A 144,179-nucleotide genomic window follows, 5' to 3' on the forward strand; every position below is an offset into this window, starting at 1 on the left:
CCATCGCACTAGATACCAGAGGTCCAAGGCAGACACTTTCCCTGTGGCAACATCAAGCCTGGTCCCTCAGCCATCATTCAGTCACACCAGATCTTCCATTCCTATCAGATTTTCCATCACATGGCCATTTCCATCCATCCATCCATACATCCACCCCCCCCCCCCAGAGTGTTGGGGGCATTAAAATAACAAAAACAGCCCTTACAGTTCCTGTGACTTAATCATGTGTCCAGTATTTATCTATCAGTCAGTAATATCTGTCAAAGTGAAAGACTTCCACGTTTTTGCTTTCGAAGCAATAACCTTTCGGCATTATGGCAAATAACTTTGTTGATTGTTCTGGTCTGTGCCTAGTTACATATACAACTACAGAGAAGGGACAGCACGTCTACTAGACTAAGTCAATTTCATTGACAGCTTTCTGATCACTTGGACATGCAGCACAATTGGGGAATGGCCCCACAAAAAAGCTAGAAAAAAAGGCAAGACTAAAAACTTAAGAAAACTTCCCATACACACACCAGTTTTATTTGCAACAGCAATGTATCTGGAGCAACAAAACAGAGGACAACACAAATAAAACCCACTATGGTTGTATTAAATTACAACAGACTTGAATTTCACACTATCACTTCACAAAAATAAAATCTCCTCTGGTCTCTGTGGGTCATGCAAACCGTGGAAAACTGGCCCTTTTTTGTTTTATAAACATTTGTTCCCATTCCTCAAAGCACTGAAAGCAGCTATATTTCTTAACTCTCAAACTGTTAGCCATGTAAAATCGAACCTCAGCGGCAGAGCGAAAGCTTGTGTCTGAGGGCATGCACAAGCTGATGTGTAGCAGTAATCAGGATCTTTGACTCAACCTTTAGTCAATACTTTCTTCATTCTCAAGTCAGTGTTTTCTGAACTCCCATAGCTAGTTACAGGGGGAACATTGGAATTTAGGAAATCCTTCATTATTAAATTAGCTACATGAAGTAGTCCAACAATCTATACGCCACCATCTTAAAGAGTATCATGGTCTTCTCTCATTGACAATGATGCTCTATAATGGCAGTGTATACCTAGTTGGATTACTTCATGTAGCAAAAATAGATTCAATTTAAAAACAGAGCATTGTTTCTAAATTCCAACATACCACCTGCAATAGGACACAGTTTCTACGACAACAGTGCCTGGGGGTGGGGGGGGTCTATGTCAGACACCATTAGAACACTGGCTGCTAAACAAAAAATAAAAAATGCTTTTATCTGATCCTAAAGTCAATGTGAAAGCCTCCCCCCTTTCTCATTTATTTTCCTCCTTCCATTTTTCTTCTTCTTCACGGCTTTCTCTGTTGCGACATGTTAATTGTTGTGCAGACTGGTATGCTCCTTCTAAGAGGGGCTGAGGCTAAGGAGGCACACATTAGAGGAAGTACAGCTTGTCTGCCAGCTGGATAGCTGGCTCTGAGTGGAGGTACTGGCCCGACAGGAAGGCCAGTTTGTGGGCATACTTGCACGGCGCAGGCACTCGGATAGTCCCGGGCCAATTCCAGTACATGTGGCACATTTTGAAGGTCAGCCTAGAGTGAGACCAAGAGTTAGATTGTGTTATAACAAGGTTATACGTTAATGCTGCAAGAATGACAGGCTTTCATGTGACGCATCCACTCCACCCACCAACGTATAAAGTCAACAATAACTGAGTTATGTAAACTGGCAGATACTATTTGGCCCTTACTGCCAACTAGAGATTTATGGTGGCATAATTCACTGTACATCTAACATTACCTTTGCAAGTGGTCTGGGGAGAGGTTTGCTGTGTTGTAGACTGAGATGTAGTGTGTAGGCAGGCCACAGCCCTGTCGAACATGATGCGCCATTAGGTAGAAGTCAACCCTGGGGAGAGAAATAGAAATAATTTGATAAATGATGAAGCGTTACAAAACTGATGACTTAAGCCTAATTCTGTCCACTTCTCCACTGAAGTATGCACTTGTTCATTCCCCCCCCCATGGATAGGGTCAGAGGAGGAGAAAGGGGAAGAGAACCAGCATTGTGCTCCATTAAAGTGATACTTCAGGATTTTGTTTATTTCCCCAGAGTCAGATAAACTCATGGATACCATTTTTATAACTCTGTGTCCAGAATGAATGAAGTTTGAGGTAGTTTCAAGACACAATGCCAACTAGCTTAAGTGCAATGACTGGAAGTCTATGGGTATATGCTAGTCATTGCGCTAATGATAGTTAGCATTGGCTCACGAAACCTCTAACATAAAAATGGTATCCACGAGTTCATCTGATTCTGGGGAAGTAGATGAAGGGCCACATTGCCAAAATCCTGAAGTATCCCTTAAAGACAGAGCCAGGACTAACCATTCCCTGTTGGTGACTGTGTGGTCCAGGACAGTTCCTGGCGGAGGCGTTCCAAAGCGGTCTCCGGAGCAGGAGTACAGGTTGGTGCTGACACGTTTCTGTACCACGATGAAGGCGAGCTTGGGCTCATAGTTAGGGAACGTCTCAAAACACTTGAGCAGCTGAGGGATCTCATACAGCTCCACTGTCTTCAGCTGGCCGTCAGACACTCCGTCCCGATATACCACAATTTTCTCCGGGAAGTTATGGTTCACCTATGGAAAAACATAAATCACGGCATGTTTTTCACTAGCATATGGGTCTTTCTATAAAACTAGGATACCAGTGAGGATTTCCTGCACTGGACAACTAACTATATAGTAGATGTTGATTAGTCATTGATAATAATTAGCAAACATTTTTAATGTCATTACATTAAGATATTATGGGGATCATAAGATTCACGAGTTGATTTAAAACCGGTTTAATCCTTTATCATGGTTGATGTCTTGAAGGATTTGTCCAAAATTGTATGACATAAAACATTACTCTTCTGTCCTTGCATTTACGGAGGGCAAAGTTGTCTTTATATCATATATTAAGCATTAAATCAGTTAACCTCTCTGGGATTGGGGGCGGTATTTTCACATCCAGATGAAAAGCATGCCCAATCAGTTAAATTAGACATTGAACTTGTAAGAATTCTGGATCTAGCTGTAAGGACAGTTTTTTTGTAAAGAGATCCGGGAAATGCAGTAAAATTTTGTGTCTTACGTTACGAATGAAAATAGTTTCAACAAATCCAAAATAATAAATGCGATTGCAAAATCGAATGCCCCTAAATCAAAGAGTCGCCTTAACTTGCTTGATACTTAAAACCTAAAATCGATACTGTCATTAAAGTGGTTCTTCAATTATGCATAATACTTGTTGGATGCGCATTTGGTGTCCAGATGATTAGTTACGCAGTGAAAATGGACACACATCTGATGCAACAGTCCAAGTGCTGGAAAAATGTCCTGATGTGTCTCATTCGTTACACCGGTGAAGACAGTTGTGCCTGGATCCACGTTCAATCTAATATCCTAGATTTAACAGAAAGCATCAAGGTAACATGTAAATGTTTTCATTTGTTTCTGGACACAGCCTACCGCACGCAATTGTCTAGGAAAGACTATTGCGCAACACCCAACGCTATTCTGATTAATTATTCTGGATATAATGACAAATTACATAGCCTAGTGGGATTATTCACAACATGATCTGGTAATGAAATAAAATGACAAATGCATTTTGTTTTCCATGTTACACCAGCAATTTTAAACAATGCAAGGGGCTTGAAGTAGCCGAATTGAACCTGAATTTGGAGCTCAGAAATTCAAGTACTGGAATAGGCCTACCTTCAATTTGATGCTTGAAAAGTTATTGTAATTATTGTAGACAAATGTATAAGTTCTCCTGTTCCCTTATAATTATCAGCAATTTTTTTTTTTTTTATCTGTTTTTGTGAGAGACGTGCCCACCTTGGTTTGTTTCCCACCGCTTCAATTGAATGGCGTTGCGCTAAAACCTGTGCTGTTATTATGAGGAAGACAACATCCAATGTTGGTTTCAACTTGGCTTTCCATACAAATCCTTCCATTAAGAAAGGTTTTTGGTCACTTTCTCATAAAAAAAGCGATGGCGAGATTCAAAATTGCTACCGCTATTCATGGCTTTATTATGTGTGCCTGTATCGGCCACATATGCGACAGAAAAATCCCCATGCATCCAACCTATTTAGTCAGGCCACATTCTCACTTATTTCAGAATATAATAATAGTTTTATTATTAATGCATTGGCAAGTAAATAATTCATTCTTAAAGTGGTAATGGCCTACTTTTTTACACTCTTTAGGGAGAGGGGTGGTTCTGGCTTACTGGTGCGCTTCCATGCTGTCCCTAGGAGGGGTGCGTCACTTGAGTGGTTGAGTCAATGACGTTATCTTCCTGTCTGGGTTGGTGACCCCCTTGGGTTGTGCCGTATGCCACAAATCCCTGGTAAAATCCCTGGTATATTGGCCATATGCCACAAATCCCTGAGGTGCCTTATTGCTATTATAAACTGGTTACCAACGCAATTAGAGCAAGAAAAATACATGTTTTGTCATACCTGTGGTATACGGTCTGGTATACGACAGCTGTCATCCAATCAGCATTCAGGGCGCAAACCACCCAGTTTATAATAGGCCCTATATGTACAATTATATAATTGTATAACATTATACAACAGGTGGGTCTAATCTTGATTGGTTAAAAACGGCATTCCAGGTGTCTATTCTATAAGTTACCACCGGCTAAATCTATGACGTAAAAATCATATTTACTCTGTTCCATCTGACTGCGCAATCCATTGTCTCATCAGACCAGCCAGGCAATTTATAAACTTGATCTCCACTATAAAAAAAAACATCTAGACATCTCAAACTAACATTTAGTTTAACAGCAGAGATTTGTATAAACCTTGCAGTCTGTCTCTTCGACATTTGCAACATTGTTTCAATATTCAAATTCGATCTCCAGCTGTCCCATAGTAATGAACGTGTCAGGAGTTGGGATGAGACAGACCAGTCGAAATCATGAATCAGCTGGCATCATTTTTACGGATATAAGTAATGTAAATTGAAAAAAGGTAAAACGGAACGAAGTGCAGGTAGTTTGCTGTCTTTCCAGCTTCAGTTTGAAGTTAAGTGTGTTAGCTGTGTTGTGGCTAGCTCCTCTAAACAACAGTGTCCTGACAAATGAGCACATTTTTCATTGTTATGGATGTATCTAAAAAATAATGTCACTAAAAAACAGCTTACCGAAATGCAGGTACTTTGCTGTTATTCTGGCTGCACTTTTTGATGTGACTAAGTTAGCTGTAGTTGGCTAGCTAGCAAGCAATGGATAAGAACGTTGACAGCCAATATAACAACGGAACATTTATAATGAACGACTGGGTCGCGTCCATAGATAGAGCAAAACGACTGAACCATTATTTATTGAAAAGACCCATGCCCACTGCCAGTAAAAACTCTATTTTACTGTAACTAGATTTGAGAACACACACGGTCAAAAGTTTTAGAAAACCTAATCATTCAAGGGGTTCCCTTTATTTTGACTATTTTATACATTGTAGAATGACAGTGAATACATCAAAACTATGAAATAACACATATGGAATCATGCAGTAACCAAAAAAAGTGTTAAACAAATCAAAATATATTTTGGATTTGATATTCTTCAAATTACCCACTCTTTGCCTTGACAGCTTTGCACACTCTTGGCATTCTCTCAACCAACTTCACGAGGTAGTCACCTGGAATGCATTTCAAATAACAGGTGTGCCTTCTTAACCTCTCTAGGGTATGTGGGACGCTAGCGTCCCATCTGGCCAACATCCAGTGAGGTTGCAGAGCACCAAATTGAATTACAGAAATGCTCATTATAAAATACAAACATATTTTACATAGGTTTAAAGATGAACTTCTTGTTAAACTAACCACAGTGTCATATTTATAAAATGCTTTTCGGCAAAAACATACCTAGCCCAGAACATAGCCCGGATGACAAATTATTACAAACAGTAACCAGCCAAGCAGAAGCTTTACAAAACTCAGAAATAGAGATAAAATGTATCCCTTACCTTTGATGATCTTCATATGGTGTTAATCAGAAGACATTCATTTACTCAATAAATGTTCCTTTTGTTCGATGAAGTCTCTTTATATCCAAAAACTTCCGTTTTGTTAGAGCTTTTTCTTCAGTAATCCACAAACTTAGTCAGTGACTCAAACTCAGTCAAAACAATCAGACAAAAAAATCCAAATTGTAGCCGTAAAGTTCATAGAAACATGTCAAACTATGTTAATATTCAACCCTCAGGTTGTTTTTTAACCTAAATGATCTATAATAATTCAACCGGACAATAACGTCGTCAATATAAAAAGGTAAACAAGAAATGCACATGCGCCTGAAAAAACGTAATGTTAGGGTCCTCTCGTTCAGGCTGGTCTTACTCCCTCATTTATAAGAATACAAGCCTGAAACAATTTCTAAAGACTATTGACATCTAGTGGAAGGCATAGAAACTGCAAATGGAGTCCTAAGTCAATGGATACTGTAATGGCATTGAATAGAAAACTACAAAACCAAAAAAAAAACTACTTCCTGAATGGATTTTTCTCAGGTTTTAGCCTGCTAAATTAGTTATGTTATACTCACAGACACTATTCTAACAGTTTTGGAAACTTTAGAGTGTTTTCTATCCAAATCTACCTGTTATATGCATATCATATCTTCCGGGCCCGAGTAGCAGGCCGTTTAATTTGGGCATGCTTTTCATCCAAAATTCCAAATGCTGCCCCCTATTCTAGAGAGGTTAAAAGTTAATTTGTGGAATTTCTTTCCTTCTTTGCGTTTGAACCAATCAGTTGTTTTGTGACAAGGTAGGGGGGTATACAAAAGATAACCCTATTTGGTAAAATACCAAGTCCATATTATGGCAAGAACAGCTCAAATAAGCAAAGAGAAATGACAGTCCATCATTACTTTAAGACATTAAGGTCAGTCAACACAGAACATTTCTAAAACTTTGAACGTTTCTTGAAGTGCAGTCACAAAAACCATCAAGCGCTATGATGAAACTGACTCTCATGAGGACCGCCACAGGAAAGGAAGACCCAGAGTTACCGCTGCTGCAGAGGATAAGTTCATTAGAGTTACCAGCCTCAGAAATTCCAGCCCAAATAAATGCTTCAAGTAACATACACATCAACATCAACTGTTCAGAGGAGACTGTGTGAATCAGGCCTTCATGATCGAATTGCTGCAAAGAAACCACTACTAAAGGACACCAATAAGAAGACACTTGCTTGACCCAAGAAACACGAGCAATGGACATTAGACAGGTGTACATTTGTCGTTTGGTCTGGAGTCCAAATGGGATATTTTTGGTTCCAACCACGTGTCTTTGTGAGACACGGTGTGGGTGAACGCATGATCTCCGCATGTGTATTTCCCACCGTAAAGCATGGGAGGAGGTGGTGTTATGGTGCTTTGCTGATGACATCATCTGTGATTTATTTAGAATTCAAGGCACAATTAACCAGCATGGCTACCACAGCATTCTGAAGCGTTACACCATCCCATTTAGTTTGGGCTTAGTGGGACTATCATTTGTTTTTCAACAGGACAATGACCCAACAAACCTCCAGGCTGTGTAAGGGCTATTTGACCAAGAAGGAGAGTGATGGAGTGCTGCATCAGATGACCTGGCCTCCACAATCACCCTGACCTCAACCATATTGAGATGGTTTGGGATGAGTCGGACCGCAGAGTGAAGGAAAAGCAGCCAACAAGTGCTTAGCATATTTGGGAACTCATTCAAGACTGTTGGAAAAGCATTCCAAATGAAGCTGGTTGAGAGAATGCCAAGAGTGTGCAAAGCTGTCATCAAGGCAAAGAGTGTCTATTTGAAGAATCGCAAATATAAAATATATTTTGATTTGTTTAACACATTTTTGGTTACTACATGATTCCATTATGTGTTATTTCATAGTTTTTATGTCTTCACTATTATTCTACAACGTAGAAAATAGTAAAGATAAAGAAAAACCTTTGAATGAGTAGGTGTTTAAAACCTTTGACCGGTAGTGTATATATATAAAAAATTCCCAGGCTGGGCTGAAAGGCCTTTAGTACACTGTGCTAAAAATAAATATAAGGCCTCAACGCATAGTAGGCCTATTTTAAAACAGTCACCTCATAGTATTTCTGCAGTGCAGCCAGCAGACACACTCTGAACCCGTTGATGATCTCCTCGTTGGGCATCTGGAAGGTCACTCTGGAGTACCACCTAGTCAGCAGGCTGAGTGAGGAATAGGAGGAAATGTCATAGGTTAAATCCCAAATAACACTCTATATAGTGCACCCTTTGGGGCCTGGTAAAAAGTAGTACACTATATAGGGTAGCCATCTAAACCCCAAAAGGCTAGGTCTGGCTCTGACTGCATGTGTGGGTACACAGACCCACAAGCCACTGTGGCCCCTCATCAGTTCAGATTTTTTGTTGCCCCCACTCCCATTAAATTTGCCCATCCCTGACATAGGGAATAGGGTGCCATTTGGAATACAACATAATTACTCAGAAAAGCCATCAAGTAAGTTAATTGCATTCACTGATATGTTACTGTGCGGTGTGTCTTTTAGGGGGCATGTTTACCTATTCAGGCTGGCGACGAAGCCCATGACTGATCTGTTCTTCTTGCTGGTGTCGTGATGGACATCCACTCCAATCACCATCAGATGTTTCTGTTAAAACGTAAAGCAAAGACAGGCGCTAAAAATACTAAACTAAAACAGGAATTCTAACAGCTGGATAAATCCATTTGAATTCAATCACTTATTGACAACCCCCCTTCTGTTTAATAGAAAAACAACCAAATTTGATGTTCTAAGTCCACAACAACGCTTAAACCACCTCAAGAGACCACTTTTGAGGTTAAGGTTGAGAAATGTAGATTTTGGGGTGTAGTTACCCTTTAAAATCAACTGCACATCAGCCAGAGACCATTGTTTGGTTAGCATTGTTACTGATGTTTCTGTAGCACTCATGTGATTGCAGAATTTGCTAAACAAATGGCCAATGGATCGATGCAAATAATCATGATATCCTTCTGCCAGGTGGGCATAGGCTAATTCGTAGTTAACATTTAATTGAGAAGGTTTAGGGAAAGCCTTTCGATCTACCAGAAGACGGTTGTCATTCAGTTAGCATCATCGCTAACAGCAACACAAAGTGGTAAACAAACGCACATAGGGGCATTCCTGTGCAGTCAGAGCCAGGGCATTCCTGTGCCGTTGCCTCTTCAGAAAGTTGAAAGAAAATACAAATCACTGGTGCATATTATTCATGTTTTTTGATAAAAATTACATTTAGTTTATTTCCTACTTAAGTTCAATACATTTGGAATATTTTGACTTCCGTTTTAATGTCTGGATTCCATCCACGTTTTCCGCAACAAGAATTTTATAGGGTCCTACAACCGGTAGCTGTCGATGGCAACACACAATCCTGGTCACATCTCTCCTCCGGTACCCCCTCCAAAAGAGTAAAATGAGGGGCCCTGCCTTTACCAGAACCGTGAGTTGCAAGTACATTTTTTAAACAGCTGACTTGACAAAAATAAAACCTCTTACCTCTTCAAGACTGCTTACTGAAAAAGTAATTTTGCATTATAAACTCTACTTGTTTTATATTATCCCCTTGGCATTTGTGTGTCACTTTCTTTATGGGTAAATTGGTGTTAATTTTGTACATTACACTATAAAATAAGGTATTTGTGACTTGTTCTGAATTCCTGATTGTGTCTCGCTTTATCTTATGCAAAGCTTTAATTCTGACTTGCATGTCTCCATCTAGTGGACACATAGCATCCCTACACCCAAACATAGTCAACATCAGCCAAAACCTTACCACTAGTGAAAAATATATCACTAACCAGAGGGACGTTCACGGTCCACAGCTCTCCTCCCAGTTTGCAGTTCATCTGCAGCAGGATTTTCTGGGCTACGCTCCTCAGCTTTTGGGGTTGGGAGATGGTCCGGACGTTAATGGCCTACAAAGCCAAAGAAATTTACATTTTTCATTTTAGATTAACCTTTGCTTTAGGCAGTTGATAAACCTTTTGGTTCCTTGCCTCTTTCCCTGAACCTTACACCTTTAGTATTCACAGATCTTATAGGACCTGAGTTAGTGGTGTAAAGTAGCCCTACCTAAGCAGTTTTTATGAGTCTCTCGACTTTACATTTATATAACTTTTGCTTTTACTTCACACTTAAAGAAAATAATGTACTATATACTCTATACACTTTCCCCTGACACCCAGAAGTACTCATTAGATTTTGATGCTTAAGCAGGACAGGATAATTAACTCACTTATTAAGAGAACAACCCTGGTCATCCATACTGCATGTGATTTGGCGGACTCAGCAAACACACATGCGTCGTCTGTAAATTATGCCTGAGTGTTGGGAGTGTGCCACTGGCTATCCGTAAATTAAAAAATATATATACACTGCTCAAAAAATTAAAGGGAACACTAAAATAACACATCCTAGATCTGAATGAATGAAATATTCTTATTAAATACTTTTTTCTTTACATAGTTGAATGTGCTGACAACAAAATCACAAAAATTATCAATGGAAATCAAATTTATCAACCCATGGAGGTCTGGATTTGGAGTCACACTCAAAATTAAAGTGGAAAACCAGACTACAGGCTGATCAAACTTTGATGTAATGTCCTTAAAACAAGTCAAAATGGGGCTCAGTAGTGTGTGTGGCCTCCACGTGCCTGTATGACCTCCCTACAACGCCTGGGCATGCTCCTGATGAGGTCGCGGTCTCCTGAGGGAATCTCCTCCCAGACCTGGACTAAAGCATCCGCCAAATCCTGGACAGTCTGCGGTGCAACGTGGCATTGGTGGATGGAACGAGACATGATGTCCCAGTGCTCAATTGGATTCAGGTCTGGGGAACGGGCGGGCCAGTCCATAGCATCAATGCCTTCCTCTTGCAGGAACTGCTGACACACTCCAGTCACATGAGGTCTAGCATTGTCTTGCATTAGGAGGAACCCAGGGCCAACCGCACCAGCATATGGTCTTACAAGGGGTCTGAGGATCTCATCTCGGGACCTAATGGCAGTCAGGCTACCTCTGGCGAGCACATGGAGGGCTGTGCGGCCCCCCAAAGAAATGCCACCCCACACCATGACTGACCCACCGCCAAACTGGTCATGCTGGAGAATGTTGCAGGCAGCAGAACGTTCTCCACGGCGTCTCCAGACTCTGTCACGTGCTCAGTGTGAACCTGCTTTCATCTGTGAAGAGCACAGAGCGCCAGTGGCGAATTTGCCAATCTTGGTGTTCTCTGGGAAATGCCAACGTCCTGCACAGTGTTGGGCTGTAAGCACAACCCCCACCTGTGGACGTCGGGCCTTCATACCACCCTCATGGAGTCTGTTTCTGACCGTTTGAGCAGACACATGCACATTTGTGGCCTGCTGGAGGTCATTTTGCAGGGCTCTGGCAGTGCTCCAGCTTGCACAAAGGCGGAGGAATCGGTTATGTTGCCCTCCTACGTCCTCCGCCACGTCTCCTGATGTACTGGCCTGTCTCCTGGTAGCGCCTCCATGCTCTGGACACTACGCTGACAGACACAGCAAACCCTCTTGCCACAGCTCGCATTGATGTGCCATCCTGGATGAGCTGCACTACCTGAGCCACTTGTGTGGGTTGTAGACTCCATCTCATGCTACCACTAGAGTGAAAGCACCACCAGCATTCAAAAGTGACCAAAACATCAGCCAGGAAGCATAGGAACTGAGAAGTGGTCTGTGGTTGCCACCTGCAGAACTACTCCTTTATTGGGAGTGTCTTGCTAATTGCCTATAATTTCCACCTGTTGTCTATTCCATTTGCACAACAGCATGTGAAATTTATTGTCAGTGTTGCTTCCTAAGTGGACAGTTTGATTTCACAGAAGTGTGATTGACTTGGAGTTACATTGTGTTGTTTAAGTGTTCCCTTTATTTCTTTGAGCAGTGTATATATATTGCCGTCTGGTTTGTTTAATATAAGGAACTTGAAATTATTTATGCGTTACTTTTGATATTTAAGCATATTTTAGCAATTACATTTACTTATGATACTTAAGTATATTTAAAACCAAATAATTACTTTTACTTACGTAGTATTTTACTGGGTGAGTTTTACTTGAGTCATTTCCAATTAAGGTATCTTTACTTTTTTTCAACTTTGACAACTTTTTCTACCACTGCCGAGGTGTAGGTTAAGAAAAACAGTGCTGGCACCTAGCCATGTTATTTTTTGTACGTTTACTGTATGTTGTGTGTTTGTTGCAGAGTGGACAATCCTGGCTAAATGAAGATCAATAGTGAATTGTTTGGAGGTGTGGCAGAATTAACCTGAGAGGGCACGGGACTCTGGACGCAGCACAGCTTCTTGATGGCACTGTAGAGGTCGTCTCTGTTGCCTGTCATAATGCACACTACCAACTGCACATTGGGCTGAAAAATGGGCCAAGGTAAAAAGAGAAAGCTCATAATAGATTCATAATTAATAGGATTTATATAGTGCTTTTCCACATCAAAGCGCTTTAGAATGAAAGGACAAATCTCCCTACCACCAGCGTTTATGTATTACTGATGTGAATAACTCAAACATCATCATAGAAATAACCACAAAGTTGAGATGCATTCGAGAAACAAACTAACTTCCACATTTTTATTAGTCAAATGTTTGAAGTAGGCTCAAAGGTTTGGGCTGTAAGAGAGGTTGGGAAGATATTCAGAACATTTTTACTGTATTTCTCTTCATGGCCTATACAGCTTCTGTGACTCAATAACAACAATTGATCACAAAAAATGACTGTTCTAAGGTTCTCAGAGGCAGTAGTGTCATGTCCTACCTCACTAGTGAGCTGGGAGTGGATGCTCTTGACGTAGGTCTCGGTGCGGTCGTCCTTCAGCTCCACGCGGATGGGCCGATCCAGCCTCAGGCCCATAGGTCCGGCCACCTTCCCAAAGCAGGACACTAGCTCCTCGGCCTGCTCAGCACAGCGCCGAGGGTAGAAAATGGCCCAGCAGTTCATGGGGATCTGAGAGAAAAACAACAGAACGGGCCAGAGAAGTGTGAGACTGAAATGGCATTATTCCCTATATTTTTTTATTTTACCTTTATTTAACTAGGCAAGTCAGTTAAGAACAAATTCTTATTTTCAATGACGGCCTAGTGGGTTAACTGCCCGTTCAGGGGCAGAACGACAGATTTGTGCCTTGTCAGCTCGGGGATTTGAACTTGCAACCTTTCGGTTGGACTCTAACCACTAGGCTACCCTGCCGCCCCATATAGTGCACTATGATTGGCCAGAGCCAGGCTGATTTCTTGATTCCTCAGTTTCTTTTTCTTCAACTAAATCAAAACGTTTAAAGTGAATGCGTAGGAGACTGATATCCTTAAATCAACCCTAAAACAGACTGCAATACAGACACAAATTATAGTAAGCTACCGTAGTCATTCTCCTGACATCATTAGTGTGCTGTACTTGACCCTTTGACCGTGAGACTCACACAACTGATAGAAGCATCCCTGATAACCTCCCTGGACCAGCTGACATCAGCTCCGGTGACAAAGGACACTGACTGCAGACAGATGGTCTCCAGAGGCAGAATTCTTCCTATAGTCTGGATGGAACAACAGAGAATAGTTCAAGTTTCCACAAGCATCCCCCCCCCCCCCAAAAAAATGCCTGCGGGGTCGATAATTGTCGGTTATCACCCTAGCCATAGCGTGTGTGTGTGTGTTAAAGAAATAGGCCCCCCGACCCACCATTTTTGCCAAACAAGCTCTATTTTGGTGGCCTCTGCTCATTCTGATGCTAGATTGTAGTCCAGCAACTATCACGAAATAACACTGATCACATTTTTTCACACTTTTACAGTTATTTTAAAATCAGCTCTTGTACAATATGATATAAAACACAGGGAAAATGTATTTGACTGCACTGGGCATTTAAATAATCCTGTAAGAGTCTGCTGACTTCCACAGGCTTTTAAGAGGCATTTTCTCAGCTATCTGCAATACAGGTAAAACCAATATTCTTTGAAAATCCCAGATAAGTATCATTAGAACCATTCAATCCATTTCCTTTTATCATATTTTGAACCACTCTCGACTAGCCTACCTATTGTTCCTGCAGTGAGGAGGATTCACCATCTTCAATTTTTTTCAACAATTTATCTGCAGATAATTGCTAAAAAGGATACCAGTATGCAAATTAGGAAGCCAAATGAACGTCTTACCGATGCGATTCGGTAGGCTACTGCCGAGTTATTCACTTAAAAACACCAGTCTGGCAAATCCTGATGGACTGCATATCGGAAATACAAATGAGATCTTTGGTTAACTTGCACCAATGCGATACCTTGGACATATAACTACGTTACATGCCCGAACATCACTTTCACTGGCCCAGACATGGTATAGTTCTTAAATGCATTGGGGTCATGCAGGACCTATAGCATGCTTTCGCTCTATATTCAGCTATTAATAGGCTATATTTGGTTATTATGATATGTATTAAGATGCTATGTAATAATTTAGCAATACAAGTCTACTCTATTCTTTAGAATCGCCTTGTATTAATTGCATACATTTTTGCTTCAAAAGCATGTCATTTTGAGAAGTTTTGAAAATAGAACACTGCCTCTAAGACAAACATTCCAGATAGATATCTACATGGCTACAGTAGGCTAGCCAAGACTAATGCTAGGCATCTTTTTGTAGCTTTATTTTTGCAGACTATCCACAGTAGCCATCATATTGCTAGTATGTTCACTATTGAAGGTTTACTTCTGTAAATCACTTTGCCTAAAATAAATAAGCTCAGTGAGTAGATTTATGGGGCGCTTTTTGCGCAAGACAGCTTGCATGTGCTATGTGAAGGCATCATGCTCAGGTATTTGGAACTTGCGGGAGCGTGCTGGTGCTTGAATGAACGGTCATTCATTTTGCTCAAATAAAAATAGCATGACTTTTTGTCTGAAGAGAATTGAAAAGTTGCCTTTTAATTTAAGTGGAAAAAGTAGCCAGCTGAAAATGAGTCCGTAATCGGCTGTATAGCCGACAGCCGGTGCTAGTGGAAAACACTATCTTGCTTATCAACTGAGATTTACTCCTGGGAATTGCTTTTATTACTTGACTACTTTTATAGTTACACAAAGAAAGGTATGTGAGCCTGTATGCATAAAACGTCTCCAGCATGGGGAAAAGTAAAACCGGAGAGTAGTGGATATATACTACCGTGGTTAAGGAGTCAGGGTAAGAGCTCTGTATAAACATTCTTTACCCTTGAGTCTGATTAACTCACCAGGTATGTATTTTTAGGAGACTTTTTAACCCATTAAGAGCTATTCTAACCCATTAGGAGATGCAAGCAGGTCACTGCAAATTGTTAATCAACTGAGATTCACCCCTGGGAATTGCTTTTAATTACTTGACTTTTAAAAGCAGGTTTTAGACAATTTATGATATGCTCTTGTGGGTAAACATTAAGAGAGAAGCGGTTTGTCCCCAAGATGAAAATCAGGGTGGGGACTGTGGATCCGTCTATGTCCGTTAGTACGTTCATTCGTCACACGCGATATCTGAGACAGCACTAGCCCAATTTTGACTCAACTTTGGAGAGTCTTGCCACAGAGATCTGGCATTTTACAAAATTACTCTGATTGGTCAGATAGTGGTGCTATAACAAGCGATTGAAAATGCTAAATCTGAAAGGTCACGCCAGAAACGCTGTTTGACCTAAAGTCATGAAATTCAGTACATAGGTCCCTCTCCTCACAAGGAACATGTGTTCCTCAGGGTCCCATAAGGTGATGGAATTGAAAAAGTTGTAAAAAAAACACACTTAAAAACACTACTCCTATGGCACCGAATGATCAATCTGCACGAAACTTGATATGTGGCATCTATGGACAAAGGTCTCAATGTAATCCTTGCCAGGCTAGTTCCTAAAACATCATGAGTGTGGTCTGGCACGTAAATCACTCAAGGATATTAGTACTATAACAACATTTGGTACACAAGTTGCAAACACTGTCAAGACTCAACATATGCAAAAAACATTCATATCGACAACACGGTGGTGTTATAACAGGCACATGCTTATATCTCTTGATCTGTTTTATTCAGTGAGATGAAATATGGCACACATGCTCAGGGATATAAGTCTAGCTGACCATTGCAATCTCAGACACCACTGGCCCGATTTTGACGAAAGTTGGGTCTTGCCATAGAGATACACCATTTACAAAATTACACTGATTGGCCCAAGGGGGGCGCTACATCATTCATGGGGGACAACAACGTTTAAATGTTGCCCTGTTTTTCACAGTTCTAAGTTGTTTTTCAAAGGCTAAACTCAGCTTCAACGTGGACCCTGGGAGCTGTGCTGGTAACTTTTCTGCATACAGGACAAGACCAATAGACTTAACCATAGCAAGTGATTAAGGACCAGAAGAACTTCATTAAATTTCATAGTAATCATAAACTGTGAATTTAATTTAACACACGACTGACCTCTTGTCCATTTACCGTCAATGGATTTCACTAACGACGATCCAGTACCCGGCCATTTTTGAAAAATGTGTGAGTGAGAATGTTGTTTATTATGTAATGAGCTGTGTGGAGTCTCACCACTAGGGTGACCACATTTAAAATACCCAAAAGCGTGACAACAAGATGATTTTGCGGGACATTGCGGGTCAGTGTAGTAGATGGTGTTAAAGTATATAGCCTCCCTCTATTTTGTTTCAATCAAAGCATATTCTGCCTAGTGGTCCGCACTGTTGAGTTTTGGCCACATTACATAATTTTTCGAAAATCGTATAAGAAATGTGGTGGTGTTTTTGGTGTAACAGTAACGTTATACCAAGGCATAAAATGAAAACCTGCAAATGTGGGTAGGTTTAGTTATTGGCGGGTAAGAATGTCTATTTCACCAGCCACGTTGGTGGGTGGTCAATTTGCAGGGCTCTACATTGAGAGCATTACATTCGCAAAGAAAAATGGTCAAAAGTATGAGCACGTGCGAGTTAGAACAATGCTGCGGTAGCTGTTTAAGTATTCCTGCCCTTTTGTTTCATAGCTGCTAATTGCACAAAGAAATACAAATCCTTTCTCATCTTCGAGCATAAACTAGGAGATGTGCGCAATGAGTGGTGATAATCATTGAGGCACTGGCACATGCATAAAAGTTGGTCTAGTTTACTTGACAGTCTACTAAGTGAGACTTTGTCCTCGTGATTTTTTGGGGGCTTTTTAGATTTTGTTCACAATTTCAGTTGTTTTTCAAACGTTAGAGTCGACTGCATCAATTGATAGCGAACAGACATCCTAGTCCGATTCCAAATCTCACACAAACAGACTCCAGTGGCAACGTTAAGAAGGTAACCTCCCGGCCATAAAGGGGCATCTGAATATTGATATTTTGATTATTAAAAGACTCCGGTCACAAAAAAATGAAATTAAGCATTACACCACATTACTTCTTACTAATACATGTCTTGTTTACGAAAGCATGCTCATCTGTTTTTTTTTGTACTTAACTATGAAAAAGTATTTTAGCTGGTAAAAAAATCTGAGTGGCTGGTTGATTTTTAAAAATCTACTTAGACTTAACAGGATTGAATGAAGTAGAAGCAAATATGTTGAAAGAGCAACTAATGAGCACGAGAGCTTCGCAAGTTTGACGAAATTACTGTATATCTTTAGAAGCATGTTTTTTTTAATATAGTAGTTAATTAAGCCTGTCTTCTCCAAGTTTAGCTGGAATTTAGCCCGAAAGGATTAGAGAAATATGATTGGTTGACGAACAGCTCATTACAAGATCATGGGCATTAATATGGAGTTGGTCCCCCCTTTGCTGCTATAACAGCCGCCACTCTTCTGGAAAGGCTTTCCACTACATGTTGTAACATTGCTGCAGGGACTTGCTTCCATTCAGCTACAAAAACATTAGTGAGGTCGGGCACTGATGTTGGGCGATTAGGCCTGGCACAAAGTCGTTGTTCCAATTTATCCCAAAGGTGTTCGATAGGGTTGAAGTCAAGGCTCTATGCAGTCCAGTCAAGTTCATCCACACCGATCTCGACAAACCATTTCTGTATGGACCTCGCTTTGTGCACAGGGGCATTGTCATGCTGAAACAGGAAAGGGTTTCCTCCTCCACCAAACGTTACTGTTGGCACTAGACATTCAGGCAGGTAGCGTTCCCCTGGAATCCGTCAAACCCAGATTCATCATTCGAACTGCAAGAAAGTGAAGGTTGATTCATCACTCCAGAGAACGCTTTTCTACTGCTCCAGAGTCCAATGGCGGCGAGCTTTACACCACTCCAGCCAATGCTTGGCATTGCGCCTGGTGATCTTAGGCTTGTGTGCGGCAGCTTGGCCATGGAAATCAATTTCATTAAGCTTCCGACAAACAGTTCTTGTGCTGACGTTGCTTCAAGGCAATTTGGAACTCGGTAGTTAGTGTTGCAACTGAAGAAAGACCATTTTTACGCACTACGTGCTTCAGCATTCTGTGAGCTTATGTGGCCTACCACTTCGCGGCTGAGCCGTTGATGTTTCCACTTCACATTAACAGCACTTACAGTTGACAGGGAGACCGCTCTTAGCAGTGCAGACATTTTACGAACTGACTTGTTGGAAAGGTGGCAATGGTTTGTCTATGGAGATTGCATGGCTGTGTGCTCAATTTTATACACCTGTCAGCAATGAAACAGCCAAATCCACTAATTTGAAGGGCTGTCCACACACATCTGTATATATAGTGTATGTTTTCATAAACGCAACGTGACTGCAAAAGACGGGTAGGATTGTCTGACTGAAATATGGGATAAATGGACCTTTTTTTCTCCAAATTTGTGGTGTATGAATTGATTGCAAAAAAATATTTAAAAATCACCTTTATTTAACCAGGTAGGCCAGTTGAGAATAAGTTCTCATTTGCAACTGCGACCTGGCCAAGATAAAGCAAAGCAGTGTGACATAAACAACACAGAGTTACACATGGAATAAACAAATGTAGAGTCAATAACACAATAGAAAAAAAATCTATATAAAGTGTGTGCAAATGAGGTAAGATTAGGGAGGTAAGGCAATAAATAGGGCATGGTGGTGAAGTAATTACAATTTAGCAATTAAACACTGGTGTGATAGATGTGCAGAAGATGAACGTGTAATTAGAGATAGGGGGGTGCAAAGGAGCAAAACATTTTTTATAACAATATGGGATGAGGTAGTTGGATGGGATATTTACAGATGGGCTTTGTACAGGTGCAATGATCTGTGAGCTGCTCCGACAGCTGGTGCTTAAAGTTAGAGGGAGATATGAGACTCCAGCTTCAGTGATTTTTGCAATTCATTCCAGTCATTGGCAGCAGAGAACTGGAAGGAAAGGAGGCCAAAGGAGGAATTGGCTTTGGGGGTGACCAGTGAAATGTACCTGCTGGAGCGAGTGATGCTATGGTGACCAGTGAGCTGAGATAAGGCGGGGCTTTACCTAGCAAAGACTTATAGATGACCTGGAGCCAGTGGATTTGGCGATGAATATGAAGCCAGGGCCAGCCAACGAGAGCACACAGGTCACAGTGGTGGGTAGTGTATGGGGCTTTGGTGACAAAACAGATGGCACTGTGATAGACTGCATCCAATTTATTGAGTAAGGTATTGGAGGCTATTTTGTAAATGACATCGCCGAAGTCGAGGATTGGTAGGATGGTCAGTTTTACAAAGGTATGTTTGGCAGCATGAGTGAAGGATGCTTTGTTGCAAAATAGGAAGCCAATTCTAGATTTAACTTTGGATTGGAGATGTTTGATGTAAGTCTAGAATGAGAGTTTACAGTCAAACCAGACACCTAAGTATTTGTAGTTGTCCACATATTCTAAGTCAGAGCCGTCCAGAGTAGTGATGTTGGACAGGCGGGCAGGTGCAGGCAGAGATCGGTTTAAGAGTATGCATTTAGTTTTACTTGTATTTAAGAGCAATTGGAGGCCACGGAAGGAGAGTTGTATGGCATTGAAGCTCGCCTGGAGGGTTGTTAACACAGTGTCCAAAGAAGGGCCAGAAGTATACAGAATGCTGTTGTCTGCGTAGGTGGATCAGAGACTCGCCAGCAGCAAGAGCGACATCATTGATGAATACAGAGAACAGAGTCGGTCAAAGAATAGAACCCTGTGGCACCCCCATAGAGACTCCCAGAGGCCCGGACAACAGACCCTCCGATTTGACACACTGAACTCTATCAGAGAAGTAGTTGGTGCACCAGGCGAGGCAATCATTTGAGAAACCAAGGCTGTCGAGTCTGCCGATGAGGATGTGGTGATTGACAGAGTCGAAAGCCTTGGCCAGGTCAATGAATACGGCTGCACAGCATTGTTTTATCGATGACGGTTAAGATATCGTTTAGGACCTTGAGCGTGACTGAGGTGCACCCATGACCAGCTCGTAAAAGAGATTGCATAGAGGAGAAGGTACGGTGGGATTCGAAATGGTCGGTGATCTGTTTGTTAACTTGGCTTTCGAAGACCTTAGAAAGGCAGGGTAGGATAGATAGAGGTCTAATAGTTTGGGTCTAGAGTGTCACCCCCTTTGAAGAGGGGGATGACCGCAGCAGCTTTCAATCTTGGAGGTCTCAGACAATATGAAAGAGAGGTTGAACAGGCTAGTAATAGGGTTGCAACAATTGCGGCAGATCATTTTAGAAAGAGAGGGTCCAGATTGTCTAGCCCAGCTGACTTGTAGGGATCCAGATTTTGCAACTATTTCAGAACATCAGCTATCTGGATTTGGATGAAGGAGAAATGGGGAAGGCTTGTGCAAGTTGCTGTGAGGACAAAGGGCCAAAATGTGGGACTGACCCGTATAATCCGGGAATGTGGTCACCCTACTCACCACTAGGCTTGGGCGGTATACCGTATACTGGGGTATTTTGAAATACCGCCAAATAAATTATCTCCAGCTCAGGGCTCCAGCTATGCATTTGGTTTGCTAACTTTCTAGGTAAGCAGCTAGCATGCCAGATCAAGCTTCTTGGTTACAGCAGAGATAAATAATCCCCTCCTGGATCAAGATCCCTGATGACTTATTATTTTTTGTGCTGTTGTTTTTTTTCTCATTGGAAAGAAATAGCACCTCTTGTGTACACTGCCGTATACCCCAGTATGGTTCAGGACCGGTAAGAAAATCTGAATACCGCCCCAACCTACTCACCACCAGATAAATAAATGTTAATTGTGTCTTTCTATGTGCGACTTTAGCTACACAACTAATTTGTCTCCGAGATAAATGATATGTTTTGTTTGATTGTGCAGTGTATACTCACCACCAGGATGTCTTGACTGATCTCCAGCCCCCAGCGTGCCAGTTCTGTCTGGGCCTCTGGGTTGGTGTTGATGTTCTTCAGGAGCTGCTTCAGGGAGTGAGTGTGCTGCTCACTACTCACATTGATGTGCATCGTCAAGTCCTGGGACGGTAAAACCGGCACTTTCAGAATCTATACAGTACTAGACTATCCGCCCCAGTTACTATGTGACGTTTCTGGGTACAAATATAATTTGCCCCCCCCAAATATAATTGCGCCAGGAAAACTAAAGCAAGCGCAGCTAAAGTCTTTGATAGAAAAATTGGCTGGTTACTATTGCTATCAAATCACTGTGTTGCCTTCATGTACAGTGGATGTCATAGAACACTCCCCAGGGAGAATTCATTGCCGACAATGACTTTACCTTCATGGCGCGGAAATCCTTTCTCATTTTGTCAGGGATTCCAGTCATAAAGGAGAGCTCTGGCAGAAGCAGGATCTCGCCGGTTATGACTTGCTGTAAGACAAAAACACACAATTAAATATAATGTATATTGTATCTTTATGGAGAAAATGGCTCCAACTCAAAAACTCAAATGACTATCTACAAAGCATGTGTGATAGTAGAACATAAAGACGTAATGAATACAGACTCAAGCCACAAGGTGTCATTCTGTTACAAAGATACAGACAAGTACTTTGTTACAGGGTAGTTGGGTGTGTGAGGAAAGACAAGGTCCTGTTTATCGATGAGTATGAAATAAATAAGTACAAAAAGTTAACTATGTCAAGATAAAGCTACATTTCATAATATCCTTTGAAGTAGTTTTACCTTTCCCCCAGGCTTGGACCTCTCTTTGGGTCGATGGATAAGCATGGGTTGGTCCATCTCTTTTATGGTGATGCCATAGTTTTTGCTGTTCAGATTATAGGAAAAAAGTTCAAATAGACAAGTTTTCCCCTATATTCATTTAGTAGCAGTGGCCACCGCTGCAAAAAAATATGGAATTTTCTTCATACACTGCTCAAAAAATTAAAGGGAACACTAAAATAGCACATCGTAGATCTGAATGAATGAAATATTCTTATTAAATACTTTTTTCTTTACATAGTTGAATGTGCTGACAAAATCACACAAAAATTATCAATGGAAATCTAATTTATCAACCCATGGAGGTCTGGATTTGGAGTCACACTCAAAATTAAAGTGGAATATCACACTACAGGCTGATCCAACTTTGATGTAATGTCATTAAAACAAGTTAAAATGAGGCTCAGTAGTGTGTGTGGCCTCCACGTGCCTGTATGACCTCCCTACAACGCCTGGGCATGCTCCTGATGAGGTGGCGGATGGTCTCCTGAGGGATGTCCTCCCAGACCTGGACTAAAGCCACCTCACACCATGAATGACCCACTGCCAAACCGGTCATGCTGGAGGATGTTGCAGGCAGCAGAACGTTCTCCACAGCGTCTCCAGACTCTGTCACGTCTGTCACGTGCTCAGTGTGAACCTGCTTTCATCTGTGAAGAGCACAGGGCGCCAGTGGCGAATTTGCCAATCTTGGTGTTCTCTGGCAAATGCCAAACGTCCTGCACGGTGTTGGGCTGTATGCACAACCCCCACCTGTGGACGTCGGGCCCTCATACCACCCTCATGGAGTCTGTTTCTGACCGTTTGAGCAGACATGCACATTTGTGGCCTGCTGGAGGTCATTTTGCAGGGCTCTAGCAGTGCTCCTCCTTGCACAAAGGCGGAGGTAGCGGTCCTGCTGCTGGGTTGTTGCCCTCCTACGGCCTCCTCCACGTCTCCTGATGTACTGGCCTGTCTCCTGGTAGCGCCTCCATGCTTTGGACACTACGCTGGCAGACAGAGCAAACCTTCTTGCCACTGCTCGCATTGATGTGCCATCCTGGATGAGCTGCACTACCTGAGCCACTTGTGTGGGTTGTAGACTCCGTCTCATGCGACCACTAGAGTGAAAGCACCGTCAGCATTCAAAAGTTACCAAAACATCAGCCAGGAAGCATAGGAACTGAGAAGTGGTCTGGTCACCACTAGCAGAACCACTCCTTTATTGGGGGTGTCTTGCTAAATGCCTATAATTTCCACTTGTTGTCTATTCCACTTGCACAACAGCATGTGAAATTTATTGTCAATCAGTGTTGCTTCCGAAGTGGACAGTTGGATTTCACAGAAGTGTGATTGACTTGGAGTTACATTGTGTTGTTTAAGTGTTCCCTTTATTTCTTTGAGCAGTGTATATACACACACACACACATTCCTGCCGAGGCGCTTTTAAATGGATAGTTGTTGCCTCAATGACTGGAAGTCTATGGGAACAGCTAGCATGCTATTGCGCTAACGCTAGAAGAACTCTAAATAACAAATGCACACAATTCTCCAGCCTTACCTGTAGTACTCGACGAAAGTGGTCGTTGAGCCGTCGGCCATGGTGAAGGTGTCTTTGGGGGACTTGCCCCACTCAATGTCGTCGATGCGGTAGGTGCGGTTGTTGTATCGGGTGATGACAATGCTGCCTATCAGCTCTTTGGTGCACTCATCCTGGAAGCTCTCCCTGCTTTGCTGGTAGATCACGTTCCTGGATGGGAGAGGGGTCAAGAGGTCAAAGGTTACCAATCAGGGCCCCGCAACTCACCCCAATTTGGCCTGAAAACCACCCCATTTATGCTCTTCATGTCATTCCATTTAAAACCTCCAAGTAAAAAGAACGAAAGAAAAAAAACAAGGGAATAACACTCGCACTTGTCTTTTTATTCTACCACTGAATTTGCTGATAAATACTTGAGGAAAAATGTACTTAATGTGTGGTTGTCTCACCTAGTTACCTAAAGATGAATGCACTAAGTCGCTCTAAAAAGAGCATCTGCTAAATGACTAAAATGTAAACTCATTTGTTCCTTGCATGTGACCCTTTAGTGCCCTAGTCTTGACATAACCCCGCAGTCTCAAGTCCCTGAGATAGTATGTCTCAACCACTTTAAAACGGTGTCCAAACCTCTATGAGCAGGCAGATTTACTTTCCGTGAAAGCTTGTTGATGTGTGTGGAAATATACAGTTGAAGTCGGAAGTTTACATACACTTAGGTTTGAGTCATTAAAACTACTTGTTCAACCACTCCACAAATTGTGTTAACAAACTATAGTTTTGGCAAGTCGGTTAGGACATCTACTTTGTGCATGACACAATTTTTCCAACAATTGTTTACAGACAGAATATTTCACTTATAATTCACAGAATCACAATTCAAGTGGGTCAGACGTTTACATACACTAAGTTGACTGTGCCTTTAAACAGCTTGGAAAATTCCAGAAAATGTCATGGCTTTAGAAGCTTCTGATAGGCTAATTAACATAATTTGAGTAAATTGGAGGTGTACCTGTGGATGTATTTCAAGGCGTACCTTCAAACCCAGTGCCTCTTTGCTTGACATCATGGGAAAATCAAAAGAAATCAGCCAAGAAGTCAGACTTTTTTTTTTTTGACCTCCACAAGTCTGGTTCATCCTTGGGAGCAATTTCCAAACAGCTGAAAGTACCACGTTCATCTGTACAAACAATAGTACGCAAGTATAAACACCATGGGACCACGCAGCCGTCATACCGCTCAGGAAGGAGACACATTCTGTCTCCTAGAGATACGAGTCCAGTATCGACATAACCTGAAAGGCCGCACAGCAAGGAAGAAGCCACTGCTCCAGAACCAACATAAAAAAGCCAGACTACGGTTTGCAACTGCACATGGGAACAAAGATCATACTTTTTGGAGAAATGTCCTCTGGTCTGATGAAACAAAAATAGAACTGTTTGGCCATAGTGACCATCATTATGTTCGGAAGAAAAAGGGGGAGGCTTGCAAGCCGAAGAACATCATCCCAACCGTGAAGCACGGGGGTGGCAGCATCATGTTGTGGGGGTGCTTTGCTGCAGGAGGGACTGGTGCACTTGACAAAATAGATGTCATCATGAGGTAGGAAAATGGTGTGGATATATTGAAGCAACATCTCAAGACATCAGTCAGGAAGTTAAAGCTTGGTCGCAAATGGGTCTTCCAAATGGACAGTGACCCCAAGCATACTTCCAAAATTGTGGCAAAATGGCTTAAGGACAACAAAGTCAAGGTATTGGAGTGACCATCACAAAGCCCTGACCTCAGTCCTATTGAAGACTTGTGGACAGAACTGGAAAAGTGTTTGAGAGGAAGGAGGCCGACAAACCTGACACAGTTAGACCAGCTGTCAGGAGGAATGGGCCAAACGTCACCCAACTTATTGTGGGAAGCTTGTCGAAGGATACCCAAAACATTTGACCCAAGTTACACAATTTAAAAGGCAATGCTACCAAATACTATTTGAGTGTATGTAAACTTCTGACCCACTGGGAATGTGATGAAAGAAATAAAAGCTGAAATAAATACTTCTCTACTATTATTCTGACATTTCACATTCTAAAAATAAAGTGGTGATCCTAACTGACCTAAAACAGGGAAATTTTACTAGGATTAAATGTCAGGAATTGTGAAAAACTGAGTTCAAATGTATTTGGCTAAGGTGTATGTAAACTTCCGACTTCAACTGTACATGGTGTATCAATGAATATGCTATTTGTAAATATCTCTATGACCAGCATAAGAATACGGCCTGTTTAAATGTATGAACTCATCACATACTGTAGACAGTGCATCATGTGGATATGCACACCATGTGAACAAATAACTGGCAAGAGAAGAGATTTATCATGCATATTTTAGAGTATCACAAAAGTTAGTAAGTTACGTAATGCAACAATGCTTCTATGTGGTGTAAGGTGCACTGAAATAATCTCACATGCAGTCGAGGACAGAGTCATTTCGCAGCACTTTGTGGGACACATCCACCTGGAGGTACAGGCCTCCGTCAGTATGCTTTATGCACGTTGAGTAACCTGGCCACACCTGCAACCTAGGATAACAGAAGACAGAAACCAAGGGGCTTGAGTCAACTGCTATGATCATTGAGGTTTCAATTGGAGTATAATTTCTAATCTAATCACTTACCGATGCTTCCCAAGTATGACTGCGCTTTTTGGATCGTAATGATTCCGCCCCACAAGCTTCAGTCCCAGGATCTTCATTACCCTTGACAACACACATGAGGAGAACAATGTCTTGTTGCACCAGACAAATTTAACATTTGGTAAAGCCAGTGAGATGTTTTTTTTCTTTTTACAAAAATATAAAACGCAACATGCAACAAAGATTTTAATGAGTTACAGTTCATATAAGGAAATCAATCAATTGCAATAAATTCATTAGGCCCTAATCTATGGATTTCACATAACTGGGAATAGAGATATGCATATTTTAGTCACAGATACACAGCATGGCCAAAAGCATGTGGACACCCTTCGTATTAGTGGATTCGGCTATTTCAGACACACCCGTTGCTGACAGGTGTATAAAATCGAGCACACAGCCATGCAATCTCCATAGACAAACACTGGCAGTAGAATGGCCTTGCTGAAGAGTTCAGTGACTTTCAACGTGGCACTGTCATAGGATGCCTCCTTTCCAACAAGTCAGTTCAAATTCCTGCCCTGCTAGAGCTGCCCCGGTGAACTGTAAGTGCTTTTATTGTGAAGTGGAAACATCTAGGAGCAACAACGGCTCAGCAGAGAAGTAGTAGGCCACACAAGCTCACAGAATGGGAACGCAGAGTGCTGATGCGTGTATAAAAAAAAAATGTCTGGCCTTGGTTGCAACACTCACTAACTACAGAGTTCCAAACTACCTCTGGAAGCAACATCAGCACAAGAACTGTTGGTCGGGACGCTTCATGAAATAGGTTTCCATGGTCGAGCAGCGCACACAAGACTAAGACCATCATGGGCAATGCCGATCGTTGGTGTAAAGTGCGGTCATTGGACTCTGGAGCAGTGGAAATGGTTTCTCTGGCGTGATGAATCACACTTCACCATCTGGCAGTTCAACAGACAAATCTGGGTTTGGCGGATGACAGGAGAACGCTAACTGCCTGAATGCATAGTGCCAACTGTAAAGTTCGGTGGTGGAGGAATAATGGTCTGGGGCTGTTTTTCATGTTTCGGGCTAGGTTCTTTAGTTCCAGTGAAGGGAAATCTTAACGCTACAGCATACAATAACATTCTAGACAATTCTGTGCTTCCAACTTTGTTGCAACAGTTTGGGAAAGGCCCGTTCCCGTTTAAGAATGACAATGTCCCCGTGCACAAAGCGAGGTCCATCCAGAAATACTTCTCGAGATCAGTGTGAAAGAACTTGACTGGCCTGCACAGAGCCCTGACCTCGACCCTATTGAACACCTTTGGGATGAATGCCGACTGCGAGCCAGGCCTATTTGCCCAACATCAGTGTCCGACCTCACAAATGCGTGACAACTCCTTTTCAAAGAGTGGATGAGGCTGTTGATTGTGGCCTGTGGAATGTTGTCCCACTCCTTTTCAATGGCTGTGACACGCTCACATCGATCCAGAGTATCCCAAACATGCTCAACGGGTGACATGTCTGGTGAGTATGCAAGCCATGGAAGAACTGGAAGATTTTCAGCTTCTAGGAATTGTGAACAGATCCTTGTGACATGGGGCCATGCATTATCATGCTGAAACATGAGGTGATGGTGGCAGATGATGGTGGCACAACAATGGTTCTCAAGATCTCTTCACGGTATCTCTGTGCATTCAAATTGCCATTGTGCTCGTTGTTCGTAGCTTATGGCTACCCATAACATAACCCCACCGCCACCATGGGGCACTCTGTTCCCAACGTTGGCATCAGCAAACCGCTTGCCCACACAACGACGGTTGGACGTACTGCCAAATTTTCTAAAACGAAGTTGGAGGCAGCTTCTGGTAGAGAAATTAACATTAAATTCTCTGGCAACAGCTCTGGTGGACATTACTGCTGTCAGCATGCCCATTGCACACTCCCTCAAAACCTGGCATCTGTGTTGTGATAAAAACTGCACATTGTGCCCCTGTGTAATAATCATGCTGTTTAATCAGCTTTACATGTTGCATTTATATTCTTGTTCAGTGTATAATTCGCTACTTCAGTGAAAAATCTTTAGGATTTAGGGGGAAATGGAACGCTTTAAAAGAAGTCTGGTTTTCTGTGTAAAACAGCTGAAGCCTCGCAATAAAGCATGTTTTTGCATGAAGCTATCAAGCAAGCACAATAGATAAGAGATTAGCTCATTACTGACAATATGGGTACACTAAGGCCAGCTTAGCGCACAGAGAACTTCCCTCATAAGTAGACCACAGGCCTTTTGTTGAAAAACACCCCCAATATATCCTAATTTAAAGTGAAAATGTCAATTAGTGGTAGGCAAATAGCGGTTTATATTGCAGCACCAGTGTGTTATTATTAGATTCAAAATGGAAGCAAACAGAAAATCAGCAGGGACTACACAAACTTGTCCAATAAGAAATATTGTTTTCCATTGTAAAATATTTTGCTACAGTGTGCCCTAATGATGGCTAAGTTTTGCCCTAATGAATAAGGACGGCCATGTCACCTTCTCAGCACCACGTTGTAGAAGGGGATGCACAGGTCAGAGTTGGGTGGAAGGATCTTAGTCATCTGGACCTTGATGTCAACCTCCTGGTTGTCAGTTCGTCTCACACTCTTTAGGTGAACCACCTGTATGGAGGAAAGATTAACATCACAACATGGGGCACAGAGGGGAAGATGGCTAAAGACAGAAGTGTAGCTGCCCTATGTGCCACATCGGTATTGTGCGTTGATGTTGGGTCTAGTTGAGTGAAGACACTTTTAAAACAGTATAGTTACTATAACTCAAATGCGTAAGCAACTGTTCCCGTTTTGTGTATTTACAAGTATAAGCCAATTATCTGCACATAATTAATACACATCTATAGTCACAGACACAGTTGGCCAGACAGAGAAAAGTAACATACCTCTTCCATCTTCACAGGGAGGTAGAGAATTGAGCCATCAAAAGCAACAACCTCCCCAGTAGTTGGGCGATGGTCCTTCATCATGCCAAATCGCATACCCATCGACTCCACATTAGGACTGAAAAGTGGGACAAAATGTAATAAGTTACTCCTCTTCAACAGACCAAATGATATTTCCAGAGCAGATATTTTACACAGGAATGCTGCATAAAATATCAATGTAGCTAACACTTTTAACTTAATACATGTACTTACGTGAAAGTGACATGGTACTGATAGACTGCCTCATTCCTGCAGTGAATGGTGATGTGGTTTGAGCCTATGGGCAATGGTGTTCCTTTGGTACCAGTCTTGTGTAATGTTTCACTGCAAAGGGAGAGGAAATAACCTTTCAATGAATATGCATAACAACCGTTATAGTCCTCATAAAACAATTCATAATTGACCTAAATACATTTCTGTCTCATTTGACTGCCTTCAACGACAGTAACATCATTTTAAGCAACATAATTTGCTTCATAATAGATGGTTTCATTACATGGTTTTACAAATAATGGTACTTTGATGGTACTTACCAGGTGGCCTCCATCTTAAGTTCTCCCTTAGTTTGAGAGCAATCTGGAGTCATATGAGCCTCTTTGGGTGGGGATGGAGGGAGAGTAGGGGGCACAGTTGGTCCCCTCCCAGTACCCAAGGGGAGCATCGACGCTCGTCCCATTCCCACCATCTGAGATGGTACACCTCGGCCAAGGAAGCTGCAGACAGAAACAGAAGTATTACAAGTTCTTCATTGAATTTGTTTTAAATTCCCATCCATAACTGCGTTAAATAATATGTATTAGGAAAAAAAGCTGCTATCGAATCAATCTTACTGCTCATCTATTTGTCTGAAGAAAAAATTCTCAATTTTCATTATCTGGCCTAGTTGTCTTTGAATTATCGGGAACGAACCTTGACAATGAGTCACACCGAAAAGTGGAAAGTCTGATTACCTCCACATTAACAACGGATAATTCAATAATAATTTGAAATTAGATGGGCATATACTGAAAAGGATGGGGATATGTGAGAGGGACCTGTGTATGTGCACAGCATGAATGATGCATTCTAGAAGCATTACTGTCAGGACCCTAAGGACCTTAGTAGCATGGAGGAATTGGCCTGCTTTAGCAACAGGCTAAGTCGCAGGGTTTGAGCTCATCGCCTTCTTCTCCTCACCTGTTACCTTGGCCCATCATGTCCTCAGGGAATCTGTCTCCACCCGGGCCGGCAACTGCCACTGCTCCAACAGGGGCTGTCTGTGGTTGGAGCTCTGCTCCAAAAGCACCCCTCCCTGGGCCAAACACTAGAGAAAAACACACAATGAGATTCAGTGGATTCATCCTCAAGGCCTCAGTTGGAACATAAGGAAATCAAGCAACATCCCTAAATATTTTAAAGCTCAAATTACTTTTTGATTCTGTCTACATTTTGACAGAGTGCTCAGAACTTAGAGGCTATGTTGGATGAGGCAAATATATTTATTGCGTAACAAAAATGGTTCAACTTTAGTGCATCAGTTCAGGCGATTAATTAGAATTTATGTTTTTGCATGAGAGGTTTGGTCGAACAGAAATCGTTTATATGGACACCAAAACATACTGAGACATTATTTTACTATAATAGAGGCGAAGTTAACTTTTCTAACAATACTTTTTTTTATGCCTCAACTACTCAAATTGCACGCAGAGCAGACACTATGAAAACATGAGTATCAATGGACATTGATTATGGTAAATTAATGCAGTTTGTCGTGCGCGGCATTGGGGTACCACATACTGCTAGCAGCATTTTAGCCAAAGACTTATAGTAGCTGTCTAGTCTGTTTTATAAATGTGCAATAAGTATAAAACAATTACATAAGGAATTGGCAACTCGTTCTCATTCTGAGAAATAAGGTAGGCCACTTGATTTCAACATCTAAACAAAGTGGACAGGCTAACATGCTTTGCAAATAGTTGGTGACAGAGAAGGGTGTGCACATAACAATTCAACTGTTCAACCTTGTTATCTAGCAAATAGATCCAAGTTGGCTAAACTTTAAATAAATATTATCTGGCTAATCACTAGCACATGGGCTTGAGAGATTGCTGATGAGACCGGTGTTACTTTTCTATAGTTTAATGCCTGCTACAAGAAGTCATTATTGGTGAATGTGCATTATGCATGGTTCTAGTTACATTTGTAACAAAAGGGCATTTTCATGGACTTGACAGTTCAGTGATTATTGCAACAAAAAAACAGCCGTTTGAACTATTTTGATAAAATGATCATGGTTGTGGCAGGCTTATATACACTACATGACCAAAAGTATGTAGGCACCTGTTCGTCGAACATCTCATTCCAAAATCATGGGCATTAATATGGAGTTGGTCTCACCTTCGCTGCTATAACAGTCTCCGATCTTCTGGGAAGGCTTTCCACTAGATTTTGGAACATTGCTGAAGGGACCTGCTTCCATTCAGCCACAAGAGCATTAGTGAGGTCGTGCACTGATGTTGGGTGATTAGGCCTGGCTCGCAGTCAGCGTTCTAATTCATCCCAAAAGGTGTTCATAGTGTCAAGATTTCCCTTCATTGGAACCAAGGGGCCTAACCCAAAACAAAAAACAGCACCAGACCATTATTCTTCCTCCACCAAACTTTACAGTTGGCACTAAGCATTCGGGTAGACAGCGTTCTCCTGGCATCCGCCAAACCCAGTCCCTCAGACTGCCAGATGGTGAAGCATGATTCATCACGCCAGAGAACGCGTTTCCACTGCTCCAGAGTCCAATGACAGCAAGCTTTACACCACTCCAGACTAAGTTTTGCATTGCGCATGGTAATCTTAGGCTTGGGTGCGGCTGCTTGGCTATGGAAACCCATTTCATAAAGCTCCTGACGAACAGTTCTTGTGCTGACATTGATTCCAGAAACAGTTTGGAAGTTGGTAGTGTGGGTTGCAACCGGGGAGACGATTTTTACATCCTTCAGCACTCAGCAGTCCCGTTCTGGTGTTGCTGAAATAGCCAAATACACTCATTTGAAGGGGTGTCCAAATACTTTTGTATATATAGTGTATTTAGCCTAGGTATAACGTCACAAGCCCTGAATTCATTTGATTATTTCTGACTGTTTGAAATGCAGTGTATTTTACCTTTAAATTATACAACAACGCTTATTTAGAGAAAACATTTTTATTTATTTATCTAGATATATTGTGAATCGCCCATATGTTAGAGAAAAAAAGAGAGAAGATTTTTAGGCCATATTGCCCAGCCCTAATCAGAGTGCATCAATATGATGGATTTCCAATCTTCTAATTTATTAAATGTAAAGGCCAACCATTACTTTTAACCCATGCCATTTGAGCTGGAGGGGAACACGTGATACTGTTCCCAGTTAGTTTCATCCAGTATGCCTTCATCTATGAACTGTGTCCCAAATGGCAACCTATTCCCTATGTAGTGCGCTACTTTTGACCAGGGCCCATAGAGAATGGGGTGCCATTTGGAATAAAAACCTAGTTTTACATAAACTCAAGATTACTCACCCACTGGCAGCTCTCCCCTGCCCCAGGTCTTTGTGGGATCGATCCCCATGCCTCTGAACATTGACACCAGCGACGATCCCTGGCCTTGGGTGGACATATCCACCTGCCAATTACAATATCGTTACAAGAGCTAAGAGAAAAAAATAACTTGGCATAAATGGTATTTTAACTATTTAAAATATTTAATCTGCCCTTGATTGAGCTTGCATGGAACTAATAGACTAGTCCAATAAGTGCAAACCTTGAACCCTGGTATGGGTAGAAGTTAGGAGAAAGAACCCCAAGGAACACAACACAAACCTGTTTGGCTACTACTTCCTCTTCTGCCTGCAGACTTGGCATCTCTTCAGGCAAGTCTTGCTTTGCAAGCTGACCTGGAGTAGCTTGTCCAGGGTGAGGCCCCAAACCAAGAAGGGGTTCCCCTCTTGCCACACCTACGGTCGGATCAGCTGTCGAGAGAAGCCACCCTCTAGGGCGGCTAATCCCACCATCTTCTGATCTAGGCATGGGTATCCCCCTGGCAAAGCCAATGAAGGGATCACTCACTGGGAAGGGCACTCCTCTCCCGTACTGCATAAGCAGTGTATCACCAGCGGTGGTGAAACCCCTGGCTCTTCCTAAGCTAGCAGACCCATCTGTTGCAAACATAAGGCCTCTGGCTCGTCCTATTGCTGGTTCATCTGAACGCAGTCCTCGACCCCATGCTTGCTGCTGCAGCCAAGGAATGCGGGTTGCACCAGGGAGGCCTGGGAAACAAGGCTTCTTTGGATCCATTCCAGCTAGCTCCTCTCACATGCAATGCCTGTAGTGCAAATGCAAAGGCTTATTGGCAAGGGGAATTGTGTAAACTTTCTAAACCATGTGAACGCTCCAGATGGCATGTCATTTGTATTTAGTCATAATGAAAGAACTAGCTACTTTTTTAGTATCAAAACATTTATGATAAATGTATTGATGGGGCAAAAGACAGGGAGCATCTTGCCGAGTGTACCTTACTCAGACTGAGAAGCACCTCTGAGTTGAGCACAATCAGCAAGGTGTAGACACCATTATTGTTAATGTCAGGTCAAACGTCGCAATGTCTATCTCGACGCTTGCGCAAGCGGTTGCAGCCAAGAGGTGTAATCATTACGTCGATTCTGTTGCAAAACGTTTTGCAACAGAAACGTTTTGCAACAGAAACCGTATACACCAAACATACAAGTTACTGTTTCCATAATGAATACACCCCAGTTGGGCATAGCTAGTTACCTGCCTGCATATTTTCTCCCTAAAATGTACGAGACTAATAGCTACTTGCTAGAATAGATGGTTACATTTCACACCAAAGGTATATTAAATATTGCAATAGCTAGCAATGTATGTTTTAGCAAAAGCGAATGAATGTTAATAGGTTCGTCATTAGCTAGCTAACGTTAGCTAGCTAGCGTGCTTGCTTTTGATTACAAGCAAATGCACCAGGGGAAAAACGGGAGCCGAGAGATAAACATTTTTAGGAACTTAAATGCATATTTCGTTGCGTCGTACGTTCTTCACAATTCAAATATAACTCCAAACCTTATTTTTCTTATACTGACTTTAAATGCGTATGGAGCACTTTCTTCTCAACATTGGTACAGACCTTTTGCCATCTGTAGTCAAAATTACCGGGAAATGTTTGGCCACCTGGACACGCCCATGGTAATAAACTATTGGTTAATAGAACAAATTTGTCAAAAGTGTACAGGCTCTCGAGAGCTGTCAGTAACCATGTTTCAGTCACTTTTTTTATAGAGTAAAGTAGGCTAAATGTCGGATACAACATTTCATGACAGGCTGATGGATGGAAAAATAAAAATAAATCGGTAAATGTTCCAAATGTCAACAAATCAAAATACGCAAGACAAGGTGGGATATTTTTGTGTCGGTAAAATGAATTATGCGAGAATGTCGGCGGAAACGCATTTATGCACAAATATTGACATAATAACCATCAAATCAGATCATATCGTAGTAAACTTGGGAGTCACACTGACATTTGTGATTTTGTGGTCCACAATAGGAGTTTTTTTAAACATGCAGTTTAGTCCTGTGGATTTAGAGATAACTTCACAGGGTGATGAAAGTGCAAGGTTGAGTTTGATGCTCTTTGGAGTAAATATCGAGGGTATTATTCTGGTGACGTGATAATCAATGCTTGGCTGCCGTTGGACAAATTAAAATAATCTCGCTTCTTTTTCCATATTAATATGAAATAGTATCTATAAGTGCGCTCTAGCCAACAGCGCTAGCACCAAAAAAAGTTGAGTTGAAAAAGCGATGGGCACCTTTTTTCGGCACCTGGTCATTTAAAAGCAAAATGTATTTTTATATGCACTATGTCATCATGCACAGCCTTTTATCTGCAACAAGTCAATTTGATGGAAACATCTCTGGTGGGAAAATGCGCATGATTTTATGCCGATTTTGTGTGTGTGTGTATGTATGTATGTATGTGTGTAAGAACATTATAATGCAATACTTTATTTGACAGCATACATTTCCACAAATGATGCTGTAAAAATGTTATCTATTTTAAAATATTTTACATGATTTTGTAGAAGATGCTATGGACAATTCTAAACATGCCCATCATTGCCATGACCTGTAAGACAGTTGTTTTGCATGCATCAATGCTAATCATCAGTCAGATTTACCATTGACTTTGAAGGTTATATAGTATGGTTATAGGCTACAGTAGCAAGTCGTTTTTATTTATTTCTCTGAATGTATAAACTCACTAGAGGGCACCTGAGTCAAGTAAAACGTTTTGTCTTGTGACTTGTCATTGCAGTCCTCTAAATCTTCTGATGCTGCTTCTGGATGATAACAGGATAGAATATATGCCTAGGTAAATAAAGGTTTTAAAAAATATCAACAAAATCAGCAGCACAAATCACTTGAGTGGAAGATGGAAGGTGGGCCTGCTGTTTGGATTACAGTTCCTTCATACTTTTGATAGCTGTAAACAAGGGGATGTGAGATATTTGCTTGATGTGTTGCAACGAGATAAAATTGAACATACCATGTGTTGCAGGCAGTTGCCATTTTTGAGTGGTTAAGATAATTGACATTATGTGGTCACACACGGTAACTGAAATATGGTAGTCATGCGCGATATCTCAATTGGCCCATATTGATGAAAAGCAATATCTTTAGGGCCTGTACATGTTCCATATGATCAGGCAGGTGTTCTATTTTAGCAAAAGCAGTATCACCTGTAGCCTGATGCAGCATCTCATGCGCGATATCTCAATTGGCCCATATTGATGAAAAGCAATATCTTTAGGGCCTGTACATGTTCCATATGATCAGGCAGGTGTTCTATTTTAGCAAAAGCAGTATCACCTGTAGCCTGATGCAGCATCGTGACTACATGGCTGAAGCATGGGCTTGCTCCTCGGCATTGTTTACCACAATGGGCTAATCATTAGCTAGTTCACAGATACTAAATATGATATTGTTGCTTATTTAATGTCCTTAAAAAACTACAACGGGCACTAATAAAATGATCTGATTTGTGTTCGTAAATACAGTGTTATTGTGTGAATGTTACAGTGAATGTATAGGCCTACGGTTTATGCATTCGAAAGGCCGACGCGCTTCCCGCGGTTACTTTTTTATTGTCATGCAACACTCAAGATTATAAATCGCTGCCAATTGAGCAAAAGTTTAGAAATAAATCATACAGCACTGAAAAGCTGGGATGCTGCTCTGTTAAATAATTGCCATCAAAACTGTTGTATTTTCAGAGATTGCGTTTAGGAATGTTGCGCAGTGACTGGGCCTATTAGAACACATTTCTTTCCACTCAGCAATCAGCTGTGTGTGGAGTTGCGCGATTTTGTCCCCCCAACAGTTGACATTCAGTTTATAAATAAAGGACCTAGCTCATGAACATCTTTGGGAATTAATCTGGTTTTTAAACAATTATATAGGCCTATAAAGAATAACATTGTTATAATAGTAATTTTGTATTTAACCAACAAGTGATTTGTGTAATAATTTTCATGATTTGACAAGCAAGCAGCTCCACTAAACCTACGTAAACGTAGCCGCGGGAAGAAATCTTGATTAACTGTCCCGGTGAGCTCGGCAGATATTGCCGAGGAAGTGGGCAGTTCTGAATGTAGAATCCTTCAATCTCTTTAGCTAATCCACTCCCTGTACTCCGTCATGTGCCAAAGAAAAAACGCCACCTGCTGGAGAAAATAGATTTTGGGCTCAATTATGCTTTTCGCTTCGCCTATTCCTGTCTGGTGTGACTCACAAGTTATGTTGCCCAATCTACCCTATAAGAGGGATGCAGTGTCCTGACAAGTGGAATTTTGGGCAACATTTCAGAAAAAGATAAGGGAGCAAGATAGTTCAAACTTGGCAACATGACACCACTCACTGGAAGAACTGTTGCATGCTAAAGTTTGACATGAAACAAATAGTTTCATTGTGCTTCGCAAGTCATATCTTCTTGCTCCAGGAATCTATGAATGCTTCATTTTCCTCTATTGAGTGGATGGAGATTATTAAAGGGCAGCCTTTATTGTGAATGTTTAGGTCGTGATAGCAGACTCTTAAATTGAACTCCGAAAGATGGCTTAGGTAGACATTTCCCTGAGACGGTTTCTGACAGTTTGTGCAAAAATTATTCATTTGTGCAAATCCACAGTTTCATCAGCTGTCCAGTCTCAGACAATTCCGCATGTGAAGAAGCGGGATGTAGAGGTCCTGGGCTGGCATGGTTACACGTGGTCTGTGGTAGTGAGGCTGAGTCACCAAATTCTCTAAAACAATGTTGGAGGCGGCTTATGGTAGAGAAATTAACATTAAATTCTCTGGCAACAGCTTTAGTGGAAATTCCTCCAGACAACATGCCAATTGTGCCGTGCTTCTACACCTGCATTGCTTGCTGTTTGTGGTTTTAGGCTGGGTTTCTGTACAGCACTTTGAGATATCAGCTGATGTACGAAGGGCTATATAAATACATTTGATTTGATTTGATTTGAATTGCACACTCCCTCAAAACATGAGACGTTTGTGGCATTGTGTTGTGTGACAAAACTGCAATTTTTAGAGTGGCCTTTTATTGTTCCCAGCACAAAGTGCACCTGTCTATTGATCATGCTGTTTATTCAGCTTTTTTATATGCCACACCTGTCAGTTAGGTGAATTATCTTGGCATAATACAAATTAAAATTGAAATGAAAAAAATAAGAAAATAGAAAAACAACAATAGAATAACCGTAACAAATCAAATGTTATTTGTCACATGCGCCGAATACATCAGGTCTAGACCTTACCGTGAAATGCTTACTTACAAGCCCTTAACCAACAATCAAAAGGTAACACAAGAAATGTACATAACAATAACGAGGCTATGTACAGGGGTACAGGTTAGTCGAGGTAATTTGTAAAGTGACTATGCAGAGATAATAAACAGCGAGTAGCAGCACTGTAAAAACAAAGGGGGGGGAGGGGGGTCAATGTAAATAGTCTGTGTGGCCATTTGATTAGTTGTTGTTCAGTCTTATAGTTTGGGGAAAGAAGCTGTTAAGTTGCCTTTAGGTTCTAGACTTGGCGCTCCGGTACCGCTTGCCGTTTGGTAGCAGAGAGAACAGTCTATGACTTGGGTGACTGGAGTCTTGGATCATTTTTTGGCCTTCCTCTGACATAGCCTAGTATATAGGTCCTGGATGGCAGGAAGCTTGGCCCCAGTGATGTACTGGGCTGTACGTACTACCCTCTGTAGCGCCTTAAGGTCAGATGCAGAGCAGTTGCCATACCAGGTGGTGATGCAACCGGTCAGGATGCTCTCGATGGTGCAGCTTTAGAACGTTTTGAGGATCTGGGGACCCATGCCAAATATTTTCAGTCTCCTGAGGGGGAAAGGTTTTGTCGTGTCCTCTTCAAAACTGTGTTGGTGTATTTGGAAGATGATAGTTTGTTGGTGATTAGGCAAGTCAGTTAAGAATAAATTCTTATTTACAATAACGGCCTACCCCGGCCAAACCCTAACCTGGACGACGCTGGGCCAATTGTGCGCCACCCTATGGGACTCCCAATCACGGCCGTTTGTGATACAGCCTGGAATCGGACCAGGGTCTGTAGTGACAACTCTAGCACTGAGATGCAGTGCCTTAGACCGCTGCGCCACTCGGGAGCCAGATGGGTTTAATGTTGCATACTTTGTAAATATTATCAAGCAAGAAATGTAATAATTTACAATCCTGTCAGAAATCAATTCATCACCTATCCTGGACATTAGTCCAGTTAATTATTACCTTCAAGGAGATGAAGCTGTTGGACAGCCACAAACCACTGAATGCAACTTTTATAATTACTCTGATTATTGGCATTCGTTATCATCATCATGTGATTGTTTCACATCCCAGAACCGTTTCCCCTGACAGATAATGTCTAGGGATTAAGGTCAAAGAAACAAATAATCCTCAATTTACCAGCAACTAAATGAGATGAACAACGTTTACCTTCATCTCACCTAGAATGAGCCATCATAATCACACAAACTGTACCACAGAATGTACAATCTGCTGGTAAAAGAGAAGACAGCAGAGAAGGGAGCTCTGTGTTTGATTGGCCAGGACGATTATTGCTATTTTTTACCTTGTCAAAGACTCAGTAGCTTGGGCAGACTGACTCATATACCCATTTCTCCCAATTTATTAATCTCTGATAACAAAATAATTCACTCTAATCAAGTATTACAAAAGGCAGAGTTTTAGGGAACTGATTAATTACCTGGAGTCACAAAAAGAACAGAGATTGCTGGGCTGACTGATTGGCCACAAAGAGGGGCAAGGGTATGCTACACTTGTAAAACTCATGACAAGAGGCCCGTAATACAAAAATAAATACAAGATTTGTTTTCATGATTTCCTTGAACTTGTTTTGTCGACGGACTGTCACAAAGCCAAAGTGACATCTCAATCAGCAGCTACTATCTACAGTTAGTTTGAGCTGTCACTCACTGCATAAACTGGCGCTCTTGCATAAAATTCCACAGCAGGAATGTTCCACCAGTCTCCCAGAGCAGCTTAAATCCCATTTAATCACATCTACTTCTCCCCTCCTCTCCATTACAAGAGACTGACTGGCTGCTGACAGGTTGTTTTCATAAGATCTCGATGCTTGTGCCCTCCCTGTTTTCCTGGGTAACAACGTGTACCACCGTTCCTTGGCATCCAAACCATTGATTAATAATAATAATTAATCATGTGCCTCATTGTAAGTGGGGCAATTTCAATGACAGTAGGGCTGGCCAAGCACTGTCACTAGACACTGTTGGTAATCTAATGCAACAATCATCATCACCAGCATGCCCATCAGACCCAGCAGTGGGTAATGGCGAGCAAAGTCCTAGGCTGTGCTGGTGATCACATCCGGGGGAGAGACAGACAGCCCAGGCAGTGGTGGTATGTGGGAAGGAGCTGGCCTTCCCAAGGCCCAAAGGGGTTAACGTACCACAGCTGTTCCCTGGATGATGATTTGAACAGCCTGGGAAGCGCTCTATCCCTTATGTCCTGTCCAAGCTGTCTGTCTCCCCCAGCATATTTCCAATGTTGAAAATAATATGTTTTAAACGCCAGTGGTTTTGACTGAATATTCCTCATCGGTTTATTTTTATTAACAGGTGCCCTCTGTTATGCCCAGGGGTGGCATAGAAGGGAACCAGAAGGACTGTTTCTTGTCTGACCTGCAATGTCACTGTCCACAGATAATTTGCATGGAAAAATCAGGTCCTTTCCCATGTATTTAATAGAAAGCAAGATATATTGTATTTATTTGTTTTATTCTAATTCCAATCACCATGTACTTGACACCTCAAAACCAACACAATTTAAGATGGTCTTTATAAACAATCATGACCTAGCTATGGCAGGATAATCAATTCAAGTCTTTAAAATATATCACTTTTCCAAACATATTAGTTTTGTATACCATCCCTGTAATCAATCATACTATGACCTCTGCAAAGAGGTCTGAGTGTTAATGGCACAGGCGATAATCCACTAATCCAATCCATAACTCCATGGGTCACTGGTTCAATCGCCAGCAATGATTACCCTTCATTCCCTATATAATGCAAAACAGTAATATGTCCAAAACTTCTGGATAAAATTGAGATGAAAAAGAACAGAAAGCAGTCATTTAGCTGGTTTATGTTTAATAATGTGTAAGGATATTTATGGCCCCCCTCTTGACATCGTATATATCTATTTTAAGGTTTATAGCTCATTTCCTGCAATTCTACACATTTTGCTATCGGGTGGAGAGAAATTGTAGTTTTAAAACAAGTTTACTGCAATTCTACACAATTTGCCATGGGATAGGGAGAAGATTTAGCAATTTTATAACTCATTTCATGCAATTCTACTCATTTTGCCATGGGTCGGATAGGAAAAATAGCGGTTTTACAGCTCATTTTTCTGCAATTCTACCCATACAGCCATAGTGTGGAGAGAAATGTTTTCAGTTTTTGGGCTAATTGAATGACTGTCAGTGTCTCACATAACAAGAGAAAAACTGCTGATGCACAACCAAATTTTGTGTATTATACTATTCTAACATTCAACAGTAAGTTGAGACCCTGATTGAGTTCCTAAAAATGTATATATAGATTTCCATGAAATATGACCTATAATTAACTACAATATGAGTTAAATAGTTTTTCTTCCAAAACATTAAGTATGTTAAAAGTAGCTTTTCAGCATTAATATTATTCTCTCAAAATGTTTGATTAGCATTATAAACTGCACATCTTTCTCTCTGCCCCATGGCAAAATGTGTTGAAATGCAGGAAATAAATACAGTACCAGTCAAAAGTTTGGACACACCTACACATTCTAGGGTTTATCTTTATTTGAACTGTTTTCTACATTTTAGAATAACAGTGAAGACATCAAAACTATGAAATAACACATATGGAATTATGTAGTAACCAAAAAAGTGTTAAACAAATCAAATTATATTTTATATTTGAGATTCTTCAAATTAGCCACCCTTTGCCTTGATGACAGCTTTGCACTATCTTGGCATTCTGTCAACCAGCTTCATGAGGTAGTCACCTGGAATGCATTTCAATTAACAGGTGTGCCTTGTTAAAAGTTCATTTGTGTAATTTATTTTCTTCTTAATGCGTTTGAGACAATCAGTTGTGTTGTGACAAGGTAGGGGTGGTATGCAGAAGATAGCCCTATTTGGTAAAAGACCAAGTCCATATTATGGCAAGAACAGCTCAAATAAGCAATGAGAAACGACAGACCATCAATACTTTAAGACATTAAGGTCAGTCAATCCAGAACATTTCAAGAATTTTGAAAGTTTATTCAAGTGCAGTCGCAAAAACCATCAAACGCTAGGATGAAACTAGATCTCATGAGGACCGCCACAGGAAAGGAAGACCCAGAGTTACCTCTGCTGCAGAGGATAAGTTCATTAGAGTGACCAGCCTCAGAAATTGCAGCACAAATAAATGCATCACAGAGTTCAAGTAAGAGACACATATCAACATCAACTGTTCAGAGACTGTGTGAATCAGGCCTTCATGGTCCAATTGCTGCAAAGAAACCACGACTAAAGGACACCAATAATAAGAAGACCGGTGGAAATCTGTCCTTTGGTCTGATGAGTCCAAATGTAAGATTTTTGGTTCCAACCGCCGTGTCGCAGAGTAGGTGAACAGATGATCTCCACATGTGTGGTTTCCACCGTGAAGCATGGAGGAGGAGGTGCTTTGCTGTTGACACTGTCTGTGATTTATTTAGAATTCAAGGCACACTTAACCAGCATGGCAACCACAGCATTCTGCAGGGTATGCCATCCCATCTCGTTTGTGCTTAGTGGGACTATTATTTATTTTTCAACAGGACAATGACCCAAAACACATCTCCAGGCTGTGTAAGGGCTATTTGACCAAGAAGGAGAGTGATGGAGTGCTGCATCAGATGACCTGACCTCCACAATCACCTGACCTCAACCCAATTGAGATGGTTTGGGATGAGTGAAAGAAAAGTAGCCAACAAGTGCTCAGCATATGTGGGAACTCCTTCAAGACGGTTGGAAAAGCATTCCAGGTGAAGCTGGTTGAGAGAATGCCAAGAGTGTGCAAAGCTGTCATCAAGTCAAAGGGTGGCTACTTTTAAGAATCTTAAATATAAAATATATTTAGATTTGTTTAACACTTTTTTGGTTACTAAATGATTCCATAAGTGTTCTTTCATAGTTTTGATATATTCACTATTATTCTACAATGTAGTAAATCGTAAAAATAAAGAAAAAACCTTGAATGAATAGGTGTGTCCAAACTTTTGACTGGTACTGTATATATATATATTAAACAATTGGGGCGTTGGGGGGCCTTCTACTTATCCTTCCATGTATACGGTTTTCAAAATACCCCTTAAAATACCACAAAAGAGGCATAATAAGTCATGTCAAACTGTTGAATTAGGTGAAACGCATTTTAAAATAAAACAAATAAAAAAACTGGGATACCCCGTGGACCCGGTGTACTGTTCTCTCCCAAAATATCTGCACCACAATTTTGCCCTTGGCCCATCCTATATTAGACTAGTAGGGTACAAGGGGGTAACTTGTCCCCCTTAAGAACAATGTCTAATTGCTGACACAGAAAAGCAACATTTGGAAAAAAAATTGTATGTGGATGAAGGTCACACTTAGGTGAATAAACTATAAAGGGAAATAAATGGCTACAGTTGACACTTTTTTTGTTATTTCACTTTTTTTGGTTTTAGAAAATTGGCATTTTTTTATGTCCCAGGGTAACTGCCCCCGGGGTGCCAGTTATCCCAGTAGACGATTATGACACAGGGTTTCACACAAGTGTGTTAAAATCCATTTAATCAGTTTAATGTATACATTCTCTAGTAATTAATGCTTAAAAGCTAAGTCTAGTTGTCTTATTTTAATTAATAAAATAAAATATGGGGGGGGAAATGGTGTTGCACATGTCACCATTAATATATGCACCATGAGGAAATTTGATGTAAAGTCTCTCTTTTTAACTCACCCGCACATTAATTTGCTTTGTTCTTTCTTTGTTGTTCCTTTTCCGTACAATACATTATGTACAATTGCACTAAATATGATTTTAATAATGCAAGACTTTAAATCCCAGCAGTCTTTAAAATGACATTCAGGAGCAAAAGGTTTTCGATAGTTGTTTATAATTAATTTAAAAAAACATATTAGTTGTAATATCAGAGTGCATGCACATCCCGGCTGGCCAAACCCTCCCCTAAACCGGACAACGCTGGGCATCACCTTGTGCGTCTCCCGGTCACAGCCGGCTACATCACAGCCCATGATATGACCCGGATCTGTAGTGACAACAAAAGTTGTGATGACACAGAGGAAATTTTTTGTTGAGCAAGACCAGTGGCAGCCACGGAAATGTTTGGAAAAAATAATTTGGTGACATCTTGTGGTCTTAAAGTGAATTACAGAGTGGGCAGTTACCCCAGGGGGCTAGTTACCCACTAGTACCCTACATTGATGTCCGCAATTTGAACCAGTATAGACCTACTGTCCTCAATTAAGTTTAGAGATGATGTAAATATGATCCGTTTGCTTTTTGGATTAAATCCTTTTTTCCCTGCTGGAAAAAAAATCGAGCAATATATCATAATAGCAGGTATGCACCAAGTCCTATAGCCTTAAGTACATCAGTAGTAAAATGTTTGATACGTTTCAATTACCTTGCATGGACTTGTATCTTTGTGAACACATTTTCGTGTTTGAGCGTTCGCAGATGGATCTAAACAGCTCGTGGGAAAATGTATTTCTGTCAGCGAATTAGCCTACCCTAAGCCACACTGGAAAACAAGCGCGTTGTGAAATCAACCTAAAAATAGCTTAACATGCAACGTTTTTTATGACGTTTTAGAGATTTTTCTGGGAAGATTTCTTTGAAGATAACTCGATGCTGGCCATAAAATTCATCATTGTTTTTCGCCTCTTCTTGCGCATTTGGAGAGGCGCGGATCACTCTTTTGGGAAGGTGAAACGCTCTGACTGTGCATGGCTTTAAGGTTTGGACTTATGTTTCTCAGTACTAGCTGTCTTGTTACAAAGGAAAACAATAAACTACTGGACCCAAGATCACAGGCGTAGCCTACTGATCAAGAATGCGCTTAATTGGAGTACACTGGCGAGGTGTCCCTTGCATCACCGCCGGGATCACGTTTTCGTAATGTTCAATACTTCGGGCGTCGATCCCACTTCCAATAAGAGAGAGGATGTTTCCGAAGTTATCAATGGCACTCTGGAGCTTTTCTATAACGTCCTGGTCACAGCTGGTCCAACAGCCATGTGGAACGATACGTGCGGGGAGACACTACTTGATTTCGGCAGTGGAGAGAAGATAATAATCGGAGTGATGTTGGCTATCATCACAGCGGTCACGGTGATGGGAAACACACTGGTTGTCATAGCGGTTTGCGTGGTGAAAAAATTAAGACAACCGTCAAACTATCTTCTTGTGTCCCTGGCTGTGGCAGACCTCTCCGTGGCCATAGTTGTCATGCCCTTTGTTATAGTGACAGACCTAACTGGAGGCAAGTGGCTTTTTGGGGAGGTGTTTTGCAACATCTTCATTGGTATGGATGTAATGTGCTGCACAGCCTCCATCATGACCCTGTGCGTGATCAGTGTTGACAGGTGAGTTAGTTAAACTTACCAGTGAAATCAAATGTACAACAAGGATGTATCTAATGTAGGCTATTCACCTGAGCTATTCGGTGATGTTAGTCAAAACATTTATAGCGCCAAATGACACACATCAGCGGAATGATAAATTGGTTTTCTTGAGGTAGATGTCCATCATAAAACACATGAGCTCTTAATAAGCCAACATGAACAATTCTTTGATAAATAGGCTATAGTCGAATTATGGATTCATAGCCCCTTGAGAGTGGATCTATTTGTAAGGGTTGTTGATCGTTAGACCTTGGTTGGTCGCTACCCACTGTGCACAGGCTGTGGGCACATACATATATTTAATAACGTCTATTCCACGTTGGTTTAACGTAATTGCCTTGAAATGACGTGGAAACAACGTTGATTCAACAAGTGTGTGCCCAGTGGGTAGCTCTTACATGCCCAATGTAAAATGTGAAAGTTTATTTCGGTCATTGCAAAGAACGTGTCACTGTGACTAATTTGATTTTCTTGTGACGTTAGGCTACTGTCTAGGGACATTCGTGCAAGCGAACGTGTTGCAAGCTAGGTTACTGTTGTAAATTGCAATGTGTCAATGTTATTGCATCTGTCCCTACTCCAACGTAATTAATAAAATATGAATGCTTAAAATATCATGAATCTGCGAGTCGCGCCAATGACACGATTACGCGCCAGTGGGTTTCAGTAAAATACTGGAAAAACGAATGCATTTCAGGTGTTTGGTTCCTGAGGGATGTCTTCTGTGCGGTCAAGTGCTCCCCCCCAGAAAATCAATAAGCAGTCTGCGATGAATGTATAGTAAGCCTAATTTAAATGTGGTTATCCTCTTGCACCAGAACATGGATAAAATCATGCATGGCCTAATTACACATGCTGGTTAATGTATTGTGTATTCTATTAATTGTATGCAGTGTTTGTGTTAATTCTCCACATACGACATATGGGCTATATTATAGTCCTCCTAAACATAGTGCAATATTGGCCTATATTTCACATGAATACTTTTTTAAATTAATACAAATTCATGCGATGTTTGATGTCATTCTGTCATATCCCATTTGGCACTCCACGTCATTTCAATGTGGAAATGTGGGTAGTATTTGGTTTAGACGTTGAGCAATGAGATTTCCACCTTTATTCACCAACTCGCTCAAAACAACTTCTCACAATAGCACATTGGTAGTTGTCAGTGTCAAATATCAAAGCTAAGCAGAGCTGGGCTTGGTTAAAAGCCTGGGTGGGAGACGAAATGGATAGCTCCAGTAGGAGGTCTTGCCCAGAACCGACATTGTTTAAAAAGGTAAAAATTCGACATATTTTATACAAGGTTTGTCTGTGTTGAAAATTGGTTACCATGATGACAAAATCCTGTGGTTAAAATGTCACCCTCAAAACATCATTTTTCACGTAGATTCCACGCAACAATATATTGACAAATTACTTTGAAACAACGTTGATTCGACCAGTTTGTGCCCAGTGGGATGTGACTCACTGTCCAATTGAGCAAACTGGACCTATCCATTGCCAAACCCCACTGATTTCAAAGGACAAATAAACACATGCTCTCTGCCAGTTACACTGATCCCTGATATTAATATGTAGATAAAAAGCACCGAAATGGGCATCTGTTCAGCAAGCATACTCAGAGTACACACAATGCTCACAGGGCTTTACACAGCAGTTATGCTTTTTCATTTGCCAAAATTATGAACGCAATCAATCCACATTTTTTCCTCAATGTATCTTTTGCATCCATCCACACATAATTCTCAGGATAATTCTCAGGATGAAGACTGATACCCTGATTAGATTGAAAATATTTAAAATAATCCTCAACATTATTCCCCATCCCATCTCAACCCCTCCTTTTCTTTCTCCTCCTCATCCCTTCCCTCCCCTCTTTAAGAACTATCACTGTCTGCCTGGGGAGGGAAAGAAGAGAAGCCTGCTAGCGGGAATCATTGCTCACTGTGATTGACTGGTTCTAGATTGCCCTTATAGCACTGTTGATTGTTCAGAGAGGAGACAGATTGGAAGCACTCCACTGTTCCCCAATAATAATCCACTATAAAATAAATTCAAGTGATCAAATCGGGTTGCTCCGCCTCACTCAGAAGCCACAATTAAGACTAATAGCGGTTACAATGGTCAGATTATCCTTCTCCCTTCTTGCTCATAATGCCTTATTAGTAAAATACATTACACAAAGAAATTATTCATGGTGCCAGCAGTGCTTTCGCAAAACAGAATGATTCTGTATGCCGGAAGAGCTAATGCTATTAATGGGGGAACAGGAACACTGAGATATGAGCATTTCTTAATCTTTAGTATTGTTATGGCCATCCCTTCCTGATGCCCAAATGGTATGGAGGATACATATGACATATGATGACATATCCCACCGGGCACACTACATCATTTTAAAGTGGATAATTGGGTAATACAGTGCCTTGCGAAAGTATTCGGCCCCCTTGAACTTTGCGACCTTTTGCCACATTTCAGGCTTCAAACATAAAGATATAAAACTGTATTTTTTTGTGAAGAATCAACAACAAGTGGGACACAATCATGAAGTGGAACGACATTTATTGGATATTTCAAACTTTTTTAACAAATCAAAAACTGAAAAATTGGGCGTGCAAAATTATTCAGCCCCTTTACTTTCAGTGCAGCAAACTCTCTCCAGAAGTTCAGTGAGGATCTCTGAATGATCCAATGTGGACCTAAATGACTAATGATGATAAATACAATCCACCTGTGTGTAATCAAGTCTCCGTATAAATGCACATGCACTGTGATAGTCTCAGAGGTCCGTTAAAAGCGCAGAGAGCATCATGAAGAACAAGGAACACACCAGGCAGGTCTGAGATACTGTTGTGAAGAAGTTTAAAGCTGGATTTGGATACAAAAAGATTTCCCAAGCTTTAAACATCCCAAGGAGCACTGTGCAAGCGATAATATTGAAATGGAAGGAGTATCAGACCACTACAAATCTACCAAGACCTGGCCGTCCCTCTAAACTTTCAGCTCATACAAGGAGAAAACTGATCAGAGATGCAGCCAAGAGGCCCATGATCACTCTGGATGAACTGCAGAGATCTACAGCTGAGGTGGGAGACTCTGTCCATAGGACAACAATCAGTCGTATATTGCACAAATCTGGCCTTTATGGAAGAGTGGCAAGAAGAAAGCCATTTCTTAAAGATATCCATAAAAAGTGTCGTTTAAAGTTTGCCACAAGCCACCTGGGAGACACACCAAACATGTGGAAAAAGGTGCTCTGGTCAGATGAAACCAAAATTGAACTTTTTGGCAACAATGCAAAACGTTATGTTTGGCGTAAAAGCAACACAGCTCATCACCCTGAACACACCATCCCCACTGTCAAACATGGTGGTGGCAGCATCATGGTTTGGGCCTGCTTTTCTTCAGCAGGGACAGGGAAGATGGTTAAAATTGATGGGAAGATGGATGGAGCCAAATACAGGACCATTCTGGAAGAAAACCTGATGGAGCCTGCAAAAGACCTGAGACTGGGACGGAGATTTGTCTTCCAACAAGACAATGATCCAAAACATAAAGCAAAATCTACAATGGAATGGTTCAAAAATAAACATATCCAGGTGTTAGAATGGCCAAGTCAGACCTGACAAGTCCAGACCTGAATCTAATCGAGAATCTGTGGAAAGAACTGAAAACTGCTGTTCACAAATGCTCTCCATCCAACCTCACTGAGCTCGAGCTGTTTTGCAAGGAGGAATGGGAAAAAATGTCAGTCTCTCGATGTGCAAAACTGATAGAGACATACCCCAAGCGACTTACAGCTGTAATCGCAGCAAAAGTATTAACTTAAGGGGGCTGAATAATTTTGCACTCCCAATTTTTCCGTTTTTGATTTGTTAAAAAAGTTTGAAATATCCAATTAATGTCGTTCCACTTCATGATTGTGTCCCACATGTTGTTCATTCTTCACAAAAAAATACAGTTTTATATCTTTATGTTTGAAGCCTGAAATGTGGCAAAAGGTCGCAAAGTTCAAGGGGGCCGAATACTTTCGCAAGGCACTGTATTTTGTTGAGATGTTGATCAATGAGATTACAACCATATTCACAGACGGAAAAAAAAAAGTTAATTGAATTTCCAATGTGTTATCAATATGCTTTCATCCATCTAAAAGCACAACCACATTCTAATGGAAAAACAATGTCATATTTTTGGTTTAGTTGTCACCCAAATGTCTATCACTGCACTTTTAACCATTTAAAAGCACATAAAAGTTCAAATGGGAATACAATGTCAGATATTTTGTTTATTTATACAACAGATGTATGTGTAATCACTGTTCTTCATCTAATAGCATAACCAAATTACCTGGATTGCAGTTGAGATTACAATAAAAGTATATGGTTCAAGTGCTCAATGCCATTCGAGATTCTGAGCAGATTATTACAGCAATTGTGAAGATCTCCACAGACCTCCGATGACATATGCATGCTATGTTAAACATGCACACTTTATATGATAACATAATAACTTTAATATCTTTCCCGAGTAGTGCAGCAGTCTAAGGCACTGCATCGCAGTGCTTGAGGCATCACTACAGACCCTGGTGTGACCGGGAGACCCATGAGGCGGTGCACAATTGGCCCAGCGTTGTCCGGGTTAGGGGAGGGTTTGGCCGCCCGTGATGCTCTAGCGACTCCTTGTGGTGGGCCAGGAGCCTGCAAGCTGACTTCGGTCGCCAGTTGTACAGTGTTTCCTCCAACACATTGGTGCGGCTGGCTTCCAGGTTAAGCAAGCAGTGTGTCAAGAAGCAGTGCGTGTTGGCAGGGTTGTGTTTCGGAGTACACATGGCTCTCAACCTTCACCTCTCCTGAGTCCGTACGGGAGTTGTAGCGATGGAGTAAGACTGTAACTACCAATTGGATATCACGAAAAAGTGGTAAAAAATAAATAAATAATAATAATTTAAAAAATAATACATTTATAGTTACCGTAAACACTATGGTTGAAAATATGGAGAGTGGTACTCAGTAATGTGTTGTATTGGATTTACCCCAAACATAACACTTTGTATTCATGACAAAAAGTGAATTGCTTTGCCACATTTCATGCAGTATTACTTTAGTGCCCTGTTGCAAATAGGATGCATGTTTTGGAATATTTTTATTCTGTACAGGCTTCCTTCATTTCACCCTGTCAATTAGGTTAGTATTGTGGAGTAACTACAATGTGGTTGATCCATCTCCCAAGTGGCGCTGTGGTCTCAGGCACTCCATCTCAGTGCGAGAGGTGTCACTACAGACACCCTGGTTTGAATCCAGGCTGTATCACAACCCGGCCATGATTGGGAGTCCCATAGGGCGATGCACAATTGACACAGTGTTTTCTGGGTTTGGCTGGTGTAGGCCATCATTATAAATAAGAATTTGTTCTTAACTGACTTTCCTAGTTAATTAAAGGTTATATACCAATAGTTGGCCTTCTTTGTGGAAAACCTTCCTGGTCTTTGTGTTTGAAATTCACTGCTCAACTGAGGGACCTTAGAGATAATTGTAGGTGTGGGGTACAGAGATGAGGTAGTCATTCAAAAATCATGTTCCACACTATCTTTGCACACAGTGAGTCTATGCAAGTTATTATGTTACTTGTTAAGCAAATTAATTTGTAAAAATGTAGAAAAACATAATTCCACTTTGACATGGGGTATTGTGTGTAGGCCAGTGACAAAAAAAAATCTCAATATAATCCATTTAAATTTAGGCTGTAACACAACAAAATATGGAAAATATTTAATGTCTATGGCAAAAGATGGTTGGAGAACATATTTGAAATGTGCAGTGAGTGTCATTGATGGCTCAGAGAGACAGAAACTGCGGTATATGGCCAGTGGTTTTTCATCCTCCAGTGAACTCATCTGCCTTTCTATAGCACGTCGCTCATGGATCCTCTCACAACAAAGTCTTCCTCTGTCCCTCATGCAGGTGGTTCTATGGGCTTACATTTTCAAAACAACAGGTTGTTGTTGTAAATAAGAATTTGTTCTTAATTGACTTTCCTGGTAAATAAAAGGTAATTGTAAAAAACAAAAAATATCTTAACACCCCCCTGTCTGCCTGTATACAGAAAGACGCCAATGTTTTATTTGCACAGGAAGGGCAAGATCCATTCATCTAACCATTCAGCCATAAATTCCTTTCTCTCTCTCTCTCTCACACACACACACACACACACACACACACACACACACACACACACACACACACACACACACACACACACACACACACACACACACACACACACACACACACACACACACATATTCCATCTAGCTAACCTTTTAAAGGAGAAATAAACAAAGCTTAACATAACCTTGCTTTTGAGGACAGCAGCACCGAGAGCAAAGTCAACATGACCTCACCCCTCATTGGGCATTGCTGCCAAATTTGGTCTTCCCTATTTGATGACAGGCAGACAATTGGCCCTAGTCAGAGAGGAAGCGAGAGAGATAACTGGGCCCAAAATCTTATCCAGCAAGTGGCGTTTTTTTTCTCCATTTACCAAGTGATTGAATATAAATGTCGTAATGCTTAAGTTGTTACGAGTGTACTGATAAATAGGGCACGTGACACGTGGGATCTTTAAGAAAAAACACTTTGGCTGCATTTCAAACTCATAAAAGAAACACCTTCCTCCACTTACCCTCGCCTTTTGCCGTTGGGGAAATCCCCGCGGCCATCTTTGTTGTTGGTCCAAATGATTAACAAAGAAAGGGAAGTGGGCAATGTAAGCCCCTCTTGTCCTCGTTTTTGATCGAGTTTGCGAGTGTACAATTATGTTCACTCCGGGCCTGAAACGCCCCATAATTAAATTCCCCATAATTGTACATCCACTAAGAAAAGTCCACCAAAACCTAAACACCAACATTAATATGGAAAAGTCAACATGCACGTGTAAGTACAAACTAATGTAAATAAGTTAGAAATTGTGATGACGGCTCAAACACATAACGTTATCATAAAAGTCATGTTTTTGTTTGGTTAGCTTTTGGAAACGTTAACTTGCGCACATAACTTTCCCTGACATCACACTTATCCGTTGTAATTTTAGATTTACCTGATATAGTAGGATGGCTAACATTAGATGCCTGTGGATGCGTTGTCTTCTAGCCAAGATATGAAATGCAATCATAATTGACTGTAGCGCATATAAGGCACACACAACAGTTCCATGATGACTGAAAACACAACCGTGGGATGAACGAGTGCCACCTTTTTGGGAAAGAGCGGTCCAATTCATTCTTCCCTTGCCCTGCAAATAAAAATAAAAAGTGTTAACTCGTCAGACGTCATGATACGTCATCAGAAGTGTCACTTAATTTGAGGACTGAGGGGAGAGGGTTTGGAATGCAGCCTTTATATTGGAGTTGTGCCTGTTGTTCACACGCATATCTGCCTTCACTGGCTAGAATGGTCCCACCTGATCTCGCCTTCTCCCGATTGCCTTCCATTATTTTCATTGTTCGAGCGGCTACTTGAGTATCTGGTAAATTTCATAGATAATCTGTGCCTCCCTAGAGATCCTATTAATCTACATTTTCAGAATGGTTACCTGGAGGAAAAAAAGAACGCGGGTCATGCCTTTTCAATTTCAGTCAATATGAGGGTTTAGTTTAAAAGAAATCTAGTCCAGAGGGGGGTCATGTAATTTGTAGTTGATGAAATTAAAATGATTTCTCCGTTTTTTAGAATTAGTTGCTTATTAGGCTATATATCGATGTGTGCTCGATGCCGCCCCTCATCTCTGAATCTCAAATGGGCGCACAATAACAAGTGTGCCTATAGGCTATTTAGTGTGCTCTCAATCAAATGATCCATAGGCTATAGGCTACAAAGTGCATGCTCGGAGAAGAATAGAGCAAAGTTAATATTTATATTTCTAAGATAGCTGCTGGGATGGTTTAAATAAAACGAGTCTGCATTACACACTGCAATGGATATTCCAACTCTTGCTGATCAAAAACGTTTTTGTGTGCTGCTTTTAACCAATGGCTGTTCTGTGTAGGGATACGGTGGCAGTTCAGGAGGAGAGTCAAAGGTTTCTTCCGAAAATACATTTTGATTAGGCCTAGTCCATGCCTGCGGCTAAGCCTATAGTCTATGTTCTGTTTAGTTTGAGAAGGAGAGCGCGAAGATGAGGAGGACCGGAGGTCAACTTTGATAGCTGGCCACTACTATAATATATTTGATTAAAAACAATATGTTTCTTGCCCATTATGTATTTATCACAGTTATTGACCTCACAATAGGCCAGATTCGAGTACTTTACATTGTGGTGCTAAAACTTCAAGCAGCAGCAATCGGATGGACAGCTCATGGTGCATATAAATTAAACTGATCAGTTTATATAAAGTCATCTATAACATCGCTTTGCTCCATGATTCTTTATGCGAGAAACAAGCTGTAAAATACCCGGGCATGTCACGTTCACTGTCTTCAAACTCCCTGTCATAGATGAGCCAAGGCGCAGTGTGCATGTAATTCCACATCTTTTAATAAAGTGAAACTTTCACAAGAAAAACAGTTAAACAGAACTTGGCGCACACAAACACACACATAAAAAAATAATTACCCACAAACACAGGTGGGAAAAAGGCTGCCTAAGTATGATTCCCAATCAGAGTCAAAGATAGACAGCTGCCTCTGATTGGGAACCATACCCGGCCAACAAAGAAACAGACAAACTAGAATGCCCACTCAAATCACACCCTGACCTAACCAAAAGGTGAAATAAAAAGTCTCTCTAAGGTCAGGGCGTGACAGGGCAAGACGTGACTCCGATGCATAATGGGGATATCATTGTTTAGTTTCCTTGACTTTCAGAGGCTGACTTTGCTTGTGAACTAATCTAATTCTGTCACTATCAATTGATTAAGCTATTCACTTTCTGTACAATAGATGTTTAAACCCAGACAGCTTTTAGGGAAACACTTTTGACCTTCTCTCATTGGGTTAAGCCACGAATGAAGAGTAGCCAGCAGGTAAAGCTTACAATTTTATGCGTCGGTATTATGTCTGAGGTGGAAAGCTAGGCCTTATTTTTGAAATTACCCCTCTTCAATTCCTAAGGACGTCTCAGATTGAATTATTTGCAAACAGGCACAGTTTTGTTGCAAACAAGACACGTATTTGGCATTTCTACGAATAGGATAAGATCGAAACATAGGCCTATCTCTCTGTCCATTCTCAGCCTGTAATTTCTGTAGTTTGTGGTGTATAAAAAAAATATTCTGCTAATATGTAAAATTACACAGAATTGTTTCACATATTTATAAAAGGCAATTTTTTTCTCGGACACGCAAAGACTATAATAGATCAATGCAATGCTTTTGGCATGAAGGAGATATTTTCACCCCTACTCTTGTCCACGGTGGTCTGCGAACCCACAACCTTGGAAATTCCTGCGTTGCCATGTCGTTTTTACAGGTCAAAGAACAGTTTCTAAAACTGCATATGTAAGACTCTGGTCTGTCCAAGAAGTAAGGGTAAACGTTATACTTGACATGTTCTCTGCTATCCACTTTGTTTAAATTATTATTTCTGGTGTAGGGGAGGCTCACTTGTTTTTTTTCAAGCATTCATGGAGGGTTTAGGTAAAATATATTTTGCTGAAGGGAGGGCCACCCATTCTAGTATTCTAATTCCTAATTCTATGGTAGTCTCAGTCTCTCCCTAAACAAAAATATAGCGTGATCGTGACTGCTGTGAGCGTGATCGTGACTGCTGTTTATCAGGGACCATCGTGTGATTTAAAATGTCCTTGTAGTTAAGGGTCTGATCTGAACAGCTCATCCATCACTTATACTCACCGGATCCAGGGACAAAAATATCTTATGTGAGGCAAAGAATGTCTAAAATGATAAGACGGACAATTGGATCTGTCAACTACTTGAGACAAATAAGACATGTGTTCCCAAAACAATCCTCAAGCAAGGGAAGACCTTTCCAGAGCTTAGGCTCATGCTGCAATTTACTTATTTGATGGGAAATTAACAATAAAGTCTTAACTGATTTAGCGCCCCAGCTCAATAAAGCAATTTTATAAAGAAATAAACTAATCTTGAGGTAATCTTCTGGGATTTTAGTATTATTGTCAAACTGTATATTTAGAGGTATTGACTGTATCTGCACACCAGTGGAGGCTGGAGGGAGGAGCTATAGGAGGACAGGCTCATTGAAATGACTGGAATGTAATAAATGGAACGGTATCGAACACATCAAATGTATAGAAACCACATTTGACTCCCTTTCATTAATTCCATTCCAGTGATTACTATGAGCCAATCCTCCTCTGCTGCACACTTTTCAGTCATATCCTTGAAAGCCAGAAAATTATTTTCTCTTCAGTGTAGCACACTCATTTAAAAAACTACTGTGCAGTTGTAAAAATATGTTATAGGCCTATACAATTGATATATGTGGAAAAGAGAATGAAAGAGATTCAGATTGAACTTGTCAGTTGTAAAAAATGATTGGCCTGATAATGCTGTGTTTGATATGTCTTTCAAGATTCCCAGCAAGGTCATGTGATAAAACTGTCCCTGTCCCTCACAGGGAATATTACACCTATAAAGGTATATTCTGTTTAGTCAAACACTCTGCGTCCTGGCTATATAGGCCAGTGGTTCGAAACTGTTTAAACATGTTTTTAAACTAAAATAAATGGAGGAACTTATTCAAGAAAGATCAAGTGTAATATATTGTAAAAATGAAGCAAACTGGAGGAATATGGGGAACTATTCACAATTTAAAAAAAATCTTCAACATACAAATGCTACCCAAAATGATTTACTGAAATGTGTTACCTATGATTCACCAAACAATATTTTGAAAGAGGAAGCAAAGCATTTGTTTTCATTTCAGTCTCCTCCATCTCCACTTGCCAAAGTTAATGGGATTTTCCCCCCTATTAATAATATAAAATGAACAGCTGTACAGAAAGACATGTGTAGGCCAAATTACAGAGGAGGAACTTCTTGATGCAATTAAAGCCTTTAAGTCCGGGAAAACTCCAGGGCTGGATGGCATACCAGTGGAGGTATACCAAACCTTTTTTTGATGTACTCAGAGGATTTTCAGATACTCAACAATAACGTCTGACTTTATTATTACTGAAACAGGACCTAAGTGGTAAATATAAAGTCCATTTTAAAAAATCTGTGTTGTGATGCAGAAATTCTAGTAAAGTGCATAGAATAAAAAATTTATTGTTTGATATTATTCTTCCTAATCAGACAGGTTTTTTACATGGACAATACATTGGAGATAATATATGACAAGTACTGGAAACAATAGAACGCTATGAAAAATCTGGGAAACCAGGCCTGATATTCATAGCTGACTTTGAAAAGGCTTTTGATAAAGTACGACTGGAATTTATATATAAATGCCTGGAATATGTCAATTTTGGAGAATCTCTTATACAATGGGTTAAAGTTATGTATAGTAACCCAATGTGTAAATTAGTCAATAATGGCTACTTCTGAAAATATTAAACTGTCAGGAGGAGTAAAGCAAGGTTGTCCACTATTAGCATATCAATTTATTATAACCATCGAAATTGTACCTATTAAAATCAGATCCAACAATAAAATCAAGGTCTAGGGCTTAAAAACAAAAGTGTCATTGTACGCGGATGATTCGTGTTCTTTTAAATCCACTATTTGGATCCCTCCACAGCCTTATAGAAAAACTAGATACTTTTTCTAACCTCTGGATTACAACCAAATGATAAGTGTACTATATTACATATTGGATCACCCTGATTTAACTCTTTAGTCATATCCCAGTTTACCTATTTGCTTATGGCCTTGCCTACACCTAGCAACTTTCAATTAAATGAGCAAAAAATGTTCCATTTTATTTGGAACAGCAAGTCAATTTTGCCCTCCAAAATGAAATTTCAGAGAGCAGAAATGATTAAATATTAAAGCATTTAGACCTCTCACTAAAGGTTTCCTCTCACCATCTCCAACATATCACTATTTTTAAAACAAGCCATAGGAAGTTGGTTGCAATTTCAGTTTAATCCACCAGAAAAGACCAATCAAATATTACAAAAAATATTATGGTTAAACTCGTACTAACTGATAAAAAAAACAAAAACATTTTGGATAAAAAGGTATAATCTTTGTAAATTATATCATATATAGGACTGATGGTTTGTGGAAAAATCACACTGATTTAACTCTTTAGTCATATCCCAGTTGACCTATTTTGTTCATGGCCTTGCCTACATCTAGCAAAAAATGTTACATTTTATTCGGAATGGCAAGTCAATTTTGCCCTCTAAAATTATATTTCTGAGGGCAGAAATGATTTAATATTAAAGCATAAGACCTCTCACTAAAGGTTTCAGTCATGAACTGATACACATAACACTAGATTCAAAACTTAATTCTTGCAACCAATAGAATGTTATGTATATATAGAGGATACAACTTTCCCAGCTCTGCAGATTTTTCCTCGAAGAGACATAATCTTTAGACAATTTGTTTTGGTACAGTCGATATGTAGCTTGTTTTTGGTGGCAGGTTCAGGAATGGCTGAAGAATTGCAACATTTTCTTGGAGCTAAATCTGCAAATAGCACTGCTGGGTGATTTAAAAAGTTAAAGTCAATTGATCAATAATACAATAATACTCTTAGCAAAAATTATTCTCTTTAAATGTATAATTTGTAGAATCTTTGAGAATAGAAAGGTTCAGAGTTTTTGTGAAACATAACAGCACAGTTGAAAAATATATGTAATATAGAACTGTGTCCTTTAAATGTACAGTGCATTCGGAAACTATTCCGACCCCTTGACATTTTCCACATTTTGCTACATTACAGCCTTATTCTAAAATTGATTAAATAGTTTTTCCCCCTCATCACACAATACCCCATAATGACAAAGCAAATAACGTTGTTTTTTTTAGCACATTTATAGATTAAAATAAATAAATATCACATTTATATAAGTATTTAGACCCTTTACTCAGTACTTTGTTGAAGCACCTTTGGCAGCGATTGCAGCCTCCAGTCTTCTTGGGTATGATGCTACAAGCTTGGCACACCTGTATTTGGGGAGTTTCTCCCATTCTTCTCTGCAGATCCTCTTAAGCTCTGTCAGGTTGGATGGGGAGCGTCACCGCACAGCTATTTTCAGGTCTCTCAAGAGATGTTCGATGGGGTTAAAGTCCGGGCTCTGGCTGGGCCACTCAAGGACATTCAGAGACTTGTCCCAAAGCCACTCCTGCGTTGTATTGGCTGTGTGCTTAGGTTTGTTATCCTGTTGGAAAGTATACATTCACCCCCATTCTGAAGTCCTGATTGCTCTGGAGCAGGTTTTCATCAAGGATCTCTCTGTACTTTGCTCCATTCATCTTTTCCTCGATCCTGACTAGTCTCCCAGTCCCTGCCGCTGAAAAACATCCCACAGCATGATGCTGCCACCACCATGCTTCACCGTAGGGATGGTGCGAGTTTTCCTCCAGATGTGACGCTTGGCATTCAGGCCAAAGAGATCAATCTTGCTATCATCAGACCAGAGAATTTTGTTTGTCTGAGAGTCCTTTAGGTGCCTTTTGGTAAACTCCAAGCGGGCTGTCGTGCCTTTTACTGAGGAGTAGCTTCCGTCTGGCTACTTTACCATAAAGGCCTGATTGGTGGAGTGCCGCAGAGATGGTTGTCCTTCTGGAAGGTTCTCCCATCTCCACAGAGGAATTTTGGAACTCCATCGGTTTCTTGGTTACCTTCCTGACCAAGGCACTTCTCCCCCAATTGCTTTGTTTGGCCGGGCTGCCAGCTCTAGGAAGAGTCTTGGTGGTTCCAAGATTCTTCCATTTAAGAATGATGGAAGCCACTGTGTTCTTGGGGACCTTCAATGTGTTCCCAAATGCTGGAAGTGGGGCCTGAGTGAAACGTTTTGGGAACCCCTGATATAGGCCATATGGTCCCAACTGACTTGACTGTCTTATGTCGTCGCCGATCAGTGGTCCCTGAGATCTCCTTACTGTAGGTCTCAGCAGAGGAATGTAGCTACCACATGATTGTGGATCAAAGAGAGAGTGACAGCATGTTCCAGGAGATCTGTTTAAGCAAGGCGAGGTGCAGAATTGCTTATCTTGATTACATAAAGTTAATTTATTTGGGATGCAAGGTGGGGATTTGTAGATCAGTGATTCTTCACAGTCCGACTGCATGAATCACAATGTAGTGATTAGTGAATCTCAAACACCTATACAAGCACAGTGGTTTTTGGTCTCTGTTGGAACTGAGGCTGCATCCCAAATAATATATGTCCCCTGGTCAAAAGTGCACTATAAATGGAATATGATGCTATTTGGGACGCAGCTTTAGAGGTCCTCTGGATTAGTATGATCCTGTCAGCAGCTCAGACAGGGATAAAGGATGCATAGAAAAACATGGACCACTCTGCTGGAACTAATCTCTGCACTTCTCTGACATTTCCCCAGCCATCATGTTGGTTGGTCTCTAGCTTCACACACACACACTGCACACTGGAGAGGCAGGCCCCAATTCACAATGATTGAAGATGGCTTTTTTTGGTGTAGATTTTCCTTGTGGGCGGTTTATGCATTATTTTTAGTCACTCTTATCCAGGAGAAATTAGGGTTAACTGCATTGCTCACCTCAGCAGATTTTTCAATTAGTCAGCTGGGGAATTTGAACCAACAACCTTGGGTTATTGGCCCAATGTGCTTAACCGCTAGGCTACCTGCCGCAGTCATACAGGTGAATTAGTTGTATCTCAACTATCATTCCTGGATGAGGATCTTCTCAATTTGCTTCTACTGGGCTGAGCCAAACTATATTCCTGCCACGTTCTTACCACGTACTTTAAGTGGCCACTGCACAAATCTTACTCTGAAAAGTGTGAATAGTAAAAAATAATTTTATTTTATTTTTTATTTATCCGTTATTTTACCAGGTAAGTTGACTGAGAACACGTTCTCATTTGCAGCAACTACCTGGGGAATAGTTACAAGGGAGAGGAGGGGGATGAATGAGCCATTTGAGCCAATTTAATACAAATACATCTCCAACCATAGCATTGTAATTGCATATTGCAAACTCATGATTCATCATCATAGATGGAAATAGTCTTACCTTCTCCAGTTTGAAAGAACTAGACCTGCCCTTGTCCAGTTCCTAAAAAGGTGCTTTCTCTTGTGGCCAGTTCTAGTTCTCCCTCTAAGAGTAATATATATATATTCTTTATTTTTAAAACCAGATATGAATAATTCATTGGCAACAGAGGGGAGAGGGAGGATATTCCCTGTCTAGAGTCACCCAGCCGCCAATATCTAGATAGTGCTTGGGGAATGGAAGAGTTTGTTATTGCAAAGAGACAGATCCTCATTAAAAATGCAAATAAGAAATAACACTGTCTTGCACTCAGTACATTTTTATGTACTGAGTGCATCAGCATTTGTGGGTTCGCAAAACACCAGTCTCAACGTCAACAGTGAAGAGGCGACTCTAGGATGCTGACCTTCTAGGCAGAGTTCCTCTGTCCAGTGTCTGTGTTCTTTTGCCCTTCTTAATCTTTTCTTTTTTTTAGCCAGTCTGAGATATGGCTTTTTCTTTACAACTCTGCCTAGAAGGTCAGCATCCCGGAGTCGCCTCTTCAACGTTGACGTTGAGACTGGTGTTTTGCGGGTACTATTTAATGAAGCTGCCAGTTGAGGACTTGTGAGGCGTCTGTTTCTCAAACTAGACACTCTAATGTACTTGTCTTCTTGCTCAGTTGTGCACCGAGGCCTCCCACTCCTCTTTCTATTCTGGTTAGTGCCAGTTTGTACTGGTCTGTGAAGGGAGTAGTACACAGCGTTGTACAAGATCTTCAGTTTCTTGGCAATTTCTCACATGGAATAGCCTTTATTTCTCAGAACAAGAATAGACTGACGAGTTTCAGAAGAAAGATCTTTGTTTCTGGCCATTTTGAGCCTGTAATCGAACCCACAAATGCTGATGCTCCAGATACTCAACTAGTCTAAGGAAGGACAGTTTTATTGCTTCTTTAATCAGAACAACATTTTTCAGCTGTGCTAACATAATTGTAAAAGGGTTTTCTAATGATCAATTAGCCTTTTAAAATGATAAACTTGGATTAGCTAACACAACGGGCCATTGGAACACAGGAGTGATGGTTGCTAATAATGGGCCTCTGTATGCCTATGTAGATATTCCATAGAAAATCTACCGTTTCCTTCCAGCTACAATAGTCATTTACAACATTAACAATGTCTACACTGTATGTCTGATCAATTTAATGTTATTTTAATGGACAAATAATGTGCTTTTCTTTCAAAAACAAGGACATTTCTAAGTGACCCCAAACTTTTGAACAGTAATGTATATATATTTGTATTTAATCCTTCACAATCTTCCTGACATCTGACGCTTCACACTTGTTATTAACCAGCATTTGGTTTCCAAACAAAAATGTCAAAGCCTTTCGTCTTGAGTGAATCCCACCTTAATAGACTACGTCTTGGATACTCAATTCAGAATTGAACATCTGCACACACATTCCACAATCACAGAATAAAAGTCCTCCACCTGCTTTTCAGTCTTTTTCGTATCAGACATCCTACACATCGATGTCATTATTAGCAAAGAAAGGTTTAGGTAGGATTAGGCCTACACTATGGAGCTGCTTGCTTTCCAAGACATTAACATTATTTACACAAACCACTTGTTGGCTAAATAGCCTACAGGAAGAAATAATAATGAATATTGTAATAATGCAATTATGTAGTCTATATAATTGTTTAAAAACAGATTAATTCCCGAAGTTGTCATCGAACTAGGTTGTTTATTTATCAGCTGAATGTCAACTGTTGGGTAGCAAGCGCGAGCAACTCCTCACACAGCTGATTGTTGTGCAGAATGAAATGTGTTCTAATGTTCTATGTAAGCATTTCACAGCAAGGTCTTCTACACCTTCGGCACATGTGACAAATACAATTTGATTTGATAATAAGCCCAGTCCCTGCACAAAATGTCTAAATGCAATCTATGGAAAAGAGAACTGTTTTGAGGGTGATTATTGAAAAGAGCGGCATCCCAACTTCCCAGTTCTGTATGGTTTATTTCTCAGACACTCTTTAGTGTCTGGCATGACAATAAAAAAACGGACCACATTGGCCACTCCTATGCATAAATTGAAGGCATATATGCCAATGCAATTTTTTTTAGGACATTAAACCAGCAACAAGATCATATTTAGAATCTGTGATCTAAGTAATGGTTAGCCCATTGGGGTAAACAATGCAGAGGAGCAACCCCATGCTTCAGCCATGTAGTCACGATGCTGCATTAGGCTACAGGTGATAATGCTTATTGCTAAACTAGCTCACCTGCCTGAAAATATGGATCATGTATAGGCATGGCAGCGGGAAGATGTTTTGCGTCCTGTCAGGGGTGCTGAGGAGTATTTTTCTCTGCTAAAAGAGGAGAAATACATTTTTTTTTAAATAGATGAGTTCACCAATTAAAAATGATGTTTTTATATATTACGATTTATCAGGGGGTGCTGCAGCACCCTCTGCCCCCTTACTTCACGTGTCTATGTGTATAGGCCCTAAAGATATTGCTTTTCATCAATGTGTTATTGGGCTCATTTCTGGAGAGGAATGTTACATTTGAAACAGTTTCATATGTGAAGGCTATATGTCCTTATTGAGTTGGGGATGGTTTCATTTTAGTCTTTCCAAACAATCAGTGTAAATATCAGATTTTATGGTTGGCCATAATATAAAGGTACTTGCCCAGACGGCAAATAATACATGAAATCACCCACGATTGAAATTCTGGGTGCATAACTTGCTTTCCTGTGATCTTGGCCCAGGCCAGTAGTTTTCACTTGGTACTGGCCCGGTGTGACACTGGCAAATTTATATGAATGTCAAGTCCTGATGTGATTCCCCTCCATTGTGACAGATTGTTTTGGCTCTTACATTCTGCCCAATTTACCCAGAACCAGATGGGTGCTTTGACAGAGTTCATACCGAGGGCAGTAAGCACCTGTGTAAGCCCATAGCCTGACATGACAATCCTGTGTGGAATGTACTGTATATAGTCCCCCTTTTGCTACCTTTAATTATTGCATGTGAGCCAGTGCCAATTCTGTAGAACTGTTGAACATACCAGTACAGTATACAGTATAGTCCCCCCTCTACCTTTGATTGTTGTTTCTGTGCCAGTGAATACGTTCAACCCAGGAGAGGTCTGGGTGTATGGGTGTCTGTGTAGTTATTTGGTGCAGAATGAATATCCACCCACCACAGCACAGCAGCACCCGGCCACCACCACAGATGAGTTGACCTGGATGGTTGCACAAGTAATACAGAGTGACACCAAGGAGGATACACACTCAGTGGCATCCTCCCTCCTTCCTTCCTCCACCTCTCCACAGACGCAGTGCCCTGCCTGCTCTGAAATATGTAGGAGAGGAGAAACATGGCTGAGGAGAGAGGATCTTCTCTAAGGCTATAGTAGTACGGTCATGTGTACTTGGAGAGGCATGCTACTTCTCATGTAATCCTTTAATGTGTTTTTTTCATCAGTGCTTTTTCATCAAGTCCATCGGTGTATAGCAGTGATGTATTCAGTCCTCTATACACCTTTCCCAGTGGGAAGTTATGAATAGCAGGCTGCAAACAGTGTTTTCCAAACAATGGGAAGTTGGAGTTTGTCCGACATACTGGAATTTGTCAAAACGTGAATTAATAATTCAGTTTGCTAGGTGCTTTATTCATGGAAACATTCATTCACAATAATAGCCGTGCCTCAGAACTGCCCTCCCCCTTGTTGGGCATTTGACAAAAATAGAAAAGACGAAAAATCGGTCAATGGTGTCTTTTCAATGTGACAGTCCTATAATGTCATCATTGGGAATAAAGTACTGTCTTTTTAAATCCCATATCCATGAATTACCAAAACACATTGTTATAGAGCTACAGTGCCAATCCATCATAACGATCTGTGAGAGAGAAGAGTTCCCTTGGGACTTGGTCAATACGATAGCAGAAAGGAGAATAACACTGCCCAGGTGCCTAGACTACATCGTTTGTCCTCCTACTTAATACATTCCCTCCTCTACAATATTGACTCTGTGAGGTCAGAAGTTGCCTCAGTCGTTTACTTGGGTCCCAGTTATCATAGAACTCCAATAAGCTGTCTGGCCAGCTGATTCATAGGGAATTGAAGACATTTGCCTCACGTCATCTCCCTTACAGTTAATATAACCTCTGCTCACTGGCCTCAATATAAGAGTCTTTGTTTTGTTTTTAAAAACTTTGATGGTTTCGACCTTTAGCTCCAGTCTAAACACTTTGCCGTGGGGTGAATGCATTGGAATAAGTGTACTAGATATTTTTTCCACACATACAGAGTATATACTGTATACCTTATATTGATTTTAGTACAGGCACAGACTGGTTCATTGGACCGATATGGATTTTCACCAGACCCACCTCTTGGTCCTATTTCGTCTTGTTTTTCTTTGCTACAGTAGCTACTTTGTCAGACAAAAAACTAATCAGAGATAACTTGAAACCTTTCCAGGTAAGCTTCTTACGTAGAGAGAGTAGGCACGGTGATGGAACATTAACATGGAAAACTTCCCAGAAGCAACTTCCTCAGGCAAGGTGTTAATGTCACGATTACAGTGAGGGATCATTGGGGTGATAGTGTGAATAATGTGCACATTTTGCACGGTGGGGATAGACAGGATGGATAAGCTATAAGCCTCCAGGAGATCGAGACCTGCTTCTTTGCTGTGCATATAACCTGGCAGTGACATCCACATATAATCTGAGTGAGCGGGCAGGGGGGAAAGATCAACGGGGTCTTAATGGCGAAGGGAGTTTGGCATAAATCATGTTGCGTGTTTGGCTGTGGTGCATTATTCATCTGGGATGAACAAAAGCAAAACATTTTACACAGAGCAGGATCATGGGTATCCCATTGATGGAACAGATTATATACAGTAGATAGTGTTCTGGGTATTTGTATACACAATCGAGTCTGAAATTATTGACACCCTTAATAAAGATGAGCAAAAATTACTATATAAAACAAATAATTCAAATACTGAGCTATATTATTTGCAATTTTGGGGGATGGGACGAATTATATTATTTTATTCGAATACAATTGCTCAAAGAAAGTGATTTTGTAAAAAAATTCATACTTATTTTTCTCAAAAGGTATGGGTCAAAATGATTGACACCCCTTTTTTCAATACCTTTCAATATCTTTTGAGGATAACGGCACTGAGCCTTTTTCTAAAATGTTTTATGAGTTGGGGAACACATTGGGAGGGATCCATTTCTCCATACAGAATCCCCCTCCATACAGGGGGGTTCTACTAAGCTATATGGAATTGTTTTAAGAAGGTCATACCATGGATCATTTAGCTATTTGATTTGGACCCCTTGAAGTATTTTTTTATTTTTGAAAACATTTTTGAAAAATAAAAATATGTTTTTGCCCTACACTACAGATTATTTTGTGAGAAGATCCAGTTTTGGGATGCCTCTTGGTGTGACAAACACCGCTCAAGCTCTTTCACCTTTCACCACAAATGCGGAACTGCGACAAAGGCGGAATGCTGTTTAAGACACATCCAATGCAAAAAACGGAAATCTCTATCTGAAACTGACAGGTTTTTAATGGATATTTTTTTATTGTACTAATTACATTTCCGCGGTGGCGCAGCCCCCCGCACCTCTCTCATTCAGAGGGGTTAAGTTAACTTAAACCAAGATGGCATAGCAGTTCAGACGTCTTTTTGTCCTCGTCTTGCGTGTCCTGTATATATATATATTTACAACTTTTTTCACATACATTTTATTTTTATTTTCCATCAACTCATCTTCAAACACTCTCCTGCAACCCGCCTCACCAATTTATATTTATGAAAAAGTATTATTTACCTCAAATCTGTAATCCTCCAAGAAGCTAGCCAGAAACTCCAAGAAGCTAGCCAGAAACTAGCCAGAAGCTAGCCAGGAGCTAGCCAGAAGCTAGCCCAGAAGCTAATCCAGAAGCTAATCAGAAGCTAATCAGAAGCTAGTTCAGAAGCTAGTTAGCTTCTTTACTGGCAAATCGTTAGTATTCAACTAACCACGGTTTGTGGTCATCAGCTATCCTTTAGCTCGAAAATCTATCGCCAGTTTTGTGCAGCGCGGCTCGGAACGGAACATACCGGACCAATTTTTCTCTCCATGTCCCTGGATTTCAACTGCTCTCTGGACATTTATACCCGGATCTCACAGCTAGCTAGCTGCTATCCGTGTGACTAACGCCTTTCGTCGATTCCGGAGCAAACATCAATTATTCCGGAGCTAGCCAGCTCCGTCAATCACTCCTGAGTTCCATCAATCACTCCTGGGCTGCAGTCACCTATCCGGACCCGCCCCACCGGGCCTTCACAACTGGACTGCCGACGTTATGTACCCGAAGGAGATCCGTCTGGCTCCTCCGTCGCGACGTTACCTGAACGCCCATCTGCGGCCTGCTAACCGTTAGCTGTCTTACCGGCTGCTATCTGAATAGACAATCGGACAATTTATTTATTTGTATTATTATGTTTTCTTCTTGGGCCTCTATAACTATATCGATTGTTTTTATTTTTGTTGTGTGATTTGGATTAATCCCCTCTACCACACGGAGCCACACTAATCTACTGACGGAACGCAAGAGGTGGCTAACAACAGACCTCCATCCTATGCTAGCTTGCTACCGATGGCCTGGCTAGCTGTCTAAATCGCTGTGACCCCCAATCAACATCTCCACTCACTGGACCCTTTTGATCACTCGACTAAGCATGCCTCTCCTTAATGTCAATATGTCTTGTCCATTTCTGTTCTGGTTAGTGTTTATTGGCTTATTTCACTGTAGAGCCTCTAGTCCTGCTCACTATACCTTATCCAACCTATTAGTTCCACCACCCACACATGCAATGACATCTCCTGGTTTCAATGATGTTTCTAGAGACAATATCTCTCTCTTCATCACTCAATACCTAGGTTTACCTCCACTGTATTCACATCCTACCATACCTTTGTCTGTACATTATACCTTGATGCTATTTTATCGCCCCCAGAAACCACCTTTTACTCTCTGTTCCAGAGTTCTAGACGACCAATTCTTATTGCTTTTAGCCGCACCCTTATTCTACTCCTCCTATGTTCCTCTGGCGATGTAGAGGTGAATCCAAGCCCTGCAGTGCCTAGCTCCACTCCTATTCCCCAGGCGCTCTCTTTTGACGACTTCTGTAACCGTAATAGCCTTGGTTTCATGCATGTTAACATTAGAAGCCTCCTCCCTAAGTTTGTTCTATTCACTGCTTTAGCACACTCTGCCAACCCGGATGTTCTAGCTGTGTCTGAATCCTGGCTTAGGAAGACCACCAAAAATTCAGAAATTTTAATTCTAAACTACAACATTTTCAGACAAGATAGAACTGCCAAAGGGGGCGGTGTTGCAATCTACTGCAAAGATAGCCTGCAGAGTTCTGTCCTACTATCCAGGTCTGTACCCAAACCATTTGAACTTCTACTTTTAAAAGTCCACCTCTCTAAAAACAAGTCTCTCACCGTTGCCGCCTGCTGTAGACCACCCTCTGCCCCCAGCTGTGCTCTGGACACCATATGTGAACTGATTGCCCCCCATCTATCTTCAGAGCTCGTGCTGCTAGGCGACCTAAACTGGAACATGCTTAACACCCCAGCCATCCTACAATCTAAACTTGATGCCCTCAATCTCACACAAATTATCAATGAACCTACCAGGTACCTCCCCAAAGCCTTAAACACGGGCACCCTCATAGATATCATCCTAACCAACTTCCCCTCTAAATACACCTCTGCTGTCTTCAACCAAGATCTCAGCGATCACTGCCTCATTGCCTGCATCCGTAATGGGTCAGCGGTCAAACGACCTCCACTCATCACTGTAAAACGCTCCCTGAAACACTTCAGCGAGCAGGCCTTTCTAATCGACCTGGCCGGGGTATCCTGGAAGGATATTGATCTCATCCCGTCAGTAGAGGATGCCTGGATATTTTTTTAAATGCCTTCCTAACCATCTTAAATAAACATGGCCCATTCAAGAAATTTAGAACCAGGAACAGATATAGCCCTTGGTTCTCCCCAGACCTGACTGCCCTTAACCAACACAAAAACATCCTATGGCGTTCTGCATTAGCATCGAACAGCCCCCGTGATATGCAGCTGTTCAGGGAAACCAGAAACCATTATACACAGGCAGTTAGAAAAGCCAAGGCTAGCTTTTTCAAGCAGAAATTTGCTTCCTGCAACACTAACTCAAAAAAGTTCTGGGACACTGTAAAGTCCATGGAGAATAAGAACACCTCCTCCCAGCTGCCCACTGCACTGAAGATAGGAAACACTGTCACCACTGATAAATCCACCATAATTGAGAATTTCAATAAGCATTTTTCTACGGCTGGCCATGCTTTCCACCTGGCTACTCCTACCCCGGTCAACAGCACTGCACCCCCAACAGCAACTCGCCCAAGCCTTCCCCATTTCTCCTTCTCCCAAATCCATTCAGCTGATGTTCTGAAAGAGCTGCAAAATCTGGACCCCTACAAATCAGCCGGGCTAGACAATCTGGACCCTTTCTTTCTAAAATGATCTGCCGAAATTGTTGCCACCCCTATTACTAGCCTGTTCAACCTCTCTTTCGTGTCGTCTGAGATTCCCAAAGATTGGAAAGCAGCTGCGGTCATCCCCCTCTTCAAAGGGGGGGGACACTCTTGACCCAAACTGCTACAGACCTATATCTATCCTACCATGCCTTTCTAAGGTCTTCGAAAGCCAAGTCAACAAACAGATTACCGACCATTTCGAATCTCACCATACCTTCTCTGCTATGCAATCTGGTTTCAGAGCTGGTCATGGGTGCACCTCAGCCACGCTCAAGGTCCTAAACGATATCTTAACCGCCATCGATAAGAAACATTACTGTGCAGCCGTATTCATTGATCTGGCCAAGGCTTTCGACTCTGTCAATCACCACATCCTCATCGGCAGACTCGACAGCCTTGGTTTCTCAAATGATTGCCTCGCCTGGTTCACGAACTACTTCTCTGATAGAGTTCAGTGTGTCAAATCGGAGGGTCTGCTGTCCGGACCTCTGGCAGTCTCTATGGGGGTGCCACAGGGTTCAATTCTTGGACTGACTCTCTTCTCTGTATACATCAATGAGGTCGCTCTTGCTGCTGGTGAGTCTCTGATCCACCTCTACGCAGACGACACCATTCTGTATACTTCCGGCCCTTCTTTGGACACTGTGTTAACAACCCTCCAGGCAAGCTTCAATGCCATACAACTCTCCTTCCGTGGCCTCCAATTGCTCTTAAATACAAGTAAAACTAAATGCATGCTCTTCAACCGATCGCTACCTGCACCTACCCGCCTGTCCAACATCACTACTCTGGACGGCTCTGACTTAGAATACGTGGACAACTACAAATACTTAGGTGTCTGGTTAGACTGTAAACTCTCCTTCCAGACCCATATCAAACATCTCCAATCCAAAGTTAAATCTAGAATTGGCTTCCTATTTCGCAACAAAGCATCCTTCACTCATGCTGCCAAACATACCCTTGTAAAACTGACCATCCTACCAATCCTCGACTTTGGCGATGTCATTTACAAAATAGCCTCCAATACCCTACTCAACAAATTGGATGCAGTCTATCACATTGCAATCCGTTTTGTCACCAAAGCCCCATATGCTACCCACCATTGCGACCTGTACGCTCTCGTTGGCTGGCCCTCGCTTCATACTCGTCGCCAAACCCACTGGCTCCATGTCATCTACAAGACCCTGCTAGGTAAAGTCCCCCCTTATCTCAGCTCGCTGGTCACCATAGCATCTCCCAACTGTAGCACACGCTCCAGCAGGTATATCTCTCTAGTCACCCCCAAAACCAATTCTTTCTTTGGCCGCCTCTCCTTCCAGTTCTCTGCTGCCAATGACTGGAACGAACTACAAAAATCTAAAAAACTGGAAACACTTATCACCCTCACTAGCTTTAAGCACCAACTGTCAGAGCAGCTCACAGATTACTGCACCTGTACATAGCCCACCTATAATTTAGCCCAAACAACTACCTCTTTCCCAACTGTATTTAATTTATTTATTTATTTTGCTCCTTTGCACCCCCATTATTTTTATTTCTACTTTGCACATTCTTCCATTGCAAAACTACCATTCCAGTGTTTTACTTGCTATATTGTATTTACTTTGCCACCATGGCCTTTTTTGCCTTTACCTCCCTTCTCACCTCATTTGCTCACATTGTATATAGACTTGTTTATACTGTATTATTGACTGTATGTTTGTTTTACTCCATGTGTAACTCTGTGTCGTTGTATCTGTCGAACTGCTTTGCTTGATCTTGGCCAGGTCGCAATTGTAAATGAGAACTTGTTCTCAGCTTGCCTACCTGGTTAAATAAAGGTCAAATAAAAATAAATAAATAAAATAGTTAAATGTGGAAGACACATTTCAGTTGAAGGCATTCAGTTGTACAACTGACTAGGTATTCCTCTTTCTCAAGCTCTGTCAGGTTGGAGGGGAGCGTTGCTGTACAGCTATTTTCAGGTCTCTCCAGAGATGTTATAACGGGTTCAAGTCCGGGCTCTGACTGGGCCACTCAAGGACATTCAGAGACTTGTCCCGAAGCCACTCCTGCGTTGTCTTGGCTTTGTGCTTAGGGTCATTGTCCTCTTGGAAGATGAAACTTTGCCCCCAGTCTGAGGTCCCGAGCGCTCTGGAGCAGGTTTTCATTAAGGATCTCTCTGTACTTTGCTCCGTTCATCTTTGCCTCAATCCTGACTAGTCTCCCAGTCCCTGCTGCTAAAAAAAATCTTCTGGAAGGTTCTCCTATCTCCACAGAGGAACTCTAGAGCTCTGTCAGAGTGACCATCGGGTTCATGGTCACCTCCCTGACCAAGGCCCTTCTCCCCCCGATTGCTCAGTTTGGCCAGATTCCAAACGTCTTCCATTTAAGAATGATGGAGGCCACTGTGTCCTTGAGGACATTCAATGCTGGCTAAATGTTTTTGTACTCTTCCCCAGATCTGTGCCTTGACACAATCCTGTCTCGGAGCTCTACGGACAATTGCTTTGACCTCATGGCTTGGTTTTTGCTCTGGCAGGCACTGTCAACTGTGGGACCTTATATAGACAGGTCTGTGCCTTTCCAAATCATGTCCAATCAATTGAATTTACCACAGTTGGACTCCAATAAAATTGTAGAAACATCTCAAGGATGATCAATGGAAACAGGATGCACCTGAGCTCAATTTCGAGTCTCATAGCAATGTGTCTGAATACTTATGTAAATAAGGTATTTCTGTTTTGAAAATTTGCCTAAAATGTCTAAAAACCTGTTTTTGCTTTGTCATTATGGGGTATTGTGTGTAGATTGCTGAGGATTTGTTATTTATTTAATCTATTTTAGAATATGACTGTAATGTGACAAAATGTGGAGAAAGTCAAGGGGTCTGAATACTGTCCGCATGCACTGTTTAAGTACATCCCCGTGGACATGTAGATTTATCATGTTGGTTAACAGTCTTCCACACAAATTATGATTGGCAGTGAATATTTGGTGTGTGTGTGTGTGTGTGTGTGTGTGTGTGTGTGTGTGTGTGTGTGTGTGTGTGTGTGTGTGTGTGTGTGTGTGTGTGTGTGTGTGTGTGTGTGTGTGTGTGTGTGTGTGTGTGCGTGCGTGGACATGTATCTAGTCTACACATTACACTTTCACATATTCGGTGAGAGTAATCACTCTCAATTCCAAAACGTATCATTTAGAATTATGATGTTGCTGCAATATGACCACATTGTCCTGCTTCCCTAATCACCACTACTGACACAGGGAGAGAACATAAAGTACCATTATGATGTTGTACATTTCCTGTGAATCACAGATGCAACCAGTTTTTCTTGTAGCTTTTAAAATGAGTAAAGGCAAGGGCAGCAAAGGTAATCTTCTCTCAATTAACAAATATGATACTTATTTCATGCTGGAATAGACTGTCAGTACTTTGACACCCACTTAGTAGTTTACAATAGGCCATAGCAGAGTGGAAACATTTCTAGAAATAAAAACCCTTTCACTTAATGTAGAATAACCTAGCTAAGTTTATTTTATGAATCCTCAAACAATCCATCAATGCTACTTTAAATGTACATATGTAGTATGAAAGCAGATCTGTTATATGTTATCCATAGATGCCTGTCACAATCTATGTTCACTGTGTGAGAGTACACTTTGTGTTTGCTCACCTGAAAAGGTACACTTCAGGCGTTTATCTACGAGGATAATATAAAGCATAGAGATAACAATTCCTGGCAATATTAAAACTTGTCCCAACTTGTAAAGATAATGAAAAAGATAGAGGGTATGAGCATAAGCTACACCAAATGTGTTTGAAGAGATAAACAATATTGTTTTTCACTGTAAAATGTCCCTGGTAATGGGTAATATTGAGATATAGTTGAGAGTTATGTTGTAGTATATATATATATATATTTGATCTTTCTTTTTTGCCCTAATCTTTCAGTAATATTTTGTGTTTGCAGCAACAAAGGTAAAACTACACACAGTACCGGCAGATGGACTTTCTGTGACATATTTCTCTGTGACGCAAGTGGATTATTCTGAGTAAAACAAAGACTTACCAATGTCTACCTCTGCCAGTAAAAGTTTGTTTCCTTGTAGGAACATGAATGTCACCACAAAAAAACACTGAAACATTGTTGGTCTACATTGATAAAACCTTATGTCTTAGTCACTTATCACTCTCTGTTTGCTGAATTGAGGGCAGTAGAGATATTGATATATACTCCAGGGAAGGCTTTCACATACTGTAACATAACCAATGTATCTTATCTTTCCAACTATAGCCTAGCTATCTTGCTCGAGACATTTCCCATATATGTCAAAAGTACAGAGAGAGAGAGACATGTTCAGAGTCTGAGCAGATATTTAGAATGCCGTGTGAAGGACACAGGAGGGGAAAAAGCATAACTTTCCACTGTAAGATGACTTTTCTGCTGTTCTATAAAACATGTTATCACGTGTGCTGATGGCACGATCAGGCTGTTTTGAATAACTGATGCCTCCGTCTTACAGTTCTTTGAAGGAAATCTGAATTCTCTCTCTCTCTCTCTCTCTCTCTCTCTCTCTCTCTCACTGTATTTTTACGATGTTGACCTGCAAAGTGCTGTTAGGGTTTTAGTAAAAGTATTTATGGTCCCCCTTAGAGGTTGCAATGCAGATCCCATTCCATTAAGAGGTTCCATTTGACACAGCTACAGTTGAAGTCGGAAGTTTACATACACCTTATACCATTCCTCCTGACAGAGCTGGTGTAACTGAGTCAGGTTTGTAGGCCTCCTTGCTCGCACACTATTTTTCAGTTCTGCCCACAAATCTTCTATGGGATTGAGGTCAGTGCTTTGTGATTGCCACTCCAATACCTTGACTTTGTTGTCCTTAACCCATTTTGCCACAACTTTGGAAGTGTGCTTGGGGTCATTGTCCATTTGGAAGACCCATTTGCGACCAAGCTTTAACTTCCTGACTGATGTCTTGAGATGTTGCTTCAATATATCTACATACTTTTCCTTCCTCATGATGTCATTTATTTTGTGAAGTGCACAAGTCCCTCCTGCAGCAAAGCACCCCCAAAACATGATGCTGCCACCCCCGTGCTTCACGGTTGGGATGGTGTTCTTCGGCTTACGAGCCTCCCCCTTTTTCCTCCAAACATTACGATGGTCACTATGGCCAAACAGTTCTATTTTTGTTTCATCAGACCAGAGGACATTTCTCCAAAAAGTACGATCTTTGTCCCCATGTGCAGTTGCAAACCGTAGTCTGGCGTTTTTATGGCAGTTTTGGAGCAGTGGCTTCTTCCTTGCTGAGCGGGCTTTCAGGTTATGTTGATATAGGACTAATTTTACTGTGGATCTTCACATGGTCTTTTGCTGTTGTTTTGAGATTGATTTGCACTTTTCGCCACAAAGTACTTTCATCTCTAGGAGACAGAATGCGTCTCCTTCCAATGATGGCTGCGTGGTCCCATGGTGTTCATATTTGTGTACTATTGTTTGTACAGATGAACGTGGAACCTCCAGGCATTTGGAAATTGCTCCCAAGGATGAACCAGATTTGTGGAGGTCTACAATTTCTGGCTGATTGCTTTTGATTTTCCCATGATGTCAAGCAAAGAGGCACTGAGTTGGAAGGTGGGCCTTGAAATACATCCACAGGTACACCTCCAATTGACTCAAATGTCAGTTAGCCTATCAGAAGCTTCTAAAGCCATGACATCATTTTCTGGAATTTTCCAAGCTGTTTAAAAGCACAACTTAGTGTATGTTAACTTCTGACCCACTGGAATTGTTATACAGTGAATTATAATCTGTCTGGAAACAATTGTTGGAAAAATGACTTGTGTCATGCACAAAGTAGATGTCCTAATCGACTTGCCAAAACTATAGTTTGTTAACACAAAATTTGTGGAGTGGTTGAAAAACGAGTTTTAATGACTCCAACCTAAGTGTATGTAAACTTCCGACTTCAACTGTATATACAGTATATACACATTCTTAAAATAAAGTGGTGATCCTAACTGCGCTAAAACAGTGAATTCTTACTAGGATTATATGTCAGGAATTGCAAAAAACTGAGTTTAAATGTATTTGGCTAAGGTGTATGTAAACTTCCGACTTCAACTGTAGCACATTGCGTAATTAACAGTACGATGTAGATTACACAGAATAAAGGGTAAAGCAAGCATGGACCACCATGATTGGATTGAAGCCATGGACTAGTTCAAGCGTACATATTCAGCTTCCATCGATAGATGTCGTTGTATGATAATGAAGAAAGAGTTGACACATTCATGAATATTTGAGTGACCATTTTAGGACCCTCACTAAATGAGTTCGGTTCTATAATTGTTTTGTTTTTTTAGGTATAATTACCCGCAATATCCAAAGGAAATGATAGAGCGTATTATCTAATCACAAACTCATATACACACACACTATAATTAAATTTGACATACACACCTGCTCTCATATGTAAAGTGACAGACCAGCTGTGCACTGTATTAGTGCGCCCATTAGACATTTATCGTTTTGACAGTAATAGCCGGCTATTATCTTTATCTGTGGGAAAGTCTATAAACTCCAGTGGTGCAGGTGGTTTCTGAGGCCTGTAATGATCCACTGGGCCATAAAACATCAACGTTTTATTGACCAATACACAGTACCAGCCACTGAACAGGCTGGTTGGTGTGAGGAAGGAAGCAAGAGAGACAACAGAAGAGAGAAAATCTAACATTTCAGGATATTATGTGCTCAAGAGGTTTCAGGGGCAAGGGTTACTGCTCAAACATCCTCCACTTGTAAAGTGGAAAGAGTCGATGAGGCACAGGTCAGACAAATATTAGGTCTACAGATGATATTATGCTTAAGGCTGGCTGGTATGTTTCAGCACCTGCAAGGTAAAAGTTTAAAAAATGTCAACACATGGTCATAAAAAAAGTTAAGAATCCAATAGTGTCACAGGGTAGGGAACAATGGTATGGAAGCCGAAGCACATGTGTAGTATTTATTTATTTAAAAATACTTCATCTGTGCTTGATTGAACATTGCCTATTGGAACCAATGGAATCGTCACAGAAGGGTCCCAACACCACCCATCTGGCTCTTGATCAATTATCTCAATCTGCATTCTCAATCAAATTCTCAAAGTATTTGAAAAAAGAAATAGATAAAACCGTCCAGGGGTGACTCAGTCAGTGTGTAAGAGACAAGTCCAGTTATATGGGCACTTACTGCTCCTAACCGACCTCTCCGCTCACTAATTTGAACCTTGACCTGGCCAGCGATGGGCTAGACAGCCAGGGTCAGTCAAGTGTCCATACACATACTAAGAGGGGCAGGCGTTAATGGGAGAAAGCCCAATTAAAAGGCCTTTCTCTTTTTTGCTAACTTAAGATAGGAGTTATTAGGTCACTGATGTCATTATACAGGCACATTTGTGAGAGTCGTTAGAAGTCAACCCCTTTCTCTTGAGATCTGCAACAAGGTAGCGTTGTCAATGAGATGTAGGAGGACTTGTAAAGCAATGGCAGCATACTTTAATACAGAGCTATTCAGTATGAAGATGTGCTGAAGTTGCTGTTTTTCTGTGCATTCAAGTTTTTCCATGGCACTGACATTTTCTTTATATTTAACAAACAAACCATGAAGCAAGCAGCAAATGTACTGAACGTTGAAGGAAAAACAGCAACACGACAGTTCCCGCGTTCTGAGAAAAATGAACTTCTTTTCAGATTAGCATCAGCCCTGGCTGCACATTTCTGCACGTTTCGTTCAAATCCACTGCTCTCTCATCTGTACAAATATAGGACGTGGTTATTGCAGATGCACATGACATCGGATATTTTTACTAAAGCAGAACGCCATTTGAAAAACTCAATCCAATTATTTTGTGTATACTGAAATCCTCCCTTTAAGATAAACCCAATTTATTAGAAAGTTACAGAATTCGACTCTTATTCTTAGAAAGACACTCTATGTAGGCCTAAAAACTATCCAGCCGACTATATTTATTTTTTCGTGCGCTGCTTTTTTAAGAGGGAAGCCATTCCAAATGAGCCACTCCAGCCCAGTTAAATATTTCACCATGTTTCCTATCTCAGACATAAAAGGCTTGAGTGGTGCTCCTGGCTCCTGGAGGTGAGTGACAGCCACTACAACCATGATGTGCATCCAGGCCCTTCCATTCTGCATGTGTGTAGAAAATAGTTCCACTTTACTGTGCTTCACTAGCCTAGCAGAAGTAATGGAACTCTCCATTAGCTCAGCCACTCTGTTTGTCTAGGGCATTGTAATCCCCTAGGGCTCAGGAACACAACAACTGTGGATAGGCCCTAATCCATCTGCAACAAAAAAAGAAGAGCTCAACTACATTTGATAAGAGCTGTCCCTCTTCTGTCTCTATCTGGCTCAGTGATAAGTGGTGACATTCTATCAGGGTGTGCATCCCGAATCGCACCCTATTACCTATAAAGTACACTATTTTTAATCAGGGCACATAGGGCTATGTTCAAAAGTAGTGCACTGTGAAGGGAATAGTTGCAACCAGTGTGATTCACCTGTTTCCACTTTGTGTATTCTGGGGAGGTGATAATAACTAATAGACATCTGTAGTGACACATTCATGATCACCTTGATGTTGGACTGGACTGTTTCCCTCATGTGTTTTTTGTGGTGACACTGGAAATGCATGTTGGGATAGCAAATTTACAAAAAACATTCAGATCATGTAAAAGCTGGTAGCCAAGTTGTTAGAGCGTTGGGCCAGTAACTGAAAGATTGCTGGATTGAATCCCTGAGCTGACAAGATAAAAATCTGTAGTTCTGCCCCTGAGCGAGGCAGTTAACCCACTGTTCGCCGGGTGCCGAAGACATGGATGTCGATTATGGCAGACCCCTGCACCTCTCTGATGCAGAGGGGTTGGGTTAAATGTGGAAGACACATTTCAGTTGAAAGCATTCAGTTGTACAACTGACTAGGTATCTTTCCTTTCCCTAAAACAGAAAGCTTGAGATTGTGTTACACGTGGGATATGAACCCGGATCACCCACAGGAACAACCAACATCTTAGACTGTTAGATTGAGAGGATATTCCCTCTTGGGCTGAAGGCAGACACAGGTGTTGAAGTTCGCAGGCGGGGCTACCTCATCACATAACCATGACTGACTCATGTCTGCTACATATGTTTCATGAGTCACTATATCGAGGAGTTTGACTGACAAAAGTATAAAATACTTGCATTCCAGCATATGTAAATCAATCTAATTCTATAGGGGCAAAGATGGCGATATTAGTGTCCAAATTACGATTGGTTCCTAAAACGTCCGTTATCATGGAAAGGCCAAGCAGTATGAGGCACTGATACAGAATCACTCATGTGTTTTACTTTTCCCACAGATTTTTGTGTTGTTTAATAAAACATTTATGGCACAGAGAGAGGCATTACTGTGGCAGCCATCGTGTTTTTTTCTGAATCTCCTCAGAGGATAACCTAGTACAGTTTAAGTCGTATGTTTACATACACCCTAGCCAAATGCATTTAAACTCAGTTTTTCACAATTCTTGACATTTAATCCTAGTAGAAATCCCCTGTCTTAGGTCTGTTAGGATCACTACTTTATTTTAAGAATGTGAAATGTCAGAATAATAGTAGAGAGAATTATTTCTTTCATCTTTTATTTCTTTCATCACAGTCCCAGTGGGTCAGAAGTTCACATACACTCAATTAGTATTTGGCAGCGTTGCCTTTAAATTGTTTAACTTGGGTCAAACATTTTGGGTAGCCTCCCACAAGCTTTTCACAATAAGTTGGGTGAATTTTCCCATTCCCCCTGACAGAGCTGGTGTAACTGAGTCAGGTTTGTAGGCCTCCTTGCTCGCACACACTTTTTCAGTTCTGCCCACAAATGTTCTATGGGATTGAGGTCAGGGCTTTGTGATGGCCACTCCAACACCTTGACTTTGTTGTCCTTAAGCCATTTTGCCACAACTTTGGAAGTATGCTTGGGGTCATTGTTCATTTGGAAGACCCATTTGCGACCAAGCTTTTTATTTATTTATTTATTTATTTATTTTACCTTTATTTAACCAGGTAGGCAAGTTGAGAACAAGTTCTCATTTACAATTGCGACCTGGCCAAGATAAAGCAAAGCAGTTCGACAGATAAAACGACACAGAGTTACACATGGAGTAAAAACAAACATACAGTCAATAATGCAGTATAAACAAGTCTATATACAATGTGAGCAAATGAGGTGAGAAGGGAGGTAAAGGCAAAAAAGGCCAAGATGGCAAAGTAAATACAATATAGCAAGTAAAATACTGGAATGGTAGTTTTGCAATGGAAGAATGTGCAAAGTAGAAATAAAAAATAATGGGGTGCAAAGGAGCAAAATAAATAAATAAATTAAAATTAAATACAGTTGGGAAAGAGGTAGTTGTTTGGGCTAAATTATAGGTGGGCTATGTACAGGTGCAGTAATCTGTGAGCTGCTCTGACAGTTGGTGCTTAAAGCTAGTGAGGGAGATAAGTGTTTCCAGTTTCAGAGATTTTTGTAGTTCGTTCCAGTCATTGGCAGCAGAGAACTGGAAGGAGAGGCGGCCAAAGAAAGAATTGGTTTTGGGGGTGACTAGAGAGATATACCTGCTGGAGCGTGTGCTACAGGTGGGAGATGCTATGGTGACCAGCGAGCTGAGATAAGGGGGGACTTTACCTAGCAGGGTCTTGTAGATGACATGGAGCCAGTGGGTTTGGCGACGAGTATGAAGCGAGGGCCAGCCAACGAGAGCGTACAGGTCGCAATGGTGGGTAGTATATGGGGCTTTGGTGATAAAACGGATTGCACTGTGATAGACTGCATCCAATTTGTTGAGTAGGGTATTGGAGGCTATTTTGTAAATGACATCGCCAAAGTCGAGGATTGGTAGGATGGTCAGTTTTACAAGGGTATGTTTGGCAGCATGAGTGAAGGATGCTTTGTTGCGAAATAGGAAGCCAATTCTAGATTTAACTTTGGATTGGAGATGTTTGATATGGGTCTGGAAGGAGAGTTTACAGTCTAACCAGACACCTAAGTATTTGTAGTTGTCCACGTATTCTAAGTCAGAGCCGTCCAGAGTAGTGATGTTGGACAGGCGGGTAGGTGCAGGTAGCGATCGGTTGAAGAGCATGCATTTAGTTTTACTTGTATTCAAGAGCAATTGGAGGCCACGGAAGGAGAGTTGTATGGCATTGAAGCTTGCCTGGAGGGTTGTTAACACAGTGTCCAAAGAAGGGCCGGAAGTATACAGAATGGTGTCGTCTGCGTAGAGGTGGATCAGGGACTCACCAGCAGCAAGAGCGACCTCATTGATGTATACAGAGAAGAGAGTCGGTCCAAGAATTGAACCCTGTGGCACCCCCATAGAGACTGCCAGAGGTCCGGACAGCAGACCCTCCGATTTGACACACTGAACTCTATCAGAGAAGTAGTTGGTGAACCAGGCGAGGCAATCATTTGAGAAACCAAGGCTGTCGAGTCTGCCGATGAGGATATGGTGATTGACAGAGTCGAAAGCCTTGGCCAGATCAATGAATACGGCTGCACAGTAATGTTTCTTATCGATGGCGGTTAAGATATCGTTTAGGACCTTGAGCGTGGCTGAGGTGCACCCATGACCAGCTCTGAAACCAGATTGCATAGCAGAGAAGGTATGGTGAGATTCGAAATGGTCGGTAATCTGTTTGTTGACTTGGCTTTCGAAGACCTTAGAAAGGCACGGTAGGATAGATATAGGTCTGTAGCAGTTTGGGTCAAGAGTGTCCCCCCCTTTGAAGAGGGGGATGACCGCAGCTGCTTTCCAATCTTTGGGAATCTCAGACGACACGAAAGAGAGGTTGAACAGGCTAGTAATAGGGGTGGCAACAATTTCGGCAGATAATTTTAGAAAGAAAGGGTCCAGATTGTCTAGCCCGGCTGATTTGTAGGGGTCCAGATTTTGCAGCTCTTTCAGAACATCAGCTGAATGGATTTGGGAGAAGGAGAAATGGGGAAGGCTTGGGCGAGTTGCTGTTGGGGGTGCAGTGCTGTTGTCCGGGGTAGGAGTAGCCAGGTGGAAAGCATGGCCAGCCGTAGAAAAATGCTTATTGAAATTCTCAATTATGGTGGATTTATCAGTGGTGACAGTGTTTCCTATCTTCAGTGCAGTGGGCAGCTGGGAGGAGGTGTTCTTATTCTCCATGGACTTTACAGTGTCCCAGAACTTTTTTGAGTTAGTGTTGCAGGAAGCAAATTTCTGCTTGAAAAAGCTAGCCTTGGCTTTTCTAACTGCCTGTGTATAATGATTTCTAGCTTCCCTGAACAGCTGCATATCACGGGGGCTGTTCGATGCTAATGCAGAACGCCATAGGATGTTTTTGTGTTGGTTAAGGGCAGTCAGGTCTGGGGAGAACCAAGGGCTATATCTGTTCCTGGTTCTAAATTTCTTGAATGGGGCATGTTTATTTAAGATGGTTAGGAAGGCATTTTAAAAAAATATCCAGGCATCCTCTACTGACGGGATGAGATCAATATCCTTCCAGGATACCCCGGCCAGGTCGATTAGAAAGGCCTGCTCGCAGAAGTGTTTCAGGGAGCGTTTTACAGTGATGAGTGGAGGTCGTTTGACCGCTGACCCATTACGGATGCAGGCAATGAGGCAGTGATCGCTGAGATCTTGGTTGAAGACAGCAGAGGTGTATTTAGAGGGGAAGTTGGTTAGGATGATATCTATGAGGGTGCCCGTGTTTAAGGTTTTGGGGAGGTACCTGGTAGGTTCATTGATAATTTGTGTGAGATTGAGGGCATCAAGTTTAGATTGTAGGATGGCTGGGGTGTTAAGCATGTTCCAGTTTAGGTCGCCTAGCAGCACGAACTCTGAAGATAGATGGGGGGCAATCAGTTCACATATGGTGTCCAGAGCACAGCTGGGGGCAGAGGGTGGTCTATAGCAGGCGGCAACGGTGAGAGACTTGTTTTTAGAGAGGTGGATTTTTAAAAGTAGAAGTTCAAATTGTTTGGGTACAGACCTGGATAGTAGGACAGAACTCTGCAGGCTATCTTTGCAGTAGATTGCAACACCGCCCCCTTTGGCAGTTCTATCTTGTCTGAAAATGTTGTAGTTTGGAATTAAAATGTCTGAGTTTTTGGTGGTCTTCCTAAGCCAGGATTCAGACACAGCTAGAACATCCGGGTTGGCAGAGTGTGCTAAAGCAGTGAATAGAACAAACTTAGGGAGGAGGCTTCTAATGTTAACATGCATGAAACCAAGGCTATTACGGTTACAGAAGTCGTCAAAAGAGAGCGCCTGGGGAATAGGAGTGGAGCTAGGCACTGCAGGGCCTGGATTCACCTCTACATCGCCAGAGGAACATAGGAGGAGTAGAATAAGGGTACGGCTAAAAGCTATGAGAATTGGTCGTCTAGAACGTCTGGAACATAGAGTAAAAGGAGGTTTCTGGGGGCGATAAAATAGCATCAAGGTATAATGTACAGACAAATGTATGGTAGGATGTGAATATAGTGGAGGTAAACCTAGGTATTGAGTGATGAAGAGAGAGATATTGTCTCTAGAAACATCGTTGAAACCAGGAGATGTCATTGCATGTGTGGGTGGTGGAACTAATAGGTTGGATAAGGTATAGTGAGCAGGACTAGAGGCTCTATTCAGTGAATAAGCCAATAAACCACTATACCTTATCCAACCTATTAGTTCCACCACCCACACATGCAATGACATCTCCTGGTTTCAACGATGTTTCTAGAGACAATATCTCTCTCTTCATCACTCAATACCTAGGTTTACCTCCACTATATTCACATCCTACCATACATTTGTCTGTACATTATACCTTGATGCTATTTTATCGCCCCCAGAAACCTCCTTTTACTCTATGTTCCAGACGTTCTAGACGACCAATTCTCATAGCTTTTAGCCGTACCCTTATTCTACTCCTCCTATGTTCCTCTGGCGATGTAGAGGTGAATCCAGGCCCTGCAGTGCCTAGCTCCACTCCTATTCCCCAGGCGCTCTCTTTTGACGACTTCTGTAACCGTAATAGCCTTGGTTTCATGCATGTTAACATTAGAAGCCTCCTCCCTAAGTTTGTTCTATTCACTGCTTTAGCACACTCTGCCAACCCGGATGTTCTAGCTGTGTCTGAATCCTGGCTTAGGAAGACCACCAAAAATTCAGACATTTTAATTCCAAACTACAACATTTTCAGACAAGATAGAACTGCCAAAGGGGGCGGTGTTGCAATCTACTGCAAAGATAGCCTGCAGAGTTCTGTCCTACTATCCAGGTCTGTACCCAAACAATTTGAACTTCTACTTTTAAAAATCCACCTCTCTAAAAACAAGTCTCTCACCGTTGCCGCCTGCTATAGACCACCCTCTGCCCCCAGCTGTGCTCTGGACACCATATGTGAACTGATTGCCCCCCATCTATCTTCAGAGTTCGTGCTGCTAGGCGACCTAAACTGGAACATGCTTAACACCCCAGCCATCCTACAATCTAAACTTGATGCCCTCAATCTCACACAAATTATCAATGAACCTACCAGGTACCTCCCCAAAGCCTTAAACACGGGCACCCTCATAGATATCATCCTAACCAACTTCCCCTCTAAATACACCTCTGCTGTCTTCAACCAAGATCTCAGCGATCACTGCCTCATTGCCTGCATCCGTAATGGGTCAGCGGTCAAACGACCTCCACTCATCACTGTAAAACGCTCCCTGAAACACTTCTGCGAGCAGGCCTTTCTAATCGACCTGGCCGGGGTATCCTGGAAGGATATTGATCTCATCCCGTCAGTAGAGGATGCCTGGATATTTTTTTAAATGCCTTCCTAACCATCTTAAATAAACATGCCCCATTCAAGAAATTTAGAACCAGGAACAGATATAGCCCTTGGTTCTCCCCAGACCTGACTGCCCTTAACCAACACAAAAACATCCTATGGCGTTCTGCATTAGCATCGAACAGCCCCCGTGATATGCAGCTGTTCAGGGAAGCTAGAAATCATTATACACAGGCAGTTAGAAAAGCCAAGGCTAGCTTTTTCAAGCAGAAATTTGCTTCCTGCAACACTAACTCAAAAAAGTTCTGGGACACTGTAAAGTCCATGGAGAATAAGAACACCTCCTCCCAGCTGCCCACTGCACTGAAGATAGGAAACACTGTCACCACTGATAAATCCACCATAATTGAGAATTTCAATAAGCATTTTTCTACGGCTGGCCATGCTTTCCACCTGGCTACTCCTACCCCGGACAACAGCACTGCACCCCCAACAGCAACTCGCCCAAGCCTTCCCCATTTCTCCTTCTCCCAAATCCATTCAGCTGATGTTCTGAAAGAGCTGCAAAATCTGGACCCCTACAAATCAGCCGGGCTAGACAATCTGGACCCTTTCTTTCTAAAATTATCTGCCGAAATTGTTGCCACCCCTATTACTAGCCTGTTCAACCTCTCTTTCGTGTCGTCTGAGATTCCCAAAGATTGGAAAGCAGCTGCGGTCATCCCCCTCTTCAAAGGGGGGGACACTCTTGACCCAAACTGCTACAGACCTATATCTATCCTACCGTGCCTTTCTAAGGTCTTCGAAAGCCAAGTCAACAAACAGATTACCGACCATTTCGAATCTCACCATACCTTCTCTGCTATGCAATCTGGTTTCAGAGCTGGTCATGGGTGCACCTCAGCCACGCTCAAGGTCCTAAACGATATCTTAACCGCCATCGATAAGAAACATTACTGTGCAGCCGTATTCATTGATCTGGCCAAGGCTTTCGACTCTGTCAATCACCATATCCTCATCGGCAGACTCGACAGCCTTGGTTTCTCAAATGATTGCCTCGCCTGGTTCACCAACTACTTCTCTGATAGAGTTCAGTGTGTCAAATCGGAGGGTCTGCTGTCCGGACCTCTGGCAGTCTCTATGGGGGTGCCACAGGGTTCAATTCTTGGACCGACTCTCTTCTCTGTATACATCAATGAGGTCGCTCTTGCTGCTGGTGAGTCCCTGATCCACCTCTACGCAGACGACACCATTCTGTATACTTCCGGCCCTTCTTTGGACACTGTGTTAACAACCCTCCAGGCAAGCTTCAATGCCATACAACTCTCCTTCCGTGGCCTCCAATTGCTCTTAAATACAAGTAAAACTAAATGCATGCTCTTCAACCGATCGCTACCTGCACCTACCCGCCTGTCCAACATCACTACTCTGGACGGCTCTGACTTAGAATACGTGGACAACTACAAATACTTAGGTGTCTGGTTAGACTGTAAACTCTCCTTCCAGACCCATATCAAACATCTCCAATCCAAAGTTAAATCTAGAATTGGCTTCCTATTTCGCAACAAAGCATCCTTCACTCATGCTGCCAAACATACCCTTGTAAAACTGACCATCCTACCAATCCTCGACTTTGGCGATGTCATTTACAAAATAGCCTCCAATACCCTACTCAACAAATTGGATGCAGTCTATCACAGTGCAATCCGTTTTATCACCAAAGCCCCATATACTACCCACCATTGCGACCTGTACGCTCTCGTTGGCTGGCCCTCGCTTCATACTCGTCGCCAAACCCACTGGCTCCATGTCATCTACAAGACCCTGCTAGGTAAAGTCCCCCCTTATCTCAGCTCGCTGGTCACCATAGCATCTCCCACCTGTAGCACACGCTCCAGCAGGTATATCTCTCTAGTCACCCCCAAAACCAATTCTTTCTTTGGCCGCCTCTCCTTCCAGTTCTCTGCTGCCAATGACTGGAACGAACTACAAAAATCTCTGAAAACTGGAAACACTTATCTCCCTCACTAGCTTTAAGCACCAACTGTCAGAGCAGCTCACAGATTACTGCACCTGTACATAGCCCACCTATAATTTAGCCCAAACAACTACCTCTTTCCCAACTGTATTTAATTTAATTTATTTATTTTTTGCTCCTTTGCACCCCCATTATTTTTATTTCTACTTTGCACATTCTTCCATTGCAAAACTACCATTCCAGTATTTTACTTGCTATATTGTATTTACTTTGCCATCATGGCCTTTTTTGCCTTTACCTCCCTTCTCACCTCATTTGCTCACATTGTATATAGACTTGTTTATACTGCATTATTGACTGTATGTTTGTTTTTACTCCATGTGTAACTCTGTGTCGTTTTATCTGTCGAACTGCTTTGCTTGATCTTGGCCAGGTCGCAATTGTAAATGAGAACTTGTTCTCAGCTTGCCTACCTGGTTAAATAAAGGTCAAATAAAAATAAATAAATAAAATAGTTAAATGTGGAAGACACATTTCAGTTGAAGGCATTCAGTTGTACAACTGACTAGGTATTCCTCTTTCTCAAGCTCTGTCAGGTTGGAGGGGAGCGTTGCTGTACAGCTATTTTCAGGTCTCTCCAGAGATGTTATAACGGGTTCAAGTCCGGGCTCTGACTGGGCCACTCAAGGACATTCAGAGACTTGTCCCGAAGCCACTCCTGCGTTGTCTTGGCTTTGTGCTTAGGGTCATTGTCCTCTTGGAAGATGAAACTTTGCCCCCAGTCTGAGGTCCCGAGCGCTCTGGAGCAGGTTTTCATTAAGGATCTCTCTGTACTTTGCTCCGTTCATCTTTGCCTCAATCCTGACTAGTCTCCCAGTCCCTGCTGCTAAAAAAAATCTTCTGGAAGGTTCTCCTATCTCCACAGAGGAACTCTAGAGCTCTGTCAGAGTGACCATCGGGTTCATGGTCACCTCCCTGACCAAGGCCCTTCTCCCCCCGATTGCTCAGTTTGGCCAGATTCCAAACGTCTTCCATTTAAGAATGATGGAGGCCACTGTGTCCTTGAGGACATTCAATGCTGGCTAAATGTTTTTGTACTCTTCCCCAGATCTGTGCCTTGACACAATCCTGTCTCGGAGCTCTACGGACAATTGCTTTGACCTCATGGCTTGGTTTTTGCTCTGGCAGGCACTGTCAACTGTGGGACCTTATATAGACAGGTCTGTGCCTTTCCAAATCATGTCCAATCAATTGAATTTACCACAGTTGGACTCCAATAAAATTGTAGAAACATCTCAAGGATGATCAATGGAAACAGGATGCACCTGAGCTCAATTTCGAGTCTCATAGCAATGTGTCTGAATACTTATGTAAATAAGGTATTTCTGTTTTGAAAATTTGCCTAAAATGTCTAAAAACCTGTTTTTGCTTTGTCATTATGGGGTATTGTGTGTAGATTGCTGAGGATTTGTTATTTATTTAATCTATTTTAGAATATGACTGTAATGTGACAAAATGTGGAGAAAGTCAAGGGGTCTGAATACTGTCCGCATGCACTGTTTAAGTACATCCCCGTGGACATGTAGATTTATCATGTTGGTTAACAGTCTTCCACACAAATTATGATTGGCAGTGAATATTTGGTGTGTGTGTGTGTGTGTGTGGTGTGTGTGTGTGTGTGTGTGTGTGTGTGTGTGTGTGTGTGTGTGTGTGTGTGTGTGTGTGTGTGTGTGTGTGTGTGTGTGTGTGTGTGTGTGCGTGCGTGGACATGTATCTAGTCTACACATTACACTTTCACATATTCGGTGAGAGTAATCACTCTCAATTCCAAAACGTATCATTTAGAATTATGATGTTGCTGCAATATGACCACATTGTCCTGCTTCCCTAATCACCACTACTGACACAGGGAGAGAACATAAAGTACCATTATGATGTTGTACATTTCCTGTGAATCACAGATGCAACCAGTTTTTCTTGTAGCTTTTAAAATGAGTAAAGGCAAGGGCAGCAAAGGTAATCTTCTCTCAATTAACAAATATGATACTTATTTCATGCTGGAATAGACTGTCAGTACTTTGACACCCACTTAGTAGTTTACAATAGGCCATAGCAGAGTGGAAACATTTCTAGAAATAAAAACCCTTTCACTTAATGTAGAATAACCTAGCTAAGTTTATTTTATGAATCCTCAAACAATCCATCAATGCTACTTTAAATGTACATATGTAGTATGAAAGCAGATCTGTTATATGTTATCCATAGATGCCTGTCACAATCTATGTTCACTGTGTGAGAGTACACTTTGTGTTTGCTCACCTGAAAAGGTACACTTCAGGCGTTTATCTACGAGGATAATATAAAGCATAGAGATAACAATTCCTGGCAATATTAAAACTTGTCCCAACTTGTAAAGATAATGAAAAAGATAGAGGGTATGAGCATAAGCTACACCAAATGTGTTTGAAGAGATAAACAATATTGTTTTTCACTGTAAAATGTCCCTGGTAATGGGTAATATTGAGATATAGTTGAGAGTTATGTTGTAGTATATATATATATATTTGATCTTTCTTTTTTGCCCTAATCTTTCAGTAATATTTTGTGTTTGCAGCAACAAAGGTAAAACTACACACAGTACCGGCAGATGGACTTTCTGTGACATATTTCTCTGTGACGCAAGTGGATTATTCTGAGTAAAACAAAGACTTACCAATGTCTACCTCTGCCAGTAAAAGTTTGTTTCCTTGTAGGAACATGAATGTCACCACAAAAAAACACTGAAACATTGTTGGTCTACATTGATAAAACCTTATGTCTTAGTCACTTATCACTCTCTGTTTGCTGAATTGAGGGCAGTAGAGATATTGATATATACTCCAGGGAAGGCTTTCACATACTGTAACATAACCAATGTATCTTATCTTTCCAACTATAGCCTAGCTATCTTGCTCGAGACATTTCCCATATATGTCAAAAGTACAGAGAGAGAGAGACATGTTCAGAGTCTGAGCAGATATTTAGAATGCCGTGTGAAGGACACAGGAGGGGAAAAAGCATAACTTTCCACTGTAAGATGACTTTTCTGCTGTTCTATAAAACATGTTATCACGTGTGCTGATGGCACGATCAGGCTGTTTTGAATAACTGATGCCTCCGTCTTACAGTTCTTTGAAGGAAATCTGAATTCTCTCTCTCTCTCTCTCTCTCTCTCTCTCTCTCTCACTGTATTTTTACGATGTTGACCTGCAAAGTGCTGTTAGGGTTTTAGTAAAAGTATTTATGGTCCCCCTTAGAGGTTGCAATGCAGATCCCATTCCATTAAGAGGTTCCATTTGACACAGCTACAGTTGAAGTCGGAAGTTTACATACACCTTATACCATTCCTCCTGACAGAGCTGGTGTAACTGAGTCAGGTTTGTAGGCCTCCTTGCTCGCACACTATTTTTCAGTTCTGCCCACAAATCTTCTATGGGATTGAGGTCAGTGCTTTGTGATTGCCACTCCAATACCTTGACTTTGTTGTCCTTAACCCATTTTGCCACAACTTTGGAAGTGTGCTTGGGTCATTGTCCATTTGGAAGACCCATTTGCGACCAAGCTTTAACTTCCTGACTGATGTCTTGAGATGTTGCTTCAATATATCTACATACTTTTCCTTCCTCATGATGTCATTTATTTTGTGAAGTGCACAAGTCCCTCCTGCAGCAAAGCACCCCCAAAACATGATGCTGCCACCCCCGTGCTTCACGGTTGGGATGGTGTTCTTCGGCTTACGAGCCTCCCCCTTTTTCCTCCAAACATTACGATGGTCACTATGGCCAAACAGTTCTATTTTTGTTTCATCAGACCAGAGGACATTTCTCCAAAAAGTACGATCTTTGTCCCCATGTGCAGTTGCAAACCGTAGTCTGGCGTTTTTATGGCAGTTTTGGAGCAGTGGCTTCTTCCTTGCTGAGCGGGCTTTCAGGTTATGTTGATATAGGACTAATTTTACTGTGGATCTTCACATGGTCTTTTGCTGTTGTTTTGAGATTGATTTGCACTTTTCGCCACAAAGTACTTTCATCTCTAGGAGACAGAATGCGTCTCCTTCCAATGATGGCTGCGTGGTCCCATGGTGTTCATATTTGTGTACTATTGTTTGTACAGATGAACGTGGAACCTCCAGGCATTTGGAAATTGCTCCCAAGGATGAACCAGATTTGTGGAGGTCTACAATTTCTGGCTGATTGCTTTTGATTTTCCCATGATGTCAAGCAAAGAGGCACTGAGTTGGAAGGTGGGCCTTGAAATACATCCACAGGTACACCTCCAATTGACTCAAATGTCAGTTAGCCTATCAGAAGCTTCTAAAGCCATGACATCATTTTCTGGAATTTTCCAAGCTGTTTAAAAGCACAACTTAGTGTATGTTAACTTCTGACCCACTGGAATTGTTATACAGTGAATTATAATCTGTCTGGAAACAATTGTTGGAAAAATGACTTGTGTCATGCACAAAGTAGATGTCCTAATCGACTTGCCAAAACTATAGTTTGTTAACACAAAATTTGTGGAGTGGTTGAAAAACGAGTTTTAATGACTCCAACCTAAGTGTATGTAAACTTCCGACTTCAACTGTATATACAGTATATACACATTCTTAAAATAAAGTGGTGATCCTAACTGCGCTAAAACAGTGAATTCTTACTAGGATTATATGTCAGGAATTGCAAAAAACTGAGTTTAAATGTATTTGGCTAAGGTGTATGTAAACTTCCGACTTCAACTGTAGCACATTGCGTAATTAACAGTACGATGTAGATTACACAGAATAAAGGGTAAAGCAAGCATGGACCACCATGATTGGATTGAAGCCATGGACTAGTTCAAGCGTACATATTCAGCTTCCATCGATAGATGTCGTTGTATGATAATGAAGAAAGAGTTGACACATTCATGAATATTTGAGTGACCATTTTAGGACCCTCACTAAATGAGTTCGGTTCTATAATTGTTTTGTTTTTTTAGGTATAATTACCCGCAATATCCAAAGGAAATGATAGAGCGTATTATCTAATCACAAACTCATATACACACACACTATAATTAAATTTGACATACACACCTGCTCTCATATGTAAAGTGACAGACCAGCTGTGCACTGTATTAGTGCGCCCATTAGACATTTATCGTTTTGACAGTAATAGCCGGCTATTATCTTTATCTGTGGGAAAGTCTATAAACTCCAGTGGTGCAGGTGGTTTCTGAGGCCTGTAATGATCCACTGGGCCATAAAACATCAACGTTTTATTGACCAATACACAGTACCAGCCACTGAACAGGCTGGTTGGTGTGAGGAAGGAAGCAAGAGAGACAACAGAAGAGAGAAAATCTAACATTTCAGGATATTATGTGCTCAAGAGGTTTCAGGGGCAAGGGTTACTGCTCAAACATCCTCCACTTGTAAAGTGGAAAGAGTCGATGAGGCACAGGTCAGACAAATATTAGGTCTACAGATGATATTATGCTTAAGGCTGGCTGGTATGTTTCAGCACCTGCAAGGTAAAAGTTTAAAAAATGTCAACACATGGTCATAAAAAAAGTTAAGAATCCAATAGTGTCACAGGGTAGGGAACAATGGTATGGAAGCCGAAGCACATGTGTAGTATTTATTTATTTAAAAATACTTCATCTGTGCTTGATTGAACATTGCCTATTGGAACCAATGGAATCGTCACAGAAGGGTCCCAACACCACCCATCTGGCTCTTGATCAATTATCTCAATCTGCATTCTCAATCAAATTCTCAAAGTATTTGAAAAAAGAAATAGATAAAACCGTCCAGGGGTGACTCAGTCAGTGTGTAAGAGACAAGTCCAGTTTATATGGGCACTTACTGCTCCTAACCGACCTCTCCGCTCACTAATTTGAACCTTGACCTGGCCAGCGATGGGCTAGACAGCCAGGGTCAGTCAAGTGTCCATACACATACTAAGAGGGGCAGGCGTTAATGGGAGAAAGCCCAATTAAAAGGCCTTTCTCTTTTTTGCTAACTTAAGATAGGAGTTATTAGGTCACTGATGTCATTATACAGGCACATTTGTGAGAGTCGTTAGAAGTCAACCCCTTTCTCTTGAGATCTGCAACAAGGTAGCGTTGTCAATGAGATGTAGGAGGACTTGTAAAGCAATGGCAGCATACTTTAATACAGAGCTATTCAGTATGAAGATGTGCTGAAGTTGCTGTTTTTCTGTGCATTCAAGTTTTTCCATGGCACTGACATTTTCTTTATATTTAACAAACAAACCATGAAGCAAGCAGCAAATGTACTGAACGTTGAAGGAAAAACAGCAACACGACAGTTCCCGCGTTCTGAGAAAAATGAACTTCTTTTCAGATTAGCATCAGCCCTGGCTGCACATTTCTGCACGTTTCGTTCAAATCCACTGCTCTCTCATCTGTACAAATATAGGACGTGGTTATTGCAGATGCACATGACATCGGATATTTTTACTAAAGCAGAACGCCATTTGAAAAACTCAATCCAATTATTTTGTGTATACTGAAATCCTCCCTTTAAGATAAACCCAATTTATTAGAAAGTTACAGAATTCGACTCTTATTCTTAGAAAGACACTCTATGTAGGCCTAAAAACTATCCAGCCGACTATATTTATTTTTTCGTGCGCTGCTTTTTTAAGAGGGAAGCCATTCCAAATGAGCCACTCCAGCCCAGTTAAATATTTCACCATGTTTCCTATCTCAGACATAAAAGGCTTGAGTGGTGCTCCTGGCTCCTGGAGGTGAGTGACAGCCACTACAACCATGATGTGCATCCAGGCCCTTCCATTCTGCATGTGTGTAGAAAATAGTTCCACTTTACTGTGCTTCACTAGCCTAGCAGAAGTAATGGAACTCTCCATTAGCTCAGCCACTCTGTTTGTCTAGGGCATTGTAATCCCCTAGGGCTCAGGAACACAACAACTGTGGATAGGCCCTAATCCATCTGCAACAAAAAAAGAAGAGCTCAACTACATTTGATAAGAGCTGTCCCTCTTCTGTCTCTATCTGGCTCAGTGATAAGTGGTGACATTCTATCAGGGTGTGCATCCCGAATCGCACCCTATTACCTATAAAGTACACTATTTTTAATCAGGGCACATAGGGCTATGTTCAAAAGTAGTGCACTGTGAAGGGAATAGTTGCAACCAGTGTGATTCACCTGTTTCCACTTTGTGTATTCTGGGGAGGTGATAATAACTAATAGACATCTGTAGTGACACATTCATGATCACCTTGATGTTGGACTGGACTGTTTCCCTCATGTGTTTTTTGTGGTGACACTGGAAATGCATGTTGGGATAGCAAATTTACAAAAAACATTCAGATCATGTAAAAGCTGGTAGCCAAGTTGTTAGAGCGTTGGGCCAGTAACTGAAAGATTGCTGGATTGAATCCCTGAGCTGACAAGATAAAAATCTGTAGTTCTGCCCCTGAGCGAGGCAGTTAACCCACTGTTCGCCGGGTGCCGAAGACATGGATGTCGATTATGGCAGACCCCTGCACCTCTCTGATGCAGAGGGGTTGGGTTAAATGTGGAAGACACATTTCAGTTGAAAGCATTCAGTTGTACAACTGACTAGGTATCTTTCCTTTCCCTAAAACAGAAAGCTTGAGATTGTGTTACACGTGGGATATGAACCCGGATCACCCACAGGAACAACCAACATCTTAGACTGTTAGATTGAGAGGATATTCCCTCTTGGGCTGAAGGCAGACACAGGTGTTGAAGTTCGCAGGCGGGGCTACCTCATCACATAACCATGACTGACTCATGTCTGCTACATATGTTTCATGAGTCACTATATCGAGGAGTTTGACTGACAAAAGTATAAAATACTTGCATTCCAGCATATGTAAATCAATCTAATTCTATAGGGGCAAAGATGGCGATATTAGTGTCCAAATTACGATTGGTTCCTAAAACGTCCGTTATCATGGAAAGGCCAAGCAGTATGAGGCACTGATACAGAATCACTCATGTGTTTTACTTTTCCCACAGATTTTTGTGTTGTTTAATAAAACATTTATGGCACAGAGAGAGGCATTACTGTGGCAGCCATCGTGTTTTTTTCTGAATCTCCTCAGAGGATAACCTAGTACAGTTTAAGTCGTATGTTTACATACACCCTAGCCAAATGCATTTAAACTCAGTTTTTCACAATTCTTGACATTTAATCCTAGTAGAAATCCCCTGTCTTAGGTCTGTTAGGATCACTACTTTATTTTAAGAATGTGAAATGTCAGAATAATAGTAGAGAGAATTATTTCTTTCATCTTTTATTTCTTTCATCACAGTCCCAGTGGGTCAGAAGTTCACATACACTCAATTAGTATTTGGCAGCGTTGCCTTTAAATTGTTTAACTTGGGTCAAACATTTTGGGTAGCCTCCCACAAGCTTTTCACAATAAGTTGGGTGAATTTTCCCATTCCCCCTGACAGAGCTGGTGTAACTGAGTCAGGTTTGTAGGCCTCCTTGCTCGCACACACTTTTTCAGTTCTGCCCACAAATGTTCTATGGGATTGAGGTCAGGGCTTTGTGATGGCCACTCCAACACCTTGACTTTGTTGTCCTTAAGCCATTTTGCCACAACTTTGGAAGTATGCTTGGGGTCATTGTTCATTTGGAAGACCCATTTGCGACCAAGCTTTTTATTTATTTATTTATTTATTTATTTTACCTTTATTTAACCAGGTAGGCAAGTTGAGAACAAGTTCTCATTTACAATTGCGACCTGGCCAAGATAAAGCAAAGCAGTTCGACAGATAAAACGACACAGAGTTACACATGGAGTAAAAACAAACATACAGTCAATAATGCAGTATAAACAAGTCTATATACAATGTGAGCAAATGAGGTGAGAAGGGAGGTAAAGGCAAAAAAGGCCAAGATGGCAAAGTAAATACAATATAGCAAGTAAAATACTGGAATGGTAGTTTTGCAATGGAAGAATGTGCAAAGTAGAAATAAAAAAATAATGGGGTGCAAAGGAGCAAAATAAATAAATTAATTAAAATTAAATACAGTTGGGAAAGAGGTAGTTGTTTGGGCTAAATTATAGGTGGGCTATGTACAGGTGCAGTAATCTGTGAGCTGCTCTGACAGTTGGTGCTTAAAGCTAGTGAGGGAGATAAGTGTTTCCAGTTTCAGAGATTTTTGTAGTTCGTTCCAGTCATTGGCAGCAGAGAACTGGAAGGAGAGGCGGCCAAAGAAAGAATTGGTTTTGGGGGTGACTAGAGAGATATACCTGCTGGAGCGTGTGCTACAGGTGGGAGATGCTATGGTGACCAGCGAGCTGAGATAAGGGGGGACTTTACCTAGCAGGGTCTTGTAGATGACATGGAGCCAGTGGGTTTGGCGACGAGTATGAAGCGAGGGCCAGCCAACGAGAGCGTACAGGTCGCAATGGTGGGTAGTATATGGGGCTTTGGTGATAAAACGGATTGCACTGTGATAGACTGCATCCAATTTGTTGAGTAGGGTATTGGAGGCTATTTTGTAAATGACATCGCCAAAGTCGAGGATTGGTAGGATGGTCAGTTTTACAAGGGTATGTTTGGCAGCATGAGTGAAGGATGCTTTGTTGCGAAATAGGAAGCCAATTCTAGATTTAACTTTGGATTGGAGATGTTTGATATGGGTCTGGAAGGAGAGTTTACAATCTAACCAGACACCTAAGTATTTGTAGTTGTCCACGTATTCTAAGTCAGAGCCGTCCAGAGTAGTGATGTTGGACAGGCGGGTAGGTGCAGGCAGCGATCGGTTGAAGAGCATGCATTTAGTTTTACTTGCATTCAAGAGCAATTGGAGGCCACGGAAGGAGAGTTGTATGGCATTGAAGCTTGCCTGGAGGGTTGTTAACACAGTGTCCAGAGAAGGGCCGGAAGTATACAGAATGGTGTCGTCTGCGTAGAGGTGGATCAGGGACTCACCAGCAGCAAGAGCGACCTCATTGATGTATACAGAGAAGAGAGTCGGTCCAAGAATTGAACCCTGTGGCACCCCCATAGAGACTGCCAGAGGTCCGGACAGCAGACCCTCCGATTTGACACACTGAACTCTATCAGAGAAGTAGTTGGTGAACCAGGCGAGGCAATCATTTGAGAAACCAAGGCTGTCGAGTCTGCCGATGAGGATATGGTGATTGACAGAGTCGAAAGCCTTGGCCAGATCAATGAATACGGCTGCACAGTAATGTTTCTTATCGATGGCGGTTAAGATATCGTTTAGGACCTTGAGCGTGGCTGAGGTGCACCCATGACCAGCTCTGAAACCAGATTGCATAGCAGAGAAGGTATGGTGAGATTCGAAATGGTCGGTAATCTGTTTGTTGACTTGGCTTTCGAAGATCTTAGAAAGGCACGGTAGGATAGATATAGGTCTGTAGCAGTTTGGGTCAAGAGTGTCCCCCCCTTTGAAGAGGGGGATGACCGCAGCTGCTTTCCAATCTTTGGGAATCTCAGACGACACAAAAGAGAGGTTGAACAGGCTAGTAATAGGGGTGGCAACAATTTCGGCAGATAATTTTAGAAAGAAAGGGTCCAGATTGTCTAGCCCGGCTGATTTGTAGGGGTCCAGATTTTGCAGCTCTTTCAGAACATCAGCTGAATGGATTTGGGAGAAGGAGAAATGGGGAAGGCTTGGGCGAGTTGCTGTTAGGGGTGCAGTGCTGTTGTCCGGGGTAGGAGTAGCCAGGTGGAAAGCATGGCCAGCCGTAGAAAAATGCTTATTGAAATTCTCAATTATGGTGGATTTATCAGTGGTGACAGTGTTTCCTATCTTCAGTGCAGTGGGCAGCTGGGAGGAGGTGTTCTTATTCTCCATGGACTTTACAGTGTCCCAGAACTTTTTTGAGTTAGTGTTGCAGGAAGCAAATTTCTGCTTGAAAAAGCTAGCCTTGGCTTTTCTAACTGCCTGTGTATAATGATTTCTAGCTTCCCTGAACAGCTGCATATCACGGGGGCTGTTCGATGCTAATGCAGAACGCCATAGGATGTTTTTGTGTTGGTTAAGGGCAGTCAGGTCTGGGGAGAACCAAGGGCTATATCTGTTCCTGGTTCTAAATTTCTTGAATGGGGCATGTTTATTTAGGATGGTTAGGAAGGCATTTAAAAAAAATATCCAGGCATCCTCTACTGACGGGATGAGATCAATATCCTTCCAGGATACCCCGGCCAGGTCGATTAGAAAGGCCTGCTCGCAGAAGTGTTTCAGGGAGCGTTTTACAGTGATGAGTGGCGGTCGTTTGACCGCTGACCCATTACGGATGCAGGCAATGAGGCAGTGATCGCTGAGATCTTGGTTGAAGACAGCAGAGGTGTATTTAGAGGGGAAGTTGGTTAGGATGATATCTATGAGGGTGCCCGTGTTTAAGGTTTTGGGGAGGTACCTGGTAGGTTCATTGATAATTTGTGTGAGATTGAGGGCATCAAGTTTAGATTGTAGGATGGCTGGGGTGTTAAGCATGTTCCAGTTTAGGTCGCCTAGCAGCACGAACTCTGAAGATAGATGGGGGGCAATCAGTTCACATATGGTGTCCAGAGCACAGCTGGGGGCAGAGGGTGGTCTATAGCAGGCGGCAACGGTGAGAGACTTGTTTTTAGAGAGGTGGATTTTTAAAAGTAGAAGTTCAAATTGTTTGGGTACAGACCTGGATAGTAGGACAGAACTCTGCAGGCTATCTTTGCAGTAGATTGCAACACCGCCCCCTTTGGCAGTTCTATCTTGTCTGAAAATGTTGTAGTTTGGAATTAAAATGTCTGAGTTTTTGGTGGTCTTCCTAAGCCAGGATTCAGACACAGCTAGAACATCCGGGTTGGCAGAGTGTGCTAAAGCAGTGAATAGAACAAACTTAGGGAGGAGGCTTCTAATGTTAACATGCATGAAACCAAGGCTATTACGGTTACAGAAGTCGTCAAAAGAGAGCGCCTGGGGAATAGGAGTGGAGCTAGGCACTGCAGGGCCTGGATTCACCTCTACATCGCCAGAGGAACATAGGAGGAGTAGAATAAGGGTACGGCTAAAAGCTATGAGAATTGGTCGTCTAGAACGTCTGGAACATAGAGTAAAAGGAGGTTTCTGGGGGCGATAAAATAGCATCAAGGTATAATGTACAGACAAATGTATGGTAGGATGTGAATACAGTGGAGGTAAACCTAGGTATTGAGTGATGAAGAGAGAGATATTGTCTCTAGAAACATCGTTGAAACCAGGAGATGTCATTGCATGTGTGGGTGGTGGAACTAATAGGTTGGATAAGGTATAGTGAGCAGGACTAGAGGCTCTACAGTGAAATAAGCCAATAAACACTAACCAGAACAGAAATGGACAAGACATATTGACATTAAGGAGAGGCATGCTTAGTCGAGTGATCAAAAGGGTCCGGTGAGTGGAGAGGTTGGTTGGTGATTTAGACAGCTAGCCAGGGCATCGGTAGCAAGCTAGCATAGGATGGAGGTCTGTTGTTAGCTACCTCTTGCGTTCCGTCAGTAGATTAGTGGGGTTCCGTGTGGTAGAGGGGATTAATCCAAATCACACAACAACAACAAAAATAAAAACAATAGATATAGTTATAGAGGCCCAAGAAGAAAACATAATAATAATAATAAAAAAATAAAATATATTAAAAAAATATATATAAAAAAAAATTGTCCGATTGTCTATTCAGATAGCAGCCGGTAAGACAGCTAACGGTTAGCAGGCCGCAGATGGGCGTTCAGGTAACGTCGCGACGGAGGAGCCAGCCGAATAACTCCTTCGGGTAGATAACGTCGGCAGTCCAGTTGTGAAGGCCCGGTGGGGCTCCGCGAAAGCAGTAAAACGTGTCCGGATAGGTGACTGCAGCCCAGGTGTGATTGATGGAACTCAGGAGTGATTGACGGAGCTTGCTAGCTCCGGAATAATTGATGTTTGCTCCGGAGTCGACGAAGGCCGATAGTCACACGGATAGCAGCTAGCTAGCTGTGAGATCCGGGTATGAATGTCCAGAGAGCAGTCGAAATCCAGGGACATGGAGAGAAAAATTGGTCCGGTATGTTCCGTTCCGAGCCGCGCTGCGCCGTACAGAACTGGCGATAGATTTTCGAGCTAAAGGATAGCTGATGACCACAAACCGTGGTTAGCTGAATACTAACGATTTGCCAGTAAAGGAGCTAACTAGCTTCTGAACTAGCTTCTGGATTAGCTTCTGGCTAGTTTCAGGCTAGCTTCTTGGAGTTTCTGGCTAGCTTCTTGGAGGATTACAGATCTGAGGTAAATAATACTTTTTTATAAATATACATTGGTGAGGCGGGTTGCAGGAGAGTGTTTTGAAGATGAGTTGATGGAAAATAAAAATAAAATGTATGTGAAAAAGTTGTAAATATATATATATACAGGACACGACAAGACGAGGACAAAAGACGTCTGAACTGCTATGCCACCTTGGTATCCTTCCTTTAACTTCCTGACTGATGTCTTGAGATGTTGCTTCAATATATTAACAGAATGTTCCCTTCCTCATGATGCCATTTATTTTGTAAAGTGCACTAGTCCCTCCTGCAGCAAAGCACCCCCACAACATTATGCTGCAACCCCCGTGCTTCATGATTGGGATGGTGTTCTTCGGCTTGCAAGCCTCCCCCTTTTTCCTCCAAACATAACGATTGTCATTATGGCCAAACAGTTCTATTTTTGTTGAATCAGACCGGAGGACATTTCTCCAAAAAGTACGATCTTTGTCCCCATGTGCTGTTGCAAACCGTCGTCTGGCTTTTTTATGTTGGTTTTTCAGCAGTGGCTTCTTCCTTCCTGAGCGGGCTTTCAGATTATAGAACTCATTTTACTGTGGAAATAGATAATTTTGTGCCTGTTTCCTCCAACATCTTCACAAGGCCCTTTGCTGTTGTTCTGGGATTGATTTGCACTTTTCGCACGAATTACATTCATCTCTAGGAAACAGAACGCGTCTCCTTCCTGAGCGGTATGACGGCTCAGTCCCATGGTGTTTATACTTGCGTGCTATTGTTTGTACAGATGAACGTGGTACCTTCAGGTGTTTGAAAATTGCTCCCAAGGATGAACCAGACTTGTGGAGGTCTACAACATTCTTGGCTGATTTCTTTTGATTTTCCCATGATGTCAAGCAAAGAGGCACTGCGTTTGAAGGTAGGCCTCTAATACATCCACAGGTACACCTCCAATTGACTCAAATTATGTCAATTAGCCTATCAGACTGTCAAGGATTTCCTCCTCTTCTTCCGAAGAGGAGAGGCGAAAAGGATCAGAGGACCAATATGCGGCGTGGTAAGTGTCCATGGTTCTTTTAATACGTAAACGTACACATGAACAACTGATTACAAAAACAAGAAACGTGTGAAAACCTAAAACAGCCCTATCTGGTGCAAAACACAGAGACAGGAACAATCACCCACAAACACACAGTGAAACCCAGGCTACCTAAGTATGATTCTCAATCAGAGACAACTAATGACACCCGCCTCTGATTGAGAACCATACTAGGCCGAAACATAGAAATACCCAAATCATAGAAAAACAAACATAGACTGCCCACCCAATTCACGCCCTGACCATACTAACTAAATACAAAACACAGGAAATAAAGGTCAGAACGTGACACAGACACTTCTAACGCTAGCATTTTCTGGAATTTTCCGGGCTGTTTAAAACTTCTTCGGGATAGGGGGCCGCATTTTAACTTTTGGATAAATAGCGTGCCCAAATTCAACTTCCTGCTACTCATCCCCAGAATATAAAAAATGCATATTATTAGTAGATTTGGATAGAAAACACTCTGAAGTTTCTAAAACTGTTTGAATCATATCTGTGAGTATAACATAACTTATGTAACAGGCAAAACCCAGAGGACAAACCATTCAGATATGATTTTTTTGAGGTCACTGTCTATTCAATTTGTTTTTCATTGGGAAACCAGATTTCTAAGGGAATTGTTTGCAGTTCCTACCGCTTTCACTGGATGTCACCAGTCTTTAGAAATTGGTTGAGGTTATTCCTTTGAATGAGTGTCACATCATGTATACTTTTTCAGAGTGGCGCATGACTCGAAAAGTAGCGTCAGTTTGTTGTCTTCCTGTATTGAAAACAGATAGTCCCGTCTTCTATTTGATCGATTATTAACGTTTAAAAATACCTAAAGTTGTATGACAAAAGTAGTTTGAAATGTTTTGGCAAAATTTACAGGTAACTTTTGAGACATTTTGTAGTGACGTTGCGCAAATCGGAAGCTGTGTTTTTTCTGATCAAACGCGCCAAATAAATGGACATTTTGGATATATATCGACGGAATTAATCGGGGGGAAAAAGGACCATTTGTGATGTTTATGGGACATATTGGAGTGCCAAAAAAGAAGCTCGTCAAAGGTAAGGCATGATTTATATTTTATTTCTGCGTTTTGTGTCGCGCCTGCGGGGTTGAAATATGCTACTCTCCCTTTGATTACTGTTGTGCTATCATCAGATAATAGCATCTTATGCTTTCGCCGAAAAGCCTTTTTGAAATCTGACATGTCGGCTGGATTCACAACGAGTGTAGCTTTAATTTGGTATCTTACATATCTTACATCTTACAAGTAGTTTATTTGAATTTGGCGCTCTGCATTTTCCCTGGCTATTGGCCAAGTGGGATGCAAGCGTCCCGCCTATCCCAGAGAGGCACAGTCAACTTAGCGTATGTAAACTTCTGACCCACTGGAATTGTGATACAGTGAATTATAAGTAAAATAATCTGTCTGTAAACAATTGTTGGAAAAATTAATTGTGTCATGCACAAAGTAGGTGTCCTAACCGACTTGCCAAGACTATAGTTTGTTAACAAGAAATTTGTGGAGTGGTTGAAAAACAAGTTTTAATGACTCCAACCTAAGAGTATATAAACTTCCTACTTCAACTGTATATCTATCCTGTTATACTGTGGCCTACATCATGTATCCATTTAACATGGACTACCCCCGGATATATAAAAAACTCATTCAGTCTTACCACAGCTGTGTACATGCACTGGGACTGACTGAGAGAGAGAGAGTTTAAAACCAATGTTTTTTTTTGCATTAGTCAGAGTTGAGGTGGGGGAGTGAGTGGAGTGGTGGTGGCATGACTGTGGCGTTGTGTAACCAAGTTATGACACACACAACCATATTCGGTGTTGCTGTCTCTTTCCCTCTTTTTTGGAAGACTTCTAGGAAACATGGAGTCCATTCTCAGTTAATGTCAATCACTACTGTTTATTGAGAGTAGATAACCGGTCTGTAACCTAACGCTCAGATATTGTACCCCTCCGGTTTGTGCGAAGGATAATTGTCCACGAGACATCACATTTTAGAAGTTTAGGTCTTTAAAAAATAAAATTCCGAAGCCAGTGGTGGAAAAAGTACCCAATTGTCATACTTAAGTAAAAGTGAAGTAAAATAGAAAAAGACTCAAGTAAAAGTGAAAGTCACCCAGTAAAATCCTACTAGAGTAAAAGTAAAAAAGTATTTGGTTTTAAATATACTTAAGTATCAAAAGTAAATGTAATTGCTAAAATATACCTAAGTATCAAAAGTAAAAGTATAAATCATTTCAAATTCCTTATATTAAGCAAACCAGACGGTGCGATCTTCTTGTTTTTAACATTTACAGATAGCCAGAGGCACACTCCAACACTCAGACATAATTTGCAAACAAAGCATGTGTGTTTAATGAGTCTGCCAGATCAGATGCAGTAGGGATGACCAGGGATTTTATCTTTAAGTGCATGAATTATACACTTTTGCTGTCTTGCTAAGTATTCAAAACGTAACGAGTACTTTTTGGTGTCAGGGAAAATGTATGGAGTAAAGTACATTATTCCTTCAGGATTGTAGTGAAGTAAAAGTAAAATACATAAATAGTAAAGTACAGATACCCTAAAAAACTACTTAAGTAGTACTTTAAAGTATTTCTACTTAAGTACTTTACACCACTGGCCAAAGCCTTTTACAACCGTGATCTGATGGGATTTGTTTTAAGCCATTCCCCGATAATGCACAGCCTGATAATGCACATTCTCCGATAATGCACAGCCTATTGCTTACGTATAGTACAGTACACTATACATTTGAATTCCCTAAAGTCAGTACAGTGTTGTCAGTACATTGTACCCCAAGAGCTGCTCTTATGACCGGAACAGTAGTTCTGTAGATTCCTTTAAGCCTCTTTACAGAAGGGTAAGGAGTCAATGGCTCTTACAAAGATGATGGAGCTTACACTTGACCATCACATTAAAGAGAGTGTTTTTTTCTTTGAAATGAATAATAAACTCTTTGATGTACTGTACAAGGCTAAGACTACGAGCAGCCTTGATGTATTTAGGGAGGAAGGCTGCTCTTTTGTTGCTCAAGGTAATGATAAGCAAGCAGTGCTGTAGTGTTTTCTCAGAGGGGACAAAACTTTGTAAAACAAGCAGATGATAGAGGAGACTCAAACAATTGCAAAAACAGACAGGAGATTCATTGTACTAATTTCAGAGTATAGTACTCCTTATCCTGCTGCCCTAGTGTCTTTATGTTTTGCATTGTATGTAGCCTGCTTGCATTTCTACATGGGATAATAAATGTATCTGGCTAAATTATTTGTGTTTCTTCTCTCTCAGGTATCTGGGGATCACCCGCCCCCTCACATACCCAGCCAGGCAGAACGGCCAGCTGATGGCCAAGATGATCCTGGGGGTGTGGCTTGTGTCCGCCTCCATCACCCTGCCACCCTTCTGCGGCTGGGCCAAGAACGTCCACGCGGGCGGCGTGTGCCTCATCAGCCAGGACTTTGGTTACACCATCTACTCCACGGCTGTGGCCTTCTACATCCCCATGCTCGTCATGCTCTTCATGTACTACAAGATTTTCAGGGCCGCCCGCAAGAGCGGCCTCAAGCACCGCTTCACCGACTTCACCCGGCGCGAGCGGCTGGAGACGGTGGCAAGCGAGGCACTGAGGATGCAGGGCCTGAAGCCGCAGGGCGTGGCCGAGGAGTGTGCGGTGCTGTCCCGTCTGCTGACCCGCGAGCGCCGCAACATCTCCATCTTCAAAAGGGAGCAGAAGGCTGCCACCACGCTGGGGGTGATCGTGGGCGTGTTCTCCATCTGCTGGCTGCCCTTCTTCATCCTGTCCACGGCCAGGCCCTTCATCTGCGGAGTGGAGTGCAGCTGTGTGCCCATCTGGCTGGAGAGGTTCCTCCTCTGGCTGGGCTACGCCAACTCCCTCATGAACCCCTTTATCTACGCCTTCTTTAACCGGGACCTGCGCTCCACCTACAAGGATCTGCTGCGATGCCGCTACCGCAACATCAACCGACGCCTGTCCGCCGTAGGTGTGCACGAGGCCCTTAAGGTGTAGGAGGAAGAGGACAATGACAAGGAGAGTTTTGGGCCCCAGAAGCATCCAAGGAATTTCTAATCCTGTCCTCATTGTAAAGACTACTGGCTGCTACTCTTTGTGATTGTATAATAGAGGCTGAGGGATGACCTGTGACCTGTGGCTATAGATAAAGACAGAGACAGACTGTTAATACCTCTCTAACCCGCTGTAGAAACACAGAGACAAGGCCATCACTTAGGTCTGTGTCTGTCTGACACACACAGTCATTCTATTTTGGGACACAAAACCATAGACCGTATTTGATGGCCTATTCAAGTTGGCACTGGCTTTGTGCATATGCTACAATTCAGTCCTGACTTCATATTCATGTCAGGAAGATGATGCATTGACTTGGGAAATCACATGCAGACCCTGGCAATAATTCTAGGTCATTAAAAGCATGGGCTGCAAATGGATTTCTGCACAATGACATTTGCTAAATTAATGCTTGCGCAAGGGGTGCCATTGGCTGTTGACTTAAACCAGTGAAGGTCACGGAATCTGTATCTATGTAACTGTTTCCAATTCAACTTGTCTGTCGTCTAGTAGGTGATGATGGTGAACAATTGAAAGTGGTCTGTATAGGAACATGTGAATCTATTATTTTTTGGAGGCAGGCAAGTGTTTAATGCTCACCAACAAAAACACTGCAAAACAGAAAGCATCCATTGTCAGTTTATTTTCAGACATGCCTTTGAACACATCTATCTCTGCAAAGTCAACCCAATGGACACCCACACAGACCCAGGGGAAACACACACAGTACATGGCCAAGATTATATATTCCTTCGGAATATAAATCGTAATGTGAATGAAGGCTAACAAACAAAAGTGAATCTTGTAATGTTACCACAAAGCACTTGAGCATGGTAGGGATAACAAGCCTGTGATTTGACGTGATTTAATGGGGAAGTTGTTAGAGAGGTGGTACAACAAGTAGGCCTAATGGTTAGAGTTGGAGAATGTTCTGGAACAAGCTACATACATCTCTGAGAAATGCCCATTTACAAAATCTACAGGAATCCTCACCATTTCATTTGGCATTCATTGTTCAGTGGATTCTGCTTGAAGCTCACATCTGTCTAACATGCTATGCATTATCCATGGAGATAATCCAGAATGTTGTGCATAGTCAGTTTGACATAGCTCAGCAGCACAGTGGTTCATACTTCACTTCACCCTAAGCACACTTAGGCACATACATGTAAAACATGTAGAAGGTGCCCACTGGGCACACACTGGTTGAATCAACATTGTTTCCACGCCATTCTAATTAAATGATGTTGAACTGACGTCTGTGCCCAGCGGGTGATGACAGATCTTAAACATTTTCTCCAAGTTCAGTTTTCACAACACACAAACAGTTGGTTGGCTGCACGAAACAGACAGATTTTCCCTACTGATTTGATTGTGTTATAACAAAATTGTTCAACTATGATCCATTAAGGAAAGGCACTCATTGTGCTGATGAGGTTCTCCTAACAAGGAATGAGTCCACCCATCAAAGTCTTCATCGCTAATACCTGAAGCAGCAGATGTTGCTACTTCTGCTCTCTTTCATAGCAGGATGTGGTCAAAACTTTTATGAACTCTGCATCAACTTGGTTTATTCACAACAACTCTGTTCTGTTGTAATCTGTGTAAAAAATTGTATAGTTGAAGCAGTGTGTGCTTTTCTCTACCTCGGTTTTCGGAAAATACTTGTTAATTATTATTGCAAACAGATATATTCCTGGCTTGCACTATATTTTGTCATATGATTCCTTGTTATTTAAGTGTCTAGTGTCGACGGCATTCATTGACATATCCTTCTACAACTGCTTTGCGAACGTTATTCTCCAAAATGTACCTGGAGAAATTAGAGTATATTTATTTCATCACTTTGTAAATAAAGCAGCACTTGGTTTAAAATCAAAAATGGGTTTCTGCCAGAATGCACATATATTCCACAGTCACTCAGACATGTATGTGGTCATAAACTATTTAATATCCATAGATTTAAAAGCTCTGCCAGCTGTTTTACACTTAAAACAAGCCTTATCTTACACTTTAAAACAAGAAGCCTTCACAGACCACATTTCCATCCACAGTTTTAATGCGAGTCACAACAACTTTGATGGAAACAAGAAGTTTTGGTGTAATTAGCCTAATGGCCTAATTATTTTGTTTGACATGGTGGGGTCTTTTTGTGTCTGCACACGCCTTTATGTGCAAATCTATATATAATAACAATCATATTGAAGTCAATTTGGAGTCAGGCGATGAGATGGTATGTGGTCCTCCCACTACGACTGCAGTTTAATAGGCTAACAGATTAAATAAGTTATGGTGAACTTCACAGGGTGTTGAAAGTGCACGGTGATGAGCTTGATGATGCTTTCCAATAAATATAGAGGGTCTTAATCTGGTGACATGATGAGCGATGCTTAACTGCTGTTTGTTAAGCAGAGCAGCACAGGGGAACCCTAGAGCAGACTCAGATGAGGAAACAGAGATGAATGAACCAAGGTATTTATGGAACACAGGGAGATACAAAGTGCAGATCCGGGGATGCTTGGATGAGTTGTAGGAAACCAGATGTGGAGGCTGAGGTTGGAGTGTGCTGGGTTGGGACAGTGTAAACAGGTCCGGAGAGGAATCCAAGGGAGTGTTGGTGTGGTCCAGAATAGGGTAGCAGGGTGGTGAGATGTGGATCAGGAGCCAGAGTCAGGGCGGCAAAACTACAGTGAGAGGATAAACAGCGTCAAGCAGGGAAACAGGTACAGCAGGGTAACAGGATCTTGAATAATATTAATGGCTAGAAGCATAAACTGACTGAGCAGAGATTGCAATCTGGCAGAGTGGAAGTGGCAGAACTGAGTATTTGTAGAGGTCTTGATAATGGAACGAGTTGCAGCTGGTAGGGATCTGCTCTGACTCCAGCACAACACACAATCACACACAAACAGAAAGGGAGGAGGAAAGAGAGAGAGTGTACTGGGGGAATGGCTGCAGGTCAAGCAGACACCGGATGACCACGAGGGGGTGTGGCAGGAGCACATGTGACACTGTTTGGCAAATAAAAATATTCTCGCTCTTATTCATAATAATCTCATCATGTAGACTAGACAACCAGCCTGCACAGCCTACCCGCACTGTGTCTGCAAGCTGTTGGCTAGAGCGCAGGTGCCAAGACCAGAGTAGGCACATTTGCTATTTAACACAACAGTTTTTCTGACAAAACTAGTTGAAAGTGCGATGGAAACTCATTGAACTTTCTATTTTTATTCGGTACATGAAAACTTAAGCTCAAAAGTCAATGTTGTGTGCCCTACGTCATCATGCACGGATCTTTATCCACAACAAGTCCATTTGGTGGAAACATACCACTGGTGGAAAATATGCATATTTTCTTTATGAGGATTCTAGAATATTCGCATGAAAATCTGTCGCCTATTGGATGGAAACCCTGCTACTGTCACATAAAACATCTCATCAAAGAGTGAAACCTAAATAGTGCAAAACACAGTGCCTTCGGAAAGTATTCAGACCCCTTGACTTTTTCCACATTTTGTTACGTTACAGCCTTATTCTAAAATGGACCAAATAACAACAATTCCTAAGCAATCTACACACAATACCCCATAATAACAAAGCGAAAACAGATTTTTAGATATGTTTGCACTTTATAATTTTTATTTTATTTAGATAAATATTCAGACCTTTTGCTATGGGACTCGAATTTGAGCTCAGGTGCATCCTGTTTCCATTGATCATCCTTGAGATGTTTCTACAACTTGATTGGAGTCCACCTGTGGTAAATTCAATTGATTGGACAGGATTTGGAAAGGCACACACCTATCTGTAGTTGACAGTGCATGTCAGAACAAAAACCAAGCCATGAGGTCAAAGGAATTTTCCAAAGAGCTCCGAGACAGGATTGTGTCGAGGCACAGATCTGGGGAAGGGTACCAAAAATGCCTGCAGCATTGAGGGTCCCAAATAACACACTGGCCACCATCATTCTTAGATGGAAGAAGTTTGGAACCACCAGTACTCTTCCTAAAGCTGGCCACCCGACCAAACAGTAATCGGTGGAGAAGGGCCTTGGTTAGGGAGGTGAACACTCCTCAGTAAAAGGCACATGACAGCCCGCCTGGAGTTTGCAAAAAGGCATCTAAAGACTCTCAGACCATGAGAAACAATATTCTCTGGTTTGATGAAACCAAGATTGAACTCTTTGGCTTGAATACCACGTGTCAATTCTGGAGAAAGCATGGTGTGAAGCATGGTGGTGTCAGCATCATGCTGTGGGGATGTTTTTCAGCAGCAGGGACTGGGAGACTAGTCAGGATCGAGGCAAAGATGAACGGAGCAAAGTACAGAGAGATCCTTGATGAAAACCTGCTCCAGAGAGCTCAGGACCTCAGACTGGGGCAAAAGTTCACCTACCAGCAGGACAACAGCACTAAGCACACAGCCAAGATAACGCAGGAGTTGCTTCGGGACTGGACTTGAACCCGATCAAACATCTCTTGAGAGTCCTGAAAATAGCTGTGCAGCAACGCTCCCCATACAACCTGACAGAGTGTGAGAGGATCTGCAGAGAAGAATGGGAGAAACACCCAAAATACAGGTGTTCCAAGCTTGTAGCGTCATACCCAAGAAGACACGATGCTGTAATCGCTGCCGAAGGTGCTTCAACAAAGTAAAGGGTCTGAATACTTATGTGTATGTGATATTTCAGAGTTGTATTTTTTATAAATGTGCAAACATTTATAAACCTGTTTTTGCTTTGTCATTATGGGGTATTGTGTGTAGATTGATGAGGGGAAAAAAACCAATATAATACATTTTAGAACAAGGCTGTAACATTACAAAATGTGAAAAAAGACAAGGGGTCTGAATACTTTCTGAATACACTGTATATATACACAAAGATAGCGAGATTGATAGACCTTTCATAGACCTTAAGACATGGTATAGGTCTTGTTGTGAAATATTCATAGATTTTCAGATGAACTCAAAAAAAATCATAAGAAAGGTTCCCTGAAACTTGAGCGACTCTGGAGGAGTGAATGAGAACAGTGACCCAAAAACTCCCCTTAATTCCCATCCTGCTACCAGAAAAATATTTTATTCAAAACTAGTGTGGCAGCTGTCATATAGAGTCATTTAGGTAGTAGGTACTGGAACCAATTTGTGGAACAAATGGAACAAGGACATTGCTTCACACAGTAGCTATAAAGTACATGACTGAGAGGAGAGAAAATAGCATACACAACAAACTAAAGAAAAAAAGAGAGAGAAAATAGGCTTTTCTCCTGTAGCATGCTGACATTCTGGTAGTCAGACACACAATACCGACCGCCAGCCACATCCTGTCTAACCGACAGCGTCTGATCTCCTTACAGCCATGGCAACAGGGGTTACACTCTGAGGTATGAGCAGAGCAAACCTTAAGAGGAAGCCACCCGCCCTGCATATCAGCACACAGTTTTGCTAGCGAGCTTCCTGTCTCTGTCGCTGTCCCTGTGCTGGCTTCAATGTCTGTCACCAAAGATGGGGTCAAATGTTCACATGTGATGTCTGTTCATCAAAGGGAAACAGAGAGAAGCAGATGACTCCTTCACATATGCTGTCCAAAGGCTCTTCTCTCTGCCAACTACAGAATGACAGCCTGTGGGGGGGTGAAGGATGAACACACACACACATATTTTTAATCCCACCTGGTAATTAAGGCGAATGCTTTGATGAAACAAAGGAAAAATAGCTAACGTTGTAAAACAACTGATTAGCGACGAGGTTGAAAGAGCACTACAAGAAGATATGCAACATGTCCTAAAGCAGTAGTAACTGTTTTTGATGTGTGCAGCACAGCAAAGGAAAATTTATGCAAATGTAGGTTGGTATTACCAGTGCCAATAAAAAGCATAAGCTGGCGCACACCCAGAGAAGATTATTTAGTGTAGAGGTGATGACTAACGGCGAATAAACTGTAAGCTATAAAAATAAAGGGAGTCACACACTCTGTATATACAAACTCCCAGTAATTTATTGGGTAAAACACCAACGTTTCAGCATCACTGTGCCTTCTTCAGGGTTATTATGAGTACCACCACACACTTGACAAGTACTTGAATTCACTTGATGTCTATGTCACCTGTTCTGTTAGGGTGAATAAAGGTACTGTGGGCATCTTGCTGTACTGATGCAGTGGTAGGTGAACCATAATACTGGGAGGCCAAAACATACATAGACAGGCGGAGTGATACACACTCATTCTCACATTCATAGAAATGGGGTGTAAATGCACCCTTGTTGCCCTTGCACCACTCTCGCTCCTACCAACCTCGTTCAAGCCTCAGCTATAAATAAGACTACCAGTAAACACATCAGTTACTGAGTAATCCAATTGATTTGGTGTGACCTGAAATATCAAGTTCCTCCCAGAGACATACATATCCTCTGGGCCGACCGCTGCACGAGATACAGGTATTAACAGTGGCACTTATACAAGCATGAGATTTAAAACACACAAGAGATATCGTGTCGACATGACAGACGGTCAGTAATTGTTGTGTACTTTCTGTCAGTGAACACAGCAAGAGGAATATATCCTTTCATTCATTTAGCAAAGGGAAAACATGATTGTAAACATAAACATAAACATCAAAGCAATAACTACTGTAGCTTACATGATGCAGCCCTTCCCCCTTTGAGTTTAAAGTGGATCTTACCCACCATACAGACCTATACCAAAATCACAGTATATTTGTGTCTTGATTCACCGTCTTGCATTTTAACACCGTATATTCATTAGGGTCAATGCCAAGATTACACTCCTACGAACTGTATATATATATATATATATATATATATCCAGTACTGTGACATCAACCAGAGTCTTGTGTGGGAAGGTGCTGCATATTAAATCAATTTTTTTGCATATTCTCACAATGTACAAAAATCATCCTTATCATGCTGTTGAAAGCCTCATTGTTTAGCATCAGAGCTTTAGGGAATGATGAGAGAATCGTTTTTTTTGGTTGTCAGGGCTCAGCAAAAGAAAAACAGGGATGAATGAGTACATTTGCTTGAATGTAATAAAATAAACGAAAAACATCACCATTCTTCATTTAAGATAACCAAAAAGTACTATTAGTTTCATCAGCGGGGAACAATGAATTGAATGAGACGGCCCGTTAGCCTGTATACTACCATTGTTCATCCTCTGCTTCCATCTCATATTCATTCCAGGTGAGTGTCCTGCCTGCTGTTCTGTTATCTGTTCTAGTCTAGCAGGCATTCCGCCTCACCTCCACTCTATCTCCCCAGGCCAGCGGGGGAGACAACCGCTTTGTGGAGGTCAGATAAGATCCCAAACAGTTTTTCCTTTATAAGATCAGACATCATTACAGTACATACAATAATTATAATTCATTTTTTTCTCCTGCTTTTCTCTTTTATGTCTGGTATCGTGCTGTGAGTTTCTTTGTTAGTCTGATGATTAAGAAAAGTCCAATTTTCCACCCGCATAAGATATTGTTGAGTCATAAGCTCACACACAAGTCAGGTAATGAAGCACATTTCAGTGCACATTCAGATGTAACAAACCATGTAGCTGTTTTCTCCCTCTGAAAATATTACAAAAACATTACAATTATAATTTGTCATATTTATAATCCAGATTTCTCACCAACTTTGATCATACATACAGTATCTACTGTACATTCACAACTCACTGAAACCATATTTAAACAATCTGGTCACTAATGGGGATGGGACAGAATTGGGAAGAGAACCGAGTGGTCCTACGTCTGACTAGAGGGAATACAGCTCCGAGTTACTTTTTAATAGCAGGTTAGGATAATTAACGTGGCAGGTTCGAAGACTCAGGTGAAGGTTAGTAAAAAGGTTAGGGTTTGCTAACATGCTCTCCTAACCTGCTACGAAAAGTAACTTCCTGTCTTAGCTGTAGTTCCTCTCATCACAACCAATCACAGCGTATCCACTTTATGTAGACCCGCCCACTTGACCAAGTTCCTGATTGAACTTGACTGTTTTTCTACTTCCAGCCCACTGACAAACAAGCAAACCCATCGTTAAAACCCTTTAGTCTTGTACTCGTATACAGGTTGAAAATGCCAGATTTGGGCACTTAAAAGCACCTAAATTGGAACCCAGTGGCTGTACAGTAACATGCTACAAATGACGTCAGAGCTCAAACTCTGTGGTTTACAGCACTGTATGGGTGTATGGGGTAAGGGTTTGACAACACCAGTTGTCCTGTAACTCCTGTAACTCAAACCCTTGTCATTTTTTTGTTTTATGTTGCACCTAAAACAACATTTTCCAGGAATATTCTTATCATGTTACTGACTGTATCCAGAGTATTTTCATACTTCGTTATCAACAAATGCAGCAAGATAAAAATATAGAAAATAAATCAGTGTAAATCAACAGTGTAAAGTTTGGATTCAGTCTTGTATCAGGTGAACGGTTGTGTCTTCAACTTTGGTCTAATAATATTCCCATAACCTCCAAACGGTTCTCTTTGAATTGCTACCATGATTGTACATACGCTTTTCGTGTTTCTACTTTAAGAAACATTTATATTTAGCCATATCCATATAGGCTCATTCAAACGAGTGTAAAGGGTTAAATATGAATACAATTTGTCAAAACGATTAAATCATGTGCACAGAATTTTAAAGATTTGTTAATTCTCTGTTGAGTAAAATTATTGAAAAAAAATAAAAACCTTTAATTGTACATAATATAATTCTTCAGGTGCTGGTGGGAAATGGGAAACTGAGAAGTCCGACATTATTGTGTTCAAGTGGTTTTGAATTCAGAAACAATTATTCAACCAATACGATTTTAGCTAGCTTGCTTAACATTGACAGTGTGGTCAAACATAAGCAATGTAAAACATTTAAAAGTATTACAATGTGTCGTGGAAACCGTAGATATAGGAGAAATGTTTTAAAGATCAACAACATTTTATCTGTTCACAGGAGTGGATTATTATTTTGTCTAACTTTCTTTATTGACAAATGATGGAAACTGTGTTTTTCCAATAAATTATGATTGCGGAATAATTTTGAAGGTAGGTGGCACACGTGATGTCATCATGTAAATTTAAAGCTCCACTCCACATTTAATTATAAATGCCTACGGCTTGCTAAATCTATTTTTCAACTATAAAAATAATGCTTCTTTGCAGGACAAGGATTGCCTTGACTTTCAAGAATGCCTGAATTTCTTCGACTTACTTTTGTGGTTGGCTGAATGCAAGTTTCCCCATCGAATTATTTCAGATCTCACCATGGCACGGACGGTGGTGATACGTTGAGAATTATTACATTATGATAAATATGAATAAATTCTTGCATTCTATCCATGCTGGCTTTTGCGAGCTACCTGCGACATGAAACAGATTGGTGGGAGGGTATACAGGCTGTTGCCAATTTATTAATATGCAATTTGTCTGAATGGATAATGGAAACACTTCAACCACTTCGCTGGTATTCAACAATGTTTTTTGTTGTTGGTGTGACGTTGTTACATACAGCTGTTATTTATCAACACAAGACAGTTAAATGGAAATGCACCGTAGCAGTCAATTATCACATCTATGTAAATGTTCTAAATGTTAACAAAAAATCACTGGTCAAGTTAATGGAAATATAGCTACTCACCGAAAGGGTGGCGAATTTGCAATCTGCTAGCTACCTGCCATGTTAACTCTAAACAGGCAATGCTAATTATGCTAACATATTATGCAAATATTTTTCCTCACCAGAGAATTACCATATCTTTCAAATTCTGTACGTTATTCAAAAGATTTGACAAATGTAATTGATATTTAATGACATCAACAGCTGTGTTAAAAAAACTAATACAAATAATTGGATGCACCCTTGTTGCCAGGCTGTGAAAAATCTGTCCATGTGCTATTGAGCAAGGCACTTAACCCTAATTGCTCCTGTCAATTGCTCTGGATAAGAGCGTCTGCTAAATGACTCAAATGTAAATTTGAATAGTACAGCCAGGTGCTCTCTGGTGTCACCCCTGACTTGAAAGAGAGCAAGTCAGAGCATATTGGTTCTGATCCATGACTTTAGCAGCTGCTAGACTCTTTCTTCCTGGCTCACACCCTGTCTGTCTGTCTGACTGACTGTCTGTCTGTCCTGAGCCTGCTACCAGGGCCTCCCATAATGCATCAAAGTCTATTAAGCCTTGTTCACACTGCAGGCCTTAATGCTCAAACCAGTTTTGTTTTTCTAATCTGTTTTAGGATACTGACCATCCAAACAGCAAGTTACAAGTGACCAAATTGTATTTGTGTGGGTTCAGACAGCAGTTATTTGCTAGCATGGTATTGCAAGTTGACATAGTAATGACGCGTTTGTGCGCAGTGGTGTAGGCTGATTGGTTGTGGTGCTCATGCATCCTATCACTCAGTAGTTATGTAGAAAGCTAAGGTGACAACAATGCCTGCCATGTATGTTTCCCAGTTGCTTTGAATGTTCAAAATCATAGTGTAAGAACACTAAAGCCTTAAAGGATAAGATGATCCAACTTTTCTTTTGGCTAGCTACAGCAGTCAACTAGCTAGCTCGGTAGCTGTTTAGCTAATTTGTTTGTAAATAATTCACATTCTCGCTAGCTACCACATGTTCTTGTCAAAACTGTCAACAGAGTAGCTAGCAAGCGACAAAGTCTGACAAATAACAGTCTAAAAACCACTTGAGGACAAATAAATCATATTTGACCGTTCAGACACAAGTCGCATGGCCAGGAATCAGATTTCAAATGTGGCTTAAAATATCAGATTCTGTGTTATTTTTGGCTGTTCAGAATGCAGGAGAAATTAACAGGTTTGAATCTGATATGCAATAAAATTGTATTTGAGTCACTTCTAATGCCAGTGTGAACAAAACTTAAGTCACCTGTGTGTATAGTCTATCACTCAGTCTCACATCAAAAACCGTCACTGCTTCAGGTCATGCTAAATATGCCTTCTTCTAATACACTTTCAACCTTTTCTTCCTCGAATTACTCTCCTGTGAGTATTTTCTCTGACCACTGCTACACGTTGGGAGATAGGGAGGGAATCTTTGAAAATCCATTTTTGCTCTCAGATATTCTCACCGCTCACCATTGGCATTTTATTTTGTTAAACTGTTTATTATTAAATGTTCACTTTGTGGTATCCCTAGTGCATGGACAGAGATGGTACAAATAAAAACATGACCAATCCACAACCTTGTTTCTATTGCAGTAGCCATGCCATAGCGATCTCCAATTCAAACTGACCACTTAAAATCTGCAGGTTAAATTAGTGATGAAGAGATGATAATTGTCAGTCTCAAAAGCCAGAAGCAGAGACATTTTTCTCCTCTATGTCTATGGCCAGAAGCCCCTCCTCTCTATTTTGTTTGCCTGACAGAAAATACAGAGACCCTTCGTACATTGAGTTATAAATGTGCAGTATATTGGCCTGTAAAGTGTACATTGGGGCAGAAACCCAAGCTCAAGGTTCCACAGTAGAAAATGAGTTTCTCGCCTCGCATTGACCAGCCATACAATTAAAGAGATCACACACCTAGCCCAGACGCACTGAGCTGCAGCTCTGAAAGCCCAGTCATACAAAATCAATGGCGCTGAACAAAATCACCAAGATAAAAGACAAACCAGTTTCCTTTTTGCCTCTCGACAGTGTGCTTTTCTACACAGTTTTCAATCACATAACCATCTGATTGATTTGAGAAACTTCAGGCACAGTACTTTTTAACGGCTCACCTTGGCTGAAAATTACATACAGATAAAAACATGCAGCAACAACACAACATACACACACACACGCACAGTCACACACACACACACACACACACACATACACAAATATCTCATAAACCCTGACATCTGATTTATTTTACAAACATCCGGCACACTAGTTTTTAAAGGCTCACCTTGGATGAAAATTACTTAGAAATAAAAATGTTTATGTGGTCAAGCAACAATAGCACACACGCACGCACACACGCACACACGCACACACGCACAGTCACACATACCAGATGGTGTCAGAGGAAGGCCCTAAAAATTGCCAAAGATTCCAGCCACCCTAGTCATAGACTGTTCTCTCTACTACCTCTCGGAAAACGGTACCGGAGCACCAAATCTAGGTCCAAAAGGCTTCTTAACAGCTCCTACCCCCAAGCCGTAAGACTGCTGAACAGCTAATCAAATGGCTACCCTGAGTATTTGCATTGACCCCCCCCCCCCTTTTTTTTACGTTGCTCCTACTCACTGTTTATTATCTATTATCTATGCAGTCACTTTACCCCTATTACCTCGTACTAACCCCTACCCCCGCACATTGACTCTGTATATAGCCATGTAGCCATGTTATTATTTTATTGTTGCTCTTTCATTTTTTACTTTAGTTTATTTAGTAAATATTTTTCTTGACTCTTATTTTTCTTAAAACTACATTGTCGGTTAAAGGCTTGTAAGTAAGCATTTCCCGGTACAGTCTATTCCGCGCATGTGACAAATAACATTGGATTTGATTTGATTGGAATTTATGTTACCATTAATAAAATATTGTAATCAGATTACAGATACTTTAGAAAAACTGGATGATTAGAAAGAATGTTTGCAAAAAAATACATTGACACTTTTATGTTTTCTCAATTACATTACATTTAACATTGAAAAAAGTCAAAAGTTTAAGTTTGTTCCACGTGAGTGAGTCTGACCACAATTCAAAGATCAATGTGATGACACGCCAAATGCGTTTGATGGATCCTTTTTGTCTTCTTCTAATGCCTCTTAAGGGGAAAGGAATCCAAAAGTAACTGTAAATAATATTACGTTACTGATTTTGGGTAATGCTAAAATTACACTACTGATTACAGCTTTAGACAGGTAACATTAACAGATTATATTTAAAAAGGAAAAAGTAACCTACCCAACTTTGCATACACACACACACACACACACACACACAGAGAAACAGCTTGACATCTAAATTGTTTAGCAGATGATTATGTAATTAAAATATGGAGAAATTCCACAGTCGAGTCTCAATATTCTGGATAATATGAACAATATTATTATATATACTATCTGTGGTCGACTGATGTGACAATGTCCACCGGCACTAAGTCCAACATCACTGCACATTGAAGCATCCTTTACCTTATTTACCACATGCAGATTAGACACCATTACTCTCCACTTTGGAGCGGGGCTGACAAAAAACCCAAATACAGCCTGATTACGTCACTGAGTTAACAGTAAACAACTAAATGAAGTGAATCTCAACCCCCCCTTCCTCTTCCTCATAGTAACGAATAAAGCTTTGCCCATTCGGGTGGGTAATTTATGATCCATTAATTCATGTATTTACGTCATTTCCATTTCTTCTCATTTGCTTAGAATGGAGGTTGGAACAGTATGACGTTCAGCAGGAGTCCATATCCATTTTCCTTAAATAGCATAAGATAGGACAGAAACTCTTCTTGGCCACTGCCAGTGGTTGTTATTTTCATCAAGGTTATTAGGGAGGAGGCTGTCTCAGACATGGGAGACAGGGGAATCAACGTGAAAAAAAGACTTACAAAAGGTCATCAGCGTAAGGGCATTTCATTTTTTTTTTTACAAACGCTAAACCTAAATCCAATGACATGGTGAAATGTTTTGTTGATTTCACGTTGAATTCACATTAGATGACAACTAAACCAAATGTAAATCTAAACTAGACATTGAACTGACGTCTGTGCCCAGTGGGATGTTTTTGGGGAGAAATGTATTCAGGACAGAGTCATCTCCATATGAGTCCCTGGTCTCCATGCGTCCGGTTAGTCAGAGTAAATGTAGATTTAGTGTCAGACATCTCCACTGCTGATCTGAATCCAGATTACTCACTCTTGAAATGACACTGCACTTATGATAATATATTTGATATTTTGCATCTCAGCTCCAAATTGAAGTTCTCTCTTGTGATCAACAAAAAACTGAAGCACATTCACACACTACAAACACACAGCTTGCATGGCATGCAGTATGAAATATGGCACCACATGCACTGCCATCTGGCTAAAATCTTTGGTGAAAGTTACAATATGAGGGGAGAAATATAAAAAAACAGATAAACAAGACACAGAAATGTCCCTATACATATTCGTGGAAGCGTCCACTGCCTCCCTTTTCCCTCTCCCTAAGAAACTCATGCCTGGAGGGCAGTAATGAAACCCACACCAACAGACAGACAAACAGCAAATGTAAGGGTGGAGTGTTTCACACTGAGGCTGGGAAGCAGTAGTAGCAGCACTAGAGCGTCTCCTGGAACAGTCTGTGGTTGACTCTCAAATGGCACCCTATTCCCTTTATAGTATGCTATTTTTGACCAGAGCATGGGATCGGGTCAAAAGTAGTGTACTATAAAGGATATAGGGTGCCTTTTGGGACTCAGCCTGTATTCACTAGCTGTGTTAGGGTGCAGGATGAACAGCTCAACTACCTTGAGCCATCCATTATTGTATTCCGCACAGTGGACCCCCATCTCTGGCCCGACAAGCGGAGCGTCAGCAAGGTAATGATGGTGCATTAAGATGATGAAAGGATCATTTTGGATTTCCGGTATGGCGACTATGGGGTTGTCCAGCTTCTTCACCTGTGGGATCGCCTGGGGGGGCATGGCCAAATTCTGATTGGCTGGGGCTGGCTCCCCAGTGGATGGGCATGGCTCCAAAGTGGGTGGGTCTACAGTGCACTCTGAAAGTATTCAGACCCCTTCCCTTTTTACAGCCTTATTCTAAAATGTATTAAATTAAACATTTCCCTCATCAATCTACATACAATACCCCATAATGACAAAGCAAAAAACTGGTTTTTGGAAATACCTTATTTACATAAGTATTCAGACCATTTGCTATGAGACTCGAAATTGATCATTCTTGAGATGTTTCTACAACTTGATTGGAGTCAACCTGTGGTAAATTCAATTGACTAGACATGATTTTTATAGGCACACACCTGTCTATAAGGTCCCACAGTTGCCAGCGCATGTCAGAGCAAAAACCAAGCCATGAAGTGGAACGAAATGTCCAGCTCCAAGACAGGATTGTGTTGAGGCACAGATCTGGGGAACCTGTACCAAAAAACGTCTGCAGCATTGAAGGTCCCCAAGAACACAGTGGCCTCCATCATTCTTAAATGGAAGAAGTTTGGAACCACCAAGACTCTTCCTAAAGCTGGCGGCCCGGCCAAACTGAGCAAACGGGGGAGAAGGGCCTTGGTCAGGGAGGTGACCAAGAACTGGATGGTGGATCTGTCAGAGCTCCAGAGTTCCTCTTTGGACATGGGAGAACATTCTAGAAGAACAGCCATTTCTGCAGCACTCCACCAATCGGGCCTTTATGGTAGAGTGCCAAGATGGAAGCCACTCTTCAGTAAAATGCACATGACAGCCCGCTTGGAGTTTGCCATAAGGAACCTAAAGGACTCTCAGACCATGAAAAACAAGATTCTCTGGTCTGATGAAACCAAGATTGAACTCTTTGGCCTGAATGCCAAGCGTCACGTCTGGATGAAACCTGGCACCATCCCCTGCTGTGGGGATGTATTTCAGAGGCAGGGATTGGGAAAAAGATTAATGGAGCAAAGTACAGAGAGATCCTTGATGAAAACCTGCTCCAGAGCACTCGAGACCTCAGACAGGGGTGAAAGTTCACTGTGTTTCTGAATGTAAATACCTTCCTAGAATATTTACAGACCATAGCCCATTGTCCTTCACGTTTAAGCTCAGACCTCCTATTCCAATAAAAAAAGACATGGCGTTGAACACAATGCTACTAGGTGATAAGGATAAGTTTAAGGATAAGGATAAGTTTACCTCTTATCGCAACACACAGATAGACATGTTTTTGTAAATAAAGGTAGATCATTAAGTATGCCGAACTCTTGACTGGGAAGCTTTTAAAGCATATGAGAAGTGGTATCATGTTTTACTCTTGAATAAGAAAAAGAAGACGCATAAAGAACTAGAAATACTAGAACAGAAAATCCACGACTTACATGCTGACCAAACCAGACGCGAGCGTGCGCCCTCGCATGCATTTTGATTTTGTACCCCTACACCAGACACGATCAGGACACGCAGGTTAAAATATCAAAACAAACTCTGAACCAATTATATTAATTTGGGGACAGGACGAAAAGCATTAAACATTTATGGCAATTTAGCTAGCTAGCTTGCTGTTGCTAGCTAATTTGTCCTGGGATATAAACATTGGGTTGATATTTTACCTGAAATGCACAAGGTCCTCTACTCTGACAAATAATCCACAGAATAAATGGTAAACCGAATTCCTTTCTCGTCATCTCTCCTCCTTCCTCAGGCTCATTTAAAAAAAACTTATTTGGACATTATATGGCGGTTGTAAACCAACTTTACAGGGCATTTCTACAACCGACTGGGGTGTGGACGTCAGTACATCTTTCAATCACCCACGTGGGTATATGCTCCTAAACATCAATGAGGAGAAGGGAGAGGCTGGACTTGCAACGTGTTGAGCCTGACAAATAGAACCTATTTCTATTTTTCACCTGGCCACCAGACACTCGCTGAGGCGTGAGAGCAGTGTGGGTGTAATGATTGAATAACATGTATGTGTAAATGGATTTATAATTTATATACAGATTATAGCCTCAGTCCTTGGCTGCTTCCCAATTGTAAACTATTCCAAAGCAGCGGGAAGTCGGGTTGCTGAGGGTGCTGCAGCAACCCCTGAAAAATCTGAATAACCCTCCCCAAAAAACAATTTATTCTCATGAAGGTAGTGCACTGGGCCATTACTGGTCCTTTATTAGCAGACCGATAAAGTCTTCTGTAGCGCGGGCCAAAATGTTTTATGCCTCTGATTGTTATTGCTTGATGAATGTTTGAGAGGGGAATTTACAGTCCATTTTTATCTGCTATTGGGAATGCATGTGAGATCAAGTGTGCTTTTGGAACTCTTGTTCAAACGGGCTGTCACTGGCACTGATGTGGACTAAAATGTTGAAGTGATGCTGAATCACGAGGTTAACACCTTTGGTTAACACCTCCAGTGAAATCTAAAAATGTAAATCCTTCCAGTTAGGCACATTTTTTTGAGCACAAAAAATGTGAAGTGTTACTCTCGTCGCTGCCCTATGTTTCTAATCAATGACCCCAATCCAGTTTCCTCTGAACTGGAGATAAACAAACAACATGCCATACACTTCATGGGTGTTGGGGGTAGTGTGAGCTGTCCACTCCTCACACCTCACGCACAGAACTAGCCTATGTGCTAAAACAGACTCACACAGTCTAGTCTCCATCCACCACCGGTGAAAATATATGTACTGTATGATATATTATACAGGGCCTTCAGAAAGTATTCACATTCTTTGGATTTGTACATATTTTGCTGTGTTACGGCCTGCATTTAAATTACATTTTGTGTCATTGGCCTGCACACAATAGCCCATAATGCCAAAATGGAATAATGTTTTTAGAAATGTTTACAAATTAATACAAAATTAAAAGCGGACATGTTTTCAGTGAATAAGTACTCAACCACTTTGTTATGGCATGCCTAAATGAAATTCAGGAGTTAACATTTGCTTAACAAGGCACATAATCTGTTGTATTGACTCACTCTGTGGGCAATAATAGTGCTTAACATGATTTTTGAATGACTACCTCGTCTTTTTCACATCAAGTTTTTATTATCTCAATTCATAGGATTCATACACTACATTTATAAATGTATTTTTATACCCAGCTGGCAATCTGATAACATGTCAAATCAATCATGAGATAAAAACTAATAAATAAATAGTGCATAGTAAATATACTGTACAATACATCATATAGCCTAAGAAATAGTTGCAAATTATTGATATACATTCATGGATGTAAAGGCCTGTTGGTTAAGAGTTCAGAAGTGTCCTATGCTGATTTTTTCCATGTGCCCAGAGTAGACGCCTTGGCTCTGTGGATCCTGGCCATAAGGACGATCGTCCATAAGGACGATTTTCTTAAATGTGAGCAGCCATTGTTGCAATGGTAATGGATGAGGTGGAATCCACCTTTGTACAATCATTATCTTAGCAGGTGTGGTTCCTGCTAACCACACTCTCTGTTGGTGTTCTGACAAGTGCTAATCCGGGTCATCACAAAGCAACATCACTATTGGATCTAATGGCAATATTTGATCTATAGGTACAGAAATTGTACCTAATCCCCCCCCCCCCCCCCCCCGGGAATTTCCACAGCACACATTGAAAAGTACCAAAGTCCCCTGTGGTGCAGATTTCAGATAGTGGCGATTGACTCATTTCCATGTGATGTCTTTTTTGAGGTGTTAGATAGAACCTATGGCACATTTTTAAACAATTGATTGGTGATTGGAGTTTTTAGATGATCCAAATATGTTTCTCCATACTGTCTCCCAATTTATTTGTACATCGTTTTCCCATACAATGAATAGAGTTAATGGTTTTTGTGCTGAGAGAATTAATTGACTTTATATATCAGAAACAACTCATTTTGAGGTGTGCCTGTCTGTTAGAAGTACTGGTAGTTCTGCTTGCCAGGGGACCCCATAGGCTCGCATGGATATTGGAGTTGAAGATAAAGACAAAATTATGAACCTGGGACATTAAAACACTGGCAGATTTCCTGAAAACTGAGGACTCTATTCAAATGGAATATGTCTTTGAATCAATAAATCCCCTTTTTAGACCAAGAATCTGATTTAAATGCTTTCTTATATGTTAAGAATGATTTATTACGCAATTCTGGACAGTATGAAGGCCATTTAAGATGAGATCTCATATGCTTCTCTGTGGCTTTCCACACATTTACTGAGTATGCTATAATGGGTCCAACAATAGTGCAATTTTTGGGGGAGTACATCCAGAAAATAAATTATATAATTGGACAAACTATTGACTCTTCTGTAGCACACCAAGGAACAGAAGAAGCCTATGGGTTTAACCAGATCTTCAGGAAATTAATTTGGAATGAAGTTATAAAATTTGAAATTTGGAACTGAAAGTCCACCTGATGCATTTGTTCTCTGTAGTGTTTAATATTTAATATTTCATCTGTGGTCTGTGGTCTTTTCCCCCGAATGAACTTTTTTTTAACGACAGAGTCATGTTTAGAGCAATAGTCTATAGGAGGAGGCAGTGGTAACATTGATACAAGGGAGGAAATATATTTTAACAATTGAGATTCTAGCATGCAAAGAAGTGGGCATAGCAGACCATTTTTTTATGTATTTTTTTGACCTTTTGAAAGGTTTCTAAGTGTTATGACTGTCCTGTGATGATCCAAATAGGTCAGATCAGCGTTGCAATAAATAACTTCAACCAGACCCTCTCTCACCCGCAGAGGGGGGAGAAGGGAACTGGTGGGGGGTTGACAGCTCACGCCCTGTTGTAAATCAAGGACAGAGCATTCAGCATTTGCCTCTCCAAATCCACCCAAGGATTGTGCTGCTGTTTCAACAGACCATTTTCCACCAAAAATCGAACATATTCTAAGGCGGATACTGGAACAATACTTGTAACATAGAACATGGGGAATGGTCAGAGGCGATCTGGAGAACACTGGTGACGTTTTGGTTGTTATTTTGTGACGTTCTTTAAAAAGGTTATAAAGGAAATACTGTAACTTGAAAAGTATACATACTATTTGTGAAGTGTCCATCCTATACATTGTGCATGAAATATGAAAAATGAATAGAGATAACAGTTTTACATAACTTTGTACAAGCAACAAGCGACGCCCCTGAGTGAGGTCCTAGAGTGTGTCAGCCTGACAGAACCACCGTTTTGAATGAATTGTATAAAATTATGGGATAAGAATTAACATATTAGACCAGAGAGTTGTGGAGGTGCAGTGTCAAACCCTGATCTGTTTCACCTGTCTTTGTGCTTTTCTCCACCCCCCCCCCCTCCAGGTGTCGCCCATCTTCCCCATTATCCCCAGTGTATTTATGCCTGTGTTCTCTGTGAGTCTGTTGCCAGTTCGTTTTGTCCGTCAAGCCTACCAGTGTTTTTCCCCCTTGCTCCTGTCTTTTTCTATAGTTCCTGTTTTCTAGTTTTCCCGGTTTTGACCACTCTGTCTGCCCTGACCCTGAGCCTGCCTGCTGCCCTGGAATATTGATCTCTGCCTGCCCTGACCCGGAGACTGCCTGCCGTTCTGTACATTTTGACTCTGATCTGGGTTACTGACCTCTGCCTGCCCTTGACCTGTCGTTTTGCCAAGCCCTGTTCTCATAATAAACTTGTGTTAATTCAACACTGCGCCTGGGTCTTCCCTAAAACGTGATAGTACAAACTGGCCATGACTGACCCAGCAGAATCGGACCAACTCCGCAACACCATCTCCTCCCAAGGAGCCACCATAGGAAGGCACGAGGAGTTGTTTCATGGTTTTATGGTTTTATGGAAGAGATTCCAGACACATTGCTGGGTTGCTTGTTAGGCAGCATACCATGACGGAAACCTCCCAGCCCTTCAGTAACCCGGCTGTTAGCAGCGCCACCTCCCTGGCAACCCCGTTTCCCGGGAACCCCGCTTAACACCCCCGGAACGCTTCGATGGAGAGTAAGGCACCTGTCAGGCGTTTCTAGCTCAGTGTTCCCTCATCATCGAGCTGGAGCCTTCCTCCTTCCCCTCGGACAGCTCTAGGACAGCTCTAAGATAGCATACCTCATCACGCTGATGTTCCCGGGAGGGCTCTTGTCTGGGCTACGGCAGTATGGGAATAGCAGACTGCTGTATGCTTCAGTCTGGAGGAGTTTGTGGTGGAGGTAAAGAAAGTTTTGATGCTCCATTGTTCGGGAGAGAGGCTGCCCGGAAGTTACTCCAGCTTCGACAAGACTTACGGAGTGTGGCAGACTATGCAATGGTTTTCCGCACGTTGGCAGCTGAGAGTGCCTGGAACCCCGAAGCGCTGTTCGACATGTTCATGCACAGAGTATCGGAGGAAGTAAAGGATGAGCTTGCAGCCCGGGAACTACTGGTGGATCTCGACTCGCTCATCGCCTTGACCACTATGGGACCAGTATTGATTTCACTCGTCCGACCAAGGATTCCGCCTCACCTCCGTGGCATCCCGGAAATCCACAACAGCTCCGTTGCCAAGAGAACCCGGGACTACCCGAATTCCCCTGAAAGTCTCCGAAGGCTGCCGATTCACCTCTTCCCTAGTCAATGCAACTAGGCAGAGGGCGGTCTGTCTCCAGCCGAATGGCTATACAGGATTCACACTAAGAGTTGCCTGTATTGTGGGACTACTGGTCATTTAGTCTCCACCTGTCCACTGAAAGACCAGGCTCACTGGTAGGAGCGAGAACTCTTCCCTCTCCCCTGACTCGCACTCCTTTTCATGACATTTTTTCTGTGGGGAAACCAGTCGAAGCCTTTCCGGGTACTCATCGACTCTAGGGCCGATGAGAGCTTTATGGACGCTACCCTGACGTCCGAACTAGGCATCTCCACTCAGCCCCTCTCCATTCCCAACGACGTTAGAGCGCTGGACGGGCACTCGGTAGGCCGGGCGCTCTATAGGCCGGGTCACCCAAAATACCACACCATCAACCTACAGGTGTCAGGGAACCACAGCGAGATGATCCAATTCCTGCTCATCAAAACTTCTTAGGGCTAATCCCCTTTTTTCTCAATTTCCACCTGAATTACGTGCCCAAAGTATACTGCCTGTACCTCAGGCCTTGAAGCCAGGATATGCATATAGTTGGTACCATTGGAAAGAAAATACTTTCACGTTTGTAGAAATGTTAAAATAATGTGGAGAATATAACACAATAGATACGGTAGGAGAAAATCCTCGTACAATGGCAAGTATAAGGTCATACTTGGATGCAATTCCTATGGCTTCCACAGGGTGTCAGCAGTCTATGTTCAAGGTTTCAGACTTGTAACTTCAAAAATGAATATGAAATATCAGTTTTAGTACAGGGACACAGTCTTGGAAATTCTTGTTTGCTAGAGCCATGAAGACAGGACGCACCCGCTAAAATCAGTTTCCTATTGAACATACTTCTTTCCGTAAGAATTATTATAGTTTGATTACATTTTAGGGTATCTGAGGCTTGTATAGAAACGTATTTAGGGGTAGATTTTTGGATTCCTTTCTCTATATGTTGAACGAGTGGATTACTCAAATCAATTGCGCCAACTAACAATTTTATCTAACAAAACAACACTACATGTTATAGCTGGGACCCTTTGGATGACAAATCAGAGGAATATTTTCAAAAAGTAACTGAATATTCAATCGCTATTTGTGAATGTATGAAACCTGTGGCGCCGTCCTCAATAAATTTCTTGGCATGTTTCGCTGTAATAGCTACTGTAAATCGGACAGTGCAGTTAGATTAACAAGAATTTAAGCTTTCAACCGATATAAGACATGTATATGTACCTAAATGTTTAATATCCATAGTTTTTATGATTATTTATTTGAATTGCGCGCCCTCCAGTTTCACCGGAAGTTGTCCCGCTAGCGGAACGTCAGGGAACAACGGCGAAATGATCCAATTCCTGCTCATTAAGTCTCCTCAGGTTCCCGTGGTATTGGGATTCTCTTGGCACCAGCGGCACAATCCCCTTATTGACGGATCTGCTGGTGCCATCATGGGTTGGAGTCCGTTCTGCCATGCTCATTGCTTGAAGTGAGCACAGCCTGCCCCAGGACGTCTTCCTGGGGGCTCAGAAGTTGCCCCGGACCTCTCTGCCATTCCCGCGGATTACCATGACCTCCGGAGGGTGTTCAGTAAGGCCCAGGCCACTTTGCTTCCGCTGCACCGACCCTATGACAGGCACCACTCTACCAAAGGGAAGACGGTACTCTCGGTTGGGTCCGGAGACCAAGGCTATGGAGACCTACACTGAGGATTCCCTAGCTGCAGGGTTCATCCGTCATTCTGCCTCCCCTGCCGGTGCAGGGTTCTTCTTTGTAGAGAAGAAGGACCAAACCTCCCGGTCATCGACTACCTATCGCAATGACATCACAGTGAAGATCCGCTACCACTCACATCCTCGGCCTTCGAGCTGCTTCGGGGGGCCACCGTGATCTCCAAGCTGGACCTATGAAACACATACCACCTGCTGTGGATACAGGAAGGGGACAAGTGGAAGACTGCCTTCAACACGGCCAGCGGTCACTACGAGTATCTGGTCATGCCATTTGGCTTAATGGGACTTCTAACCACGGCCAGTTGTGATACAGTCTGGACTCGAACCAGAGTGTCTGTAGTGACGCCTCTAGCACTGAGATGCAGTGCCTTAGACCGGTGCGCCACTCTGGAGCAGTGGTCACTCATTTTAAAATTCAGCTCAACTCTTGAGGCTACAGAACAAATCATACGTTCAGTATTTCATTTGTCCCTTCCTTTGCATGATGAATTCAGTCTGGTGTAGGTGGGGAATACAAAACGGTTGGAGTCCATTTTATTCATAGATCAGTGCTATAATATATTTGAGAAGAGGTCTGATTCTAGTAGACTTCAGGGATTTGAGATTAGATTTTGTTGACAGACAAACAAGACATTCTTTATGTAATGAGACATCATATTAATGTCACAACAGACGTTAATATTAGCGGAGGTAACATCCAAGGACAAGAACTTCCCACTGTTAGGATAGGATGATAAAGATAATAACTTGAAGAACAAACATCTGGGGATTACCAGAAGGACTGGCACAAAGCACAACAGCTACTTTATCAAGAAGCCGTGGAAGCATCGAAAAAATAACGGTAATCGCCACGTAATGACGATACATAATACATACGTGTGCATATATGCATAGCTAACATTAGTCACGTTTGCCACCTGAATAAAGCATTGTCCTTACCCTAATTGTAATGATAAATGGTGACTGGGGAATGAGGCAGTTAGAACAGAAAACCTTGTACTACAAGTGTCCATGCCCTCAAAACCCTATCTATTCTCTTCTAACTCCTACAAGGCTTTTCCTAAGCCATCATCTGAGTGTCTTTAATTAATGTGTGTTCTCCCTCACGCACCAAGACCTATCAGCAACTTCTGGAGAAGTGAGAGCAGGAGTGTATTTGATGTAAGAGCAGAGAGGGTGAGGATGGAGGAGATGGATTTACTGCTGCCTGTATAGTATGTCACACATGGTCATGGCTATCTAATGCACTGGGTTGTATCTAGGCTATAGAGAAGCAGCACACACAGTAGGCTGATGTATGTAAAGAAGGCAACTGCGGTGAGTAAGACAAAGCAGAAGACAAATGACTGTATGCACGTCATTACAGAATGACAGGCAGAGAAGTGGGAACGATGAGTTATCACACCATACTGATTCACCATTCTGGACATCAAACAGTCTTCTTTTGTTGTCATGTGTGACCTACTGTGTCTGTGTTAGAAAGTCATATTTTCCCCTGCTTCGTGACTGCTGTGTTTCCTTTATCAACAAAGCCAAACAAACCACAAAATAATTAAAATGCAACTACCCCCACTGTTAATTTCCATTAGGAGGAAATCAAGAGGATTCAGACAGACATGGCATCTTGGGAGTAATGCAGGGGAGGCCTTTGCATTGAGTCTCCTTTTATGAGATCATAATCGTTTATTTGCCTGGAAACCTCACAGGGAGAAGGCTTTTATTCCAAAGGTCTCCTTCACAGACACTCACTTCCCCCACACAATACACCATGGGGCTCAGCCTTGGGCGTCATCAATGATGCTATCCTATTCTCCACAGCCTTCAGGCAAACACAAGGGCGGGCGGGCGGACGGACGGGCGGACAGACGGGCGGACGGACAGACGGACAGACAGGGCGACGGACAGACGGACGGAAGGACAGACAGAGAGACAGAGAGACCTGTTATTACGGTTGAAGCAGGCTGAGAAGAATAGAGGTAGATGCAGCCAAGTTTAAGGCCTCGTTATTCTCCCTCCAGCCACGCAGACTTATATATTTGTTAATAATACATCTCTGAAAATGCTTTCCTTTGTTTGAGCATGTATTGTAAGGAACAGAGTGTAGGTGGTAATTTAATAGACATTGTGACCTCCAGACATTGTGGTAAAAGAACATTGTACTATGGTCATTATTAAATCCTAATTGGATGTTCTGTTGTGCATGTGCGTTTATGCTTACACAAGCGCACATGTCAAGGGAAGGAAATCAAGTATCCTGGCAGATTACAACTTGTTCAGAATGAGTCTGACGTAGTCAGGTAATTTTAAGGTCAATGTCTGGAGGTCAGTCAGAATTGGTGTTGAGGGAGTCTGTAGTGGTTTTACTACCAGTCACTGTCTTCCACTATTGTAGTGGCGGTAGGTATGAAGAAGTATACTTCATAGCTATGTTATCCATGGAGGAGCTAACCTCATGACAGAAGTACTCTAAGTATTAGACCAGTCGTACGTGGTGTGATTGTGGTTCATGACTTCTAATACCTTTTCTCCTGAACAGAGGGTTCTATTTATTAGTGGCGTGTGTAACCATTGGAAGAGTGCAATGGAGATTCCCTTTCCCGTGTTGCACTCTGAGGGACTCCTATGTTGCAATTATCAAAAGCAAGTTAACTTGTGAGGTTACTAATCCTCTTACTGAGTGTTGCTGGACTGACTGTGGTATTGGTACTGGTGCTCAAGGGGTCCAGTTGTCCTACCGATTTATTCTGAAATGTTATCCTACAGGAATACATGATTAGAGCATTTTACTAGTTGTCTTGTAGTGACTACTACACATAGCAAGGAATGATTATTGTTGCCGTCGAGGTCTGTCAGTCACCACCGCGTCCGCGTGTGGCAACCTCTTCAGTACCTGCAAACTGAGACGAGGATATCGGTCTGTGATATAGCAAAGTGTTTCACCAGTGGTAGTCAACGGGTCAGTTGCTGGACTGACGCCATTAGTGTCATTGTCAGGGGTGACCGTCCCCCACAAAGCGGAAGGTGTGTCATCGGAAGCAGAGTATACTCTGTGCATCAATGTTTTTCTTGCTGAGACGACCGGAGTGCTTGCGGAAGTGTCCGAAGGGCAAGAGAAGTTCTATTATTACTACTACTATTGCATGACTGCAAGGAGGGAAGTTGCTCATTCACAGAGACAGCTGGCTCTGTGAATGATCAGATTGGCTGACGGAATGTGTCGAGATATCGTAATATCTCCTTAGATCGGATTCTGCACCAAGTGTTTCCTAAACGTCTTTTTCCCAAGGGGTGCTTTTGACAGATACCCCTCGTGAATGACTGCAGCTAGTGTTAGGGGTAGACAGTGTGGTCGGTGGAGAAGGCACTGTAGCCTGTGACCATACCTGGTTGGTTTTCCAATCCATCAATGGGAGTAACCGATCCATCAAGTCTGCTCCAAATAGCAAGAGTACAGTTTCGAGGCTGGTAACATACACAGGGTGGACGAGCGATACGTCCTTGAAGTGTAGTTTCAGCATGACTCTCAATGTGAGAAGCGAGGTAGTCTGAGTGACCCCACGAAGTGTAGTGTCGTATCGTTCCACTTTTAACAAACGTTTAATTTGCTTCAAAGCCCTTTTTAGATCATCAAACAATGTTTGAGAGATGAGTGATATTGTCGCATCCGAATCAATTAGCGCATGACAAGTTAAGCAGTCCTCCAGGACTGTTTCCAGGTCTGGTCGTTTCGATTCGTGTTTAGTGGACATATTCCCCACAAAGTCGAGTGGTCGTTCGCAACGACGTAATGTGTCAATTCTGTTCAAGGTGGAAGCAGATCGACTTTTCAGATTTTGAGTGGGCTTGGCTTTAACGAAGCGATTTACCTTTTTCTTTGCAACCTTTGTATTGGAGTCTATAGACAAAGCCCGTGGGCTTGTTTCTTGATCAAGCGGGCCCTGGATAGGGTCCGTCTGGATATCATAAGAAATGACTTGAGTGTGACCTGAATAATTTTTCATGAACGAATATAGTAGGGCACACGTCAGCGGTCAATGATTTCACATGCTGAAATCAAACGGAACTACCTGGGACGGGACTTCCGTTCCACAAGGCGGAGGAATTTCAACGTAGCACAAGAAAACAAAATGGCTATTTTCCCTTGTTAGCTTTAGCATCTCATCCAAGCTAAACCCTCCCTTGTGCCTGAAAATGCAGCACATAGGATTCCCTTGGAAAGGGAAAGATTTGACTTATAACGTATTATGTTCAAACCTTTTCCGGTGTTTTTTGACAATGTTTTAACCGGAACACGCGGCAAACAACGAAATGCACCGTGGTCTACTCGTGAAGAAACAGAGATAATTATCGCTGGTCAAGCCTATATCGGCTGGCTCTTTGTCCTCGCTCGAGAAATTAATAATGACCGAGCCTACCCGTGTCTGAAACGCAGAAGCCAGAAATAGCCCTGCGTTTGACCAAACGCTATATTTCTCAGATTTCTATAATTAGCTTTCTCAGCACTTATACAGACATGTATTTGCTTACGTTACCCACTGACTATGTCAGAGAACAACACAGAGGCGGGGAATCCTCAGCACACACACACCCATTAATGCTTGTCTCTATCACTCCAAAAATGTGTATAATAAACTTGGTATATAATGTAATCTGCTTTTCAATTTTATACAGGCTAAATCAAAATGAAAGCCTCATTCTATTTTAGATTCCTCACAGGGGGCACCAATAATGTTGGTCTTTGGCTATGCCGGATTAAGTTATATGACATGCTATTCTATAAAATAATTTAATTAATATTACCTGATTGATCTAATCATGTAAATGTAATTAACTAGAGAGTCAGGGCACCACGAAATAATATTTATAGAGCTGTTATCTTCCGAATAAACTCTTAAAGACCTAGTAATATTTTACATCCATAGCAGTCAATATTAATCCTCACCTTAATTCAGTCTCATCTGAAAGTTGTAAATTCTTGGTTATCTGCACGAACCCTGGCTAACAAGTTGAATCAGCAATACAAAATTGGGTTAAATTATTTATTTGCTAAATACCTAACTAATCACACAGAATTACACATACACAACCTACTGTATGTCTCTTCAGGTGGGCGTGCCACTGAGTCGGGCCTAATTTACTCATGAAAACCCAATTCTCACATTTTAGAAGCTAAAATCACATTTCATCCCATCACAAAAAATGTCATATTCAAACATTTAAATTTAACAACAATTCCATGTGAATCCGATAACTCTGATGTGTAGACTTTCCACTGTAGAGTTTATGTCATCTTATCATTGATGAGAATGTCTCAGATGACAACCGAACTGACATCATATTCATTAAGTACCACGCATATGTTCAATTGGTCGGATTACCAGGGTATAGTTCATCTCCCCCCACCTTCTGATGTTCCCAGAATCTCTATTTTAACCAAGGGGTTTGCAAATGTAACATCAGTAGGGTAAAGAGAGGAAAAAGGGGAAAAGAGGTATTTATGACTGTCATAAACCTATCCCCCAGGCCAAAGTCATGACACCAGTCATCAGTCAAAATGAGGATGTCTTGCACCTGAAATCTGCTCCTACATTTGTAAAGGACGTCACGCTGCTTGCTTAGCGAGTACCACTTGTTCCCCATTCGGACCATACTGTACCTGGCGTGAACTCAGGAGCTCTGCCTTGACAAACACACGTGACCTCCATCCTCAAGCGTTTTAGCCAACTGTGCCACCTCAAAAGCTAGCTAATGAAGTTTCACACATCCCCATGTGCCACACATTCATCACAGTCATCAGCAACAGCGCATGTCTGACATCAATGTGTGCACGATAATGATGATAATTGAATGTCAATTTAAAATATATATATACACAACATAAACATACCGTTTTGTTGGTTTTGACACTCTTATGTAGGTGTCATAACCAGCCATAAAATAATGCAATATGTGTCATAACAGGTCTAAATATGTGTGTCATGACAGTGATATGACCATATTATAATAGGTTATGACAAGTTATGTCAGCTGTTATGACATGGTTATGACTGTGGCATAATGTGTTATGACGCTGGGTGTCAAGTAAAGCGTTAGCAAAGTCACAGTAATGCTACAGTAATACAACCCAGTCACTACAAATAGATGTGGAATTCACCTTTTAACAGGTCATTAATATCCACACAGTGGTCTAATCTTGCTTCTGATTTACCTATGAGCTGTACACATTTCCTCCACAGAAAACATTAGGCTAAAGGGCAAGCACAAATTAAATCAGAGAGAGAGAGAGAGAGAGAGAGAGAGAGAGAGAGAGAGACTAAATCTCAACGGGCTGGGTGATGAGGGCGAGGCAGTGGACTGACGGTTGTTTGCTCCACAAGCACTGTAGCAGCAGCCGCCACTGAGTCACAGAGGTGAAATTAATGTCAGGCTCGGGAGACGACTCACAAGGCTCTGTGGACCAAACACCAGCTGTAACACGAAATCAAGAAGTTCAGACAACATCGGATAATAAAATACCATCACTGTACCCTGTCACAGTGGATAGGCCTGTGTCTTCTCACAGAAGATTCAACAGTAAAGGAGAACAAATTTAATTTACAATCCTTTACTTCAAAAGAGAGAATTTCACGTGATGCACTTAGAAGTTATTTGTTTGTGTTGTGCTCTGTCAATGTAACTATAGCCTCCCTGTGCTGTATGTGTCTGTGGTACACAGAGCAGTGTGGTGGCACCTGCTCAGGCCTTCTTCACAGCAGCCACAGGTCTAGTCTGGCCCTGCAGGGTAGTTATGAGGAAGACACAGGTACAGATGAGATTTGGTTGGTGTCTCATCAATAAGCCATCATCATACACACGAAGCTGCCGCTATCCTATGACTCACAAAGACAGCTGCACTGGGTGCCATGGATGGCATGCGGCAAATGTCTTTGTTGTCATTACAAGTTTGTCTCTTCCCTCTTTGACACCTCTTTCATGCAGAGTGCAAATATGAAATGGCACCCTCGTGTACTTTTGGGCATACAGGGAACGGTACCATTTCAGACAGCTGACAAATGAAAAGCTATGTTAGGGTTCTTGGTGGATAACCTTTGGATGAGCCCTGTCAGGATATTAACGTCTCTCCAGTTATAGTCTCCACTGGCTGGCTCGCCAACTTTGCAAAATCTGACTCAACTCCTAAAATACATCTTTGAGTGCTGTAGCAGAGGAGGAGAAATCTGACCTAAATTAAAAAGATGGTCAGTATTTGCAAAGGAAGAAATACATAGGTTTATTATTTGAAGTCACAATTGACATATTTCGTGAAGGATGGACTCCTAGGACTCCAGTACACAGACAGGAGGCGGGGGCGCTGCAGTGTAGTAGGTGGTGGTAATGCACCATAATGTTGAATGCCAATCGCCAATAAACCCCACAGAACAAGAGGTGGGCTAGCTAGCTGGTAGCTAGCTAGGACAACGGTGCACAGTGTCCTTCTCCCCCATCTGTCAGGCACTGTTTTCCTGCAGATCCGTTAACAACGGCACTGGGTGCTAGATAGTTAGCTAGCTAGTTACTTTGTTAGGACTCCGGTACACATCAAGTGGGATAGGTAGCTAGTTAACTTGCTAACAATAGCTAAGACATCGGTAAACAGTGACCTTTGCCCTGCCTGTCAGGCACTGGTTTCCTGCAGTTCTGTTAATGACGGTAAGGGATGTTTGGCAAGCGGGAGCAAAAGACACTGTGTACTAGCTAGCTAATTAGTTAGCTAGCTAACTAGATAGGGCTCCGATACACAGCAGGCGGGATAGATAGCTAGCTAGCACACCGGTAGACAGTGTACTTTCGTGGCCAAAGGTTTCGAGAATGACACAAATATTAATTTTCACAAAGTCTGCTGCCTCAGTTTGTATGTTGGCAATTTGCCTATACTCCAGAATGTTATGAAGAGTGATCAGATGAATTGCAATTAATTGCAAAGTCCCTCTTTGCCATGCAAATGAACTGAATCCCCCAAAAACATTTCCACTGCATTTCAGCCCTGCCACGAAAGGACCAGCTGACATAATGTCAGTGATTCTCTCTTTAACAGAGGTGTGAGTGTTGACGAGGATAAGGCTGGAGATCACTCTGTCATGCTGATTGAGTTCGAATAACAGACTGGAAGCTTCGAAAGGAGGGTGGTGCTTGGAATCATTGTTCTTCCTCTGTCAGCCATGGTTACCTGCAAGGAAACACGTGCCGTCATCATTGCTTTGCACAAAAAGGGCTTTACAGGCAAGGATATTGTTGCCAGTAAGACTGCACCTAAATAAACCATTTATCGGATCATCAAGAACTTCAAGGAGAGCGGTTCAATTGTTGTGAAGAAGACTTCAGGGCGACTTAGAAAGTCCTTCAAGCGCCAGGACCGTCTCCTAAAGTTGATTCAGCTGCAGGATCGGGGCACCACCAGTACAGAGCTTGCTCAGGAATGGCAGCATGCAGGTGTGAGTGCATCTGCACGCACAGTGAGGCGAAGACTTTTGTAGGATGGCATAGGGCAGCAAAAAGCCACTTCTTTCCAGGAAAAATATCAGGGACAGACTGATATTCTGCAAAAGGTACAGGGATTGGACTGCTGAGGACTGGGGTAAAGTCATTTTCTCTGATTAATCCCCTTTCCGATTGTTTGGGGCATCCGGAAAAAAGCTTGTCCGGAGAAGACAAGGTGAGCGCTACCATGAGTCCTGTGTCATGCCAACAGTAAAGCATCCTGAGACCGTTCATGTGTGGGGTTGCTTCTCAGCCAAGGAAGTGGGCTAACTCACAATTTTGCCTAAGAACACAGCCATGAATAAAGAATGGTACCGACACATCCTCCTTGAGCAACTTCTCCCAACCATCCAGGAACAGTTTGGTGACGAACAATGCCTTTTCCAGCATGATGGGGCACCTTGCCATAAGGCAAACGTTATAACTAAGTGGCTCGGGGAACAAAACATCGATATTTTGGGTCCATGGCCAGGAAACTCCCCAGACTTTAATCCCATTGAGAACTTGTGGTCAATCCTCAAGAGGCGGGTGGACAAACAAAACCCCATAAATTCTGACAAACTCCAAGCATTGATTATACAAGAATGGGCTGCCATCAGTCAAGGTGTGGCCCAGAAGTTAATTGACAGCATGTCAGGGCGGATTGCAGAGGTCTTGAAAAAGAAGGATCAACACTGCAAATATTGACTCTTTGCATCAACTTGATGTAATTGTCAATAAAAGCATTGTAATTATACTTCAGTATTCCATAGTAACATCTGCAAACTTTGTGGAAATTAATATTTGTGTCATTCTCAAAACTTTTGGCCACGACTGTACTTCGCCCCTGCCTCTCCGCACTGCTTTCCTGCAGCTCTGTTAACGACGACGTTAATATCAAAGTGTATATTAAAAATGACACACATGTATGAAGTTGCCGTGCTCGAGGGAGGGTGTTCATGCAGTAACCAAAGGAATGCTCAATGTGTGTGTGTGTGTGTGGGGGGGGGGGGACTTACAATTTCATTAGTGTTGAAGTACCGGTAGCTCATTATTTTTCATTGCCTTTTGATCTCAGTTTGATGCCTTCACGTGGACATCTAAATTTGACTTATTGGCCTAAATCTTCTTGATACAGCCTCCAGCATCCAATTGCTTTTTTGTCACACAAATTGCCTCTACAGCAAGAACATGATTACTCCGAATAGTGCCTGGAGTAACTTTTTTGTTTTACAGTAAGGGCTCAACTCTATTAAAGGTGCAATATGCAGAAAGGCAAATAGTTTGACTAATTTCAGTTCATGTGGGAAAACAAGCAAGTGTAGGGAATCATTGTAAATCAAATTAAAATCCTATTTTATTTGTCACGTGCCGAATGCAACAGTTGTAGACCTTACTGTGAAATGCTTATTTACAAGCACTTAACAATGCAGTTCAAGTAATAGAGTTAACAAAATTTTTACTAAATAAACATTACAATTTTATTTTTATTTTTATGTAATCAAAAATTAAGAAGAAAATTACAAGTCAATGTGCAGGGGTACAGGTTAGTCGAGGTAGTTTAGGTAGGAGTAAAGTGACTATACATAGATAATAAACAGCGAGTAGCAGCAAGGGGAGGTGGGGGGGGGGAGCGGGTGGTCAATGTAAATAGTCCTGGTGGCCATTTGATTAATTGTTCAACAGTCTTATGGCTTGAGGGTAGATGCTGTTAAGGAGACTTATGGACCTAGCTGTTAAGGAGACTTTTGGACCTAGACTTGGTGCTCCGGTACCGCTTGCTGTACGACTTGGGTGACTAGAACCTTTTGAGGATCTGGGGACCCATGCCACATCTTTTCAGCCTTCTGAGGGCTAAAAGGTGTTGTCGTGGCCTCTTCACAACGATCTTGTTGTGTTTGGACCATGATAGTTCGTTGGTGATATTGACACCAAGGAACTTGAAACTCTCGACCCGCTCCACTACAGCCCAGTCGATGTTACTAGGGGCCTGTTCGGCCCTGCTTTTTCCTGTAGTCCATAATCAGCTACTTTGTCTTGCTCTTGTTTTGGGAAAGTTTGCTGTCCTGGCACCACACTGCCAGGTCTCTGACCTACTCCCTATAGGCTGTCTCACTGTTGTCAGTGATCAGGCCTTCCACTGTTGTGTAGTCAGCAAACTTAATGATGGTGTTGGAGTCGTGCTTGGCCACGCAGTGGTTTGTGAACAGGGATTACAGGAGGGGACTAAGCACGCACATCTGATGGGCCCCAGTGTTGAGGATCAACGTGGAAGATGTGTTGTTGCCTATCCTTACCACCTGGAGGTGGCCCATCAGGAAGTCCAGAATTCAGTTGCAGAGGGAGGTGTTAAATCACAGGGTCCATTGCTTAGTTATGAGCTTTGCGGGCACTATGGTGCTGAACGCTGAGCTGTAGTCAATGAACATCTTTCTCACATAGCATTCTCACACAGCATGTATTGTACCATCTAAACTACTGTGAAATATCTTTTCAATAATCAAAAACACTGTATTGTATTTTCTGCTGTTTGAAGTTGGTGTACAAAACTGAAAGTAAAAGACAGAAAAATGAAACTTCAGCAAGGGAAGCATAGAAATAGTGCACATAGAACAGATCTACCGCTTCTTAAACTTGCTTTCAATGAGAATGACAGATCTATAACTCACATTTCTATTTGAAATTGGTCACCCAAAAAGTTACATATTGAGGGTTATAACATTAGGGGCTAGGTGTTATTACAGTACATACACTCCCCAATTTATATTTTATTTATTTATTTTTTATTTCACCTTTATTTAACCAGGTATGCTAGTTGAGAACAAGTTCTCATTTGCAACTGCGACCTGGCCAAGATAAAGCATAGCAGTGTGAACAGACAACACAGAGTTACACATGGAGTAAACAATTAACAAGTCAATAACACAGTAGAAAAAAAGGGGGAGTCTATATACAATGTGTGCAAAAGGCATGAGGAGGTAGGCGAATGATTACAATTTTGCAGATTAACACTGGAGTGATAAATGATCAGATGGTCATGTACAGGTAGAGATATTGGTGTGCAAAAGAGCAGAAAAGTAAATAAATAAAAACAGTATGGGGATGAGGTAGGTGAAAATGGGTGGGCTATTTACCAATAGACTATGTACAGCTGCAGCGATCGGTTAGCTGCTCAGATAGCTGATGTTTGAAGTTGGTGAGGGAGATAAAAGTCTCCAACTTCAGCGATTTTTGCAATTCGTTCCAGTCACAGGCAGCAGAGTACTGGAACGAAAGGCGGCCAAATGAGGTGTTGGCTTTAGGGATGATCAGTGAGATACACCTGCTGGAGCGCGTGCTACGGATGGGTGTTGCCATCGTGACCAGTGAACTGAGATAAGGCGGAGCTTTACCTAGCATGGACTTGTAGATGACCTGGAGCCAGTGGGTCTGGCGACGAATATGTAGCGAGGGCCAGCCGACTAGAGCATACAAGTCGCAGTGGTGGGTGGTATAAGGTGCTTTAGTGACAAAACGGATGGCACTGTGATAGACTGCATCCAGTTTGCTGAGTAGAGTGTTGGAAGCCCTTTTGTAGATCACATCGCCGAAGTCGAGGATCGGTAGGATAGTCAGTTTTACTAGGGTAAGCTTGGCGGCGTGAGTGAAGGAGGCTTTGTTGCGGAATAGAAAGACGACTCTTGATTTGATTTTCGATTGGAGATGTTTGATATGAGTCTGGAAGGAGAGTTTGCAGTCTAGCCAGACACCTAGGTACTTATAGATGTCCACATATTCAAGGTCGGAACCATCCAGGGTGGTGATGCTGGTCGGGCATGCGGGTGCAGGCAGCGATCGGTTGAAAAGCATGCATTTGGTTTTACTAGCGTTTAAGAGCAGTTGGAGGCCACGGAAGGAGTGTTGTATGGCATTGAAGCTCGTTTGGAGGTTAGATAGCACAGTGTCCAATGACGGGCCGAAAGTATATACAATGGTGTCGTCTGCGTAGAGGTGGATCAGGGAATCGCCCGCAGCAAGAGCAACATCATTGATATATACAGAGAAAAGAGTCGGCCCGAGAATTGAACCCTGTGGCACCCCCATAGAGACTGCCAGAGGACCGGACAGCATGCCCTCCGATTTGACACACTGAACTCTGTCTGCAAAGTAATTGGTGAACCAGGCAAGGCAGTCATCTGAAAAACCGAGGCTACTGAGTCTGCCGATAAGAATATGGTGATTGACAGAGTCGAAAGCCTTGGCAAGGTCGATGAAGACGGCTGAAGACGATATATTGGACAGTGAAGCTTAAATGTTTAATTTGGCTCTATACTCCAACATTTTGGATTTGACATCAAATGTTTCATATCAGTTGAAAGTACAGAATGTCACCTTTTAATTCTGGGTATTTTCATACATATATGTTTTACCATTTATAAATGAAAGCTCTTTATGTATCTAGTCCCCCCATTTGAAGGTGTCATACGTTTTTGGACAAATTCCCTTATATGTGTATTAAAGTAGTCAAAAGTGTAGTATTTAGAGATTTATTCCTAGCAGGCAATGACTACATCAAGCTTGTGAATCTACAAACTTCTTGGTTGCATTTGCAGTTTGTTTATCATATAATATATATCATATAATTTGACCACATCAGTGCATTTGTTTACGATAATAATCTGTATAAAGTACACTCATTTATTAAATTAGAGGCACGTGTGAAAGTGAAACCATTGTTGAAATACTATAAAAGAGGGAGATAATAGGAAATGGAATGAGAGATGGCTGATATTGTTCTGGTGGAAGATTTGGCACATGCTGCATTTCAATGAGAGCGTGTTTTTAGAGACAGGTTGTATCATCAGATATCGTTTCCCAAAACCAATCTTGTACGATTTTTGCGAAGATTGAAGACCTACTTAAGGCCATTCCGGGGCACATCCAAGTACTATCCATCACGTTTTTGGCAACAGGACTCACAGCCCTCGATGAGCCAATGTTTTGGATGCAATTATCAGCAAAACGAATAGTAACATACAATTTCCATGCACCATTGCACAACAGGTTGAAGTCAATAGGGGTTTATTTTTCATCAATGGGTTCCCAAAAACAAACGTTGCACCGCTATAAAAGCACCATCCCAAAACGAGTTCAACTTTGTGAACAGAAAAGGCTTTCACCCACTTACTAGGCATATTTCCAATGACCCAGGTTGATTCCTTGACCCAGAAAATATAAAAAACTATTGGCCTATATCGAATCTTCCATTCCTCTCAGAAATGTTTGAAAAAGCTTTTTTCCGTCTACGTAACATTGCAAAAATCAGAACTTATCCATGCTTTTGTTACTTCTAGGTTAGACTACTGCAATGCTCTACTTTCCGGTTACCCGGATAAAGCACTAAATAAACTTCAGTTAGTGCTAAATACGCTGCTAGAATCCGGACTAGAACCAAACAATTTGATCATATTACTCCAGTGCTAGCCTCCCTACACTGGCTTCCTCTTAAGGCAAGGGCTGATTTCAAAGTTTTACTGCTAACCTACAAAGCATTACATAGGCTTGCTCCTACCTATCTTTCGGATTTGGTCCTGCCGTACATACCTACACATATGCTACGGTCACAAGACGCAGGCCTCCTAATTGTCCCTAGAATCCTATAGAGCTCCATTTTTATGGAATGGTCTGCCTACCCATGTGAGAGACGCAGACTCGGTCTCAACCTTTAAGTCTTTACTGAAGAGTAATCTCTTCAGTCGGTCATATGATTGAGTGTAGTCTGGCTCAGGAGTGTGAAGGTGAACGGAATGGCTCTGGAGCAACGAACCGCCCTTGCTGTCTCTGCCTGGCCGGTTCCCCTCTCTCCACTGGGATTCTCTGCCTCTAACCCTATTACAGGGGCTGAGTCACTGGCTTACTGGTGCTCTTTCATGCCGTCCCTAGGGGGGGGGGGGGGTGCGTCACTTGAGTGGGATGAGTCACTGACGTGATCTTCCTGTCTGGGTGGGCTATACTCGGCCTTGTCTCAGGAGGGTAAGTTGGTGGTTGAAGATATCCCTCTAGTGGTGTGGGGGCTGTGCTTTGGCAAAGTGGGTGGGGTTATATCCTTCCTGTTTGGCCCTGTCCGGGGGTATCATCGGAAGGGGCCACAGTGTCTCCTGACCCCTCCTGTCTCAGCCTCCAGTATTTATGCTGCAGTAGTTTATGTGTCGGGGGGCTAGGATCAGTTTGTTATATCTGGAGTACTTCTCCTGTCTTATCCGGTGTCCTGTGTGAATTTTTGTATGCTCTCTCTAATTCTCTCTTTCTCTCTTTCTTTCTCTCTCTCTCGGAGCCCATGCCTCAGGACTACCTGGCATGATGGCTCATTGCTGTCCCCAGTCCACCTGGCTGTGCTGCTGCTCCAGTTTCAACTGTTCTGCCTGCGGCTATGGAACCCTGACCTGTTCACCGGACGTGCTACCTGTCCCAGGCCTGCTGTTTTCAACTCTCTAGAGACAGCAGGAGCGGTAGAGATACTCTGAATGATCGGCTATGAAAAGCCAACTGACATTTACTCCTGATGTGCTGACCTGTTGCACACTCGACAACTACTGTGATTATCATTATTTGACCATTCTGGTCATTTATGAACATTTGAACATCTTGGTCATGTTCTGTTATAATCTCCACCCGGCACAGCCAGAAGAGGACTTGCCACCCCTCATAGCCTGGTTCCTCTCTAGGTTTCTTCCTAGGTTTGGGCCTTTCTAGGGAGTTTTTCCTAGCCACCGTGCTTCTACACCTGCATTGCTTGCTGTTTGGGGTTTTAGCCTGGGTTTCTGTACAGCACTTTGAGATATCAGCTGATGTAAGAATTTGATTTGATTTGATTCAACAAAAGCAATTTAGCAAAATTGAAATGGCAGATATAGTCGAAATGTTATTGTGGAAAAGGCCCATGGAGTTGGTGGAATCACCCTTTAATTCATGGCCACTTGCACAGCTGGGCCAGAGAGCTTAAATTAGGTCAGGTGGAAATGTCTGACATATCTCATCTCATGTGCTGTTTGTGTCGCACTGCTTTGCTTTCTCTTGGCCAGTTCACAGTTGTAAATGAGAACTTGTTCTCAACTGGCCTACCTGGTTAAATAAAGGTATGAAATTAAAAAATGTAAAGGAGGAAATCGCCACCGCCCAACATCGCTGCTTTCTCTCCCCCAACTCCAGACATGTGTCCACAAATCAACGTAAGGCCACCAAATATTTTATCTTTTATCTGAATTATCTGTTGTGCTCGGGAAAGTTGGCCATCAGTTATCGTTTATAGTTATTACCGTGATGCCCAGCTTGGAGTGCACGCTTCACACCTATTGTATTATATCAATGGACAATGATCACGGCCCTACAGATCATCACGGGACAATTATGCCATTGATACAGTGCAGTATTCAGACCCCTTTACTTTTTCAACATTTTTTCAACATTTTGTAACATTACAGCCTTGTTCTAAAATGTATTAAATTGTTATTTTCCTCATCAATCTACACACAGTACCCCATAATGACAAAGCAAAAACAGGTTTTTAGAATTTTTAGCAAATGTAATGAAAATAAATAACGGATCACATTTACAAAAGTATTCAGACCCTTTACTCAGTACTTTGTTGAAGCACCTTTAGCAGCGATTACAGCCTTGAGTCTTCTTGAGTACGACGCTACAAGCTTGGCACACCTGGATTTGGGGAATTTCTCCCATTCTCTGCAGATCCTCTCAAGCTCTGTCAGGCTGGATGGGGAGCGTTGCTGCACAGCTATTTTCAGGTCTCTCCAGAGATGTTCGATCGGGTTCAAGTCCGGGCTCTGGCTAGGCCAGTCAAGGACATTCAGAGACTTGTCCCGAAGCCACTCCTGCATTGTCTTGGCTAAGTGCTTAGGTTTGTTGTCTTGTTGGAAGGTGAACCATCTCCCCAGTCTGAGGTCTGGAGCATCTGGTGCAGGTTTTCATCAAGGATCTCTCTGTTCATCTTTCAGTTGATCCTGACTAGTCTCCCATTCCCTGCCACTGAAAACCATGATGCTGCCAAACCGATGCTTCACCGTAGGGATGGTGCCGGGTTTCCTCCAGATGTGCCGCTTTGCATTCAGGCCAAAGAGTTCAATCTTGGTTTCATCAGACCAGAGAATCTTG

General features: G+C 41.8%; 2 protein-coding genes across 6 annotated transcripts; one reads left to right on the forward strand and one right to left on the reverse strand.

The window, feature by feature from the left end:
* Positions 1–501: 501 nt before the first annotated feature.
* Positions 502–34,577, reverse strand: LOC109881639 (piwi-like RNA-mediated gene silencing 2). 5 transcript variants are annotated; one of them, XM_020473761.2, is made up of 23 exons: positions 34,470–34,577; positions 33,149–33,650; positions 32,849–32,951; positions 30,494–30,620; positions 29,851–30,030; positions 29,531–29,641; positions 29,276–29,393; positions 28,873–28,997; positions 26,376–26,456; positions 26,167–26,280; positions 23,733–23,921; positions 22,154–22,238; positions 21,746–21,838; positions 21,343–21,483; positions 13,521–13,634; positions 12,860–13,048; positions 12,357–12,458; positions 9,865–9,981; positions 8,586–8,674; positions 8,126–8,231; positions 2,363–2,616; positions 1,776–1,883; positions 502–1,567 (listed from the first exon to the last, which is right to left on the reverse strand). In XM_020473761.2, the coding sequence occupies exons 2-23, from the start codon at positions 33,620–33,622 to the stop codon at positions 1,411–1,413; spliced, it is 3,177 nt and encodes a 1,058-aa protein (XP_020329350.1). In that variant the 5' UTR covers positions 33,623–33,650; positions 34,470–34,577; the 3' UTR covers positions 502–1,410. The 5 variants fall into 5 exon arrangements, with proteins under 5 accessions (XP_020329350.1, XP_020329347.1, XP_020329342.1 ...); XM_020473758.2 differs by having other exon boundaries at positions 34,426–34,518; XM_020473753.2 differs by having other exon boundaries at positions 34,406–34,513.
* A 10,294-nt stretch (positions 34,578–44,871) lies between these two features.
* Positions 44,872–106,305, forward strand: LOC109881663 (5-hydroxytryptamine receptor 7). The gene is made up of 2 exons (XM_020473773.2): positions 44,872–45,562; positions 103,799–106,305. The coding sequence occupies exons 1-2, from the start codon at positions 45,096–45,098 to the stop codon at positions 104,535–104,537; spliced, it is 1,206 nt and encodes a 401-aa protein (XP_020329362.1). The 5' UTR covers positions 44,872–45,095; the 3' UTR covers positions 104,538–106,305.
* The last annotated feature ends 37,874 nt before the right edge of the window (positions 106,306–144,179 follow it).

This window comes from Oncorhynchus kisutch, linkage group LG3 (assembly GCF_002021735.2).
Source record: "Oncorhynchus kisutch isolate 150728-3 linkage group LG3, Okis_V2, whole genome shotgun sequence".
NCBI lineage: Eukaryota > Metazoa > Chordata > Actinopteri > Salmoniformes > Salmonidae > Oncorhynchus > Oncorhynchus kisutch.

What these genes read in the sequence shown, in the direction of transcription:
- LOC109881639 (XM_020473761.2), bottom strand. Translation starts at nt 33,622, where the DNA reads ATGGATCCAAAGAAGCCTTGTTTCCCAGGCCTCCCTGGTGCAACCCGC. An exon ending in ATGATGGGCCAAGGTAACAG is followed by an intron (nt 30,031 to 30,493) that starts GTGAGGAGAAGA and finishes TTCTGTCTGCAG; the next exon opens with CTTCCTTGGCCGAGGTGTAC. An exon ending in ACTTTCGTCGAGTACTACAG is followed by an intron (nt 22,239 to 23,732) that starts GTAAGGCTGGAG and finishes TAATCTGAACAG; the next exon opens with CAAAAACTATGGCATCACCA.
- LOC109881663 (XM_020473773.2), top strand. Translation starts at nt 45,096, where the DNA reads ATGTTCAATACTTCGGGCGTCGATCCCACTTCCAATAAGAGAGAGGAT. An exon ending in TGCGTGATCAGTGTTGACAG is followed by an intron (nt 45,563 to 103,798) that starts GTGAGTTAGTTA and finishes CTTCTCTCTCAG; the next exon opens with GTATCTGGGGATCACCCGCC.